Consider the following 144,179-nt stretch of genomic DNA (forward strand, 5'->3'; position numbering starts at 1 on the left):
TCCAGGGGATCTTCCCACCTCAGGAACTGAACCCAAGTCTCCCTCATTGCAGGTGTATTCTTTACCAGCTGAGCCACAAAGGAAGCCCAAGAACACTGGTGTGGGTAGCCTATCCCTTCTCCATGGGATCATCCTGACCCAGGAATTGAATCGGGGGTCTCTCGAATTGCAGGCAGATTCTTTACCAACTGAGCTATCAGGGAAGCCCTTAGTGAAAGTTGCTCAGTCCTGTTAAACTTTTTGCAACCCCATGGACTTAGTCCATGGAATTCTCCAGGCCAGAATACTGGAGTGGGTAGCAGTTCCCTTCTCCAGGGGATCTTCCCAACCCAGAGGTCAAACCCAGGTCTCCCACATTGCAGGCAGATTCATTACAAGCTGAGCCACAAGGGACGCCCAAGAATACTGGAGTGGTTAGCCTATCCCTTCTCCAGCAGATCTTCCCGACTCAAGAATCAAACTGGTGTCTCCTGCATCACAGGTAGATTCTTTACCAACTGAGCTATGAGGGAAGCCTATAGGAGACTAAATGAAGCATAAAAAGAGATCACTGATCTGGAAGACAAGAGAGTGGAAATCACTGTTGCCAAACTAGAAAAAAAAAAAATGAGGACAGTTTATGAGACATCAGACTCACTAATATTCAGGATAATAACAGGAGTCCCAGAAGGAGAAGAGGAACATAAAGGGCCTGAGAAAGTATTTGAAGAGACAATAGCTGAAAACTTCTGTAACATGGGAAAGGAAGCAATCACCTACGTCCAGGCAGAGTTGAGAGTCCCATACAGGGTTATCCCACAGAAGAAAGCACAAGGACACATTGTAATGAATTGCAGCAGAGATCTGTACATGTTCATCAAAGATTCATATCCATCTACTTTTTTCATGGATGGGTTTCTGAGAAGCATCTACCCAGACTGGGGCTATGTTATGGTACACTTAAGTGGTATCTTTGAACCAATTTTCTCCCCAACCATTGTGAGCTAAAGTGGTGGGTAAATCTTTTTTCAGAGTTGGAATTATTAAGAAGTAGTTGTGTTTCTCTTTACCCTCTCTTTCTCTTTCCATTGTTGCCTAGAAACTATCTGTTGAAAGCAGCAGAGCCCGAATACACAAGGTCCCTTGATCCTTAAATGATGTGAAACATCATCTGGCTTTCACCAACATGGGGCTCTTGTGTAAAGGGAGAGAAAAAGTCCTTTTGTTTTAAATCTATAGAGATCTTTTGATATGTCTGACTTACCATAACTAATATACCTTCTGACGTTTTTGAGAAAACATTCACAACTTCATGAATTTGAGTCTAAGGTTTCTGTCTTTAGGTTGTAGAGTAAATATTGATATCTCTATCTAAATTGACCAAAATATTATGGAACAAAAAGCTCTTTAATTAATTATTGAATCATCCTTCAAACATATAAGCCAACAAAAAATCTATACAATCTTAGATATTTGGGTAGTTAAATGGAGCAATCCTGATTTCTGTCAACTTTCTTTCCTAGGAAATACTGAACTCATATTTTGGCTAAACAAGCCCAGGGTTAAGTAGCAGAGACTGAGCATTGCTTTTAGGAGAAGAAATGTGTTTTTTGAAGCAGGAAATTGAAATAGTAAAAATATGTTAGTTTATTGGAAAGTCATCTGAATTGACAAGGAGTGCAGTGAGCATAAAGCAGCAGACCTTAGAGTTGTTTATCAGCTTCTGCTTTCTCCAGTTTATTCCTATTGATTATAGAAAGATGGTGTAAGTGCCATTTTAAAATAATGAGAAAAATGCAAATGAATATCATTTTAAAATAAACAAATGCAAAATATAAGCTATAAGAATGTATTTTATGTAGATGTATTGAGTTTTTATGTTTGGGTATACAATCAGGTAAATAAATTCTTTTTCTAAAGTTAGAAGAATGGCATAGGACTCATAATCCCATATGTCACTTTATTTTTTTCTCTTTTATTGTAGAAAAATTGTTCATTTGATTAAACTTTGTCAGTTTTCTTTGGATGTCACCAATTTCCTGGGTGACTATTATTCTGAAAAACAATAAAAAACTTTATGCCAGGTTTATAGTTTGGGATTTTCTACACACTACTTTTGAGAATGGAAAGAAACAAATAGATGAGAACAATATAAAACTCTTTTTGTACGTAATTACTTTGTTCTCAGACCCTCTGCTCCTAGGAATAGGGATTTCACTGTGTCCCGTCTGGCTAATGTCATCATGTGCCCTTTCACTACCATTTTGAGTGTATGTATTTATTTACTTAATATGTGTGTGTTAGTCGCTCAGTCCTGTCCAACTCTTTGTGACTGCGTGGACTGTAGCTTGCCAGGCTCCTCTATCCACAGAATCCTCCAGGCAAGCATACTGGATTGGATTGCCATTCCCTTCTCCAGGGGTTCTTCCTGACCCAGGAATCAAACCTGGGTCTCTCTCCCTTATTTAAGGCAGATTCTTTACCATCTGAGCCACCACCACCAGTCTCCAATGTGGTTTTTGATCTAGCACTTAGAGAAAATACAGAACAAAGAACAAGGCAAACCCTTCAAAACCCAATAAGGCAATGAACAACATATGAGACATTCTATAAGACTCCTTGTATGATCCCTGAATGAAGTCAATGTCAGTTTTAAAAGCACGGACTGTTATAATGGTAAGAAACCAAACAAATAGTTTTGAGTATCCTTATCAGGTAATGGTGAAAAAGAAAAGGAAAACTTTACAAAAGATACTTGGCACATTATTACAAAAGATATTTCAGAATATTTACATATAAATTCTGCAATAGAAGTCATTAGGGAATTACTGCTAATATTCATTTTGATAATGCTATTTATGTGGAAGAGTATTCTTATTTTTCAAAGACATATGGTGACTTGGAAAGCAGTGCTATGTCCACAACTTAATTCCAAGTGACTCAACAATATGCACACACACATACATGCACACAAACAATGGAGGAAATTATAGCTAGATATAAAGCATTTTATTATTGAAACTAGAAGATGGAAATGTAGGTATATTAGTCTACTGTCTTTTTGCATGTTTTTAAAATTTTTCATAAAAAGCTTTAAAAGTATAAAGCCACTGCTTAAGAGTTTATACTGGAGAATTGAACAAGTAAAAATCTCTGAATCAAGTAATTCATATGGCATATTCCCAGTTTATACTCAAAGTGTTTGCAGCAGCCATTCTTAAAATTTTAAGATCAGTTCAGAATTTCTACACCAGTAAAATTTTACCTGAACTTTCCAGGGTCCCTCCTTTGTTATTGTCCAATGGTGAACTAATCCATGTGTCTGCAATTAACTTTTCAAAATAAAGATCTCCCCAGACCCTTATATTTTTAATGGTAGTTCCCATTTTGTTTCTAGATAAAATTATCAGAAATTCACAGTTTTGTTAACTTTTTAAACCATGAACACAATGAACACAGAAGCTCTTGAGTCTCTTTTAATTGGGGATATCTTATTTACTTCTTCATCTGTTTCATCTGGGTCAGTTGATATCTAGATGCATTATATTACTACAGTAGAGGTAAAATATTTTAATGTAGAGAGCCATAAACATGATGAAAGTTTTCTTTTTTCCTTTGGAAATTTGTTTATATATTCTCTGACGAGTGTCACATCTCTAGTAATTTTGTTGTTTTACTGTTCAGTCACTAAGTCATGTCCCAGTCTCTGCAATCCCATGGACTGTAGCACACCAGGCTCCCCTGTCCTTCACTGTCTCCTGGAGTTTGCTTAGATTCATGTCCATTGAGTCAGCAATGCCATCCAGACATCTCATCCTCTGCCTTCCTCTTCTCCTCCCCCCCTCAATCTTTCCCAGCATCAAGATCTTTTCTAATGAATCAACTCTTCACATCAGGTGGCCAAAGTATTGGAGCTTCAGCTTCAGCATCAGTCTTTGCAATGAATATTCAGGGTTGATTTCCTTTAGGATTGATTGGTTTGATCTCCTTATAGTCCAAAGGACTCTCAAGAATATTCTCCAACACCACAGTTCAAAAGCATTGGCACTGTGTCATTAGGTGACTTCTGTCAATATATAGTGCAAGTGTTAGAAACAGGATTGAAGATCAGGCAAGGTACTGAAAATTAATCAACAGTGAAGATATAGAGTCTAAAATGACAGTAAACCAAAAAAAGTTATTATTAAGTCTCTTATGACAGTATTTAATGATAAAGAAATTAAATATATTAATAATTTAAATACAAATAAATTAAAGTGCAACTTCATTGATTAATAATGAAATGGATATTACTGGTAGTTTTTATATGCTTATGATAAAAAAACCCAGAGAGCAATAAATATAAAATTATACATGATGTAATAAATGGAAAAGTAAATAAAAACCATTTCTCATAACTGCCAAAATAATCGTGCCACTCTTAGTCATGGGTAAATTCTAAGATTTAGTTTGTTTTTCTTTACAATATTTCAAAACCTTTATCAAATAGCCTATTGATTTCAAATAACCATCCTTAATTTTTACATTACTTCATCAATAGTAAATGATTCAGTTAGTATTTAAAAATAATTGGCTTAGGTAAAATATATAGGAAGAAGAGTGTAAGCTCATTTTCTATTAGAGGATTTTGTTAGAAAAGTGTCACTTGTTTTCAGTCACATTTTCATAATGGAAATTGGTTTTCCTGTCCCTAATCTGACTTAATGGAAAGGAAGATCAAGTTCTTGACATATCTGATAGGATATCAACACAATTTTCTGGAACACTTGCCACTTGATGATACTGTCAGAAATGAACTAATGAGAAAGGGGTGTTTTGATTAGGTGCCCTGTTGAATGTTAATTATAAAGTTCAGGAAAATAGAGACTTTATATTCTGTCATGAAATTCCTAGTAGAATAAAATGGATTAACAAAAGGTCAGGAAGTAAAGCTGAAACAAAGTACCATTTCCACTATGTTGGTCAAATACCTTCAGTCTGACCTTGAAAATTCATGTAACTTACTGGTATCAGTAAATAATGTTCATTTAGATTCTGAACCCTAATGCTTAGAAGGGAAGGTTTTATTAATGTTAGTTTCAATATTCTAAGAAGAAGAGTTGCAAGTTAATATAGGGTTATGTGTTAGTCACTCAGTCATGTCTGATTCTTTGTGACCCCATGCCTCCTCGGTTCATGGAATTTTCCAGGTAAGAATACTGGAATGGGTAGGCATTCCCTCCTCCAGGGAATCTTCCTAACTCAGGGATGGAACCTGGGTCTCCTGCATTGCAGGCAGATTCTACCATCTGAGTCACCAGGGAAGCCCCATGTGGAATTACAAATAAGCAATTAGAATGAAAAAATGTAGCAAAGATGTTACATAAGAAATATAGCATGTGATATACTTAGATTAGATACATAAATTTATGTGAGCCATCTTCAAATATTTGAAACTCTATCATGTACAAGAGAGACCTGGCCTAATCTCTGTTTAGTTAAATTTCCAAACAGTGCTGCTATCTAAATGCAAATAACTGTCCAAAGATGGAAAGATTGGACTGGAAGAAGCACAAGCTGGAATCAAGATTGCCGGGAGAAATATCAATAACCTCAGATATGCAGATGACACCACCCTTATGGCAGAAAGTGAAGAGGAACTAAAAAGCCTCTTGATGAAAGTCAAAGTGGAGAGTGAAAAAGTTGGCTTAAAGCTCAACATTCAGAAAACGAAGATAATGGCCTCCTGTCCCATCACTTCATGGGAAATAGATGGGCAAACAGTGTCAGACTTTATTTTTTGGGCTCCAAAATCACTGCAGATGGTGATTGCAGCCATGAAATTAAAAGACACTTACTCCTTGGAAGGAAAGTTATGACCAACCTAGATAGCATATTCAAAAGCAGAAACATTACTTTGCCAACAAAGATCTGTCTAGTCAAGGCTATGGTTTTTCCTGTGGTCATGTATGGATGTGAAAGTTGGACTGTGAAGAAGGCTGAGCACCGAAGAATTGATGCTTTTGAAGTGTGGTGTTGGAGAAGACTCTTGAGAGTCCCTTGGACTGCAAGGAGATCCAACCAGTCCGACTATTCTGAAGGAGATCAGCCTTGGGATTTCTTTGGAAGGACTGATGCTAAAGCTGAAACTCCAGTACTTTGGCCACCTCATGTGAAGAGTTGACTCATTGGAAAAGACTCTGATACTGGGAGGGATTGGGGGCAGGAGGAGAAGGGGACGACAGAGGATGAGATGGCTGGATGGCATCACTGACTCGATGGATGTGAGTCTGAGTGAACTCCGGGAGTTGGTGATGGACAGGGAGGCCTGGCGTGCTGCGATTCATGGGGTAGCAAAGAGTCGGACATGACTGAGAGACTGAACTGAACTGAACTAAACTGAAAGAACAGATTCTGTGTTAGGATAGCCTCCATTAAGTGGATCCATAACACCTTTGAATTTGATTTTCTATGATTTTCTGAAGTTAACAGTTCTTTTTTCTGTAAGTTACAGCATGATTAACAAAAACTAGTAAAAGTATTTCAGAAGTGAGTTGACTGTTAGCTTCAATACTGTTATATTTTTACTAAAAATTGTACATTTGGTTCCATTCAGAAATTTCTTTTTGACTGATTACAGCCCTTTTATCTTTTAAAAAGTAGTACAGTTTCCTACCAGTTTCACTATGATAAAGTAAGAGATAATGATAAGACCAGTTTTTTATTTCATAATCATTCAGGGAAAACAATAAGATTGTGTCTACGGGAAAGCTGAGGCAATTTTCTAGTTAATTTAATTTGTAAACTACTTTTACTTGATATTTCAGATAACTTGGGAAAAAGCTATTTTATTTTCAATTTTACTTGTAGAAACACAAAGTCACTTGAATATTGCACTCCTGCTTTGCAACTGAAGCTTTAATCAACTTGGATAAGTTGATAATATTGTGCCTACAAAGGGAGATTGTTGTATGCATGCCTGTGAATGTCTTATGCTTGTTACTCTTGATAATGCCTGAAATCTGAAGGACTATGCAATAATCTCCATATAACATCTTCATGTACACCTACTGTAGCAGTTTCGTTTACATATTCCAAAAACACTAATTATTTTCATAGAATGTACTTAATTAACTATATCCCACTGCATAAATCTCATCTAGAGGGATGATGAAACTGAGTTAATTACAATCCAGGAGAGTATGTACCTTAAACAGGTGCAATCTTCTGCATCTATTTTGTGACTCTGTTTATGAATAAACATAAATTTTAGGCTCTCATGTTTAGTCTTGTTCTATCTTGTTCTATACACAACTGATAATTTATGGATTTTTTTCATCTAAACCTTTGGTTTCTGGTATCAGGTTATTATTAGAAAATAAGTAAAATTAAATCATATCACATAACCTATAAAGGATATTTTAATTTAAGCAATTTTCTATCAGCCTGCTTTTAACTTAGACTGAAAATAATCAAATCAGTGTACTTTAAAGTCATGGCTGGTGAATTGCTATTGCTCAATACTTTTGACAAATGCCTCTAAATTCTTTGCAATATTGAACATTAGAAGAAATTGAAATCATTCTTCCATAGGTCATTGAAAGTATTTTGAATGCTTTTCACTATCTACAAAGTCTATACTTTATCAACTTTAATATTTAATATTTTGACCTTATAAAGTATGTCTTCTAGAGCAGGTCATATTGACAACCTTATGTATTTTTGTATGTAAGTGGAAAAAAAGAGAAAATTCTACATATTTTGGAAGGTTGTAAATAAATAGCTTATCTACCGGTCTGCCAATGGTGTCAGAAATTATATTTGTTTCCTCTCTATGAAATTTAAAAAAATAGATAGCCAAAGCGAAAGTCAAAACAAATGAAAATAAAAGCAAAGCAAACCAATACACACACATAAAATAAGTATGCTGCTGCTACTGCTGCTAAGTCGCTCCAGTCGTGTGCAACTCTGTGCGACCCCATAGATGGCAGCCCACCAGGCTCTCCCGTCCCTGGTATTCTCCAGGCAAGAACACTGGAGTGGGTTGCCATTTCCTTCTCCAACGCATGAAAGTGAAAAGTGAAAGTGAAGTACAATGAAATCTTGGTATTTTCCATAAAGATAAATTCGTTTTTTTGAAATTTCGGATTTCCAAAATATTTGTATTGATGCCACTGTTTTGTTGACTCCATGGCCTATATTAGCTTATATGAGAAAGAAGATTCTAAAATATCTCCCAACATTCTGAGCCCTCTGGTGTCCATGTCACACAAATCTCTAGGAGGGTAAATATGAACAGATTTTACTTCCATGATTAGATTATGTGACACAGTTGACCGAAAAGTTTGTCCAGGTGGTCCAAGCTTAATCACAAGTCCTTTAAAGAGCAGGAAGTTTTATCTGCTAGAAGCACAAAAAATTTTCCTCTGTGTAGAAGCAGAAAAGAAAGTCAGAGATTCACTGCCTAAGAAGGATTCAATATGTCATTGCTGACTGGAGATGTAGGGGGTCGGGTGAGAAGGACTGTGGGTGCCCTCTAGGATCTGAGAGCAATCCCTGGCCAACACTTATTAGTTCAACAGAGGGAATGAGCCCTTCATTTAATTCAAAGGAACTGAATCTGCTTAACACCAAGGATGAGCTTGGGAGATTTCCCCCCAGAGTTTCTAGATGAGAATTCAGCCTGGCCAACAGCTTGATTTGAACCACTGGATTCAGTGCTAAACATTTAACCCAGTGGAGCCCACTAGCCTTTTGACCTACAGAACTTTGAGACCAGATACAGATTTTTTTTTAAACAGAAGTTTGTGCCAGCACAAAAAATAATAGCTATAAAAATCACAGTATACAAACCAAAAAAAGCTCATGCAACTAATATTACAATATCTCAGAGTATGTGATGCTTCAGGTCAAGGCATTAATTTTCTAATTTATTTTTAAAAGCATTATTCTCTTTTGAGAATGAAACTGATATGTACTCTCAAAACCTATAGTAAGCAAAAGTGCACCCCTATAATTGAATTGAGACAAGTCTGTCTGCATTAAGGCAGGTTCTGCTCAATACTAATTTAACAGAATATTAATTTCACTAATATTACATTACAAGTTATACTTTATTCCATATCCTCAATTACCTGGTATTTATATAGCATTCCCCAAAGTTCAGATACTAAATGAAATAGGAAAACAATACAATGCAAAGCAACATGATAAAGGATAATTAGCATTTAGGGGACCACTTTTGATGAGATACTTAGGGAAGGCCTGGGTGGGAAAGTAATATGGAGATGAAGCATACTGGGTAAATCCTGTGATAGAGAATTCTAGGTAATCTTCCATTCATCAATATGAGATACATACTACAAATTCTCATTCCTTAAAATAAGATGGAAAATCACTGACTCAAGACAAGAAATAATTATAGGCAAAAATTATAAACTATGTTTTTTCCCCCAAAACCTAATACTATTAAGGTCACAGAATGATTAATTATTGACTATTAAAATTGTTCTTGTGAATCCATGCATACTGTCACTCTCTTAATGTCATTGACTTAGCTGGAAAGGAGTGTAAAGGACAGTTTACAATTGGAAGCAGAGTTACTTTCAGCATTTAATTTTCCACGACTCCATATGAAGACTGAGCAAACAGAGATATACTAAGGAACTATAAATTGAGTGATACTGAAAAAAAAATGCCAGCTATGATAGAACTATTCTTATGCAAAAATGGAGTAATATCTTGCTGAACACACCATAAAAATGTACTTTTCTATGCCCCCTATTCCACTTGAGAAAAAGTAGATCATGCTTATCATTGTGAGATTTAGTGTGACTTCATCAGTCTTGAGAAGACTTGAGGGCCAGACTCCGTCCCTGTTCACTTAGCTCCTTCAATCTAGGTAACACCTATTTCATTCTATAGAGGAAACCTTTTTCTCTTTAGCAAATTCCATAACATATTAATATTATGCTAGTTGAGAAGGGAAAGAAAGGTCTAACATAACTTCTCCTTTGACTCTCCTTTGCAGAGTTTATTCTCTGTGGCTCTTTGTACAAATGCATATAACATTTTTTTTGTTATAATTAGTGATTTATACATTTGAGTCCCTACCCCACAGGATGGTTCATGTTGCCAAGGCAAAGAGAATATCAGTTGGGTATGATCCAGATTCAAGGATAGCAGTTTAGCAACACAGGTTTGTTAAATAAACTTAATTTGTTCTGTAATGTTATTAGCTGATCAGAGTTCCTTATGTTAGTACTTTCAGAGTAATGGGGGGTTGACATAAAGTTGGCCCTTAATATAAGTATGTAAACTGAATGAAGATAATGTAGATAAATATGGATCTTCTTGGGGTTTTTTCCTATTAAGTTGATATGATAAATACAAATATTTCTTCCTACATGTGTAAGTAGGGAAGAATGAAAACAAGAAATTATAAGTAACCTAGAAACAACAAATACTCATCATTGTTATTTGACTCACAAGCATACTATACACACACAATTATGTGTACATGTGATTCAGTGTATATTTATAGGAGTACAATATTTTGTTTCTAATCCCAAAGGATACACATTGAGCTACATATAATTTAGTTCACAATGCAGCCCATTTTAATTAATCTCTGATTAGAGCTGAGGTGGAACAATTCAGTAATAGATACTATTTCAAATCTATTTAGAACAGTGTGTGTGCAGAAATATTAGAAGGATCAGGGATTTTTTTTTTTTTTGTCTTATTTTTTAAGAAAAACAGGGAAGATCTCAGATGCCCTCATTGGAAAAGAAAAAAAGAGGAAGCTGAATGCTTTCTAAAGATCAGATGTACGTCATAAGCTTTGAAATGTTTGCTGTCAAAGCTCTGATTTGCAGTATAAATAAAGCATTGTATATTTCTTTCTTGTTTTTCATTTTCATTTGAAATGGCTCTGTTTTCTACCATTTGCCAAATGTTAGCCTCTCCAAAATGTAGTGCTTGATAGTCTCTCAAAGGGAATTTCTTGCAGAATAATCCACTAACATTAATGCCAAGGGAAAAGTAATGCCCATGTCAAAACTATAGAGCAGAGTACAATTAAGTGAGACAGTCTCTATATTATAAAATGAGAAATAGATTTTTTTTCATTATTTTAAACCTTCTCTATCTCAAGGCAGGATTTATTAGTCACTCTTATTTTCTATGATGTCTACAAAAAGTCATGGATCAATGAGAAAACAGACATTGGCTTCTGTGTCATCGATTTTGTACACGTTAGTATTCTAAAATTTTCAAGGCTAATAGACTGTTCTTTGTTTTAAAAACAAAGAAATAAGGACATCACAATTTATACACATTTGGATTTTTCTCATAGAAGTAGACAAAAATCTCATAGATTTTTTAGAATCTCAAAAATATTATACACATACACTAGAAAATGTAGATCATGTAAGAAAGTGTGACAAGTCAGACAGTGGGTGTATAAGCATCAGTACATAGACATGTGCAAGAAATATTCTGTTTCTTTAGGTATTAGAAAGCAGGGCTTCCCAGGCGGAGCTAGTGGTCAAGAACCCACCTGAAAAATGCAGGAGGACTTAAGAGACTCGAGCTCACTTCCTGGATCAGGACCATCCCCTGGAGGCAGGCATGGTAACCCACTTCAGTATTCTTACCTGGAGAATCTCCTAGACAGAGAAGCCTGGCTGGCTACAGTCCACAGGGTTGCACAAAGTCAGACATGACTGAAGTGGCTTAGCACACACATCAGAAAACAACATCTAGCTCCACAGCTCAGCACAACAGTGGAAAACTTTACCTTTCTTCTGGATGGCACCACAATTTAGGGATCTTTTATACAGTGAGATCGAGGGTGGTTCTTGAAAACTGTAATTTGTCCATTCAAGTTAAACCACTGAGACAGTCATTAGCCCATGGGACAAGTCAGTTTACACCCAGCACTTTGTTGCTCGTTCTCTACAGTCACTGAACAAGGTAATTGTCTATATGGTTGCTTCCGGTCCTGTCTTATTGAGACTAGATGTCCTTCTCAGAGTCTCATCCATCACTGAAGGGCAATCAGCTAACAAGTCTTGCTGATACACCTACACTCTCCTCTCCACAAATTCTGATGCTTCAAATCTTCGAATGTCCTCTTCAGGTTGGGAAATTTTTTCTTCTCTCTTCTCCAGGCCTCTTCTCGATCTCCTCAGAAAACCTCTTCGTTGTTATTCTTCCACAGTAAACCTCTATGGTCTATTGACTTCCATTTCCAAATGTATAAATATATTATTGATTGTTTTCTTTCCAAACTAAGGAAAGGAGAGTGGACTTGTAATTATTTCTAAATTGACAACAGCAAAAATGTGAAAAAGTTAAATTTCTGTATTAAAATAGATGGATCATTCAGATCCTGCAACAGCACCTACCTTATTTGTTCAATAAGAACATTTTATTTTCACTCCAGTTTTTACTGCCTCAGTTATGTCATGAAGTGGGAACTAGGTGAAGGAGGGACCTGCTTCGTGAATCCCATGGGCTCCTTTATGGTGGTAATAACTCCCGAGTAAAGTGGAGCTTGTCTCTGTGGCTGGTATAGTCCCCAGGCTCCTAGGGTCTTTTGCTATCCTGAGTTCTAGATGTCTTTTTTTGCCCTCACCTTCTAAAATATTGACTTCTCTGGGCAATTTCTCTCCCTCCATAGTATGGCTGCATTTCCCAGGGACCTAAAATTTTAGCACAAGCAGAATGTGCTATAGTTATGCACAGGGCCGTGTTATTTAAGAATTTGATTTGGGGCACATAATATGGGCTGGTTCCCCAAGTTTCTTGTTGCAGCCTTTTCTTCCTTGAAATTCCTTTCTTCTTTCAAACTCTGGGACACACAAGCCAGGATGGCATCCCTGCTTATGCTTGGTCATATAAAGATGAATAGTGGGCAGCTGTTATCCCTGTTCAGCTTCCTTCAGGTTAGTGAGACTTCCTGTTCTCTCCACTTGACAGAGTTCAACTGTCAGATGACAGACAACACCCATATTGCCAGCAAAATTTAGGCTGTCATGATCTACTGACCTCTCATGAAACCTGAGCAATTCCCCTCTCTGTCCTTTCTCTGCTTCCCAAATTCTCAAGTTTTCAATGTCTTCTGCATTGGTACTTGTTTTTCTCTTCAGGGAGATCATTGTGAATGCTCTACCATCAATGTAAAAAATATGTTGGCACTTATTACTAGTGTAAAAATAGTAGCTGTCAATGGGTAAACACAATAAACACTTGGTTATGTCCTTCTAGTATTTATATATTTTACATAACTCAGATGAATTTTCTAAAAATGTATGTATAATTTTGTGTTTATCACTTAAGAGTGTAACAGAAGTTTCAAACTAAGAACCTGAGTTTTAAAGGAATATGGTTAGCATAGTATTTTAAAAGTTAAAATAGTTTCTGATATTTAAATTAATAGGGAAGTTTCCAGATACGTGTATTTTCTTGAAGAAAAAAAAAAAAAACTAGCAATACTGGATCATAATTCAATTCTTGCATTAACTGACAATAGTAATGTAAGGACCGCAGCCCCTTCTGGTTGGAGTGCATTCTGTGAGTTCCCTGGTTTACCCCAGTCTCCACTGGTGATTTCCACTGACTTAAAATTTATCATCCTGTCCCATAGAGTTGTGTCTGTGATTTCTGTTATTCATAGGTTTTTATAAAATGAAATATCCTCATGGCAATAATGTATAATGTACAATAATGTCTGAGACCAATCTATATATAAAGCTGTAGTTCTCATGTGGTTTGGGGAAATTGCCTTGCTAGGGAACATCTGACCATGCTGGAGCATTGTTGTCTGTACACTGTGGGGGGGATTGGTGGATGATTATATTAGAATCTTGTGGTAGAAACCAAGGATGCTGCTGAACAATCTACAAAGTATGAGACAGCCCCCAGAACAAGGAATACTTCAGCTCAAACAACAATCATACTTATGTGAGAAAATTCTTTATGTGGATGGTATATATAGTGATTAATTCTCAAATAATAAAGCAGATTTCTATAAAGGAGATCAAAGCATATGGGCAGATTTTATGTAATTGCTGGCCACTGCCAAATTTCTCTCAAGAAAGGCTTTTCCAATAGATGCTGTTTTAATTTCTTATTTACTTATCTAATGATAAAATTCATAAATAAACACAAGATAGAGTATGATAGAATTTGAGGAAAAAAAATCCTGGAAAAGTAATCTTGCTTTGATGTAATTCTGAGCTCAAGAATGTCTTTGAAGTAGAAAATTTTCCTGTATCTTCTTCGCAGTGTTGAGGACACACCTCAAGTTCAATAAATATTTATTCATGATAAGTTGAGAAGTTATGATGTATTTTTAAAAATAAGATCAAAATAAGTAAATAATTTCCCTTTCTTTCTTTTTTTTAAACTTCATCCCCCTTAAAAAATATTGTAATATTTTCCTCTAATGATGAAGTTCTAGATTCAGGATTTGAACAGAGATAAAATTTCAAGAATATTTCATTTATACAGATAAGGAAATTTAGGGCTAGAGAGAGCTGTTTCAGTTTGACCCATGATTATAGCCCAAATTCTGATGTGGATACAAATGAACTCAAATAAAATCAAATGGAGTGAAGTGTATGCCACTGTAGGGGACTTTGGGTGCAACAACAGTCGGGGAAATCAGAAAGCAAGCAGAATAAGGAGGAGCTCCAGTACTTTGGCCACCTCATGTGAAGAGTTGACTCATTGGAAAAGACTCTGTTGCTGGGAGGGATTGGGGGTAGGAGGAGAAGGGGACGACAGAGGATGAGATGGCTGGATGACATCACCGACTCGATGGACGTGAGTCTGAGTGAACTCTAGGAGTTGGTGATGGACAGGGAAGCCTGGTGTGCTGCCATTCATGGGGTCGCAAAGAGTCGGACATGACTGAGTGACTGAACTGAACTGAACTGAGAGAAGAGGGGTGAGGAGGGGCATTGTATTGCACGCTGAGGCCAAAGAGGTTGAGGAGGTTGGGTCTGGGGAAGGGAGTAGGGTTAGAAAGGCACCGTATGCAGTTGTGGCCTAATGGTTGTTGTGGTTCGGTGCCATGTGCCATAGGCTGAAGCAGGGGGACAGATACTGTGCACGGGCATGATAGCAGCTGTCTGGCTGAGTAAGGCAGTGTGCTCAGGGTTGGGGGCATATATATTTGAGTGAGTGGCAGTGGCAGCAGCAATCCAGCATCATGTGATCATAGGTGTAGAATGTTGGAGCTTGAGCAGGTATAGAGGGCTCACCTCTGGTGATGGAGATGGTAGATGGTCAGAAGGTCACAGGGGTGGCAAATTATTTCCATGTATGTGGAAAATCAAATAGGTAAATATACTAAAGATAATGTTGTGTTTAGTCTCAAAGTCTTGTTTGACTCTTTTGTAACCCCATGGATCCTCTGTCCTCTGTCTCCTGTGTCTTTGTAGCCTACCAGGCTCTTCTGTCCATGGGATTTCCCAAGCAAGAATACTGGAGCAGGTTGACATTTCTTTCTTCAGGGTATCTTCTCAACCCAGAGATCAAACCTGTTTCTCCTGCACTGGTAGATGGATTCTTTACCACTGAGCCACCAGGGAAGCCCACTAAGAATAATAGAAGCCAATTTTCTTCCTGCCATGAAAAGAAGTTGCAAATATGCAAAGGGAGAAAATTACAATGAATCCTGTATAGAAGATTGAAATAGAAAGTATATACTTTGGCCACCTCATGCAAAGAGTTGACTCATTGGAAAAGACCCTAATGCTGGGAGGGATTGAGGGCAGGAGAAGAAGGGGACGACAAAGGATGAGATGGCTGGATGGCATCACTGACTCGATGGACATGAGTTTGAGTGAACTCCAGGAGTTGGTGATGGACAGGGAGGCCTGGCGTGCTGCGATTCATGGGCTCACAAAGAGTCGGACATGACTGAGTGACTGAACTGAACTGAATTAAATGTTCAAAATTTGTAGTATATATGAATAGATATTAAAATTAATTCTGATGTACATGTGTAAGTGTCTGTTTTCTGAAAGAGTTTTTTCCTTGGAGTAAAATATCATTACAAAAATGGAAAAAATAATTAAAGTTATGATCAGATTTCGACAATTATCAAAGTAATAACTAATTTAGACATGTAATTTCAATGAATGCCAAAAGAAGCATATGGAAGTTTGATAAGCTATTGGATATTTACATAGTCATAAAACATTTCCCCATAAAATGTCTACTAATTATAATAGCAAAAAGTGTAATTTTTAAAGGAGAAGCACTGAAAGCATTTCTTATTTAAATAATCAAAGTTAATATGGGAAAAAACAAAATGGAATTTGGTGTAAATTAAAATTACAATGTATGCCACATAGTAAAATACAGTGTTGCTTGTTTGAATATCATCATGAAGAAACATTAGACAAACCAGAGATGTTCTACAAAATAACTGGTCTAAAATTCTTAAAATACTATCAATCCTGAAAACCAAGGGAAGGTTAGGTGTTTCAGATTGAAATAGAGCAAAAGAATGTGAGAACTAAATGTGACACATTTTGGAATAGGTTATTTTGTTATAATAGATATTATTGGGTAAACTTGAATTAATTCTATGAATTATTTGATAGGTTTAGTTTTAGTATATTGAATGTACATTGTAATTATATAAGAGATAGTCTTGATACTATAGCATCATGATTGCTACATATATTCAGATAGTTCAGGACAAATAATAATTTTATTCCACTGCAACTTTTTTGTAGGTTTGAAGCTATTTCAAAATATACACAAACTATTTACATTTAAAATAAAATTTAGATTTTTTTTCAATATATTATGCTAAAAATAGAAATGTAACTGACAGAAATACCTTTTATGATTATCTTCGTTCACTTACTAGTGTGCATTTAAGTTTTCTTGATACCTTTCCATGGCTTGATAGCTAATTTCTTTTTAGTCTTGAATAATGTTTTGTCTGGATGTACCACAATTTATTTATCCATTCACCTACTGAAAGACACCTTGGTTATTTCCAAGTTTGGGCAACTGTGAATAAAGCCGTTATGATCATCCATGTGTGGATTTTGTGTGGGCGTTTTTTTACTACTTTGGATAAATACCAATGAGCACAATTGCTGGATCATATACTAACGGTATCTCTGTAGGAAACTGCTCTGCTGTCCTCCAGGGTGGCTGTACCATTTTGCTTTTTCACCAGCGTTGAATGAGAGTTCCTGCTGCTCCACATTTTTTCAGCATTTGGTATTGTGTTTTCTAGATTTTAACTATTCTAATAGGTGTGTAATGGTATCTCACTGTATTTACTGTTTTAAAAAAACAAAATAGACAAAGTAACATAAATTATGTACAATGGTACCAAGGAAAAACAAAATCAAAAAGTGATTAATTATAAATGTGAAAACATATAGTGTTTAAAATAAATAAATCTCACACTGTAGTAAAGTAATGCTCAAAATTCTCCAAGCCAGGCTTCAACAATACATGAACCATGAACTTTCACATGTTCAATCTGGTTTTAGAAAAGGCAGAGGAACCAGAGATCAAATTGCCAACAACCACTGGATCATCGAAAAAGCAAGAGAGTTCCAGAAAAACATCTATTTCTGCTTTATCAACTATACCAAAGACTTTGACCGTGTGGATCACAATAAACTGTGGAAAATTCTGAAAGAGGTGGGGATACCAGACCACCTGGCCTGCCTCTTGAGAAATCTGTATGCAGGTCAGGAAGCAACAGTTAGAACTGGATATGGAACAACAGACTGGTTCCAAATAGGAAAAGGAGTACGTCAAGGCTGTATATTGTCACCCTGCTTATATAACTTATATGCAGAGTACATCATGAGAAATGCTGGGCTGGATGAAGCACAAGCTGGAATCAAGATTGCTGGAAGAACTATCAATTAACCTCAGATACACAGATGACACCACCCTTATGGCAGAAAGTGAAGAAGAACTAAAGAGTCTCTTGATGAAAGTGAAAGGGGAGACTGAAAGTGTTGGCTTAAAGCTCAACATTAAGAAAACAAAGATCATGGCATCTGGTCCCATCACTTCATGGCAAATAGATGGGAAAACAATGGAAACAGTGGCAGACTTTATTTTCTTGGGCTCCCAAATCACTGCAGATGGTGACTGCAGCCATGAAACTAAAAGATGCTTACTCCTTGGAAGGAAAGTTATGACTAAACTAGACAGAATATTTAAAAGCAGAGATATTACTTTATCCACAAAGGTCCATCTAGTCAAGGCTATGGTTTTTCTGGTAGTCATGTATGGATGTAAGAGTTGGACTATAAAGAAAGCTGAGTGCCAAAGAATTGAGCTTTTGACTGTGGTGTTGGACTGAGACTCTTGGACTGCAAGGAGATCCAACCAGTTCATCCTGGAGGAAATCAGTCCTGAATGCTCATTGAAAGGACTGATGCTGAAGCTGAAACTCCAATACTTTGGCCACTTGATGCGAAAAGCTAACTCATGGGAAAAGATCCTGATGCTGGGAAAGATTGAAGGCAGGAGGAGAAGGGAACGACAGAGGATGAGATGGTTGGATGGCATCACTGACTCAATAGACATGAGTTTGAGTAAACTGGGAGTTGGTGAGGGACCAGAGGCCTGGTGTGCTGCAGTCCATGGGGTAACAAAGAGTCGGACACAAGTGAGTGACTGAACTGAAATGAATAATGTCTTAAAGAGACCCTAGTCATAGGTTTAATTTTCTTTTTAACCAAAATACACAAAAATGCTTAATAATTAGTGAATAAGATAGAATATTTAGACACAAATGTGTATGTAATAATCATGCTTAAAAAAAAAAAAAAAGGATGGATCCTCGCCATAAATTTGGTTCAGATATTGAGAAAAGAAAATGAAGTCGCTCAGTCATGTCCGACTGTTTGAAACCCCATGGACTGTAGCCCACTTGGCTCCTCCATCCATGATTGAGACTATTGTTAAATAATTAGAAGCAGTAACTCTCCATTGAACTCTATCAGTGTGATGGTGATGAATCCTTCTATAAAGTAGATGAACTCACAGCCCTTGACTCACTTGATCCCAAGTGGTCAATGGGTTTGGAAGAAGCTGACCCTATCCAGGACCATGGCATCTACCCAGGGACTAAGAATAACCAAGGTTTCCCCCTTTTGCAAGTGGGATATACCACAGGGCTTATCTTCCACTACATCTTTAGCGAGGAAATTTTGGTAGCATTGATGGATCTGTGGTTACTGCTTTCATGACCCAAAGAACAATAGGCTGGGTACAGAGTGCCACAGGTTCATAACCCATGAGAGCCTATTTCAGGAGAATCTACTTATGTGTTTAGCAATTGCTGCATTTACTGTGTATGGCACAGGGCTGAGGATGACGGTTTCTTGTATCAGAAGTCAGTGGGAAACTTATGGTCCTCATAGATTGTCTAGAGATTCCAGGAAGCATGAGAGGATGTTGCTAAAGCATCTACAGACAGCAATATCTAGGGTTATTAATGGAATGCATCTTGTATTACAATTTAGTCAGATTCTAGAGACTTTAGTTGGAGGAAGACCCATTTAAAATGAGTCAACAGTTCAAATAGGCTAAAGTCAAATTCACTAATGAGAAATATGTCACCTCTCAAAACAGAATTGTCTAAAAGAAGTTGTGGATGCTGAGTCAGTAGATAATCAGTGCTGTTTCTTAGCAGTGTTGGGGTGCAGCCCTCAGTTTACCAGAAAATTTCTAGAAATCTAACCACGGTCTTGGGGTCTTGTAGTATGTATACAGCAATGGCTTGTCTTCTTTCTATGAGCTCCTTTGTCAGTATTTTTTGGTTTCTGATTGAATGACAGTAATTTCAATAATATTGTCTAGGGAGGTCTTAATGGGTAAAAACATAGAATTAATGTTGCTGCTGCTGCTGCTAAGTCTCTTCAGTTGTGTCCGACTCTGTGCGACCCCATAGACGGCAGCCCACCAGGCTCCCCCATCCCTGGGATTCTCCAGGCAAGAACACTGGAGTGGGTTGCCATTTCCTTCTCCAATGCATGAAAGTGAAAAGTGAAAGTGAAGCTGCTCAGTCGTGTCTGACTCTTAGCGGCCCCATGGACTGCAGCCCACCAGGTTCCTCCATCCGTGGGATTTTCCAGGCAAGAGTACTGGAGTGGGGTGCCATTGCCTTCTCCATTTAATGTTGTTAAAATGTACTAATTAGCAACCTTCATGGTCTTAATTCATCTTGGGTCTTAATTCATCTTGTCAAATTACAGTTATAAAATTGGAATTCCACTAAATGTTTCTTAAATTTTCAAAATTTTCAAAAATTTTCAAAATTTTCTACTGATTTCACAAATTATAAGACTCAAATTATCTTTAACCTAATCATATTCAGAAAAATAAGTACTAATTTGTTCTTTTTTAACTTACACTCACGAAGTTTCCCCGGTGGCTCAGAGGTTAAAGCATCTGCCTCCAATGCGGGAGACCCGGGTTCGATCCCTGGGTCAGGAAGATCCCCTGGAGAAGAAAATGGTAACCCACTACAGTATTCTTGCCTGGAGAATGCCATGGACAGAGGAACCTAGCAGGCTACAGTCCACGGGGTCGCAAAGAGTCGGACACAACTAAGCGACTTCACTTCATGAAGCTCAGTCTCAGTTCCAGGACTGGTGACACATTACATATAACCAAGAAGATAGAGAATGATTTTTTTACTTACACAGTGGAGGGTTTCTGGGGAGAATAAGGCAGGTTTCCAAAGATGGGCCAAAACTGACTTGAGAGAACAGGGAAAGGAGGCTGACTTGGAGCCTTAATTGTGCCTTGTGGGTGGAGATCCTGATTTTCACATAAACAGGGACTTGAAGTTTGAATCTTCTGCTAGTGCCAAAGTGGGGAGCATCAGGCTTTCTTGCCAGCTTGCCTACATGTAGGACAGAAAGATAAAGAGTGATAAGGCTAAAAACTGTGAGTGGTCAATCAAAACATGGAGTTAGCTCTTTAATAGAATATAATTAATTTCTTACTTAATACATTCTTTTAGAATATACTTCATACTTTTTGTTGTGAATTTATTGTATCACAAGAACAATACAATGAGTTAATTCTAAGATTATAGTGAAAAGCAGTGTTCTCTGAACCATTTGGAATCAGATCAGATCAGATCATTCAGTCGTGTCCGACTCTTTGCGACCCCATGAGTCCCAGCACGCCAGGCCTCCCTGTCCATCACCAACTCCCGGAGTTTACTGAGACTCACGTCCATCAAGTCAGTGATGCCATCCAGCCATCTCATCCTCTGTCGTCCCCTTCTCCTCTTGCCCCCAATCCCTCCCAGCATCAGAGTCTTTTCCAATGAGTCAACTCTTCCCATGAGGTGGCCAAAGTATTGAAGTTTCAGCCTTAGCATCATTCCTTCCAAAGAAATCCCAGGGCTGATCTCCTTCAGAATGGACTGGCTGGATCTCCTTGCAGGCCAAGGGACTCTCAAGAGTCTTCTCCAACACCACAGTTTAAAAGCATCAATTCTTTGGTGCTCAGCCTTCTTCACAGTCCAATTCTCACATCCATACATGACCACAGGAAAAACCATAGCCTTGACTAGATGAACCTTTGTTGGCAAAGTAATGTCTCTGCTTTTGAATATGCTATCTAGGTTGGTCATAACTTTCCTTTCAAGGAATAAGCGTCTTTTAATTTCATGGCTGCAGTCACCATCTGTAGTGATATTGGAGCCCCGAAAAATAAATTCTGACACTGTTTCCACTGTTTCCCCATCTATTTCCCATGAAGTGATGGGACCAGATGCCATGATCTTCGTTTTCTGAATGTTGAGCTTTAAGCCAACTTTGTCACTCTCCACTTTCACTTTCATCAAGAGGCTTTTGAGTTCCTCTTCACTTTCTGCCATAAGGGTGGTGTCATCTGCATATCTGAGGTTATTGATATTTCTCCCGGCAATCTTGATTCCAGCTTGTGTTTCTTCCAATCCAGCGTTTCTTATGATGTACTCTGCATATAAGTTAAATAAGCAGGGTGACAATATACAGCCTTGACGAACTCCTTTTCCTATTTGGAATCAGTCTGTTGTTCCATATCCAGTTCTAACTGTTGCTTCCTGACCTGCATACAAATTTCTCAAGAGGCAGGTCAGGTGGTCTGGTATTCCCATCTCTTGAAGAATTTTCCACAGTTTATTGTGATCCACACAGTCAAAGGCTTTGGCATATTCAGTAAAGCAGAAATAGATGTTTTTCTGGAACTCTCTTGCTGTTTCCATGATCCAGCGGTTGTTGGCCATTTGATCTCTGGTTCCTCTGCCTTTTCTAAAACCAGCTGGAACATCAGGAAGTTCACAGTTCACATATTGCTGAAGCCTGGCTTGGAGAATTTTGAGCATTACTTTACTAGCATGTGAGATGAGTGCAAATGTGAGGTAGTTTAAGCATTCTTTGGCAAGAAGTGTGTTCGACAAAAGCATCAAGACTCCTGCCTGAATATATTGACAAGCACTTTGTGAAACAGTCACTGAATTTGTTCTTTGGGGGAAAAAATAAATAAATAAATAAACCCCAGGGGCCATTTTCTCACTATAAAATGCCATTTGGAATAAACTCCTAATTTTATAGTAAGAAAATGGCCCCTGGGGGTTATTTTTTTTTCCCCAAAGAACAAATTCAGTGACTGTTTCTCAGAGTGCTTGTCAATATATTCAGGCAGCAGTCTTGATGCTTTTGTCGAACACACTTCTTGCTCTCAGATACTTAGCAGTGTAATAGAGGAGACAGACCACAAATAGAACAAAATAAGTTCCAACAGAAAGAGATATAAGAAATTCACATACACATGCTATTTGAGCAAAGGGAGAATTCTGTGTAAGCAAACATTTTCAAGATGTGCTTCACAAAGAAGGGCATGCATAGAAGGTGACTCATAATATACAGCCCTTTGAGTCAAGAGTTCTACCTTTGGTAGTGGATCCATTACATATAAATAGTCATTCATCCTCAATATGAGAGAAAGGAAGAGATAGTGAATTATTTCTCAGGCACACAATTATATGAGAAACAACAAATTATTGTCAGTCTACTCACTTTCTTAATTTAATGAAGTGTATGTTTATTTTCTTATATTTGTATAGTGAATATATTAAATTTAATGTAATTTAAAATTTAAAAATGATATTTGTATGTTTCTGTGTACAAGAATTTAAATGTTCAACTAAAGAAAAAATTTTATCTGATCCATGCATGCGTGCTCAGTCACTTCAGTCATGTCTGACTCTTTGCAACCCTCTGGACTGTGGCCCACCAGATTCCTCTGTCCATGGGATTCTCCAGTAAGAATACTGGAGTGAGTTTCACTGCCCTCTTCCAGGGGATCTTCCCAACCCAGAGACTGAAGCCAAGTTTCCTGTGACTCCTGCATTGCAGGTGAATTCTTTGCCTCTGTGTCACGAGGGAAACCCCATTTGATCCATAAACAAGTAAAACATTCATAAAGCCATTAAAGAAGTTGAATTTATTTTTTTGCCCATGGGATTTCAGTCTGAAATCATGAGCTAACCCCACTAACTCCTGCCAAGTTATTGAGAAAAAGTTCTCAATGTTACAGTTTTATCACCTCTGTGGGATTTCAGTCTGAAATCATGAGCTAACCCCACTAACTCCTGCCAAGTTATTGAGAAAAAGTTCTCAATGTTACAGTTTTATCACCTCTCTTTCTGCATTTTTCTTTGTTAATTAATTCACTCATCAAACAATGATAATAACAGGTATAGAAATTAAGTCAAAGACTTTGTATGTACATGGTAATGTACTACAAAGTGAAAATAAATGGAAGAAGAAGACATAATAATCCCCTTCTAATGAAATTTCTATAGCATATAAAGATAAAAAATCTCATGAAGATATACAAAGAAGCAAAATAAAAGTTATAAACTCAAATCAGTACTTTAATATTCTAATTAAAACTAAAATTGTTTGAAGTTTTTCAGTTCTATACTTATAATTTATGAAATAAAATTTCTAACCACAAATAAGGAATACCTTATTTTTTAATCCAAAAGAAAATTTTCAGAGTCAAACTATCAACTCAGTTAACTGTAAGTCAATTACCTTTTCCTCAATAAGGATTTTCTAAGCACACCCTCATCTATCCCAGCACATTTTTTCTCCAGACTGAATGTGTGTATACTCCAGCATGCAACCAGGGGAGGGAGTTATTGTAGAAATTTATGTTATCTATGGCTCAGTAAAAAAATAAAATAAAACATCAAAATTTATTGGCTTAAAATATACCTTCATTATCTCACATTTTCTATGGGTTTGGAATACAGGTATCCCTTACTTGGTGCATAGTGCTTAAGTCTCCATTGAAATTATGATCAATTTGTTGGCTAGGATGTTAGTCATCTCAGGACTCAACTGGGGATAAAAAATATGCTTCCAAGCTCCTTCACATGTTTGTTGGCAAACGTTAGAAGATCTGCTTCCAAACTCATTAACTTCATGTTTTCACAGGGCTGTCTCACAGCATGGCAGCTGGTTTCCTGTAGAGTCAGTGATCCAAGAGAGAGTGAGATAGTGGCCAAAAAGGAAGTCACAAGTCTTTTTATAGCCTTACCTCAGAAGTTGCATCCTTTTACATGTCCCATATTCTGTTCATCAGAAGTAAGTCAGTAGGTCCAACCCATGTTCAAGAGAGGGGACCTATGTATGTACTTAAATGCAAAGAGGTGGGGAACATTCAGGGTTTTATATAGACTGTTTATTGCAATCTTCCCTCTGACCACTAGTAATTCACATCCAACCTGCACGCAACATACACTCACTTCCTCCTAAGTTCTCCAAAGTCTCAAATCACTGTAGCATCAACTCAAACTCTAGAATCCCATTTTCTAAATCAGGTCTAGCTGTGGAGGAGGTCCCTTGGTAATAGTTCCTCACATACAGGTCCTCATGTTAAATCACACTTTATTTTTTTTTTTTTTTTTCTTTGGCAAAGTGATGCCTCTGCTTTTATTTTTTTTTTATTTTTTTTTAATTTTATTTTATTTTTAAACTTTACATAACTGTATTAGATTTGCCAAATATCAAAATGAATCCGCCACAGGTATACATGTGTTCCCCATCCTGAACCCTCCTCCCTCCTCCCTCCCCATTCCATCCCTCTGGGTCGTCCCAGTGCACCAGCCCCAAGCATCCAGTATCGCGCATCGAACCTGGACTGGCAACTCATTTCATACATGATATTTTACATGTTTCAATGCCATTCTCCCAAATCTTCCCACCCTCTCCCTCTCCCACAGAGTCCATAAGACTGTTCTATACATCAGTGTCTCTTTTGCTGTCTCGTACACAGGGTTATTGTTACCATCTTTCTAAATTCCATATATATGCGTTAGTATACTGTATTATACAGAGTGAAGTAAGCCAGAAAGAAAAACACCAATACAGTATACTAAATCACACTTTAAATGTGTATCTGAGATAATAAACAACAATTATTGACTCCATGAACACCCAGTCTTCAGTGGTCAAATGGCACAGGATAAATATTATAGATATCCTGTTCAAAAGGAGTTAAATAGAACAGTCTTGAGAGTGCCTAAGATTCGATGGGGAATATCAGACCACCTCACCTGTCTCCTGAGAAACCTGTATGCAGGTCAGGAAGCAACACTTAGAATCTTAATGGAACAACTGGTTCAAAAACTGGAAAGGAGTATGTCAAGGGTGTATATTGTCACCCTATTTATATAACATATGTGCAGAGTAGATCATGTGAAATGCTAGGCTGGATGAATCACAAGCTGGAATCAAGATTGCAAGCAGAAACATCAGCAACCCAGATATGCAGATGGTACCACCCTAATTGAAAGAGGAGAGTGAAAAAGCTGACTTAAAACTCAACATCCAAAAAAACTGAGATCGTGGCATCTGGTCCCATCACTTCCTGCAAATTGAGGGGGGGAAAGTAGCAGTGACAGATTTTACTTTCTTAGGCTCCAAAATCACTGCAGATGGTGACTACAGCTATGAATTTAGAAGACTCTTGCTCCTTGCAAGAAAAGCTATGTCAAATCAAGACAACATATTAAAAAGCAAAGATAACTCTTTGCCAACAAAGGTCTGTAGAGTCAAAACTATGGTTTTTCCAGTAGTCACGAATGGATATGAGAGTTGGGACCACAAATAAGCCTGAGCACCAAAAAATAGATGCTTTCAAATCGTGGTGCTAGAAAAGACTTTTGAGAGTCCCTTGGACTGCAAGGTGACTAAACCAGTCTGCCCTAAAGGAAATCAACTCTGAACATTCTTTGAAAGTACTGATGCTGAGGGTTTCCCTGGTGGCTCAGTGATAAAAGAATCTGCCTACAGTGCAGGAGACATAGGAGACGTGAGTTCAATCCCTGGGTCAGGAAGATTCCCTGGAGGAGGACATGGCAATCCACTCCAGTATTCTTTCCAGGAAAATCCTATGGAAAGAAGAGCCTTGTAGACTACAGTACATGGGGTCCCAAAGAATCAGAAGTGACTGAAGTGACTGAGCACACACAGACTGATGCTGAAACTGAAGCTCAAGTACTTTGGCTGCTTGATATGAATAGCCAACTCATTGGAAAAGACCCTGATGCTGGGAAACATTGAAGAAAAAGGAGAAGTGGGTAGCAGAGGATGAGATGTTTAGATAGCATCACCAACTCAATGGACATGAATCTGAACAAACTCTAGGAGACAGTGAGGGACAGGGGAGCCTGGAGTGCTGCAGTCCATCGGGTTGCAAAAAGTCAGACACAATGACAGAACAACAACAAGATTTTATATAATAAGGTATGGTAAGACATACAAAAATGAAAGTGATTATCATAAAGAAGTTTATACTCACAGTTGCCTAGAAATAGGAAGCACAGCACACCACATTAGAAAACACTGGAGTCAGTGAAAAGGCAGAGTGAGCAAGGGAACTCTTGGGCTAAAGCTTTTATTGTGCTTTCTGTGGGAAAGAAGTGGTAGGAGAGGATAGGTAGACTGAGTGGCTAGTTTAATTTCTCTGGCTTTGAATCGTATGGGCCATCTTTAGTTGTGTGGTAACTGGTCTGGAGTAATTAGAGGGGGAAGTAGTGGTCCCGGAGAAGGCAATGGCACCCCTCTCCAGTGCTCTTGCCTGGAAAATCCCATGGATGGAGGAGCCTGGTGGGCTACAGTCCATGGGGTCGCTAGGAATCAGACATGACTGAGCAACTTCACTTTCCCTTTTCACTTTCATGCACTGGAGAAGGAAATGGCAACCCACTCCAGTGTTCTTGCCTGGAGAATCCCAGGGACGGGGGAGCCTGGTGGGCTGCCGTCTATGGGGTCGCAGAGAGTCGGACTTAGCAGCAGCAGCAGCAGTAGTGGTCCAGAGTATAAAAGCTTTATAATGGACATTCTAGGGTTGTGAGCTCTGGATTGGTTAGTTTGCATTTGAAAGGTACAATTAAGAATTAGTTGTTCATTGTTCAGCCTCTTCATTCAGCACTTTCTCTACTTTTTGCATAATAGCAGGCAAGAATGTTGCTAAATGTCTGCCTTTTAAAAACAGTTACCTACCCATGATCGAATTTGAGGAACCAAGAAAAATAAAATTAGGAAAAGATATGAACAGAGTGTCAGAGACCTGCGTGACAATATCAAAAGGATCAACATGTGTATAGCTAGTGTTCCAGAAGGACAGGAGAGAAAGAAAGGGGCAGCAAAAACACTTGAGGAAATAATGACCAAAGTTAAACTTAGCAAAAGATAAATTTACAGACCAAAGAAGCCCAGCAACCCTCTATCAGGATAAACACATACAAAATCTAGGAACATCGCAATCAAACTGCTAAAAACCAAAAATAAAGTGAAACTCTTGAGAGCAGCCAGAGAAAAACACTAGATTATATACAGGGGAGTGACTATTTGGGTTACCACTAGCTTCTAACCCGCAGTAAGGAGTTCAGAAGACACATCTTTAATGTGCTGAAAGAAAAGAAAAGAAAAACAAAACCCTGTCAACCTGAATTCCATACCCAGTGAAAATTTCCTTTAAGAATGAAGGCAAAAGACATTTTCATAAAAACTAAAGAGAGAATTCACCATCAGCAGACCTGCACCACAAGAAACCCTAAAGGAAGTTCTTCAAGCTGAAGGCAAATGATAACTAGAGGGAAACTTCAGGAAGGAATGAACCAGAAACCATAAACATGTGGGTAAATAGAAAAGGCTATCTTTAATCTCTTACTTTCATGCATTAAAGCTACAGCATAAAATAAAATAAAATAAAACAGTTACCTACCCATCTCTTGCTTTCAAGCCTTTGCACTTAGCATCCTTAAAGTCCAGATTTCTGCTAAAAATCTGCTTAATGCAATTTAAAATTCATCTAACAAGTTAATCAGAATCCTCCCAGCCTCTTTTTCTTCCTGGTTCCAAAGTTATTTCCACATTTTTAGGTAATTGTTGTAATGGTACACCTTTCCTGGAACCAAAATCTGTGTTAGTTATCTCTTTCTGTATAACAAATTGCTTCCATATTTAGTAGATTAAAATAGCAAATATTAATTATCTCACAGTTTCTGTGATTAAGAGTCTAAATCTGGGTTTCTGGTTATCTGTGACTCAGGCTTTCTGCTGTGATTGAAGTAGATGCGTTGACTGAGGGAAGGACACCTCAAGGCCCAAAGGAGGCCACAGGATTGTCTCCAGCTCTCCCTTTGGGTGACTGGCAATCTTCAGAAAGTCTGCTTCCAAGCTCACTCATGTGCAACTCTACGCAGGGTTCCTTTGTGATGTGACTGCTGGCTTCCCCAAAACTAGTAAGCAGAGTGACTGAAAGAGTATTCAGGAAGAAACCCATTGTCTGTTGTAACTGAATAGCAACAGAGGCTTCCTGGCACTTCTTCCCTATTCTGTTTGTCAGATGTGAGTAAATAAGTCAAACCAAAGGAAGACATTACAAATGTACAAGAATACCAAGAAGCAGGAGACAGCTCGGTCCACCATAAGGGTTCCCAACAAATATTAACATTTACCATTGAATTATATGCAGATCTTTCTATCTCAGGCAAATTCTACCAATCTATTTGTGGGAATCCACTTTAGAATTTCTACAGATCTCAGAGGACTGTCACTCAAAATGGCTGTCTGCATTGTCAATATGAGCATCACGAGGTAATTGTTTCTCTATTGCCCTCAGAATGGGAATGGTATACTTAAGTCAAAAGGAAAGACTAGGATTTGCCACTGCTCTTACCACCTTTAAATGGTGTCAAAAGCAAGATTTGGTTAAACAATGTGCTACCACTGGCCTTATTAAGAGAATATTTTGGGAAAACCAGATATCATGTCTGTAATTCTCTATAGGATTATAGAGCACTTCTGCTGCACGGTCTGTTGAAGCTGGCACAGGAGGGCCTAGAGGAGCTACTCCATGTTCAAGGTCAGGAGGGGCGGCTGTGAGGAGATACCCCTTGTCCAAGGTAAGGAGCAGTGGCTGCACTTTGCTGGAGTAGCCGTGAATAGATACCCCATGTCCAAGGTAAGAGAAACCCAAGTAAGATGGTAGGCATTCTGAGAGGCATCAGAGGGCCGACACACAAACCATAATCACAGAAAACTAGTCAATCTAATCACACAGAACACAGCCTTGTCTAACTCAGTTAAACTAAGCCATGCCATGTGGGGCCACCCAAGATGGGAGGGTCATGGTGGAGAGGTCTGACAGAATGTGGTCCACTGGAGAAGGGAATGGCAAACCACTTCAGTATTCTTGCCTTGAGAACCCAATGAACAGTATGAAAAGGCAAAATGATAGGATACTGAAAGAGGAACTCCCCAGGTCAGTAGGTGCCCAATATGCTACTGGAGATCAGTGGAGAAATAACTCCAGAAAGAATGAAGGGATGGAGCCAAAGCAAAAACACACCCAGTTGTGGAAGTGACTGGTGATAGAAGCAAGGTCTGATGCTATAAAGAGAAATATTGCATAGGAACCTGGAATGTTAGATCCATGAATCAAGGCAAATTGGAAGTGGTCAAACAGGAGATGGCAAGAGTGAACGTCAACATTCTAGGAATCAGCAAACTAAAATAGATTGAAATGGGTGAATTTAACTCAGATGACCATTATATCTACTACTGCAGGCAGGAATCCCTTAGAAGAAATAGAGTAGCCATCATGGTCAACAAAAGAGTCTGAAATGCAGTACTTGGATGCAATCTCAAAAATGACAGAATGATCTCTGTTCATTTCCAAGGCAAACCGATCAATATCACAGTAACCCAAGTCTGTGCCCCAACCAGTAACTCTGAAGAAGCTGAAGTTGAATGGTTCTATGAAGACCTAAAACCTTTTAGAACTAACACACAAAAAAGATGTCCTTTTCATAATAGGGGACTGGAATGCAAAAGTAGGAAGTCAAGAAACACCTGGAGTAACAGGCAAATTTGGCCTTGGAATACAGAATGAAGCATGGCAAACTCTAATAGAGTTTTGCCAAGAGAACACACTGGTCATAGCAAACACCCTCTTCGAACAACACAAGAGAATACTCTACACATGGACATCACCAGATGGTCAACACCAAAATCAGATTGATTATATTATTTGCAGCCAGATGGAGAAGCTCTACACAGTCAGCAAAAACAAGACTGGGAACTGACTGTGGCTCAGATCATGAACTCCTTATTGCCAAATTCAGACGTAAATTGAAGAAAGTAGGGAAAACCACTAGACCATTCAGGTATGACCTAAATCAAATCCCGTATATTATACAGTGGAAGTGAGAAATAGATTTAAGGGACTAGATCTGATAGATAGAGTTCCTGATGAACGATGGATGGAGGTTCGTGACAGTGTACAGGAGACAGGAATCAAGACCATCCCCATGGAAAGAAATGCAAAACAGCAAAATGGCTGCCTGGGGAGGCCTTACAAATAGCTGTGAAAAGAAGAGAAACGAAAAGAAAAAGAGAAAAGTGCCGGGGTCCAGCCCCGGCTGATCCAGGGTATTCGAAGCGGGGACGGCGTTGGCAAGGATCAGGATACAATAGCTTCAATTAGATATTAATTAAAGATGTAAAGAGTAATAGAATGAGGATAGCTCAGTAGGGAAATTCAGTGGAGAAAAGAGGCTGAGTAGCTTGGTTTATGCGGGAGACCAATAAAACTTCAAGACAAGAAGCTTGCACCACTTACGTAGGCCGCAGGCTTCCTTCCATTCTCCCGAAGGAGAGGAGACACTGAGGCCTCCCCAGTCGGATCTTAGAAGCCCAGGCATAATTCGTAAGCATGGCGGGTTCCGCGCTCCAGATGGAGACTCAGCCAGAGTGAGAGAGAGAGCGACATGGGGAGACCAGTCTTTAGAGGAACTGATCCCAATTCTTTATTTTCATGGTCTACTTTTATACACTGAGGTGTTATACAAAAGTCATGTGGGGTCAGCAGTCCTGACTTTTATCAAAGTCAGGTACTTCACACAAATGTATACAGAGGTCTTAGGGGTGTTACATCATCTTCTGGCCAGGGGGGCCTGCTGACAATTTATGACTCTCTCCTTGTGACAGTGCTCAGTCAAGACTTATTTCTCCAGGAGTGATTATTCTTAAAACAGATGTCACTCAAATAAAGTTACATTCCTATAGGGTGAGGGTGTAGTGGGTTTTAGTTAAGCAAAGAATTTACTTGGCCTAAGGTCTAACGTGATTTATATCAAAGGTTAATACTTATTTCTCTTATATATTCATTAATGTGTGTAAGAGCAGGGGATATGAAGACTTAGCAACAAACATTGGCTCAACAAATGAAAAACCCTTCACCAATACAATTTCTAATCAGCCCACTATACTTATACTAATGGTTTTCTAACTTTTCTAAGGAACCTGTTTTTAGAAGGTTTAAAGCATCTCGTGCCTCTCACGGTTGGGAGGCTGTGAGCAATCACATGTGGCCGGACAAGCCTGTCAGGCAGGCTAGAGAACCTTCAGAGGAGCTTGTAGGTTAAAACACTCTTGTCACGCCCAGGAGTTTTTATTAACTGGAGCTCTAGGTTAACTCCTTCTCCGAAAGAGGTGGTGGGGGACAGCGCCCCGTAAAGTCAGAGGTGAAGGTGAGAGCACAAAGTAGTAAAGTAGGCAGGCTCTGGTTATGGGGGTAGATGCTCAAGGATTTCCAGGGGGACTCCTGAGGCTTGAGCCCGCCTTTGCATATGTCGAGCCTTCTTCCTCATGACCTTTGCCACAGGCGGAGTGCCTCACTCTGGCCCCCAACAGAAAAGGAAAGATGTAAGCATCTGAATGCCGAGTTCCAAAGAATAGCAAGGAGAGATAAGAAAGCCTTCTTCAGCGATCAATGCAAAGAAATAGAGGAAAACAACAGAATGGGAAAGACTAGAGATCTCTTCAAGAAAATTAGAGATACCAAGGGAACATTTCATGCAAAGATGGGCACAATAAAGGACAGAAATGGTATGGGCCTAACAGAAGCACAAGAAATTAAGAAGAGTTGGCAAGAATACACAGAAGAACTATACAAAAAAGAGCTTCACGACCAAGATAATCATGATGGTATGATCACTCACCTAGAGCCAGACATCATGGAATTTAAAGTCAAGTGGGCCTTAGAAAGCATCAGTATGAACAAAGCTAGTGGAGGTGATGGAATTCCAGTTGAGCTATTTCAAATCCTGGAAGATGATGCTTTGAAAGTGTTGCACTCAATATGCCAGCAAATTTGGAAAACTCAGCAGTGGCCACAGGACTGGAAAAGGTCAGTTTTTATTTCAATCCCAAAGAAAGGCATTGCCAAAGAATGCTCAAACTACCGCACAATTGCACTCATCTCACATGTTAGTAAAGTAATGCTCAAAATTCTCCAAGCCAGGCTTCAGCAATATGTGAACCATGAACTTCCAGATGTTCAAGCTGGTTTTAGAAAAGGCAGAGGAATCAGAGATCAAATTGCCAACATCTGCTGGAAAAAGCAAAAGAGTTCCAGAAAAGCATCTATTTCTGCTTTATTGACTATGCCAAAGCCTTTGACTGTGTTGATCACAATAAACTGTGGAAAATTCTGAAAGAGATGGGAATACCAGACCACCTGACCTGCCTCTTGAGAAACCTATATGCAGGTCAGGAAGCAACATTTAGAACTGGACATGGAACAACAGACTGGTTCCAAATAGGAAAAAGAGTACGTCAAGGCTGTATATTGTCACCCTGCTTATTTAACTTGTATGCAGAGTACATCGTGAGAAAGGGTGGGCTGGAAGAAGCACAAGCTGAAATCAAGATTGCTGGCAGAAATATCAATAACCTCAGATATGTAGACGACACCACCCTTATGGCAGAAAGTGAAGAGGAACTCAAAAGCCTCTTGATGAAAGTGAAAGTGGAGAGTGAAACAGTTGGCTTAAAGCTCAACATTCAGAAAACTGAGATCATGGCATCTGGTCCCATCCCTTCAGGGCAAATAGATGGGGAAACAGTGGAAACAGTGGTAGACTTTATATTTGGGGGCTCCAAAATCACTGCAGATGGTGACTGCAGCCATGAAATTAAAAGACACTTACTCCTTGGAAGGAAAGTATGACCAACCTAGATAGCATAATGAAAAGCAGAGACATTACTTTGCCAACAAAGGTCCGTCTAGTTAAGGCTATGGTTTTTCCAGTGGTCATGTATGGATGTGAGAGTTGGACTGTGAAGAAAGCTGAGCACTGAAGAATGTTGCTTTTGAATTGTGGTGTTGGAGAAGACTCTTGAGAGTGCCTTGGACTGCAAGGAGATCCAGCCAGTCCATTCTAAAGGAGATCAGTCCTGGGTGTTCTTTGGAAGGACTGATGCTAAAGGTGAAACTCCAATACTTTGGCCACCTCACGTGAAGAGTTGACTCATTGGAAAAGACTCTGATGCTGGGAGGGATTGGGGGCAGGAGTATAAGGAGAGGACAGAGGATGAGGTGGCTGGATAGCATCACCAACTCAATGGACATGAGTTTGTGTGAACTTCAGGAGCTGGTGATGGACAGGGAGGCCTGACATGCTGCAATTCATGGGGTCGCAAAGAGTTGGACATGATGAGCGACTGAACTGAACTGAATTCTCTATAGAGAGTCCTCTCATCATCTCTTTTATGGTACAGAATAGATGCTCTTAATATAGGAAGGACTATTTTGTGTGTGTGCAAGCGTGCTCAGCTCTGTCCCACTCTTTTCAACCCAATGGACTGTAGCCCACCAGGCTCCTCTGTCCATGGGATTTTCCAGGCAAGAATACTGGAGTGGGTTGCCGGGTTCCTCCTCCGGGGGATCTTCCTGCCCCAGAGATCGTAGTTGCATCTTCTGTGTTTCCTACATTGTCAGGTGGATTCTCTACCAGTGAGCCACCTGGGAAGCCCCACTATAGGAAGGAGACGGATGATAAATCATGCAGGCATTCAAATGGGAAGTTGCCACATATGTAGGTCATAGTGGTTGATGGCAGGCAAAATGATGAAAGTAGGGTTTCTGGCTACTATAATTTTTGCACGAAGTATATCAGCTAAAGACTATTTTCCACTGGAACCTATGGAGACAAACAAAAGTAATCATTTCTGTTCTCAAATATGCTCTACCATTCCCTACACTTAAAAGGATTTTCTGAGTGACAGCTGCAAGCATGTTACCTGATACACTGCATAGGCCACTTTGGAATATGCTCAGCACTGATTATTGAGAGGTTGGTGTGTGTGGTACTTTGCTAAGAGCAGCATTGTCTTTACAACAAAGTAGATAATGGTTTAAATTCAGGCTTTGTCATTTATTTTAAATAATGAATACTAATTCTGTATTACAGATGTTTATAATGATTAAAGGAGAAAATAACATTAAAGTGTCTCCTAGAGCTTGTTGCACAGAAAATGCTTAAAAAGCAGCAATTGATTACCCTCCCTCTCATTAGTAAAGCATTAAGAGAAGGTGCTTGGTTTTGTGTTCCCTGTCTGAATGCCAAATTTTTATTTTTAAATTCAATCATTTTAAACATATGTCATAATTCCTGAGCAAGATTGACCATTTAACATATTTCACGCTCATTTCTTTACAAAACAAAGGCTAAATAATCCTGAGTAAGTTGTAGTTAAACATAGTTTAATTTCTTGACAAAGAGCATGTTGGTAGGTTTGACTGGTGTGCATTGCCAACATTGAACAAATTGAAATCTTGGAAGGTGGGGCACTTCAATTTCAAAATAACAAGGGAGCACAGATAAGTCTAATCATGTAGATCATACTTATATGCATATTTATTTATCGAATTAAATTTGAACTTGGATTTAATATAACTTTAAGTTTTAATCTATTTTAGGTGTTGAATAGGTAAATGCCTATGTGGAAAATATAGTTCAAAGATTTTTTTTTCTATTAGTTTTGAGTACAATGAATTTGATAAAGGTAAAAGGCAAGAGAAAACTGGAAAGCTGACATAGCAATAAGTGGAAAAGGGAATAGATACAGCAAACAGTGCTTAAATCATAAGTAATTATGATTACTAATAATAAATTAGTAATTCATAAATCTATTTTAATCATGTTAGTTGCAGTTGATTGAAAGAATAAGTCATATAAATAATGCATCTACATTAACAAGAACTGTGTTTATGTGTCATTTTAAGGTATATATATTTTGTGATATATTATACAGTACATACATACAATGAGGTATTCTATTGGAAATTCAATTATGACATCTAAATGGCTTATTTAGGGAACTCTGACAATGTTTTTTACCTTAGAAATTCTAAGGATTAAGTAGATGATTCACATAGTCCATGAAATATGTAACATTTTTTTTCAGTAAGCAAACTGAGTCATTATTTCCATAGATTTCTCTGAGAGAAATTGTTGACACTGTAAAACCTCATACACTTACTGATAGACTGTTCTACTAGAATTGCCTACAAGCTTAAACTGTTGAGCTGACCAGCAGAAAAATACACATAGGAGTGGGTAAGATTGCAGATGACCATGCTGTTCAAAAATAAATATAAGGCATTTTATATCTCATCCTCTTAGGGGTTTAGAATCATCCATTTCTAAAACAACGAATATTCTTGGGTTGAAACTCAGCTTGAAATATATTTTTAGATCATTATGACTCTGTTGAACATATCTTTTATGCCAACAAAATGCTTGAGAAATAATCTTCCCTCACTCCCATTGAATTTTTCCATCTCTGTTTTTCAACCCCATCACTTTCTGTGGATAGTCACAAAATTCTCTTCCAATGTTTTTTGGACAGTTTCCAACAGCTCTTCCAAAGTATTTTCTCCTTCACTTGCTCTTGGCTCAAAATAAATGCCTGGGAGTCCCTAATGGCTTTAGTGTTCACAGGAAGTCTTTATTTTCTCTCCCAGTTTTGACTGTAATTTATATCAGTATCGTCATCCTTCAAAGTTTCTTGGAGTTATATTTAACTGGTTTTTTTCCTGTTTCATTTAGTATTTCTTTATAAAGGCAAGTCATAGAATTCAGCCCTTCTCAGAAAAGTCATTAGAGTAAAAGGTATTTACTTGTTTCTACAGCCCCATTTATTGTACTGTAATTATCTAGTGAAACATGAAGCCAAATCTAGAGGTTTAAACATATCAAGAAAAAAATTCTAACTTTTGAAGTGTACTGCCTCATTTATTTGAGTTTAAGCAACTCAAATATTATTCATAATTCTAATCAAGAAACTAACATTTTGGTAAATTCCTATTGTTACAATAATGGACAGTATTTTCTACTTTATATTATTACCTTCAGTAATGTTTCCATCAAAGGTAGGTTATTCTGGGTAAACTCCAGTGAAACATGTAGGAACTGTGATTGATTTATTTTTGACATGAGACATTCCTTATCATAATTGAATATTGGGAGATTATAAATTTTAAAAGGGCAATGAATCTATAATTTTTGACATGAAAGGGACTTGCTAAACAGATAGTCTGATCTATTAGCTTATTTTATAAATGAGAAAGTGAGTCCAGAGAGGTTAAGTGATGGTCAAAGGCTACCTATTATTAAGTAAAATAGGAGAATCCACAACCTTCTGTGATTTTTTCCTCCGGGGCTTTTGGCCATGAACTTTTTACTGAGATTACAGCCAGTGTTGCAGGTAAAGCCACTTTGAATGTTTATTTGTGTTTCAGTCATCCAACAAACTTAACTCTTGTTTGTATGAAACAAATACAGAAGCCTGGAAAATGGCAGCAAGATTTGTCTCTCTCTCTCTATGTGTGTGTGTGTGTGTGTGTGTGTGTATATATATATATATATATATATATATCTCACAACACCAAATGGACTTCTTTATTAGCCAACTCTTTATGCATTAACTCTTATTTGATGGAAATAAGACTGCTTTTCAGTGCGGTGAAATTTTTGAAGTATTCCTAAGGTAGGAATTTTCCTAAAAGCTCCTCTTTAACAATGCTACTTCATCGTATGGTCCTTAGTATGATGTTTCTTTGTGAACTTTATGTTGCTGGTATATACAAAACAAGCACAGAAATTGGAAGAATGTATATAGAAAATGTATAACACTTGGACGTTCGTTGAAACTTCCAAGTGTATTATCAGATACATTTTATTGTAGAGTAGAGTATAGAATAATTCAGCTGTTGTTGAACTCATCTGATGAGGCATATGTGGTCATCTCAAGTTGGAGACTGTTTTTCAGTCCATTAAAGATAGAGTGTAGTTTTTAAATGGCCCTTTACTGCATAGTTTGAGCAGCACTTGTCTGGAGATTTGAGAATTCCAGGTTGGTAGGTTCTCACCAATGACTGCTTAAATATTTATTTGGTTTCAACTCCCCATAGCCTTGTCTTCTCAAGGAAGCACACAGTTCAGTTTTCTCTGTGCTTATGGAAATCATTGCCTAAGGGACAGAAAATGCCAGTGACTATGGACTTAGTTCACCCATGAGCCAGCAGAAGTTACTTATTATTAATGGATATGTTGGTTGGGAAGCTAGAAACTATAACATAGCCCAAGAGACTTGTTTAGATTTTCTTCCTGACTGAAGGAAACCATGGGAAATATTGTATTTATTTGCTAATTCCTAGGATTAAACATACATTTTTCCTGGGAGTGGTGCACACTAAATATTTGCAGCTTCTTAACAATGCAGTTTTTCCCAGGAGAGAAAATAATGGGTGAGGAAAGCAGAGAGGATTCCCCTTAGGGACAACATTAAATACTCTTTGAGATGACCCTGGAAATTAGGGGGTTTGAAATATGCAAGTGACCTCTCATCCATCTCTAAAAATGTGCTGAGCTCTAGGGATTTTGAAAAGTTTCAAAATATGCTCTTGAAAAAATTAGGAAAATAAGTAATATCAGGACCAAGGAAATATTCTATAATTACTCTAAAATATTCTATAATGACTGTAAAATGTTGTGACAGCTGGACTGTAAAGAAGGCAGAGTGCCAAATAATTGATGCCTTCAGACTGTGGTGCTGGAGAAGACTCCTGAGAGTCCCTTGGACAGCAGTAGATCAAACCAATTAATCTTAAAGGAAATCACCCCTGAATACTCATTGGAAGGACTGATGCTGATGCTGAAGCTCCAGTATTTTGGTCACTTGATGTGAACAACCGACTCCTTGGAAAAGTCCCTGATGCTAGGAAAGATTGAGGGCAGAAGGAGAAGAGGGCATCAGAGGATGAATTGGCTGGATGGCATCATTGATGCAATGGACACGAAATTGGGCATGGACACGAAATTGGGCATGTTGATAAATTCCAGGAGATGGTAAGGGACACGGAGGTCTGGCGTGTTGCAGTCCGTGGGGTCACAAAGAGTTGGACATGACTGGGTGAGTGAGCAACAACTATGAAAGTCAGTAGAGAGGGTCAGGGAAAGTGATGGAACATCTGTTTTAGAGCTGAGAGGGTTGAAAAGCTGTGTTTCTTGGGCAGCAAGCACTTTTAGGGAGGTTGTTAGAGGGGTTTGAGCTCATTGTGTTTGTAAACACTAAGGAGAACTCAGAATGGAAAATTTAGGGTAAGGATGTAAGAAAGGCTTTTTGAATGATTTAAAGTTTTCCTAAACTCTGTAAGAAGAAATGCAAAATTTGTAAAAATAAATTTCATTTGTATGCTTCATTACAGTTTGGAAGAACGTTCATGTTGATTTTTTCTCATTTCCTACAAATAACAGGCAAGTAAGAGAGTTACTATTTCCATTTCATAGATGAGGAAAATGAATTATCAGTATGAATCAAAGAATCAGGACTCCACATACCAAATTTTGCAATGTACTTTTCCTGTAATAATCTACAAGGAGACATAGAATATATATATTTTTCTTATCCTCTCTCCTTCCAAATTCAGGATATATGGCAGGTGTTCTGCCATATAATAGTTCTGCTATTCAAAAATGTGTAGACTAATTTGACTAACCTTAACAATTATCTTTTACATTCTTATAACTTTTCTCAAGGTGTCCTGCTTTTAGTCACAAAGCACTCCTTCTAAAGATATTCTAAATATTCAGTTAGCTATAGATATTCAGTCAATCAGAAGACTGTGACAGACCAAATTACATGTTGTTTCACTTTTTAGGTTGTTGTTGTTTTGATGTCTTTACTTCACAAGTTGAAAACGTGAATAAATTCAGGGATGTTTCAAGATTTTTGAAAAGTCAAGGGCATATTATTTTGGAGATATCTTACAACTTATCAGAAAATATGTAGAGGCATAAAATCTAGCATTTCTGGCAAAATAAATAATAATAATAATAGGATATAATAGCTGTTTTGTTTAAAGGTTAATTGGGAACTCATAAAAATTTATGAGAATTTAGAAATATTTAATTACAAAATAATTCACAAAAATCTGGCTTATTTTTTGTTTACACTGATATCATTTTGGAATGAATCTTGAAAAAAGTATTACATTGTTCAGAAAGTAACTCAGAAGCATAAATGATTTTATTGAAGTCAATAAAATCTATATTGTGTTTTTGAAATTCTGTGGGGGAATTTTTGCTTTAAGTATCTCATGATTTATGATATTTCTGATAGTCATTGACTGTGTTACATTTTAAAAATTTTGCTGTTAGCTCTAATCATTTCCCTTGCCTACTAAATGTCCTATTTCCATGTCATTCTTTCTTTCATAACTATACCAGTTTGATGAACTGCATTGAAATCAACATTACCAACATGCTAGCTATCCACAGCTATAAAAATCTATTGCATATTTTATGATTAATATGTCAACCCTTAAGATATATTTCCAACAAGTAGAAAATAATGATGGGGTGTTTTATGTATAAAGTCTGTGAGTGTCTTTTCCCACTGAGATATAGTCAATTGATTCAAATCCTTACCTTTATCTCTTCCACGTGGAAAGTCATGGATCAATTCAGTTCAGTTCAGTCACTTAGTCGTGTCCAACTCTTTACAACCCCATGGACTGCAGCACACCAGACCTCCCTGTCCATCACCAACTCCTGGAGTTTACTCAAATTCATGTCCATTGAGTCAGTGATACCATCCAACCATCTCATGCTCTGTCATCCCCTTCTCCTCCCACCTTCAATCTTTCCGAGCATCAGGATCTTTTCCAGTGAGTCATTTATTTGCATCAGGTGGCCAAAATATTGGAGTTTCAGCTTCAGCATCAGCCCTTCCAATGAATATTCAGGACTGATTTCCTCCAGGAAGGACTGGCTGGATCTCCGTGCAGTCCAAGGGACTCTCAAGAGTCTTCTCCAACACCACAGTTCAAAAGCATCAATTCTTCGGCACTCAGCTTTCTTTCTAGTCCAACTCTCACATCCATACATGACCACTGGAAAAACCATAGCCTTTACTAGATGGATCTTTGTTGGCAAAGTAATGTCTTTGCTTTTTAATATGTTGTCTAGGTTGGTCATAAATTTTCTTGCAAGGAACAAGTGTGTTTTAATTTCATGGCTGCAGTCACCATCTGCAGTGATTTTGGAGCCAAAAAAAAAAAAAAGTCTGTCAATGTTTCCATTGCTTCCCCATCTATTTGCCATGAAGTGATGAGACCAGATGCCATGATCTTAGCTTTCTGAATGTTGAGTTTTAAGGCAACTTTTTCACTCTCTTCTTTCACTTTCATCAAGAGGCTCTTTAGTTGTTCTTTGCTTTCTGCCATAAGGGTGGTGTCATCTGCATATCTGAGGTTACTGATATTTCTCCCAGCAATCTTGATTCCTGCTTATGCTTCATCTAGCCCAGCATTTCTCTAAATGTACTCTGCATATAAGTTAAATAAACAAAGAAAGCACAAGGGCTAAACCCAAAGGAAGCACAGAAGCTTCCCTTGTGGCTCAGCTGGTAAAGAATCTGCCTGCAATACAGTAGACCTGGGTTCAATCCCTGGGTTGCAAAAACCCCGGGGAAGGAAAAGGCTACCCATCCCAGTATTCTGGCCTGGAGAATTCCATGGACTGTACAGTCCATCGGGTTGAAAAAGTCAGACCCAACTGAATGATTTTCACTATCCACTCACTATGGCAGTTCTATTTCCAGTTTTAAAGGAATCTCCACAGTGTTCTATGTAGTGGCTGTACCAGTTTGCATTCCCACCAACAGTGTAAGAGGGTTCCCTTTTTTGCACACCCTCTCCACTGTATATTGTTTGTAGACTTTTTGATGGCAGCCATTCTGACCAGCGTGAGATGATACCTCATTATGGTTTTTATTTGCATTTCTCTAATAATGAGTGATGCTTAGCATCTTTCCATGTGTTTATTAGCCATCTGTATGTATTCTTTGGAGAAACGTCTGTTTAGTTCTTTGGATCTCTTTTTGATTGAGTTGTTCACTTTTCTAGTATTGAGCTACATGAGTTGCTTATATATTTTTGAGATTAATTCTTTGTCAGTTGCTTCATTTGGTATTATTTTCTCCCATTCTGAAGGCTGCCTTTTCACCTTGCTTATAGTTTCTTTTGGTGTGCAAAAGCTTTTAAGTTTAATTAGATCCTATTTGTTTATTTTTGTTTTTATTTCCATTACTCTGGAAGTTAGGTGAAGAACTTGCTGTGATTTATGTCAGAGAGTGTTCTGCCTATGTTTTCCTCTAAGAGTTTTATAGTTTCTGGTCTTACATTTAGAACTTTAATCTATTTTGAGTGTATTTTTTTGTATGGTGTTAGAAAGTGTTCTAGTTTCATTCTTTTACACGTGGTTGACCAGTCTTCCCAGCACCACTTGTTGAAGAGATTGCCTTTTGAGAGTAAAGTATATGGACTGTACAGAGTCATACAGTCATACAATCCTGGCAGGAAAAGAGAGGAAGAATAGTATGTTGATAGGAAGTGAAACCCAAAGAAAAGAGACAGAAATCTTTTATATTTTGGCTAGCCAAGGATGAGGGAGTTGGAGAATAGGCAAGAGTTGCTAGAAATTTTCTGTCTTTCATATGGAAATCCCAATTCAGTCTTCCAACAACCAATACTGACAATCTATGATGTGCTAAGCATTGTGTTAGATAATACAAGTCCACGTTCAACAGAACACTTTTTCCACAGCTCGTATTTCTGGTCAGATAGGCATTCATATCCATCCTACCTTTATCCATTGCTGTCATTTCAGTCACTGTCCAATCCTTCATTATCTCTTGTATAGATCATTATACCTCCCTACATTTTAACTCTCCAGTGTCCTCCCGATTTTAAACTTCCTATCCTTGATCACTTTTTTAAAAAGACAGACATAATTGTATTTAGGAATAAAGCCTAAGGATTTAGATAAACACATCTTTTTATAAGATCTGGATCAGACTCCTCAGTATTGCATCTGAAGGTTTTCAATTTTCTATACCTCTGCCATCTCATTTCCAAATGTTTATCTCCTGATACTCTCCTGCATTGGTCACATGTAAATTGGTGTCAGTGCCTCAGGGGCTATGTATATCTTTTTGTTTCTGTTTTCATGACTTTGATGATGTTCTTTTTGCCAGAAATATTCCCCCTATGTCACCATCAAGACTTCAAATGTGTCCTCTTTTCAGTGACTCTTTCTTGACTTCTTTATACTGAATTAATTGCTCTACTTTATGGACTCCATCATAATTCTGCTAACTCCAGTATTTCAAAGCACATTGTGTTACAATTATACTTTCTGACTTATGTGAATTTCTGTAAGTTGACAACTCTATATTTTCTCTTATTATTGCAGGTATCCAACTCAGTGACCAGTCTATCAGATACCTTCCCCCCACCCCCATCTTTTTTTTTTTTTTTTTTTCTCTAGGCCAGAATACTGGAGTGGGTAGCCTTTCCCTTCTCCAGGGGATCTTCCCAACCCAGGGATTGAACCCAGGTCTCCCACATTGTAGGCAGATTCCTTACCAATAAATGAATGAACACATCTTAGTAGTAGCTTTAGCTTTTGTGTCTGCATATGTCAGTCTCCCATAAAGAAAGTATGTTGATCCTTATACGTTTTATAAGGCATGTAATTGAGCTTAACATATAGCTTTTATTCTATGCAGAGAGGGAAAAGAGACAAAATCAGGTAAATCTTTCTACATGTCTTACCCTACACTCTCTTTCTCTCTCTCTGTCACAGAGAGAGAGAGAGAGAGAGAGAGAGAGAGAGAGAGAAAGAGAGACTCACTCACTCATAAGAAGAACCATCTGGAGGAGGCAATAACCTCAAGTTAAACTATCAATCCTATAGATTTGGAGAGTGAAAGCGTGGAGAATTGTCTGTGTTGGGGAGACCAGTCAGCCCCCAACAGTCTTCATCATTTCTTTCTTCAGCAAGGCTTTTATGTTGCCCTGATCACATCCTGCCCTTGCCAGGAAAGCAACCGGGCTGTTGCTGGTGATCTTGATGAAGAAGCATGCAATGATTGTCTCAAAGTAGCAGCGTTGAAAAGCAAGGGAGCAGAATGTAATAATTTTATTTCAATTCATCTGTTCTCCCTTCAGCTTCCGTCTGCTCCAAGAAGCAGGCATTACCCACCTGTCTCCACAAACCAAAGACACACAGCAAATTCAGGATAGACTTCAATCTGTTCAATCTGTGAGGTCCTGGGATCTATATTTCTGTTTCACTTCTCTAATTTCTACAGGGCAGCATTCAGTGGGGGGAGATGACCGCACACAGTAGATTGCTAGTCTTGAAAGAAACAACCAAAATGTTAACAATCATGATGCATGGGTGGAAGGACCTTAAACAAATTTATATATTTGATTTTTTAAAAACAATCTAGTATTAAGATAACTGATTATCTTGCATTTTCATGTTGTGTGCTAAAAGGTTCTGTAGTGATTATTGAGTTTATCATTTCATACATTTTTGTTTGTATCTCAGTTTTGTCTATAACTAAGCTGAGACCAAAGAAATAACATTACTTGACAAAAATCAAGGAGCTAGTTGATGGCAGGGCTTGAGCTTGATTTGCGTTTTCTCCAGCTGGGCAAGAACACTTTCCACTGTATTGTTTTGCTTTAATTAAAATGAGGTCAATTATTAGAAAAACTAATTTAACTCAAGTGAATAGATGAAGCCTGAAATAAGCAACCTGAAGCTATATGATATCCTTAGACAAGCAGACCCTATGTGATCCACATCAGGAAACTTTTAGCTGTCTTGGACTGTGCTCTAATGAAACCTTTAGACCAAAAGGGACCTCTTAATTCCAGTGTTTTCTAATATATAAAATTATTTATTTTGTTCCACCTATTTTTAATGATATATGAATAGTATAATATTAAAGCTACTCAAAAATTATGATAAAATCAACTCACATGTCACAGTTTAAAGTGACAATATCATCCAATGATGAATTGAATAAGCATATGTTGTTCAATGCAATTACCATCTATTTATGATAAAGTGTTTATATGGGTTTCATTGTGGGGTAAAGCACAATTATAAACCCTGAACTATTCTATTCCTGTCCATCCCACTGGTGTTTATTTTTTCTTGAGGGGGTGCTTTAGGGGAGGTGAGGGTAACAAGAAATTATCACCTAGTTCTTTTTTAGGTGCACAGCTTTTGGTTCATTTCAACTGATTATGTTTTATACAAATTACTGTGGAAAATGATTCTTTGATAGGTGATTGCAATCAGGATGATAATATATAATTTTGATTAATCAAGGAAGTTTGATTAATTTCAGTGTTGATCGTGGCATAATCCCACACTAGAATGAAATGCTGTGTACTGTCATTTGAAATGAATAATATCCCATAGTGAATTGAGTCCCTAAAGTTCTCCAAACTTTGAAATTATGTAAAATTTCCAGTTATTTCTGTTGATGAATATAAATAATGTTTCAGTGCTTTCAAGAGTCTAAATCTTCAAATTCATCAATATATAATAGCATTCTAAGAAGGTTAATCCCAAAAGGTAATGTTAAATATTTAAGACTATTGTTTTCGTCTTTCCTTCCACCAAATCTTTGCATCTCCATGGTATTATTCATTTCCTCTTGAAATGACTGGAATTTTACTTTATCATGTTTAATTAATTTAATATTTTTATTTAAAATAGCATTTCTGTTTTTATTTCACTGATATTCATACATGATTTTCATCTCTTAAGGTTTCAAGTTAGGTTTTGTTAACCCTAACCATTAAAACACAACAAATCAACTTTGATTTTGGTTAACCCTCATCTCTGTTAGGCAATACTTCCTTAATTTGGGATATAACATGGGTCATTACCACTATATCTATTTTAGCATTGTTTATATTATTTTTCTCAGTCACCAGATCCTCACCTAATGACACAATTTCCTACCTTTTGCAAAGTAACTGTGCCCTGGAACTTCCCAAGGCCAAATCTTTTTCAGGGTTTAAAAAAAAAAAAAAATTGTTGTTCGTAATAAATCCTTGATTGTCTTATTAGCACTTTAGCATGAATTTTCCTAAAAAGGAGATATAATCAGGCTACCTAGGGATTCATGAGGTGTGGGGGCCACCGAGGAGGCCTACAAAGTCACCAACTCCACTTTATACACTTGGTGACCCCGTAGAATGAGGCTGACAGAATGTGAAGAGAGAGAAGAGGAATGTAGGGTGAGGAAAAGACAGGCCCTGGCTAGTATCTTGCCTGCAGGATGGAGGAAGGGAGGGCAGAGGACTCGCCCTTCACGGAAAGGCAGGATCTACATGTTAAAGCTCTCCACCTCATTGTCTGCAGAAAACAGATGAGCCTCTGTCCATCTGTCTTGTATTAGGACCCACTCCCCAGTCAGTCCTTTGTTATCTTGGTTCTATCTTCCTAAGTCTGTAGTCCAAAGTTTGCATTTGAACTCAAGTTCTGTTGTACTCTATCATTATTTATCTAAAGTGTTGCTTCTCCTCCAGTTATCAATACCATAGCACACTGTCGAATTATTATTGTTCCAGCACTTATCCTTTTCCATAATTTGTGCTGCTATTAATTTTGCATTTGTTTGTATTTGGCTTTTCTGTCTACATATCAACTCGATGAGTGCAGAAAGCTTCCCTTGTGTGTTTACTGCCCTATTTCCAGTGTCAAGGAGAAGATTTCACCTATAATGGATATTAAAAGAGAATGTTGAATGAATGAATAAATATTGTCATGTTCTCTTATTAACCCTCATTTTTATCTCTGTGAGTTTATCAAAGATTATCTACTTTTTACTTCTAATAGAATCTGCAGATTTACTCAAAGTTCAATGTATATGATGAATTCCAACTTCCTAAACATAATGACCTTCATATAATACCCACCCCCCATTTTAATGTCCTTAAATCTCTTCTTATCAATTTTTAAAATAGAGTTCATGACATGGGCACTGAAGTCACTCTGCTTCTAGTATTCCACAGCTTCCTAGCAGGGACACTTGGATACATTCCTCAGGCTTCTAGCATCTCAGTTTCTCACCTTCTTTCCTGATGTTAGTACCGCCTAATAGGTTTATTTTGGATATTAAGGGTTCAGTCATCATCATGCTCAGAAAATCACCTGATTCACTATAAAATCATATTAAATGTGAGTATTTTTATTGTAAGAAATTCATTCTTATTTCACTTAAAAAAATTTCAATAGATTGAGAGAAGATGAGAGAACTTGAGAAAATATTTAGATAACTTTCTTTTCCATAGTATGAGTACTTTTCTATGACCCTTCTGCATTTCTCCCTTTTAGATATATGTAAAAAAACCCTATGATCAAAATATTATTTTATTTTTATACCAGAATAACTATGGCTTTTAAACATTTGGAACTACAAGGATCTGAATGAAACAGCAACTGGACTTTGCTTAAGGCCCTATAGTAGTAGTAGTGTTAGTCGCTCAGTCGTGTCCAACTCTTTGTGACCCCTTGGACTGTAGCCTGCCGGGGTTCTCTGTCCATGGAATTTTCCAGGCAAGAATACTGGAGTGGGTTGCCATTCCCTTCTCCAAAGGATCTTCCCAACCCAGGAATTGAACCTGGGTCTCCTGCATAGCAGGCAGATTCTTTACCATCTAAACTATAGGGAAGTTCTTAAGTCTCTATACTTTCAATTGATTATTCCAACAGCCTATACTACCAGCTTTATTTCCTTATCTTTGTACCCTTACTCCTCACATCTAGCTTCTTTAGCCATTGTATTTTATTTTTCTGGTAAGAGTATCATAAATATCTTCCCTAAAAACCCAAAGACAGCATCTTCCTTTGTTCTATCAGAAGGATAATGAGTATAGACTAATGTGTGAAATCACTGGAGAGCAAGTAACACTTTTTGCTCCAAGGCCTGGAAAGAAATTACAGGACAAGATGAGACACAAAACAAATACCAGATATAGAAATAATTTTGAATTAAACATGTTAGATGATGTTAAAATAGTTTCTTACTCCACATGTATATGAAAGATGAATTCCTAGAAACTAATGTGATAAATTAGAGCCGAGTTAAGGAGCTACATTGTTTCCATACAATACTAATGAATTTATCAAAAAGAAAAAAAAAAAAACTTGGAGTACAGAACAACACTACTCAGAGAGCAAATTCTAGAGTAGAATATAAATACAGGTGAGACTAATTCTCCAGTTCAGCATGGTGATTTTAGCTGGCTCATACTGAAAAGTAGCAAAGAATATTACACAAGAGGGCGGGCACATGGCAGAGCCAATTCCTCCATTGTCTGAGAGCTAGGACAGTCAGCATCTGTTCTCAGAAGCCAATGCATTGCGTTGGGGAGCCTAAGGTAAGCAAAAGGGCAAGAGGAAAGATGGCACACAAGAGAAACATTGTTGACAATTTCAAAGCAAAATCAATACATTCAGTAGCAGCATTAACAACAGAGATAGGACTGAGATCAGTGAATCTTTGGACTATGCTAAATGTTAACACTTTATTTTATGCTGCTGCTGCTGCTAAGTCACTTCAGTTGTGTCCATCTGTGTGTGATCCCATAGATGGAATCTAACCAGGCTCCCCCATCCCTGGGATTCTCCAGGCAAGAGTACTGGAGTGGGTTGCTATTTCCTTCTCCAATGCATGAAAGTGAAAAGTGAAAGTGAAGTCGCTTAGCCATGTCCGACTCTTAGCGACCCCATGGACTGCAGCCTACCAGGCCCTGCTGCCCATGGGATTTTCCAGGCAAGAGTACTGGAGTGGGGTACCATTGCCTTCTCCGTTATTGACTATAACTCTTATCATTTTTCCTCATACCTATCCTTCATCCTGTTGCAGCCTGTCAGATTGCCACTTGTCTCTCTTCCCTTCTGCCTAATATTTCCTGAACTTTTTATTTGTCTTCATTTTCTCCTGCTACTAGAATGCAAAATTTCTGCAACCCAGGCCATAGTCATTTTTTTTCTTTTATGAAAATTAGCCTTCTCTTGCTTCAATCATCACCCCTGAAGAAAGGCTACCACATTTACATGTCTGACTTTGATCAAGTCAATGATTTCTAATTGTGTTTGGAATATTGTCAAGAATCTATTTTTTTTTTTTTTTTGCACAACAATGAAATAATTCTAATTGTTTCCTCTCATGAAATCATTCTGTTTTCCAGCTTCTGCTATATGCTATACTCTTTTCTTTCTCCCAAATTATAATCTCTTGACTCAAATGGCTTCCCCCTTTTTTTTTTCCTCTTCTACTGTCAGTCTCCTCAAATCTTTTAGTCGCTTTCTCAGATTTATCTTTTGTTTCCCACTGTGCTGTTTCATGAGCTATTTTCAAATCTGAAATGTCCTCCCCTCTCCTATATCCAACAATTTCAGTCCTTGAAATTTTAATCTATTCTCCATCCATCTTAAATATATTTCTAACCTACCTCAGAATCATTTTCTCTAATTCCTTTTGACTTATTGATCTTATTATTAATGTGCTATTTACATGTATGGTCTTGTTGCTGTCCAAACAGTGTATGTTGAAAAGAGTACATTTTCTTTGTGGATAGATCCTTTATATATGATTATTTTTTTCTCTTTCTTTTTATATTGACTAAAAGATGTTAAGAGAGTTACAGTACTGAGTGCTAAATAGCTTTAGTTATGTCCAACTCTTTGCAACCCCATGGCCTATAGCCCACCAGGCTCCACTGTCCATGGAATTCTCCATGCAAGAATACTGGAGTGGATAGTCATTGCCTTCTCTGGGGGATGTTCCTGAACCAAGTATTGAGCCTGGGTCTCCTGCATTGCAGGCAGATTCTTTACCATCTGAGCCACTAGATAAGCCCAGAAATGAGAAAACAGACAAAGATTTACTTAAAGGCAGTAATCTCAGTATAACTGTTTATTCAAATCCATTCATAAAATCAATCATTAGTTAATATAAATGCATCCATTTAATGATTGATTCATTTATTTTTGAAAAATATATTTATGTTGAACATATATCGTGTGTCCTGTGCTGATGCTGACACTTTGGGTATTAAGAAAAGAGTGACATAGTCCCTGACCATATGATTTTCAATATCTAGTAAGGAAAACAGTAATTAAAACTGATTTTATACTATTATCATAATTGATATACAGTTAAAACATGTTCTGTGAATAATAGGAAAAATACTGAAACTTCAGATAACCATATTATTATACTTTACAAACTTTTTTAACATATTCAAACTTTTGATGATCTTTAATTAAAATTATTAGTAAAGACACCATCTCCAATTTTTATCTTAGAAAATGTGTATAAACATAGATACAGTTTCTAGCAATAATTGATACCAGTACATATTGTTTTAATATTATATGTTTGTAATGTTATCATATGTTATGTGAAATAATTACTAGGTTAACTAAAGAGTTAAAGCACAAAATTACTATCACATTAAAAGACGCTTACTCCTTGGAAGGAAAGTTATGTCCAACCTAAATAGCATATTCAAAAGCAGAGACATTACTTTGCCAACAAAGTTTCGTCTAGTCAAGGCTATGGTTTTTCCTGTGGTCATGTATGGATGTGAGAGTTGGACTGTGAAGAAGGCTGAGCGCCGAAGAATTGATGCTTTTGGACTGTGGTGTTGGAGAAGACTCTTGAGAGTCCCTTGGACTGCAGGGAGATCCAACCAGTCCATTCTGAAGGAGATCAGCCCTGGGATTTCTTTGGAAGGAATGATGCTAAAGCTGAAACTCCAGTACTTTGGCCACCTCATGCGAAGAGTTGACTCATTGGAAAAGACTCTGATGCTGGAAGGGATTGGGGGCAGGAGGAGAAGGGGACGACAGAGGATTGAGATGGCTGGATGGCATCACTGACTTGATGGACATGAGTCTCGGTGAACTCCAGGAGTTGGTGATGGGCAGGGAGGCCTGCCGTGCTGCGATTCATGGGGTCGCAAAGAGTTGGACACGACTGAGAGACTGAGCTGAACTGATGATTATTTGAGAAGAATTTTGCTATTACTAACTTTTAAAGTTTTTATTAAACTGCTTATAATATATGTAATAATTGATTTTTCCATTAGAGATATTGCTAATAAATTATAGAAATTTGTGTGATTAAAAACAATATGACTTGAATGTTAAATTATCTTTATCTCTTTCTAAATAACAACACATTGTAATTGTACTTTCCATCTCTGCAAACTAAGATTTTGCATTTTTCTGTATATTGACTTTTACTATGGAAACTAAAGGAAATTAAGGTATGTATGATGTTTTAACTGCAACTATGATGCCATTCCAAGAATTTCTAAATAAATGGACTTGAATCCATTTTTTATTTTTGATAGAACCAATTTGCAGAACATTTTCTCCTATCATTTATCTTTTTAGACTCGTATTCTTTTTTTAAAATCGTTTAATCTTACAATTTCATGTTACTTTCTGAAGCCTTATCCTCTTAAAAAGTATCAATAAAAAAGTCCTCTTTGGTGTATTTCTATTTATCATGTATGGGTAAATCCAGTGATGAGTAATGCTAAATAAAACAATGAAATCTTTTGATCTTCATCAGCTTTTTCATGTTAATGTTTTAAGTTGTTCAGTCCCATCTGACTCTTTGTGACCCCATAGATTGTAGCCCACCAGGCTTCTTTGTCCATGGAATTCTCTAGTCAAGAACAGTGGAGTGGGTCACCATTTCCTTTTCCAGGGGATCTTCCACACCAAGGGATCAAACCCGGGTCTCCTGCACTGCAGGCAATTTCTTTATCGTCTGAGCCAAATAATCTTGTCATTTTTCATGGTAAATCTTATGCTAAAGAAACTGACATGAATCCTATACAAAAACTATTTGTATAATGTTTCATTAAAGATGAAAAAAGTAAAGATTTGTCAAGAAAATAGTTCATCGTAAGCAAAGAAATTACTTAGAAAAATACTCTTAGAATAAAAGTTACTTTCTTGGGTATCTAAATATAAACTTTTCAAGCTAAAAGTGATTTACCCTGGTTCTCTTGGGTGTTTTATACTGAATTTAACTACTATCATTCCCCATCTTCAAATTTGTCTCTTTTTCTTCTTATTTAATTAATAGAGATTAATTAGATTATGAGGTTATGAACTTGAAGCAACCTTCTTCACCTCAAGTCCAAGTTTCTGTTATTCAACAAATCCTGGTGATATTGAGTTTTATTTTATTCACTGGTGAACATATTACACTCACCAACCGAGATCATCTAACTAGTATTATCTTTATATCTCAGAATAGTTTGCAAAAATACCATAAAGATCTTCCTTTGAGCAAAATTTCACAGAAGTAAAGTGTACTCTGAATCCATAAATAGGCATGGAGTTTGTTTTCTAAAACATCAGATGAACTTATTATGGGCCAGTTTTATTTTTGGCATGTTCCACAGATCAGTAGTACAGTAAATTCCCACTTTATTCTTAAAAGTGAGAATCCAACAGAATAAAAGTGTTTTGGTAAATGTCATTTAATTATATCTTCAAAGAGATGAAATACTCCTTTAGAAATGAATACTACTATCTGAAAGCTACTTTATGTTCAGTTTGGATATAAGAAAAATAGAAGTTGATGTAATATTACTATAAAAAAACTAACATAAGAATGTTAGAATTTCACACACAAGTGAATATCTTTTTTCTACATGTTTTATTTTCAATTGGAGTTGCTATTTCCTTGAACAGGTGCTTGTCAAGAAAAGAAAATGATTTAAGTGGATATATTGCAATTTAAAACAAATTTAATTGCATTCTCATTGCAGTAGTTTTATGAATGCTGTATATATTACCGTAAAAGATAAAATATAATTGAACACAGAAAAAAAGTCTTTATGACTAAATTATAACTAGAAAATTGGCATACAATTATGTTAAAACAAAATTAAAACATTGAGAACAATTTTTTTACCCTCCACACCTTGAAATTCATAATTTTAACTTAAAGTAAAATATCCTTTACTTCAGAGAATCTTCCACTACTTAATTTGCAGTCAATTTCTCTAGAAAAATGTAAAGATCAAGCAACTAGAAGGAAAAGTTTAAGAAAGTACCTAAGTTCGCATGATGTGTCAACCGAATCCCTTTCAGCATTACAGTAAATCACCCTTTGGCGGAAAGATGTTTGATATCTTTAGAAATGATTAAGCTTCATGTCTGACTATCTGTGACCCCAAGGACTACAGCATGCCAGGCCTCCCTGTTCCTTACCCTCTCCTGAAGTTTGCGCAAGTTCACATCTATTGTATTGGTGATGTCATCCAGCCATCTCATCCTCTGATGCCCTTTTCTCCTTCTGTCCTCAATCTTTCCAGCATTAGGGACTTTTCCAGTGAGTCAGCTGTGGTCATGTATGGCTGTGAGAGCTGAATTGTAAAGAAGGCAGAATGCCAAAGAATTTATGCCTTCATACTTTGATGCTGGAGAAGACCCCTGAGAGTTCCTTGGACAGCAAGCAGATCAAACTAGTCTATATATCTATATACCTATCTATCTATCTATATATATATATATATATATAAAACTAGTCTATATATACATATAGATAGATAGATATGCTTCACAGGTGGTGCTAGTGGTAAAGGAACACCCTGCCAATGCAGAAAACATAAGAGAAGCTGATTCAATCCCTGGGTCAGAAAGATCCCCTGAAGGAGGGCATGGCAATCCACTCCAGTATTATTGCCTGGAGAATCCCATAGACAGAGGAGCCTGCTGGGCTACAGTCTACAGGGTCACAAAGAGAGTCAGACATGATTGACGTGACTTAATACACCTGCACCCATAGTTATATATTCATATACATACACATACATAGATATATATGCATATGTATAAATATATATGTATATGACAAGTGGAAGCAGTGCCAGATTTTATTTTCTTGGGCCCCAAAATTACTGCAAACAGTGACAGCAACCATGAAATTAAAAGACATTCCTTGGGAGGAAAGCTATAACAAACCTAGAGAGCATATTAAAAATCAGAGACATCATTTTGCCGACAAAGGTCGATATAGTCAAAGCTATGGTTTTTCCAGTAGTCATGTACAGATGTGAGAGTTGGACCATAATTAAGGCTGAGTGCCAAAGAATTGATGCTTTCCAATTGTGATGTTGGAGAAGACTCTTGAGAATCCCTTAGACTGCAAGAAGATCAGACCAGTCAGTCCTAAAGGAAATTAGCCCTTGATATTCATTGGAAGGACAGATGCTGAGGCTGAAACTCCAATACTATGACCACCTGATATGAAGAGCCAACTTACTGAAAAAGACCCTGATGCTGGGAAAGGTAAAAAGCAAAAGGAAAAGGGGGCAGCAAATGATGAGATGGTTAGATAGCATAATCAACTCAATGGACATGAATTTGAGCAAACTCTGGGAGATAGTAAAGGACAGGGAAACTTGGCGTGCTGCAGTTTATGGGGTTACAAAGAGTTGTACGTGATTTAGGGACTGAACAATGAAAATATCACCAGTGTTAGTGATATGGGAATTTCAGTAAGCTAATTCATTACATGTAAATAGCTTGCAACAAAGTAAGTGATACATTTCAATTATCACATCATGGTCATTATTACTTAATTCTCAAAATAACTCTGCAGTAATTATCATTATTTCCTTCATTTATAAATGATAAAGCTGAAGATTAGTGATTAAGACCCTATCCACAACTCATAGCTAGTAATTGGCAGAACTGAATGCCAAACCCATATTCATCAAAAAGATTCCTTTATGTTCTTTAAATTCATCATGATTAATGATCTTGTCCTTCATGCCACCTTAGCCATAATATGAACTTAGCCATAATTACATTCATATTATGTATCTTAAAAATGGCACCTTAATAATAATGAATTGCACCTCCTCTACAAGCAAGATTTCAAGTTCCTCACTCTGACCACCGCCTTGTGATTTCCTGCTCTTCTCTTCTATTACTAAAAGTTATTTGAAACCACCCTACTTGATAAAGTATACAGCCAATACTGGGCTTCCCTGGTAGCTCAGCTGGTAAAGAATCCACCTGCAATGCAGGAGACCCCCGTTTGATTCCTGGGTCAGGAAAATCCCCTGGAGAAAGGATAAGCTTCCCACTCCAGTATTCTTAGGCTTCCCTGGTGGCTCAGATGGTAAAGAATTTGTCTGCAGTGTGGGAGACTTGGATTTGATCCCTGGGTTGGGATGATCCCTTGCAGGAAGATATGGCAATCCACTCCAGTATTCTTGCCTGAAGAATCTCCACGGACAGAGGAGCTACTGTGTAGCCTGGTGGGCTACAGTCCATGAGGTCCCAAAGAGTCAAACGTGATTGAGCAACTAAACACAGCACAGCACAGCAGAGAAAATACTGTAAACTTTTCCTGTGCATTAGCAGTTTCATGGCTTCACCTCTCTTTTGCACCCACTTATAATTCACTTTTCACTTTCATGCATTGGAGAAGGAAATGGCGACCCACTCCAGTGTTCTTGCCTGGAGAATCCCAGGGGCAGGGGAGCCTGGCAGGCTGCCGTCTATGGGTTCGCACAGAGTTGGACATGACTGAAGCAACTTAGCAGCAGCGTAATTCACATACATCTTTCTCCTTCAGTGATACGCAGCCTCACAAAGTTTTAGCTATCTTTTTAACTTGAGTTGTTGCTACTATACACATGCAACATATCTGTGTTTACCCATCTTCCTTCAAGTGTGTTTTCTTAAATTTAAATTATCCCCTCAATGATTCCTGACAATCTTAGTTTCCTTAGTCAGTTCTTCCACACACTAGAGGTGATCAGTTCATACTTTCTGTTTACTCCTCAAACATCCAAAGCTATCTGCCATTTCCATCTTCCCCGTTCTTAGCTGTTGATGTTGATTCTTACAAATATGAACAATTGGAAGGAATGTCCCACGTACCTTCAGAAATAACGAGCTCACCTCCCTGCATCTAAGTGTGTGTCCCATGCCTCTCCTCCTGATTCTATGGCTGCTTCCTCCTCTCTTCCCTCCGTTTACTCCAAGACTTTATTTTTTAAATGGTTGATGGTTTCTCTTATGTTAACTTTTTTTTTCCATTCCTACTGGGTCATTTCTATCATCAAACCATTAATCTCTGTACTATAAAAAAAAAAAACTCATTTAACCTCACATCACCATCCAGTTACTACTACCTGACTCTTTCCCTGTCTACAGTCTGACTTCTAGAGGTTGGAAGTCTGCTTGTATACCCCCAGGTCAATCTTGAAAACACTATGATGTGATTCTTATTCCCAGCACTACTAGAATCACTTATTTAAGAGTTATTGATAATCTCCATGTTAGTATATCTAACGTTTGTTTCAGTCTTATTTTTCTAAATTCTCATCCCCACTTGTAAGAACTGGTCATTTTCTCCTATGATAGTCTCTCTTCCTTGCATCCTTCGTTCTCTTCCTACCTCTCTGACTGGTCTTTCTCAGTCTGCTTTCTTGGTTCAACTATCTAGATGGCCGGAGAGCTCATTCTTCAGAATTTGTTTTCCATGTATCAGTTCTTGCCTAGACAGCCTGATCCATTCTGCTAATTGTCTTTAATGATTATGTTGACGACTCCCATTTTACATCTACAGTCTCCTCTATGCTGACCTACAGAAAAATATATTTATGGCTGACCTGATCCTGTATTTAGATATCCACCTGGAACCTGTGAATGTGACTTTATTTGGAAATAAAATTGTGCAGATGTATTTAGATAAGATAAAATGAGGTTATCCTGGATTGGGGTTGGGTCAAAATTCAATGTAAATGATGCTCTTATAAGAGGGAAATTTGAGTACAGAAAAACAGGTTCTCAGGGCAGCAAATCATGTGAAGAGGGGGCCAGAGACTGGGTTGGAGTGATGTGTTTTCAAGCCCAGGAATGACAAGGATTGCCAGGAAACCACCAGAAAATAGGAAAGGCAAGGAAGATATTTTCCTAGAGTCTTTAGAGGAAATATTGCCTTGTTGACACCTTGGTAGACTTAAAGCCTCCAACATTGAGGAAATACCTTTTCTGTTGTTTTAAGCCTTCCAAGTTTGTAGTAGTTATTATGGCAGTTCTAGTAAAGTAATTGTATCTATAATCTAGACATAGATAAATAATTATATATACATGTGTAAACTATTATATGGTTAGATGCATGCATGCTAAGTTGCTTCAGTCATGCCCAATTCTGTGCAACCCTATGGACAGCAGCCTACCAGGCTCCTCCGTCCACAGGATTGTCTAGGCAAGAATACTGGAGAGGGTTGCCATTAGATAGTCTGCAGTATATCTCAAGTTTAACCTTCTGTGACTTTTTTGAACATTAATTTTTAAAAATGTTTAATAATGCTGATTACCATTAGCAATTAATAGTTAATAAATATTAAACATATCAAGTGGTTTGCTAAGTACTTTTACAAATGAATGTTATTTAAAGGTAACATTATCAGGTAGGGAAGAAGCTATTGTTTTCATTTTTCAATTAACCAAATTGAGATTTAAAATATTTAAAGTAATTTCAGAAAATCAGCAAAAGACAGAGCATGAACTCATATTCTGGTCTCTGTTGTTCCAAAAATCAGATTTCCTATAGTAACACTCCATTTAAAGTAAGATTTTCAAGATGCAGTTAAATATTCTTTTTATTTTTTTATTTTTTTTAAATTTTATTTTATTTTTAAACTGTATTGCCACATTTAATTTTTAACAAATGTTAGGCACATTTAAGCAGTCTATAAATACTTGTTGAATGAATGGATACACATAGCATTGCAGAATCTTTATATGATAATATTTCTTTAAAAAGTCATTTTGGCTGCAATGTGTAAAACTACATTTTAAAATGGATGCACGATACTGGATGCTTGGGGCTGGTGCACTGGGGCGACCCAGAGGGATGGTATGGGGAGGGAGGAGGGAGGAGGGTTCAGGATGGGGAACACATGTATACCTGTGGAGGATTCATTTTGATATTTGGCAAAACCAATACAATATTGTAAAGTTTAAAAATAAAATAAAATTTTAAAAAAATTAAAAAAAAAATAAAATGGGAACAAAAACTGACTTTATGTCATAGTATCTGTTATCCCAAAACAACTTTTTCCTAATGAAAGCAGCTGTTTCCAAAAGTACAGAAATCAACACAAACATTTCTAAGGGCCTCTAAGACCCATAAACTACTCACCAAGCAGGAAGAGCTCTTCTTCTAAGAATGCTCAAATGGATTATAAAACAATGCATTACTTTTATGTTCTCATGGCTCATTAAATCTTTTTTAATGCAATATTCTTTTAAATCAGTAAGTTTTGAATATGCCAAAACAGTGACACTGTCTCTGGTTTTCATTGCAGTGGGAGATTATTGCTCAGTTGCTTACATTCTTTGTTGTTACCTCCATAAATGATATTAATTCATCAGTTTATAAACATTGAAATGAATATATATATATATATATATATTTTTTTTTTTTTTACTAAAGCAAGGAAAGATTTTTAGTCTTGTTGCCTTCAAGAAAATGTGAACTCTGTATGCTTAAGCCTACCCTCAGAGAAAAGCTGCATGCAGTTGATCAAATGCCTCACTTCCTGAATATTATGAATTCTTAGTTGGAAATTTATCATATAAAGCAAACATCTGATGTGGGATGAATTATGTCCCCACAAAATATATATTGAAGTCCTAAGTCCTCTGATTATGACCTTTTTTGGAAAGGGAGTTTGACTGATGTAGTTAAGATAAGGCTATATTCCACTCATGTGGGCCCTGATCCAAAATGACTGGTCCTCTTAGAAGAAGAGAAAACAGAGACAGAGGTGAAATCTATGTGAAGACATAGAGACACAAAGGGAAGATGCTTATCTGGAGATGGAGCCAGACACTGAAGTTATGTTGCCACAAACCAAGGAATAGACCAGGCTACTGAAAAGTAGAAGAGACAAGGAAGTATCCTCCCATAGACCCTTCAAAAGGAGGAGGATCCTGCCAAGACCTTGAACTTCTTATCTCCAGAAATTTGAGTGAATGAAACTTTTGTTTTTGTTTTAAACCATTCAGTTTGTGGTACTTTGTTATGGGAGCTCTAGGAAACTAAATAAAATCTAAAACTTTGCTTGTATTTCCAGGTTGAGATGCTTATGTGTGTTAAGAATCTTAGTGCATATGTTTCTTATTATTCTAAGGAATGTGGGGCCTTAAATCTAATTATAAGAGTTTGTGGCTGCTGAAGAATTCTTGTTTCAATCAATGAGTAAATATTTATTATACAATATTAATGGCGAGCTAATATGAGGGAGCAAACCATAGGACATGCTCTTCAGAAAAATTATGAGAGGCATGCACGAAACATCTGAAACATGCTCATTTAAAAAAATGAATTCCCTTAGGTAGTTGTTATCCTGACATATTTCTTGCAGCGCATTGCCCTCTTCCACATCGCCCTCTTCCTGCAGTCTGGGTGGTGTGTCCAATCTAATATATTGAACAAGTAGTATTACTTCCAATTCAACTAGCAGAAAATACCCACTGCACTTACTGTCAAATATCAATCATATTGTTTGAATGTTGCAGTGGAACCCTAAAGAAGATGTCAAGGTGATTGTGGCTTGCTAATTCAGGTTATTACTGTCCAAGGAAGACAAATTGTATAGAAACTTCAGTCTCTGAATAAGCTAGACATATCTTTCAATCTTCCAAACAAAATGTTTCCTACTTCTGATCTTCAGATGACATCTAAGAGGGAGGCAAAGTCAGCCCTAAGTCTTACAGAAATGGTCTAAAGTTCTTAGTATAGAACCTTTAACAGAGACACACATGGACATCAGAAAAATCAAGGACAGGTGCCTCATCAAAAGTGGGACTAATCAAAAATAAAGAAAGCAGGAATTAAGGAGAAACATCTACTTGTGCTTCACCGACTACACTGAAACCTTTGACTGGGTGGATCACAGCAAACTGCGGAAAATTCTTAAAGAGATGAGAGTACCAGACCACTGTACCTGTCTCCTGAAACACATGCATGCAGGTCAAGAAGCAACAGTCAGAACCAGACATGGAACAGTGGACCGATTCAAAATTAGGAAAGGGGCATGTCAAGACTGTGTATTGTCACCCTGCCTATTTAACTTATATGCAAAGTACATCATGAGAAAGGCAGGGCTGGATGAATCACAAGCTGGAATCAAGGTTGCTGGGAAAAATATCAACAGATATGCAGATGATATGCAGATGATACCACTCTAATGGCAGAAAGTGAAGAGGAACTAAAGAGCCTCTTTATGAGGGTGAAAGAGTGAAAAAGCTGGCTTGAAACTCAGTATTCAAACAACCAAGAAGATGGTATCTGGTCCCATTACTTAATGGCAAATAGAAGGGAAATAGTGGAAGTAGTGACAGATTTCCTTTTCTTGGGCTCCAAAATCACTGCAGACAGTGACTGCAGCCATGAAATTAAAAGGTACTTGCTGCTTGGAAGGAAAGCTGTGACAAACCAAGACAGTGAATTAAAAAGCAGAGTAATCAGTTTGCCAACAAAGGTCTGTATTTGTTAAAGCTATGGTTTTTTCAGTAGTCATGTACAGATTTGAAAGTTGAACCATAAAGAAGGCTGAGTGCCAAAGAATTGATGCTTTTGAATTGTGGTGCTGGAAAAGATTCTTGAGAGTCACTTGGACTGCAAGGAGGTCAAATCAGTCAGTCCTAAAGGAAATTAGCTCCTGAATATTCATTGGAAGGACTGATGCTGAAGTTGAAGCTTCAGTACTTCAGTCCATGGTGCAAAGAGCCAACTTATTGGAAAATACTCTGATGGTGGGAAAGATTGAGGGCAAGAGGAGAAGGGGACAGCAGATGATGAGATGGTTATGTAGCATCATCCAATCAACAGATATGAATTTGAGCAAACTCCAGGAGATAGTGGAGGACAGCAGAGACTGGCATGCTGCAGTCCATGGGGTTGTGAAGATCAGACATGACTTAGTGACTGAACAAAAACAATCTGAATTTTTGGCTTAAAATTCCACATAATACTTTTTTATTCCTTTAATGTTTGTATTGATTTTCTCTGCTTAATTATTGGCTATAGTTATTTAATTCATATATTTTCTTCTTGGTTAATCTAGTTTTGGCTTGTCTCAAGTCAGATTTGGAGATCAGATCAGATCAGATCAGATCAGTCACTCAGTTGTGTCCGACTCTTTGTGACCCCATGAATTGCAGCAAGCCAGGCCTCCCTGTCCATCACCAACTCCCGGAGTTCACTCAGACTCATGTCCATTGAGTCAGTGATGCCATCCAGCCATCTCATCCTCTGTCGTCCCCTTCTCCTCTTGCCCCCCAATCCCTCCCAGCATCAGAGTCTTTTCCAATGAGTCAATTCTTCCCATGAGGTGGCCAAAGTACTGGAGTTTCAGCTTTAGCATCATTCCTTCCAAAGAAATCCCAGGGCTGATCTCCTTCAGAATGGACTGGTTGGATCTCCCTGCAGTCCAAGGGACTCTCAAGAGTCTTCTCCAACACCACAGTTCAAAAGCATCAATTCTTCGGCTCTCAGCTTTCTTCACAGTCCAACTCTCACATCCATACATGACCACAGGAAAAACCATAGCTTTGACTAGACGAACCTTTGTTGGCAAAGTAATGTCTCTGCTTTTGAATATGCTATCTAGGTTGGTCATAACTTTCCTTACAAGGAGTAAGCGTCTTTGAATTTCATGGCTGCAGTCACCATCTGCAGTGATTTTGGAGCCCAGAAAAATAAAGTCTGACACTGTTTCCACTGTTTCCCCATCTATTTCCCATGAAGTGATGGGACCAGATGCCATGATCTTCGTTTTCTGAATGTTGAGCTTTAAGCCAACTTTTTCACTCTCCACTTTTGCTTTCATCAAGAGGCTTTTGAGTTCCTCTTCACTTTCTGCCATAAGGGTGGTGTCATCTGCATATCTGAGGTTATTGATATTTCTCCCAGCAATCTTGATTCCAGCTTGTGTTTCTTCCTATGCAGATTTGGAGAAGGAAATGGCAACCCACTCCAGTATTCTTGCCTGGAGAATCCTATGGACAGAGGAGCCTGGCAAGCCATGGACCATGGGGTTGCAGAAAATCGGACACGACTGAAGCAACTAAGCATGCAAGCATGCATGCAATCTAGCAAAAACTTTGCCAATTGCCTTAATCTTTTCAAAGAACAAATTGTTGGCTTCATCAATTTTTTCTATAGTTCTCCTCTTCTCCATTTCACTGTTTCCACCCTGGTCTTTATTTTTTCTTTATTTCTGATTGCGCTGGGTTTTGTATTCTCTTCTTTTTTTGTTTCTTAAAGTATATTGTATGTTATTAATTTGAAATCTAATTTACATTAATGAATAGAATTCTAGACATTGTTTTTGCTGTATGTCTTCCGTTTTGGACTTTATATTATCATTTTCACTCATCCCAAAGTTATTTCCCGTTTGCCCTTGTGATTTCTTTCTTGATCCATTTGCTATTAAGGAGCTGCAACAATTTGGCTGTTAAGTATCATATTGTTTGATTTGCACATATTTGTGAGTTTCCTAAATTTTCCTCTAATATCCAATTCTATTGTGGTGAGAAAACACATTCTTTATAATTTCAATACTTTTTAGATTAATAGAGGCTTGTTTTATAACCTAACATATTCATGTGTCCTGGAAAAATTCATGTATGTTTGAGAAGAATATATATTCTGCTGTCATTGACTGACTAGTTCTTCATGTATTTGTTAAGTCTTCATGTTTCTAGTGTTGTCTAAGCCTTTTATTTCCTTATTGCTCTTTTGCTCAGTTTTATCCACTGAAAGTATAGATATCTATATTATTTTAAATTATTTATTCTCTTTTCAGTTCTTCATTTATGTTTTATGTATTTTTGAGCTCTGCTTTTATGTGCATAAATTATTACAGTTGCTATGTCTAACTGATGGATTAATCCTTCATTACAAAAAAACCCCTCTTCTTTATCTCTATCAGTAACATGTCTTGGAATCTATTTTGTTCAGTTCAGTCGCTAAATCATGTCCAATTCTTTGTGACCCCATGAACTGCAGCAGGTCAGGCCTCCTTGTCCATCCCCAAAACCCGGAGTTGACCCACACTCATGTCCATTGAGTCGGTGATGCCATCCAACCATCTCATCCTCTGTGGTTCCCTTCTCCTCCTGCCTTCAATCTTTCCAAACATCAGGGTCTTTTCAAATGAGTCACCTCTTAGTATCAGGTGGCCAAAATACTGGAATTTCAGCTTTAACATCAGTCCTTCCAATGAACACCCAGGACCAATTTCCCTTAGGATGGACTGGTTGGAGATCTCCTTGCAGTCCAAAGGACTCTGCAGAGTCTTCTCAAACACCACAGTTCAAAAGCATCAATTCTTCTGTGCTCAGCCCTCTTTATAATCCAACTCTCACATCCATACATGACCACTGGAAAAACCATAGCCTTGACTAGATGGACCTTTGTTGACAAAGTAATGTCTCTGCATTTTAATATGCTATCTAGGTTGGTCATAACTTTCCTGCCAAGGAGTAAGCGTCTTATAATATCATGGCTGCAATCACCATCAGCAGTGATTTTGGAGCCCCGAAAAATAAATTCTGACACTGTTTCCACTGTTTCCCCATCTATTTGCCATGAAGTGATGGGACTGGATGCCATGATCTTAGTTTCCTGAATGTTGAGCTTTAAGCCAACATTTTCACTCTCCTCTTTCACTTTCATCAAGAGGCTCTTTAGCTCTTCTTCATTTTCTGCCATAAGGGTGGTGTCATCTGCATATCTGAGGTTATTGATATTTCTCCCAGCAATCGTGATTCCAGCTTGTGTTTCCTTCAGCCCAGCATTTTTCATGATGTACTCTGCATGTAAGTTAAATGAGCAGGGTGACAATATACAGCCTTGACGTACTCCTTTTCCTATTTGGAACCAATCTGTTCTTCCATGTCCACTTCAAATTGTTGCTTCCTGACCTGCATCCAGATTTCTCAAGAAGTAAGTCAAGTGGTCTGGTATTCCAATCTCTTTAAGAATTTCCCTCAGTTTATTGTAATCCACACAGTCAAAGGCTTTGGCATAGTCAATAAAGCAGAAATAGATGTTTTTCTGGAACTCTCTTGCTTTTTTGATGATCCAGCGGATGTTGGCAATTTGATCTCTGGTTCTTCTGCCTTTTCTAAAACCAGCTGGAACATCTAGAAGTTCACAGTTCATGTATTGCTGAAGCCTGGCTTGGAGAACTTTGAGCATTACTTTACTAGCATGTGACATGAGTGCATCTCTATTTTGTTAGTTTTAGTTTTTTTTTTTTTCCTTATTTATCTTTTAGTATTAATATAGCGAATATTTCTTTGGTTTGCTGTTTACACCATATACATTTGTGTGTGTGTGTGTGTGTTACTTAAAATCAATGTGTCTTTGAATATAAAGTGTGTTTCTTATAGGTATTATATAGATTTTTAAAATCCATTGTGTAAAGTTGTCTTCCTATTGGATTGTTTAAGCCATTCTATTTACATTGAATGCAGTTACTGATAAAATATGATTCACATTTTCCATGGCTATTTGTTTTCTTATATCTTTATTTTTCCTTTATTATATTTCCGGATTTTTTTAATATTAAATACATACATTTCTTGTATACCATTTTAATTTTCTTCTTGTTTAATTTACTATATGTTATAAATTATTTTCTTCTTATGTTATATGAAGTACATAAATTATATGTATTAGTTTTTCAATAATAGTTACCCAACCAGGGATCTTAGTTATCCAACCAGGGATCAAACCCATGTCCCCTGCATTGAACACAAGTTGTCTTAACCACCGAAATGCCAAGAAGTCTCTAACATTGGTTTTCAAGTCAAATTTTAAAATTTTAGAACAATATTTCTTAATTCTCATCTTTTTTCTCTCTTCTTTATTTATGGACTTCTTATCATGTTTATGTTGGTGTGCTTTGGGTGTCCCACAGGTCTGCATCTCTGTTCATTTTTCTTTACTTTTTGAGACTAGCTAATCTCAGTTGAACTATCTTTGAGTTCACTGGTTCTTTCTTCTGTCAGTTTAAATCTTTGAGGGGCTACTCTAGTAATTTTTTTTTTTTCATTTTAGCTATTATACATTGCAACTCTATGATATTTCTTTGATTCTTTTAAAAATAATTTCTCTTTATTGATATTTTGAACTGTGGTGTTGGAGAAGACTCTTGAGAGTCCCTTGGACTGCAAGGAGATCCAACCAGTCCATTCTGAAGGAGATCAGCCCTGGGATTTCTTTGGAAGAAATGATGCTAAAGCTGAAACTCTAGTACTTTGGCCACCTCATGGGAAGAGTTGACTCATTGGAAAAGACTCTGATGCTGGGAGGGATTGGGGGCAGGAGGAGAAGGGGACGACAGAGGATGAGATGGCTGGATGGCATCACTGACTCGATGGACGTGAGTCTGAGTGAACTCCGGGAGTTGGTGATGGACAGGGAGGCCTGGCTTGCTGCGATTCATGGGGTTGCAAAGAGTCCGACACAACTGAGCGACTGATCTGATCTGATCTGATTTGATTGATATTTATTGATGTTCTGTTTTTCCTAATACTTTTTTTTTTCAGACTTCCCTTTACATCTTTAGATGATCTTTCTAGTTCCCATTAGTTTTTTGAAAATACTTAAAATAACTGATTTTCTGTCCTAGTACAGTAAAGTCTAAATTCTGGGTTTCATCAGGGACACATTCATTTGGCTATTTTAGTTATTTTTGGGTCAGACTTCCTGTTTCTATGTATATCTCATATATTTTTTTTGTGAAATTGGATACTTTAAATAACATAGTGTATTAATTCATCTTCAAGCACCCACCCTTCTTGGGTTTTTTGGTTATTCAAGTTTATCATTGTTGTTATTTGTTTAGTGAATTTAATAGGTGGATTCTACTAAGTCTTAACTCTGCCATATGTGGACACAAGAATCTTTGCTGATTTAGCTTTGTGTCAGCTAATTATTGGGCAGAGCTTCCCTTAAATGTTTTAAGCCAATATGCCTCACACCCTTTACCAAGGAACTCTCTCTACATATGCATACAGGTGCATGCATACACTCCTGAGATGTATGCAGACTTCTTGTACTCCAGGAGTATTTCAGAGCTTTTCAAAACCTGCAATGAACATATCGTTTCCCAGATTTTCCTTTTAAGTATTTTGGCCAGCCTCTTGTTTACCATGGCTTCTGTCACACGCTGCATAGCTGCAGTGTTAAACAATCCTTGCTCACTGTTTTTGACAAACACCCCAGAAACAGTTTTTCTCACTTACCTATCTCTGAATTAGATCAAATCAAGATAGGATCTGTGAATGTGTCATTTTAAAGGACTAGTCTAAAAGATTAAATCATGTTTATCTCTTGGAATAAGACTTGCTGGGCAATTGACCTATTTGGCTCCTAAAAGTTGATTCAAGGTTATTCTTTTCACAGAGACCCTGGTCTGAGGCTGTTGGTTTTCAAGACCACTGCTGAGCAAGATGATTTTACTGCAATTCAACTTTTTTTTTTCCCTTGAACAAACTTTTCAGTTTTTGGTTAATTTCTGAAAAAAGCTGATTTTGAAAATTCCTCCAGTGTTTTCATTGCTTTTATGAAGCAGCAGACTTTTGAATTCTGCCATTCTGGAAGTGCTTCTGACCAAAGTTGCTAGAATTTTAGTTTGGGTTTGTTTCTATGTAACTTATTATTATTCTTTTTGAGAAACTTCATGATGTCTTTTGAGCCCACTGGAGTGAACCTCTGATAAGAAACTTGTGGCCAAAATAAGACACTGTGCAATATCAAAATCTGAGTAAATATTTCAGATCTCAGTACAGAATTGCCTTAAAACTGATAATATTAATATACTCTTTTGATAAATTTTGGAATTTTCTGAGAGAAAAAGGTGTATCAGTTAAGTGATTATCACTTCAACGTTAGACCAAGGAAAATAGCTTAAAAGAGTGGTTGATATTAGGGATTAAACTTATACAGATATCAGCAGGACTCACACATAAGCCTGCCTATATCCTCCATTGAGAGGCTGACCATTTACGTGGTCAACAATTGCCTTGAGGTTACCAACACTGGATCAACAGAACCTAATCTTAAGAATGTTATTTGGGGGGAGGGAAGTGGATGACAAAGGATAGATCGTTGGATGGCATCACGGACTCAACGCACATGAGTTTGCGTAATCTCCAGGAGTTGGTGATGGACAGGGAAGCCCGGCGTTCTGCACTCCATAGGGTCGCAAGGAGTCGGACAGGACTGAGCAACTGAACTGAACTGAACCGAACTTCTCAACTCATGATATTTTCTTCTATATGGAGGAATTTCTATTTGTGGGACACATCTGGCCCCCATTTTAACCAATTTTCATTACACCTGAGAAGATGAGTAACTTAGCTGATTATTGGTTTGGAAGGAGATACTATGTATAGCAGCCCATGCCTCTTTTTTATCCTTCCTTTTAGAAACAGATGTGCCTATAGAAATCAAAATCTGGTCTGTTCCTCCAAGCTGTGAGTTTTATTAGAAAGTTGCTCCTTGGGGAAGCCCTTCACGAGTGAATAAGTGATTGCCTCATTATTACTTGCTTCTGTATTAATACAACTTGGCTTTAGACCAAATATTACATTCTTAAATATCAGTGTTAGTTTTCAGTTGATTCAGAACTTATGCAAGAAAGTAGGATTTTTTTTGGACCTCTTTGAAGCCCCACTGTTAGAGTCTATAGTCAATATGAAAAATAAAAATATAGAACCACAACCAACCAATGTTATAAGAATTCATAAAAATTATAATAATCTAGGAAATATTTTGTTCGCAAAGATATAAGCTTGAAAACAAATCCTGCACCTTACTAGTTATGTGACTGAGCAGTTCATAAGAACCCTTCAAGTCTCCAGTTTCATCATCTTTCACATAAGAATATAGTGATACTGACTTTATCAAATTTGGAGGTTATCAAAATGAGATAAGAGTTCTAAAACTGCATTCTGACAATTAAAAAGTAGCCTCATAAAGCATATTGGCTATGAAAGTTGGTGGATAGAATATATCTGATCAAAATGAATAAAATGGAGAATAGTCAACAAAAACATTGTTTATACATGAGCAAAGAATATGAAACATGAATGGTGAATCTACATGAGTTGGAAGAGTGGCATGGGTCTTAAGGAATAATTGTCATATTGAACTTTAGTTATTTTTTAATGTTTCTCTTTCATACTAGATTATGAGCACAAATGTCTTACTTATCATTATTTTCCAAGAGCCTGGCACAGAGTAAGCACTCAGTAAATTTGACTTCACTGAATTGACTGGCTGAAGGTAAATAATCTGGTTAATGAATGCCTGCCAGGTCCACTTATCTGCAGATTAAGCCAGGCAGAGAAGCCATTTTCAAAAATACTAGAAATAATGCCAAGCTTCAGAAAGACAGATATGAGGGGAGTAGTTTATCCTGTGCTTTTATGCTGCCTATACTCTGGTCTTACTTTATTTAAATTATCTATTGTATTTTAGATACTGTGTTAGGTACTAAAGATACAGAGAAGATTAACAAGCACTTTTTCTTTTTGCCTTAGAAAGTTTTGATTCCTGCCATATAGAAATTGTACTAAACGTAGTATTCAAAATATGCATGAGAACAGCAATTTACCAAGCAGTTTTTGTGTGCTGCACACTGCATTTGGATATTTATCTCTTCAAATTCACACATTAAGCCCATGTGATTGGGAGTTAATACTCTGTTTTACAGCTGAGGAAACTGAGGGTTAGAGAAGTTATTTCATTTTCACCTAAGTTATCAAGTTTTGGAAATAGCTTTACCAAAAAAAAGGTTGTTGAATTCTAAATTTTAGTGCTCTTTCTCATGCTACATATTGTTTTTCATGAAGAAATTGTGAGGTGCTTTGGGAATACAGAGATGAAAAATGGGAAAATATAGTTTGATAAACTCAGTGATGGGGAAGAATAGCATGATCCTATGTAATTCTCCTCAATGAATATGTATTTAAAAACAGGATCAGGGAGAATTGTCAGTGCCTATGATAACTGTAGATATATTTGTCATAGAGGTGCCTTGATGAGGCTCTCAAACCATTACATATGCACCCAGGTCCCACATAGACCAGGGTGGTAAAGGTCGTGAGAGCAAGTTAGATTGCTTCCTACATGATTCCATGCATTTAGAGGGGCTCCTTTATCCCTTGGAAATCCCTTGCTGGTGGTTAAAGAACAGTACCATTGGCAAGAAAAGTCTGCTTCTAAGCCCTGGTATAGAGGATTCCTTCCTGGATTTCCTATGACCATAGCTGTCCCATGGTAAATTGTCCATGGGGTCAAAGAACCATGATCATATTGTCACATGTCTGCTACTTCTGTTCTTTGACAGGACCTCAGAATTCCCAGCCTAAAGAGTCCTTGGCCTACTTCCCAGAGCCTCTCTTCTGAGAAAGCAAGTCATCTAATACTAGGCCCAAGAAGTGTCAAAGGAGCAGTTAGTCATTTGTGGAATATGTGAGCTTGGATGAGTGGACTGTGGTATCCATGCATGTACCTGAAGCCATTTGCAGTACTGAATGTAGTTCATGAAGAGACAGAGAGGGGCTTTGGAGTGAGTGGCTAAGTTTGCTATCTTTGGATTACTTACAGAAGACTTGAGAATTCTAATCTTGGGCTTTTCAAGTTATTTTTAAGATGTACATTTTTTTTTAGCATTTTATTTTGCATTGGGGTTTACCTGGTCAGCAATGTTGTGGTAGTTTCAGGTGAACAATGAAGCCATACATAGTATACTAAGATGCATTTTTAAAATATCTTAAGACTAAGATAAGAGTTAAGATTACAGAGAAGAATATTCACCTGATGTATATTTTATATACATCAATTTTATATGAGTGTATTGCTGTTGTTCAGTAGCTAAGTTGTGTCTGACTGTGCAACGTTATGAACTGCAGCATGCCAGTTCATGGGGCTGCAAAGGTCCCTGTCCTTCATTAGCTCCTGGAGTTTGCTCAAACTCAGGTCTATATATATATATATATATGAGTGTGTGTATAAATATATAGATATAGATATATAGATATGTATATAAACACACACTGGACTTCCCAGGTGGCACTAGTGGTAAAGAACCTGCCTGCCAATTCAGGAGAAGTAAGAGAAATGAGTTCAATCCCTGGGTCGGGAAGATCCACTGGAAGAGGACATGGCAAACCACTCCAGCATCCCATGGACAGAGGAGCCTGGCGAACTGTGCGGTCGCAGAGTTGGACATGACTGAAACGATCTAGCATGCACATGTACACAATAATTCCATGTTGGCCTATAAATGTCTGGAGCAGAAATATTAGAAAGAATTCTGTTAAGTCCACTAAGGAAATATTGGCCTGAGCCTCAGAATTTGAACCAGAGAGCCATTTTATTCATATGTTAAATGCCTGAAGGGGGATTTTCTGAATGCTTCCCTCCTTTTAGGGCCTAAAATTTAAACCTATACCAGGGCAGAATTTCTTACAACTTAGGTTGCATCATTTTACTTTTATTTCATTTATAAATTCTAAATTACTCTTTCCTCTGATTAATTTTTAATATGTTATTTACTTGAAAATTAAGTACACTGTAAAGTAACTGCCAAGAAGTAGGCTAGGGAATGAGTGAGTAGTAGTTTTCCTGTTAACATTTCTGCATTATATATAGCATGGAAAAGTAATCAATTTTGATTGGAGATATTGTCTCCAGGGAAGCTAGTAAAAATGAGCTTTCTTTACCTCTTGAAATAATATTATTGAAGCTACTGAAATTGGGGTCATAAAGGGTTGATAGTTATTCTTTGGGGGCTTCCTCCTCATTACATCTCTAACTCTATACCCCTTTTCGAAATGTGTTCTTGGTTCATTATTTCAGAGACTTTCAACTTGTCTCAGACAGAATATGAAACAGTTTTTGTCTTTACTTTTATTTTCCCTTACATATCAGAGGCAAGGACATATCAAAAGTGAAGTATTTACTGTAACATAATTTGTGACTAATGCTTGAGTTATCACAGAGTAAAAAGATTTTATAAACATGAAATTCACAGCATCTAACATTAAAACACAACCAGGAAAATAATCCAAGGCATCCATTCTGGGTATCTGTCTGGCAAGAGATTGTCTATGTAGGCAGGGTATGCATATTGAATCTTCTACATGTATGGAGACCTGGTCATCTTCAGCTTCATCTTATATTATACTAAAAGGAGGCTCTTTCTTTGCTTATGTAGCATCACATACCTTCTAGTTTTCTTTACATCATGAGACATTAGACACAAAGCTTTGTCTGAAATTATTTAAAAGATCTAGCCTCAGTCTCTGACTATAATGTGAGCAGTTTGAGGGCTCAGTTTATTACTTTAGTATACTCTCCACCTCCCGTATGTAAAATCAGGGAATCCTGTCATATTACCTGTTAAGTCTCATCTAGATAGAAATATCTGATACCCCAAATCACTGCAGATGTTGACTGCAGCCATGAAATTAAAAGACGCTTACTCCTTGGCAGGAAAGTTATGACCAACCTAGACAGCATATTAAAAACCAGAGACATTACTTTCCAACAAAGGTCCATCTAGTCAAGGCTATGATTTTTCCAGTAGTCATGTATGAATGTGAGAGTTGGACTATAAAGAAAGCTGAGCATCGAAGAATTGATGCTTTAGAACTGTGGAGTTGGAGAAGACTCTTGAGAGTCCCCTGAACTGCAAGGAGATCCAACCAGTCCATCCTAACGAGATCAGTCCTGAGTGTTCATTGGAAAGACTAATGTTGAAGCTGAAACTCCAATACTTTGGCCACCTGATGTAAAGAACTGACTCATTGGAAAAGACCCTGATGCTGGGAAAGATTGAGGGTGGGAGGAGAAGGGGACAACAGAGGATGAGATGGTTGGATGGCATCACCAACTCAATGGACATGAGTTTGTGTAAACTCCGGGGGTTGGTGATGGACAGGGAGGCCTGGCATGCTGAAGTCCAAGGGGTGGCAAAGTCAGACACTACTGAGTGACTGAACTCAGTTCTAGTATCTAGAACTGATCTGATACTAATATTTTTTTCTCTTTAGATTAAGTAACAAATCTTGAGAGGGATTCATGCAGACCTCCACATACCTTGGGAGTATATTCTAAGAAGGCTTCTGTTATACTGTTTTAAAACTGAATTTGGGCTGCATTATTATTTTCACTTGTCATGTAAAGAAACTAAGATCACAGAGTAAATGATTTAAAGATCCCTCAGATCCATAAAAGGCAGAGCAGACCTTGATAACAGGTTTTCAGATTCTAAATCAAGTGTTTTTCCCCTATTTTACTATTATTTCCCATTTTGTCTGAGCATGTCATGTACCCTGATTTATTTTACAAAATTTTTAGTGGAAATAATGACGTATTGCATTCACTTAAGGGATCTTATAGTATACTTTTTTTTACTATAGATTATAATTTATTCTAATAATATATTATTAAGTATAATATTATAATATAAATATTATAGTAGAACTTTTATAATACTTATAGTACTTATTTTCAATAAACTTAGAAACATTGCATCCAGATAACTACCCAGCCGTGGTCTACTCCTCACCTTATCTTGACACATATTGAATATTTACATCAGTCTAAAGATAGGCCCAAGTTTCATGAAGGTGGGAATATATTTGGGCTGGATTTATAAAGGAAACAATTTTTGGGTAGCCATCAGTCAGTTCAGTTGCAGTCATGTCTGACACTTTGCAAACCATGGACTGCAGCACGCCAGGCTTCCCTATCCATCCCCAACTCCTGAAGCTTGCTCAAACTCATGTCCATCGATTTGGTGATGCCATCCCACCATCTCATTCTCTGTCATTCCCTTCTCCTCCTGCCTTCAATCTTTCCCAGTATCAGGATCTTTTCCAATGAGTCAGTCCTTTTCATCAGGTGGCCAAAGGATTGGAGCTTCAGCTTCAGTCCTTCCAATGAACATTCAGGACTGATTTCATTTTGGATGGACTGGTTGGATCTCCTTGCAGTCCAGGGGATTCTCAAGAGTTTTCTCCAATGCCAAAGTTCAAAAGCATCAATTCTTCATGTCTCAGCTTTCTTTATAGTCCAACTCTCACATCCACTCATGACTACTGGAAAAACCAAAGCTTTGACTAGACATACATTAGTTGGCAAAGTAATGTTTCTGCTTTTTAATGTGCTGTCTAGGTCTGTCATAGCTTTTCTTCCAAGGAGCAAGTGTCTTATTTTCATGGCTGCAGTCACCATCTGCAGTGATTTTGGAGCCTTGGAAAAAAAAATTTTGTCACTATTTCCATTGTTTCCCCATCTATTTGTCATGAAGTGATGGGACCAAGATGCCATGATCTTAGTTTTCTGAATGTTGAGCTTTAAGCCAACTTCTTCACTCTCCTCTTTCAATTTCATCAAGAGGCTCGTTAGTTCTTCTTAGCTTTTTGCCATAAGGGTGGTGTCATCTATGTATCTGAGGTTATTGATATTTCTCCCAGCAATGGTGATTCCAGCTTGTGCTTAATCCAGCCCAGCATTTCACGTGGTATACTCTGCATATAAGTTAAATAAGGGTGACAATATACAACCTTGATGTACTCCTTTCCCAAGTTGGAACCAGTCTGTTGTTCCATGTCCAGTTTTTAACTGTTGCTCCTTTATCTGAATATAGATTTCTCAAGAGGCAGGTCAGGTGGCCTGGTATTCCCATCTCTTTCAAAATTTTTCACAGTTTATTGTGATCCACAAGTCAAAGGCTTTGCCATAGCTGATAAAGCAGAAGTAGATGTTTTTCTGGAACTCACTTGCTTTTTTGATGATATAACAAATTTTGGCAATTTGATCTCTGATTCCTCTGCCTTTTCTAACTCCTGCTTGAACATCTGAAAGTTCACAGTTCACTTATGGTTGAAGCCTAGCCTGGAGAATTTTGAGCATTACTTTGCTATCATGTAAGATGAGTGCAATTGTGCAATAGTTTGAACATTCTTTGGCATTGCCTTTCTTTAGATTTGGAATGAAAACTGACTTTTTCCAGTCCTGTGGCCACTACTGAGTTTTCCAAATTTGCTGGCATATTGAGTGCAACACTTTCACAGCATCATCTTTAAGTGTTTGAATTAGCTCAACTGTAATTCCATCGCCTCTACTCGCTTTGTCTGTAGTGATGCTTCGTAAGGCCCACTTGACTTTGCCTTCTAGGATGTCTGGCTCAAGCAAGTGATCACAGCATCATGGTTATCTGGGTCATGAAGAACTTTTTTGTATAGTTGTTCTGTGTATTCTTGCTATCTCTCTTAATACCCTCTTCTATTAGCTCCATACCATTTCTGTCCTTTACTCTGCCCATCTTTGCATGAAATGTTCCCCGTGGTATCACTAGTTTTCTTGAAGAGATCTCTAGTTTTTCCCATTCTATTGTTTTCTTTTATTTTTTGCATTGATCACTGAGGAAGGCTTTCTTTTCTCTCTGTGCTTTTGTTTGGAACTCTGCATTCAAATGAGTATATCTTTCTTTTCTCCTTTGCTTTTAACATCTCTTCTTTTCTTGGCTGTTTCTAAAGCTTTCTCAGGCAACCATTTTGCCTTTTTCACTTCTTTTTTGAGGGGATGGTCTTGATCACTGCCTCCTGTACAAATTCACAGACCTCTGTGCATTGTTTTTCAGGCACTCTGTCTATCAGATCCGATTCCTTGAATATATTTGTCACTGCCACTGTATAATTGTAAGGAATTTGATTTAGGTCATACCTGAATGGCCTAGTGGTTTTCCCTACTTTTTTCAATACAAGTCTGAATCTGGCAATAAGGAGTTAATGATCTGAGCCACAGTCAGCTCCTGGTCTTGTTTTTGCTGACTGTATAGAGCTTCTCCATCTTTGGCTGCAAAGAATATAATCAATCTGATTTTGGTGTTGACCATCTGGTGATGTCCATGTGTAGAGTCTTCTCTTGTGTTGTTGGAAGAGGGTGTTTGCTATGACAAATGTGTTCTCTTAGCAAAACTCTGTTAACATTTGCTCTGCTTCATTTTGTACTCCACGGTCAAATTTGCCTGTTACTCCAGGTATCTCTTGACTTCCTACTTTTGCATTCCAGTGCCTTTTATGAAAATGACAAATCTTTGGGGGTGTTAGTTCTAGAAGGTCTTGTAGGTCTTCATAGAACCATTCTACTTCAACTTCTTCAGCATTTTGGTTGCAGCATAGACTTGGGTTACTGTGATATTGAATGGTTATACTTTGGTAATGAACAGAGATCATGCCAACAAGGACAGAATGATCTTTGTTCAGATGGCCATAAACGATTAAATTTTGGAGGCAAGCCAAGAAAATTCCCTAACTGTCAGGCATCATAGTCAACCATAAGCCATTATTATCATCTTTTGGACATTCCTTATTTTGAGCTCTTCAAGACCTTCCTTCAATGCTGCCCAGCACCCAAAAGATTTCTTTTTCTTCCTCAATACTTCCTCACATTGTTAGTTCACAGATACTCTTTATTAAAATGAAGCTCAGACCCTTACTGTGCTCCACCCACACAAAACCTCCTGATCTTATTTTTTTATTCCTTAAATGCTTTAAATTCATTTTCACTTAAGGCTTATACACCTTTCTCCCTGCCTACAGTGCTCTATAATCAGAGTTTCATGTGTCTCTCTTCTTAATGTCATTACTGGTTGAACACAAATATCTTCTTTTCAGTGAGCCCTTCTCACCCACTTAATCCAGAGCAAAGCAATTCTGTTTTACCTCCTATTACTTTCACTCCTGTGCATAATCCTTTTATATTATTTGTTTACTTGTGGATAGTATGTCTCCTGCATTTTCTATCTTTCAAAAAGTTAGTCTTTTCAAAATAAACATTTATGTATTTATTTTTATTTTTTAAAAAGATATCCACTAATTCATACTTAATTCAGCCATTTTTCAAAAACCCAATAGATGCCATGAAATATGAAGAATATTGAAAATACAGAAATACATATTATGACAAAACCATACCCCTAAGAAGTTTCAACTTTATTAAAGAAGGAAATAAAAGCAGAGGATTATAAAACAAAGCAGGAAAATTGAGAGAAGTAGCCCCATAAGAGAGTCTCTACAACAGTACTTTAGAAACTTAGAAGATAAGTAGATAATGAAGAAAGCAATTTTGAGGCAGAACACTTTGGAGGATGAGAAGTCAAGGGAGGGATTGGAGGTAGGAGAGTAGAGGTAAGAATTTCCATGAAAAGGGGATTAATTAAAAGCATTGGTGCAGACATTTTGCATTTGTAGCACATTTTAAAATACAAGATACTTTTTTAGTAGCATGCATAAAGTGATTAAAAGTCTCATAAAAACATTTTATGAGACAGTAACAAACAGAACACAATCACCAAACACTATAACAGCATCCCAAATTGTCTATGAAGGTATCCACAGTTATGGCACTGTTGAACTGGTGGTCTTTCAGTATTGTATTGCTCTTTGAATTGAACTGTTAATTACCCTGACCAAGCTTTCTTATATACTTATAATGCAGTTATTATTGATCCCAGGGAGCAAAGGTTCCTCTTAACTTGATTTGACATTATATTTCTTATCTCTTCCTTATAGCTAATCACATTCTCTTCTATCCCGCATTGCATGACCTCTGCTAAACAGGCCCAATCATAACAGTGCATATTTTTTGTTATACCAAAATAAATTTTTAAGTGGATCAAAATTTCACTGCATACATCTGAAAAATTGCTGCTCAGTGATAAAGAAACACTGTACTATATTTAATGCATGCTGAGAAGTTCAGTTCATCTGAAAGCTTTCAGAAGCTGAATGGTTGAATCTCACCCAGAGTATATATGAAGTGGAGTAGTAGAAGTTTGAATGAGAATAAAAAGGGATCAGATCATAAAATTTCTTGAATGCATGACAAAGAAAATTAAATTCTTTCTACTAAGCAGTAGGAAATACAATCAAGCAAGGAGACAATCTACTCAAACTGTCCTTTAAGAAGATTAACTATGAAGCGGAATATAATGTGTAAGCTAAGATAAATGGAGAAATCAAAGACAAGGTGTTGCATTACAATGTTGTCTTTGAGAGCAAGTACTATTAGCTTATATAGAAGAGATGGCTGAAGGAATAAAATGGAAGGGAATGTCTATAAAAGCTACAACAAGCTAGATACAACTCTGCATGGGATGTAGAAAATCTACAAAACATGCCCTATTTGGAAACATTTCCTTTGATAATGAAGTGAGAACTATCATTTCATCATAATCACCCCAACATTTTAATTATATCTAAATTTTTTTTTCCAGATTATAACCAAGTTTGAGGATATCAGTAAATCATGTCTAAGAATATTTTTTCTATTACTCTTTAGAGTGAGTTACTACTTTCCTGTATCCTGGGGTGGGGGGGTGGGTGATGCTAATCTTTGAGACTGCCCAGCTGTAATGGAATCCAGAGAACTAAAGCTAATAGCATTGTTTCCTCTACTTAATGTGATTTAATGGTAATCAATGTCACTCACCAACTCATTAAAAAGCCTTCTTCACAGCTCATCAAAAACTAAAACCTGGGGGATTTGAACCTTTTAAATCAATTAAAAGACAACCGTACCCAACTTTTTTTTTTCCAAGTACAATTTAAAATGAGCATATAAAAGCATAGCTAAGTGAAAATATTTATTTTTGTATTTGAAAACTCTGCTTTAATTTCACATCAATTTTATAAAGAGGCTTAGTCGCAAAAAAGAAAACTATGTAAATTGAAGGCTAATTTTCAAAGAAAGGAAACTCATGACTTAAACCAAGAAATTTAGAACAGTCATGTAACATTAACTCTCTGTCACGGAGGGGGAGATTTTCCCCCAAACCTGTCTTGAGTTCTTATGACTGGACTAATAATACATTTGGCACAAGACAGGTTCAATGCAAGATACTGGATGCTTGGGGCTGGTGCACTGGGACAACCCAGAGGGATGGTACAGGGAAGGAGGGGGGAGGAGGGTTCAGGATGGGGAACACGTGTATACCTGTGGCGGATTCATGTTGATATATGGCAAAACCAATACAATATTGTAAAGTTAAAAAATAAATAAAATAAAAAACTAAAAGAAAGGAAAAAAAAAGAAAAAGAAACATATTTTAATTCATATTGATGGAGGTCCCAAGAAATAGGCCATAAGAAGTGGCCAAAGCAGGCAGCTTTTGTACCTTTTAGATAAAAAAAAAAAACAATAAATTTGTGAGCATTTAACAGGAAAAAGAAACCTAGGTTTTAGGTGTCCAATTAATGAAGAGTCCGAACAGAGTTTGCTTATCAGGTGGTAAATTAATGAAGTAACAAGGTTTTTACAGAGGCTTCTAACACCCAATTCCCTGTCGTTGGTAAGAAGTGTGTCCTTCTGGGCTTCAAAGGTGGGGCCTCAGATATAGGGATGCACCTTTCACATGGGAGATTTAATTTCTCTTTTCAGGGAGGCATAAAGGAGAATTGTTGGAGAAGACTCTTGAGAGTCCCTTGGACTGCAAGGAGATCCAACCAGTTCATCCTAAAGGAAACTAGTCCTGAATATTCATTGGAAGGACTGATGGCTGAAGCTGAAACTCCAATATTTTGGCCACCTGATACAAAGAACTGACTCATTTGAAAAGATCCTGATATTGGGAAAGATTGCAGGCAGAAGGAAAAGGGGACAACAGAGGATGAGATGGTTGGATGACATCACCAACTCAATGGACTTGAGTTTGAGTAAACTCCAGGAATTGGCCACTGGACAGGGAGGCCTAGTGTGCTTCAGTCCATGGGGTTGCAAAGAGCGGACACGGTTGACTGAACTGAACTGAATCACTGTATCATTGAGGCATATTTTGGGGTGAACTTCTCTGGAACCCAATGCTCCCAAATTTTCCAAAACATCTCATTCTTAAGAGCATTCCCAATTTGATCTTCTAAAAAATGTTGTTCGGTCACTAAACTGTGTCTGACTCTGCAAACCCATGAACACCAGCCTTCCCTGTATGAACTATCTCCCTGAGTTTGCTCAGACTCATGTCCATTGAGTTAGTGATGCCATCCAATCTCATCCTCTGTCATCCCCTTCATCTACCCTCAATCATTCACAGCATGATTTTTTTCCAGTGACACAGCTCTGTGCATCAGGTGGCCAAAATATTGGAGCTTCAGCTTCAGCACCAGTCCTTCCAATGAATATGCAGGGTTGATTTCTTTGAAGATTGACTGGTTTGATCTCCTTGCTGTCTCCTTGCTCTCAAGTGTCTTCTTCAGCACCAGTTTGAGGGTATCGATTTTTTGGTGCTCAGCCATATTTATTCTCCAGCTCTCACATCTGTACATGACTGCTGGAAAAACCATAGCTTTGACTCTAAGGGATCTTTGTAGGCAAAGTAATATCTCTGTTTCTTAATATGCTGTCTAGGTTTGTCATTGTTTTCTTCCAACAAGCAAGTGTGTTTTAACTTCATAGCTGTAGTCATCGTCCACTGTGATTTTGAAGCCCAGGAAAATAAAGTCTGTTACCATTTCTGTTGTTTCCCCATCTATTTGCCATGAAGTGATGGGGCCAGATGCCATGATCTTCATTTTTTGAATGTTGAGTTTTAAGCCAGCTTTTTCACTCTTTACATTCACCTTTATCAAGAGGCAGTTTAATTCTTCTTCACTTTCTTCCATAAGGGTGGTGTCATCTGCATATCTGAGGTTATTAACATTTCTCCCTGCACTCTTGATTCCAGCTTGTGATTCATCCAGCCTGGCATTTCACATGATGTACTCTGCATATAAATTAAATAAGCAGTGTGACAATATACAGCCTTTACGTACTCCTTTCCCAGTTTTGAACCAGTCTGTTGCTTCATGTCTGGTTCTAATGGTTGCTTCTTAACTTGCATACCAGTCTCACAGGAGGCAGATAAGGTGGTTCGGTATTCCCATCTCTTTAAGAATTCTCCACAGTTTGTTGTGGTCTACAAAGTCAAAGGCTTTAGCATAGTCAATGAATAAGAAGTAGATTTTTTTATTTGGAATTCCCTTGCTTTTTCTGTGATCCCACAGATGTTGGCAATTTGATTTCTGATTCCTCTGACTTTTCTAAGTCCAGATTGTACATCTGGAAGTTCTCAGTTCATGTACTGCTGAAGCCTAGCTTGAAAAATTTTGAGCATTACCTTACTAGCATATGAAATGAGCACAGTTGTAAAGTAGTTTGAGCATTCTTTGGCATTTCCTTTATTTGGGATAGGAATGAAAACTTACCTCTTCCAGTCCTGTGGCCACTGAAAAGTTTTCCACATTTGCCGGCATATTGAGTGCAGTACTTTTACAGGATTGTCTTTTAGGATTTGAAATAGCTCAGCTGGAATTTCATTACTTCCACTAGTTTTGTTTGTGGTAATGCTTCCTCAGGCCCACTTGACTTCACACTCCAGGATGTCTGGCTCTTGTTGAATGACCACCCCATCATGGTTATTCAGGTCATTAAAACCTTTTTTATATAATTCTTCTCTGTATTCTTGTCACCTCTTCTTAATCTTCTCTGCTTCTGTTAGATCCTTGCCATTTCTTCAAAGTAGGGAGACAGAATTAAAAGAGCATGGTTATATAATTAAAAAGTTGATAATAACCTATAATTGGTAAAAACAAGTATAATACAACCTCCATCCCCAAATATGAATTAAATTTCCTGATCAATCCAGTCAAGTTACTTTTTTCATTGTTTTGGTTTTATTGCCTGTTTGGTCTCTGTAATCTACATAACCATACATCCATAATATTTTCTTGTAAATGTGGTCTTCACTATGGGAAGTTATTTGTGAGATTTGTGGAAAAATTAAATAAAATTTACTTTTTCTTACTCTGAGTCTTTATGAACTTTTTTCCAGAGGGAAACAAATGTTCCGAGGGGTGAAATAAAGGGATTTGAAAGCTACATAACTCAGCTACTGTTGGTGTACCTGAAAGCTCTCCATTGCCTTCCAGTTAGGAGAACTACTGGAGGTGAAATAGGAAGGTGATTTATTCCCTGCATTGAAAGAGCATCTAGTCCTACAATAGTTTCCCTGGACCAAATCTTCTTGTTTTATTTGTAGGGAAATTTAAATTTCCTGAATGCACAGTAAACTTTTCCTGTCTCCCCAGCAAAACAAAACAAAAAGCAACAGCAAAACAAGGTTTCTGAAATAGCAATTCAGTATTACAGGAAACTTTCACTTATAGGCTTTTCTTCTATTTCTAGCCAACAAAATTTTAAAGTAAGTATATAGAATATTATTCTTATAGTAATTGTGTTGACATAATTAAAAGTTAAAAACAAGTATTGAAACATTGAGTGCCTGTTGATTGAGTTCAGTCCTGTCTGACTCTTTGCGACATTATCAACTGTAGCTCACCAGGCTCTTCTGTCCGTGAGATTCTCTAGGCAAGAATACTGGAGTGGGTTTCCATGGCCTCCTCTAGGGGATCTTCAGGATCTAGGGATTGAACCCACATTTCTTAAGTCTCCTTCATTGGCAGGTGGGTTCTTTACCACTAGCACCACCTGAGAAGCCCAACTGGAACATTAACTTGCAATAATTTCATTCTTGGCAAATATAAACACATTTTTATTAAAGACCTTGAGTGGTAATATTCATCTCCCTCTTGCTATGTCTTAAGAAAGAACTAGTCTTTTAGTCTTGGAGAAGGCAATGGCACCCCATTCCAGTACTCTTGCCTGGAAAATCCCATGGATGGAGGAGCCTGGTAGGCTGCAGTCCATGGGGTCGCGAAGAGTTGGGCACAAATGAGCAACTTCACTTTCATTTTCCACTTTCATGCATTGGAGAAGGAAATGGCAACCCACTCCAGTATTCTTGCCTGGAGAATCCCAGGGACAGAGAAGCATGGTAGGAGGCTGTCTATGGGGTTGCACAGAGTCGGACATGACTGAAGCAACTTAGCAGCAGTCGTTTAGTCTAAACTATTTTTTTTTGAAGAATGGGAAGACACTAGAATGTTTTTGAAGTTATCACTTTCTTATTTATGTTACAATAGAGATTGTATGGAAATCTTTTCTGATAGTTTGAAATTAAATACAGACTGCTGGAATACCTAGTTCAAATTTCATTTTTGTCTCCTCTGGTAATTAGGACAAAACCAATGGCTCTCCCACAGCTAAAAAATACATATTTCTATTTGTAGAAGCATGTTCACAACTGGCATACTCTACAGAGCCAATTAGAGGAAATGTCTTTAAAAATCTATTTGAATTCCTGATAAACACTTCTGATTTGAGTAACAAGTTCAGTAGCTAAGAAAAAATTCACAGGCTCAGATAATGGAATTCATATTAATATAATACTAATATTCAAGCAAAATTGTGTTTTGTTATTATAGATAAACTACATTAATTGAGGTTTGGAGAAGTAGCTATTGGATTTAAAATATAGTCAAGCAAGGTAACATTCTCTATGACAAGTGAAGACACACTTATCAATGCCTCTGCTTTCATCATTTCATGTTGGATCACGCTCTCCACTGTAATTAATGTCATTATTCAACAACAAGTTGCCTCCGTTGTATATGTCTCTGCACAAGAAGTGAGGGATGTGTCAAACAGAGGAAGAGAGAGAAAAATTAGATGTTACTTTCTCATGCATGACTAAGGTTGAGGAATTAAACTTTAAAAGTTTTTAACACTTCCGATTTTTCCAATGATGTATTTATTTTTGTTTCTTTTCAAGTTATTACCAGAAAAATGTAGTCTACTAAAATACAATCATTAAGTAACATTCGACTTTGTTTCTCATTTTCTCTTTGTCAAAGCCTTATACATCTGTCAATCTCAGCACTTGGTTAGAATGAGATCACCACTTTTGCCACCTCAATAAATTCTATCATCAAGAGTAATAACACCAGCTGATAAGAATCTTACTAATCGCAAGTACGGATGCAATATTTTAGTAAGTCATGAAAGAGAGAAATAAAAGGAACTGAAAAATAGCTCTTCTGTGTAACAGGCAGTGTAAGTGATGATTTCATTGAGTCATGCCATCAACCAATTGAACTGAGTACTGATTTTCCTGGGTTGGGAAGATCCCCTGGAGAAGGGAAAGGCTACTCACTCCAGTATTCTGGCCTGGAGAATTCCATGGACTACCCATGGACTTGCAAAGAACTGGACACGACTGAGCAATGTTCACGTTCACGTTCTGACTTCCCTGGTGGCTCAGACGGTAAAGAATCTGCCTGTAATGCGGGATACCCAGGTTCAATCCCTGTGTCGGGAAGGTCCCTGGAAAAGGAAATGGAAACCCACTCTAGTATTCTTACCTGGGAAACCCCATGGACACAGGAGCCTGCTGGGCTGCAGTCCATGGGATCACAAAGAGTCGGACATGACTGGGCAACTAACACTTTCACTGCTTTTATTGAGATTTTACAGTTGAAGAAACTGAGGCTTAGAGAACATATCTTCTAAGATTCTGGATGTAGTGAATGTATGCTACAAGCTTAAAACCTTTGCAATTTGATGACAGGACCCCACACTTTACTGAGTAAGATACATTGACTTGTACATATTTATCACAGATAAACATACTCTTTCCATTAGCCCTTGACATATTGGAAAATGTCTTTAAAACTCACATTATGAGTGCACAATTCTTAGGAGAATCAATACTATGAACTGCTAAGTAAAAGGACTGCTACTCCTTAAACCCTCATTTCTCACTGAAAAAATAAATTTGTTTAAGAGACAACCTGTAAGTTTTTTATTAAGATTTTTTGGCTTTTGTTAGAGTTTTAGTTGTTTGTTTGTTTGTTTTTTAATAACATGAACAAGCCAATTATTAGGCAAGGACACAAGTGAACAAGATTTATATGGTGAAAACTTTTTCCCGCAAAAGGTCATTATAGACAGAAAACGACAATAAAAAACCAAACCTTTAAAATTTATGAATTGGAGATACATTTTACAAAAGTGAAATTAGTTTGAGAAATTGTTAATAATGAAATTTTGATCTTCAAAAAAAATTGACATTTAATATGTTTCTGAAGAAATGTTCTTTCACAGAAAAGCACTTGACATAGATAAAATGATTTTACTGCAAAATAAAACCTATTTTTTATTATAATTTCATTTACTTTAGATGCAGCATTGGTGTTTATTTTTTAAGACAGTCTTTTAAGCCAACAAGGGCTTTGATACTAAAATGTATTTAATATAACCTTTGTAGTGACTGTAAACCATTCATTTAATTAAACTTTAGCTCTAAAATATATGGAGCATTCTTTCACTTGTAAGTCATTAAATAATCATTTATTGATCATGTCTTAGACTTTATACTACACAATGTGGATGCAATGAAGTAAAAATTAAAATCTCATTAGTGGGTGTTATTGTTTTATAGAGTAGATAGTTAAACAATTATATAATATAGTAAAATTTCATGTAGGATATTATGAGAACATTCAAATGAGGGGAGCTGATTCTGTTTGGTGTTTGTCCTGAGTTGCATGGTGCCCCTTACCTGTCCCCCAATTCACATTTATCTGGAAACTCAAAATTGTGATCTTACTTAGAGTTTCTGCAAATATGGTTAAGATGAGGTGATACTGGATAAGGATACACTTTAAACTTGAGGAGTTATGTCTTTATTATGAAGGGAAAAATTTGAATACAGGAAGAAAGCCTTTGAAGAAGGAGGTAGAAATTGGAGTGATGGTGTCCCAAGTAGAGGAATGTCTGGGGTCTGTAGAAACTGGAAGAGGCAAGAACTTCTTCCCTAGAGCTTTTGTAGAGAGCCTGGCCTTGATTACATCTTAGTTCCATACTTCTAGATTCCAGCACTGCGAGAGAATAAATTTCTCTTGTGTTAAGTCTCCTAATTTTAGGTAATTTTTGACAGTAGCACTCAGAAACTAATACAGATCTTGGTAGCAGAAGCTGTATAGCTATACACAAACACCTGAAAATGTGAAAGCAGCTTGAGATTGGGTAATGGGTAGAAAGGCTGGAAAATTTTTGAGATGCATGATTTAAAAACCTTTTAGATTGCCTTGAGGAGACAGTTTAGAGAAATATGAATGTAAAGGCAAATCTGATAAGAGGTAAGAAAGAAGTAAAATAAACACTTTATTATCTTAAAGAATCGCATATATCATCATCAACAAAATCAGCAGATAGAAATATGAGCATTAAAGGTATTTCTAATGAGGTCTGATAAGGAAAGAAAAAAACTTACTGGACCTTAGATGACAAGTGATCTTTGATATAGGGGCAGAAAACTTGACTGAATTGAGTTGTAGTATTGTGTGGCAAGTATAACTTGTAAGCTATGAACTTCAATATTTAGCAAAAGAGATTCCTACCAGTCTCTGAAATGGGTAGCTTGTCTCTTCTTTGAGTTTATAGCAAAATCAAAAAAGAAAAAGAAACTGAGGAAGGAATCATTAAGCAAAAATGAACCAGTCCTTGATATTTTGGAAAAATTTCACCCTATCCAGATAGAATACTATGGAGACATGTTTATGATTGTGGCTTTAATAACTTTGCTGAGGATATTATGTGTGTGACATATGGATACAATCATCCAACTCAAAAGAAGCCAGGAATAGAGATAGATTATGTGCTACAGAATCTATAGAGAGGCTTCTTGTAGAATGGTATGGATTGCCTCAATATACATGGAAAACTGATAAGATATTTGAGAAGGTTTTATCAGCAGAGGCACTGTCAGCTTGAACTGAATGGGGGCAGAGACAGCATGAAATGAAGGCAGGTTGTTGGTCTATAGGCAAGAAATAAGTTGAGAAAATTGCCCAAATACAAATATGTGCTACTCTTCAAGAAAAAGAAAAATTACTTTGAGGAAAGAGGCAGAAGCCAGAATTGGTGACCCAGAAGCATAAGATAATGGACTTAGTTCTGTGGGCCCAGAGAATGAATTGTTGAGACCTCCTTATACCCAGAAGACAGACTCTCCAGGAATCCAAGGGAGATAGAATGAGAGAATTATTCTCAAACTGTGTAACCTAATGAAATTTACCTTGCTGGGGTCTATATTCTTTATATCAGTAATTCCTTCATTTGTTTAAGTTCTCCCATTAAAATATAAATGTCTCTCTTATGCCTGTCCCACAACTTGTACTTTAGAATCAAATAGTATTTCCAGTTTCACAGGTCCAAAGGTGATATTAAATTTTGCTCCAAGATTGATCATAAACAGAATCTCACCTATAGATAACTTAGACTAACATTAATTTTTCTTAAAATTTCAATTACTTAGATGATGAAATTTGAAACTTTTAAATTTGATATGTATGTGAGATTTTGGTATAGCATTAAAGCTCAAAGAGATTAAGACTCTGGGGATTTTGGAACTGAATGAACATATGTAGGATGGATGTGAATTTTGGTGGCCATGGGGTGGACTCTACTGGGTTGTCCTGTGTGGACTCTACTGGCATGTCCTGAAAATTCATGTACACTCAGATACTCAGAATATGACTTTATTTGCAGTTTGGTTCAGTTCACTCGTTCAGTCATGTCTGACTCTTTGAGACCCCATGGACTGCAGCACACCAGGCCTCCCTGACCATCACCAACTCCTGGGGTTTCAAACTCATGTCCATTGAGTCAGTGATGCAATCCAGCCATCTCATCCTCTGTTGTCCCCTTCTCCTCCTGTCCTCAATCTTTCTCAGCATCAGGGTCTTTTCAAATGAGTCATTTCTTCTCATCAGGTGGCCAAAGTATTGGAGTTTCAGCTTCAGCATCAGTCCTTCCAATGAATATTGATTTCCTTTAGGATGGACTGGTTGGATCTCCTTGCAGTCCAAGGGACTCTCAAGAGTCTTCTCCAACACCACATTTCAAAAGCATCAATTATTTGCAATTAGTTAAGATAAAGGCTTCCCTGGTAGCTTAGCTGGTAAAGAATCTGCCTCCAATGCAGAAGACCCCTGTTGATTCCTGGGTCAGGAAGATTCCCTGGAGAAGGGATAGGCTACACACTCCCATATTCTTGGGCTTCCCTGGTGACTCAGCTAGTAAAGAATCCACCTGCAATGTGGGATGGGAAGATTTCCTGGAGAAAGACACGGGTACCCACTCCAGTATTCTGGCCCAGAGAATTCCATGGACTGTATCATCCATGGGGTCGCAAAGAGACATGACTGAGCGACTTTCACTTCTCAAGATAAAGTCAAATTGGTTAAACTGACTGTAACTTCAGTATGACTCGGTTCCTTTAAGAAGAAGAAAATTTGTATACAGAGATGTAGACACACACAGGGAGAAGATAGCCATGTGAAGACAGAGGTTGAAATTGTGGAGTTCTTCTGCCCAAAGCTAAGGAGTGCCTGAGACCACCAGAACCTGGAAGAGGCAAAGAGGGAGTTTTTAAAACTTTTTCAAAGGACAGGTCCCTGTCAACACCTTCACTTCAGATATATAGATTCTAAAACTGTGAGAGAATAAACCTCTGCTGTTGTAAGCACTAAGTTTGTGATAATTTGTCATAACAATCTAAGCAAACTAATACTGTGTAGAACATATCAGGGGAGGCTTCACAGAGGAATGTTTGAATTGGTTTTCAAAGAATAAATATGTTTTTTATAAGGAGAAAATAGTAAGATGTTAAGATAAATGGATGCTCAAATCTTAAAAAAAAAAAAAAAGAAAGAAAAAAGAGAGAGAGAAGTTTAATTTCTACAACAAATTGTGGCTTTAGGAGTTTCACAAGAATAATATGAAAATAATACCATGTCAGGTTTACAAGACTGAATACCACTGGGGCAAATTTGTCATGAAACATCCAGATATATGGCCTTTGTTATGTTTGAAACTTTAAGAAACTGCCAAACTGTTTTCCAAGGTGGTTCAGTTCAGTTCAGTCTCTCAATCATGTCCAACTTGTTTCAACCCCATGGACTGTAGCATGCCAGGCTGTGCTGTCCATCACCAATACTTGGAGCTCGTTTAAACTCATGTCCATTCAGTCGGTGATGCTATCCAACCATCTGATCCTCTGTCATCCCCTTCTTCTCCTGCCTTCAAACTTTCCCAGCATCAGGGCCTTTTCAAATGAGTTGGTTCTTCACCTCAGGTAGCCAAAGTATTGGAGCTTTGGCTTCATCTTCAGTCATTCCAGTGAATATTCAGGACTGATTTCCTTTAGAATGGACTGGTTGGATCTCCTTGCTGTCCAAGGGACTTTCAAGAGTCTTCTCTTAACACCTCATTTCAAAAGCATCGATCTTTGGCACTAAGCTTTCTTCATGGTCCAACTCTCACATTCATATGAGACTACTGGAAACACCATAGCTTTGACTATATGGACCTTTGTTGACAAAATAATGTCTCTGCTTTTTAATATGCTGTCTAGGTTGGTCAAAGTTTTTCTTTCAAGGGTCAAGCATCTTTTAATTTCATGGTTGCTGTCACCATCTGCAGTAATTTTGGAGTCCAAGAAAATAAAGTCTGTCACTGTTTCCATTATTTCCCCATCTATTTGCTATAAAGTGATGGGACCAGATGGCATGATCTTCCTTTTTTGAATGTTTGGTCTTAAGTCAGCTTTTTAACTCTCCTCTTTCAATTTCATCTAGAGGCTCTCCAGTTCTTTGATTTCTGCTATAAGGATGGTGTCATCTGCATATCTGAAGTTATTGATATTTCTCCTGGCAATCTTGATTCCAACTTGTGCTTCATCCAGCTTAGCATTTCTCATGCTGTATTCTGCATATAAGTTAAATAAGCAAGATGACAATATACAACCTTGACATACTCCTTTCCCAGTTTGGATCAGTCCATTATTCCATGTCCAGTTCAAACTGTTGCTTCTTGACCTGCATATAGATTTCTCAGGAGGCAGGTAAGATGCTCTGGTATTCTTATCTTTTTAAGAATTTTCCAGTTTGTGATCCACACAGTCAAAGGCTTTGACATAGTCAATAAAGCAGAAGTAGATGTTTTTCTGGAATTCTGTTGCTTTTTCAACAATCCAATGGATGTTGAATGAAGCCTTGCTTAGAGAATTTTGTGCATTACTTTGCTAGTGTGTGAGATGAGTGCAATTGTGCAGTAGTTTGAACATTCTTTGGCATTGTCTTTCTTTGGGATTGGAATGAAAGCTGACCTTTTCCAGTCCTGTTGCCACTGTGGAGTTTTGGTGATGTAATTTAATATCCCCAACTGCATTATGTGGTGTTGTTCAGCTGATCATTTGTATCTGACTCTTCGCTATCCTATGGACTGCAGCACACCAGTCTTCCGTTTCCTCCACTGTCTTCCGAGTTTGCTCAAACTCGTGTTCACTGAGTCAATGATGCCACCCAGACATCTCATCATCTGCCCCCCCATCTCCTCCAGCCTTCAATCTTTCCCTCAATATGTAATAAGTTCCAGTTTTTCCACATTCTTGACAATCAAGGTATGGATAGTCTTTTTCATTTTAGCCATGTTAGTGAAGGAATAGTGGTATTTTATTGTGATATTAATTTGCCTTTCCCTATGACTAATGATGTAAATATATTTTTTATCTTTGCTATTTAAAAACAAAATAAAGTAAGTTGAATTCAAAGATAAGGTTCTGACCTCATTAGAAATAAAGGGAGATACATGCATCTTTCAAAGATCAATGAATTCCTGTATTTTTCATTTGAATCCCTCTTCTCTTGATCTAAACAGTCCCTAGATTTTAGCAAAATTGAAAAAAACAGTTAAGTGATGAGTTAATATTTTTACAACTGTTTTACACTTGAAGACTTGTCATTTGTACTCACTGAAGGATCCTATACTTAATTTCTCAATTTGGGTCCTTCCTGCTAGGTTATATTTTGGATTACATCTTGATTACATGCTGAATTTAGATTATATCAAGAAGTAGGGAAATTATTCTGAAGTATTTTGGTGATGCAGCTTTTCCTGGTTTAGACAATGCTACAGCCCCCTACTGCTCTGGATGAACATACTGTGGTTCCCTAGTATGCATTTGAATAGAACCACCAAGTGACATGACCTTGATTTTTAAAAATTCCATCTATTGCATTTTCTATAATTTTGACTGACTGAGGCACAAGGGTCTTAATTAAGTTCTATCACTTTTTGACTAAGTATGGAAATACTGATGAAGACGCCCTGGTTTCAGATTCCATCTCTACCACATACTAGATGTGTGACTTTGGCTAGGTTGCATAACTCCTTTATGCCTTGGTGTCCTCATTCATAAAAGGGAAAATAATTAAGCATGCTAAAAAATAATATATGTAAGTCACTTAGAATATGTAATATGTACTAAGGACATGGTATTATGAGTCTTTTTTATATAAAATATAGGCAGTGATTTCACTTTCTGGATACTTGTGTAGAATTTAAAAAAAGTACATGGTCTGTTTCCAATAGGTGAAACATATCTTTTCTTTACTCTGCCATTTCCATTGCAAGAATAATAATAAATAATAAAAAGTTTCTCAGCTTATATTTTTGTGGCAGGTTACTGAAAATCTTATCCATATGAAGAAATAGTAATGCACAATGATCTATATTGTCTTTGATTGTAAAGGCAATTCAGCCTATAATAAGACAAATATTGGTAGATTTTTTATTAGACTTTTAACATTATTTTAGTTCCACCATAAGGGACCAGTGTCAATTCCAAAGTATTTCCTGGAATGTCAGCTCAATCAAAATTCTTGATGTTCTCTCCACTTTTTTGATTCATGTATATGGACATTAGAGATCAAATAAATGAAAAAATGAATCAACTTTCTTGATTGTTAAATGAGTTGTAGCTTTGTGTTTCTTAATTTCCATACACTTAAAAGGTCAGGTGTAATAGTATGTGACTCTGTTGGTAAAGAGTCTGCCTGCAATACAGGAGACCTGGGTTTAATCGCTGGGTCTGGAAGATCCCCTGCAGAAGGGCATGGCAACCCACTCCAGTATTCTCGCCTGGAGAATCCCATGGACGGAGAGCCTAGCAGGCTACAGTCCATAGGATCGCGCAGAGTCAGACACGAATAAAGCGACTTAGCACAGGCCAGCACAACACTATGTGTGAAAGGATGAATACACACTAAAACGATCCGTGGTTAATTAAAAGTAAAAGGGATGAGAAATTTTAATTTTTACTTTTTTACTGCTTATCTTTTAATAAGTGGTTTGTCAAATGCTTTTCGATGCTGGTTGATGAAGGAATTGAAAGAGAGAATGAACTTTACTTGAAGAAAAGCATTTCAGATGGAAATATCTCATATTGTTTCTCCGCAGGTAATTTTTACTTACAAAGAGCTCTGTAAAAATGTATTTTTCCAATTTTAATTATATGACCATTAAGAAGAATGGTTTTCTTTTGCAGGCAGCTAAGAGAATTTCCAGTGGTTTAATGTGCTTGGAGAACCCAAAACAAGTTATTATTTTATTTTTAATTCAAACTTGGCTTAGATTTGTTCCTCTGGGAGACATATTAGAAGACATTTGGTTTTGAAAAAATAATAAGAGTAACAATATTAAGGGTTTATGTTATCCACTAATTGTTTTTTTTCCCATCCCCTAATGGCTGAAGAGGCCTCTTGGTGAATTTTGCAAATGTTTGCAGGTGCCGAATGTGTCAGAGTTGCACCTGCAGATTTACATGGTTGTGCTTCCATAAGCTTCATGCTGCACAGTATATGGTGAATGCAGTAAAAACAGATGGACCTAGGGACAGCTGGAGTCTGCAAATAAAAATGAAAATAACAAAGCAACAGCAAAAAAAAAAAAAAAAAAGAAATCAGCAAATATATCAGTGTAGTTCTCATCTTCCATTGGATTAAGGAGTGCAGTAGGTATTTTTCAGCATAGAATCAGCAGCAGTTGAATTATAACTAGGAGAGTAATTGTGCAGACTCCTCGAATCAATAATTCAACTAAAGTAACCTGGAATACTGATGTACAATTTTAGGTGCCTCTATGATAAACTGGGCACACATCTCCCAGCGCCAAGACAATCACCACCATTGGTCTTGCCTTCTCTAAATTCATTATCTGTTGTGTACGTTCATCAAGTTCTATAGATTCTTTTTTCAACTTGATCCTCTAATTACAGAAATTTCCCATTCCCATAGCCAGCAATTAGCCTCCTCATTATTTAAAACCTGAATTATTGCAAATATGTCCTGCCACTAGCAAGACAAGATGGTATAATGGAAACCATACATATTTTAAAGATATAGTCCTGATTGTGACTGTGATTTATTTGTTTTAATTGTTTTGATTTGTTTAAGCCCTCCAAACCCTATGTTGTTTATTTGCTGTGTCATGTCCTACTCTCTGTGACCTCATGGATTGTAGCCTGCCTTTCTCCTCTCTTCATGGGATTTTCCAGGCAAGAATACTGAAGTTGATTCCATTTCCTTCACCAGGGGATCTTCTTGACCCAGTAACTGAACTCACATCTCCTGCATTGGCAGTCAGACTCTTTATGGCTGAGCCACCAGGGAAGCTCCCAAACTTTTAGTTCAGTTCAGTTCAGTCACTCAGTCATCTCAGTGTCCAACTCGTTGTGACCCAATGGACTGCAGCACGCCAGGCTTCCCTGTCTGTCACCAACTCCCAGAGTCCACCCAAACTCAAGTCCACTGAGTCGGTGATGCCATCCAACCATCTCATCCTCTGTTGTCCCCTTTTTCTCCTGCCCTCAGTCTTTCCCAGCATCAGGGTCTTTTCAAATGAGTAGGCTGTTAGCATCAGGTGGCCAAAGTATTGGAGTTTCAGCTTCAACACCAGTCCTTCCAGTGAACAGTCAGGATTGATCTCCTTTAGGATGGACTGGTTGGATCTCCTTGCAGTCCAAGGGACTCTCACGAGTCTTCTCCAACACCACAGTTCAAAAGCATCAATTCTTCTGAGCTCAGCTTTCTTTATAGTCCAACTCTCACACCTATACATGACTACTGGAAAAACTATAGCCTTGACTAGATGGACCTTCGTTGACAAAGTAATGTCTCTGCTTTTTAATATGCTATCTAGGTTGGTCATAACTTTCCTTCCAAGGAGCAAGAATGTTTTAATTTCATGGCTGCAGTCACATCTTCAGTGATTTTGGAGCCTAAAAAAATAAAGTTTGACACTGTTTCCACTGTTTCCTTATCTATTTGCCATAAAGTAATGGGACCGGATGCCATGATCTTAGTTTTCTTAATGCTATGCTAAATCACTCTGTGCGACCCCATAGATGGCAGCCCACCAGGCTTCCCTGTCCCTGGGATTCTCCAGGCAAGAACACTGGAGTGGGTTGCCGTTTCCTTCTCTAATGCATGAAAGTGAAAAGTGAAAGTGAAGTCGTTCAGTCATGTCCGACTCTTAGCGACCCCATGGATTGCAGCCAACAAGGCTCCTCCATCCATGGGATTTTTCAAGCAAGAGTACTGGAGTGGAGTGCCATGTTGGGCTTTAAGCCAAATTTTTTACTTTAGGGGGCTAATATAAAACATAAGGCCTAGAATTACTTTCTAGAACTGTGTACAAAACAAAGGAATAAGACAAATGAAGTTTGTTCAAGTTGAACAGTTAGTAATATAATAAACCAAATTTTTTTAAAAGAAAGTTTATGCTAACAAATCCAATACAGTCCTAATATACTATGAAGATTCCTTCCTGTTTCTGACTCAAGGCGAAGGTTGATTTCAGAAAAAATATTCTGTATCTCAGACACATGAAAAGATGCCAAAATTAAGAAACACACATGAAAAGATGTTTAGGGAAATAGAAATCAAAAATATCTCACCCCTGTCAGATTGGCTATTATAAAAAAAGGTAACAAATATAAAGTGTTGGTGAGGATGTGGAGAAAAGGGAACCCTCATGCACTGCTGGTTGGATGGTAAATTGGTGCATCTAAAACGGTATAGAGGTTCCTCAAAAAATTAAAACCAAAATTGCTCTGTGGTCTAGCAATCCACTTTGGGTATTTATCTAAAGAAAACAAGACAGTAATTTGAAAAGGGTGGTAGCCAGAGGGGAGGGTCATAAAGGTACAAAAGAAATGAAGGGGATTAAAAGGTACAGACCTTCAGTTTATAAACCCTGTGTGCTTAACACTCAGTCGTGTCTGACTCTTTGCAACCCCATGGATTGTAGCCGGCCAGGCTCCTCTGCCATGGGGATTCTCCAGGCAAGAATACTGGGATAGGTTGCCTTGCCCTCGTCCAGGGGATCGTCCCAACCAAGGAATCGAACCCAGGTCTCCCACATTGCAGGCAGATTCTTTACCAGCTGAGCCACCAGGGAAGCCCAAGAATACTGGAGTGGCAGCCTATCCCTTCTCAAGGGGATCTTCCCGACTCAGGAATCGAACTAGGGTCTCCTGCATTGCAGGCAGATTCTTTACCATCTGAGCTACCATAGAAGCCCTTATAAGCCATAGGGATATAACATACAGCATAAGGAACATGGTCAATAATATTATAATAACTTTATATATATGATTACTGAGTTTATCATGGAGATCATTGCATAGTATTGTAAATGTCACATTATTATGTAGTACACCTGAAATTAATATGTGTCAAAAAGACACACACACACACACACACACATATATATATATATATATATATATAGTCTACATCTTTTTTTCCATTGAGGTTTAAAAAAGACAAATATATTAAATTTTAATTAGGGATATAACAATGAATATTTTAGTTATCTTCTACTGCCTCTCCAAATCCATTCCTCATTATTCCATAAACTTCCACCTACCCTGAAATAGGAGAAGTGAAAGTGTCAAGACTAATTCGAAGGCTATTGTTATGATTTGGACAACAAATAATGATTGCTTGAACTATAAATAGATATGCTGAACTATGGTCAAATTCTATATATTTAAACAGTGAAAGAATAACCCATTGATGAATATTACTGAGGAAAAAGAGGACTACTTTAGGTTAATAAAAGGGTCAATTCATCAAGAGAACACAGCAGTCCAAAATGTGCATAAACCTAGAAACATTGCTTCAAAATATATGAAAATATCAAACACTGATATTGCTTGAAAGAAGACATAGAAAATACACAATTACAGTATAGAATCTCATCACTCCTCTCTCAGTAATTGAAAGATCAAGTTGATGAAAAATCAATAATCATATAACACACTTGAAAAATATCAGCAAAAACACTTCAGCTGCTCATGAGAAAATGCATGATTTCCTCTAGTGCACATGGAATACTTGCCAAAATAAATCATATCCTATGGCATAAAAGTAAGTCTTAATACATTTAAAAGAATTAAAACCATGGAAATTGTGTTCTCCAACCACAATAAATCAAAGTGTAAATTAATAGCAGAAAGATGACTGGCAAAATTGAAATACATTTTAAAATTACACATAATCTTTTAAAATTAGATATATTTTGGAAAAAAAATAATAAAAAATTAGAAAATGTTTTGAACTAAATGAAAATGAAACCACACCCTGTTAAACTTGTGGTATTTAGCTAAAGCATGGCTTAAGAGAAATTTACAGTAGTGTTGATATTAAAATCCAAAATCACTGCAGAAGGTGACTGCAGCCATGAAATTAAAAGACGCTTACTCCTTGGAAGGAAAGTTATGACTAACCTAGATAGCATATTCAAAAGCAGAGGCATTACTTTGCCAACAAAGGCCCATCTTGTCAAGGCTATGGTTTTTCCAGTAGTCATGTATGGATGTGAGAGTTGGACTGTAAAGAAAGCTGAGCGCCAAAGAATTGATGCTTTTGAACTATGGTGTTGGAGAAGACTCTTGAGAGTCCCTTGAACTGCAAGGAGATCCAACCAGTCCATTCTGAAGGAGATCAGCCCTGGGATTTCTTTGGAAGGAATGATGCTAAAGCTGAAACTCCAGTACTTTGGCCACCTCATGCGAAGAGTTGACTCATTGGAAAAGACTCTGATGCTGGGAGGGATTGGGGGCAGGAGGAGAAGGGGACGACAGAGGATGAGATGGCTGGATGGCATCACTGACTCGATGGACGTGAGTTTGAGTGAACTCTGGAAGTTGGTGATGGACAGGGAGGCCTGGCGTGCTGTGATTCATGGGGTTACAAAGCGTCGGACATGACTGTGCGACTGAACTGAACTGAACTGAACTGGTGTTAAAAAAGAAAAAAGAATAAAAATTAATTATATAAGCTTCTACCTTAGGAAACTATAAAAATGAGCAAATTAAATTCAAAGTGAGCAGTGGAAAGAAAATAGTAAAGATAAGAATAGGTACTAATGAAAGTAAAACAAAAAAACAAAGAAATCAATGGAATAATTGGGATGGCAAATGTAATTGATTAAAAGGGGACATGAGAGTGATTAAAATATTGTTAAATGTTACATACATTTGTCAAAAACTAAACAGACTGTATCCTAAAAAAATGTATCCTAAACTAAACATATCCTAAAATAAATCTAAACTATATCTTACATTTTATTCATCAACAAGTGTACTTTAAAAATTATTTACATTATGCCAAATATAAGGCTTTTGTTGTTAATATGTATTTTAAGACAGCCTCACATTCAATGACTGGACTTTTTACTTTCCTGGAATATTTTTAGTAAGCTTCTTATTGGAGAATAGTTTTAGAAACATAGAAAAGTTTCAAAGAGATTTTCTGTACATCTCACAGGTTGTTTACCCTATTGTTACTATCTTACATTAGTATGGTACATTTGTCACAACTAATGAACTGATGTTGTTACATTATCATTATACAAACTTGCATACTTTACTCATATTTCATTAGTTTTTTAACTAATGCCCTTTCCTGTTCTAGAATCCAGGATGCCATAGTGCATTTAGCTGTCACATTAGCTTAGACTCCTCTTGGCCATGATGTTCCTCAGACCTTGCTTTTGATGACCATATCAGTTTTGAGGAGTGCTGGTCAGTATTTTGTAGCATGTCCCTCAATTGAGATGTCTCTGATGTTTTCCTTTTGTCTGGGGTTATGTATTCTTTGGAAGAAAACTATAGAGGTAAAGTCCCATTCTTATTGCATTATATCAAGGGTATATACCATCAACATGATTTATCCTGTTGATGTTGACACTTATCATCTGGCTGAGGGAATATTTCTCATGTCTCTCCATTGTAGAGTCATTGTTTTTCCTGTCTTTCCAGACTGTACTCTTTGTAAGAAAATCACTATGAGTAGCATATTTCAAAGAGTGTGGAATTACACTCATATGCTCAAAATCCTTGGGGAAAGAATAACTATATAGATAAATGTTTTGAAATTATTTTCAACAAGAAATCCGTCTTGTCGGCCACTATGCTGTAATCTGAATATTTGTGCCTCCTCAAAATTCATATGTTGAAATCTTAATGCTCAATATGGTGGATAGAAGGTGGTACCTTTAGAAAGTGCTTAGGTCATGAGAGTGGAGCCCTTGCTAATGGGATTTGTGTCTTATTAAAGAAACCACACAGTGCCCTCTAGCCTCTTCTGCTGTGTGAGGACACGGTGAAAAGATATATCAGTTCAGTCACTCTGTCGTGTCCGACTCTTTATGACCCCATGGACTGCAGCATGCCAGGCTTCCCTGTCCCATCACCAACTCTCAAAGCTTGCTCACACTCGTGTCCATTGTGTTGGTGATGCCATCCAACCATCTCATCCTCTGTTGTCCGCTTCTCCCATCTTCAATCTTTCCCAGCACTGGGGTCTTTTCCAATGAGTCAGTTCTTCACATCAGGTGTCCAAAGTATTGGAATTTCAGCTTCAGCATCAGTCCTTACAATGAACATTCAGACTGAAAAGATATATAGATATCTGTAAAGCACGAAGTCCTAACAGTGATTCTGCTGGCATATTCATCCTGGACTTCCCAGCCTTCGGGAGTATATGATTATATGTTTGCTATTTATGAGCTGCCTAGTTTATAGTATATCTGTTATGTGTGTGTTGAGTTAGTCAGTCGTTTCTGACTCATTGTGACTCCCTGAACTTTAGCACTCCAGATTCCTCTGCCCACGGAATTACCCAGGCAAGAATACTGGGATTACTGGATTACAAGAATACTGTCATTTCTTACTCCAGGGGATTCTCCTGACATAGGGATCAAATATGCCTCTCTTTCATCTTCTGCATTGGCAGGCAAATTCTTTACCACTGTGCCACCTGAGAAGCCCATTTTTGTTACAGCAGTCTGAGTAAACTAAGATACCAACATTAAATTATTTATGTATTTAATCATTTATTTATCTCTTATGAATGCATGGATATTAACTTTGGGTGACCATCCAATACATTATTTATTTTGTTGCTTAGATTGTTACAGCTTTGGTCACTGAGAAACCTTTCAATTGATTCCTGTGCACTTTTGACATACTATTTTGGTTGTATCTTTGAATGTGCTGTTTTCTGGAACTAAAAGATGTCCCAGGTTTATCTTATACATCCCCTATCCTAGCCCGAGTTTTCACTATTTCTCCAAAGAACTGTATTTACTTGTATTGAAGAATGATATTAGAAACCAGTATCTGGGCACTGGTTGTAATCATTGCTCCTGGGATGTATCAATAGTTGCTTTAGGCAGAGCAAGAAAATATTAAATTTTTTAAGATATTTAATTAACATAATTAATTAATTAATAATGGTAACAGTGAGAGACTTTATTTGTTTGGGCTCTAAAATCACTGCAGATGGTGACTACAGCCATGAAATTAAAAGATGCTTGCTCCTTTGAAGAAAAGCTATTACCAACCTAGACAGCATATTAAAAAGCAGAAACATTACTTTGATGACTAAGATCTGTCTAGTCAAAGTTATGGTTTTTCCAGTAGTCATGTATGGATGTGAGGGATGGACAATAAAGATAGCTGAGCCCCAAAGAATTGATTCTTTTGAACTATGGTGTTGGAGAAGATTCTTGAGGGTCCCTTGGCCTGCAAGGAGATCAAACCAGTCAGTCCTAAAGGAAATCAACCCTGAATATTCCTTGCAAGCACTGATGCTGAAGCTCCAATATTTTGGCCACCTGATATGAAGAGCTGACTCACTGGAAAGACCCTGATGCTGGAAAAGACTGAGGGCAGGAGGAGAAGGGGATGACAGAAGATGAAATGGTTAGATGGCCTCACCGATTTGATGGACATGAGTCTGAGTAAGCTCTGGGAGTTGGAGATGGACAGGGAGGCCTGGCATGCTACAGTCCATGGGGTCACAAAGAGTTGGACATGACTGAGCAGTTGAACTGAAACTGAACTAAAATAACAGAATTTTATGCTTTTAATGTGCAAGATTTAATTTTTTTTTTTTTTTTTAGGTTGCACTGGGTCTTCATAGCCTTGTGCAGACTTTCTCTAGTTGCAGCGAGCAGGGGCTACTCTTAGTTGTGGTGTGCGGGCTTCTAGCTGCGGTGGTTTCTCTTATTGTAGAACGCAGCCTCTCCAATCAGTGGAAGCCCTGGGTCACTGATGTGCAGGCTTTGGTAATTGTGGCATGTGGCCTCAGTAGTTGTGGCTGGTGGGCTCTAGAGCTTAGGCTCAGTAATTGCGGCACACGGGCTCAGTTGCTCTGTGCCATCTGGAATCACCCTGGACCAGGGATGGGACCTGTGTCCCCTGCATTGGAAGGTGGATTTGTATCCACTGTGCCACCAGGGATGTCCTGAATTTTAATTTTTTAATGCTCTGTTTAATAAATCTCTCACCCATGATAAGAAACCCATGATTCTTACACTATGATTATTTTTTAATACATGTTATTTTATTTTCCATACTTACTTACATTTTGATTTTAAATATTTCTGATTTTGTTATTTGTGTACATCATGATTTATGAGTCAAATTGTATCTTTATATGGATTTCTAATTAACCTAGAATAATTTATTAAAAACATTAACAGTTTTCCATAAACAACTGGTAATGACTTTGTATTCAGACTACAGAAAGAACTCTGGCAAAGCAGTAACATTAGAGACAATAACCAAAAAGAAATCTGGTCACAAAATTTTAATTTTTAAAAAATATAATTTAAGAGTTTATTACAAAGTACACAATATTAGTTTCCCATTGCCAGTGATTCAAGATAACAAGGCTAAGAGCCCTGGCTGGAGCTGGGGGTTAAAAGCCAGGCTCAAGAGAAAGCCTGTCACAGTCCCCAGCTGGTGGGTTCCCTAGGGCAGCTGCTATCTGCTCATTATTCCCAGGGGGGCTTGTTCACTGCATGCTTTGAGTCACGAGTCCCTGTTATAATGTGCATGTCCATCCTGAAATGCTGAGGAAATGAATGAATGAAGCATGACTGGCCAATAATGGTGGCCATGCTGCAGCGCAGAACAATGGTTGTGAATGCCATGGCCACTGTTCTCTCGGGGTTTCTCGCCTGAATGTAGACTTGCTCTACTGTGCTAAATTCTTCTAACATCAGTGGGTGCCCTGGGTCATTGATAGAACTAATCAGATTGAAGATCTATCACATTAGTGCTGTTTAGACCTGTTTGTCCTCGCTCCACAGGGCGTGCATAGATGAGGGGATTACACTGAGTTTCTAAAACAATCCTTGAGAAATTATTATCTGATTAAAATATTTCTTTCCCCCAACTTCTAACTGTAGATATAGATATATTTTCAAAATTTAGTTTTCCCCATATTCCATTCTTATAAATAAGAATATACGTATGTGTAACAAGGATCAGTTCAGTTCAGTTCAGTCAGTCATGTCCAACTCTTTGTGACCCCATGAATCACAGCACGCCAGGCCTCCCTGTCCATCACCAACTCCCGGAATTCACTCAGACTCACATCCATCGAGTCAGTGATGCCATCCAGCCATCTCATCCTCTGTCGTCCCCTTCTCCTCCTGCCCCCAATCCCTCCCAGCATCAGAGTCTTTTCCAATGAGTCAACACTTCACACGAGGTGGCCAAAGTACTGGAGTTTCAGCTTTAGCATCATTCCTTCCAAAGAAATCCCAGGGCTGATCTCCTTCAGAATGGACTGATTGGAGCTCCTTGCAGTCCAAGGAACTCTCAAGAGTCTTCTCCAACACCACAGTTCAAAAGCATGAATTCTTTGGTGCTAAGCTTTCTTCATAGTCCAACTCTCACATCCATACATGACCACTGGAAAAACCACAGCCTTGACTAGACGGACCTTTGTTGGCAAAGTAATGTCTCACAAGGATACCAAGCCATAAAATAGATATGACATGAAAACTTCTTCTACGTTGTGAGTTATCAAGTAAATGAAAATTAAAATCACAATGACCTACTATTACATGATGATCAGAATGGTTAAAGTTTGAAAGACTAAAAACATATGTAGTGGTGAGTATGTGGAGCACCAGGAATTCTTAATCACAACTGTGAAAAAGAATTAGCATAACCTACTAAACTTAACATACTTAGATATGTATCTGGTAGAAATGATTATACCTGTGACCAACAGATATGTACAGAAATGGTCATAGTAGGCCATACCCTGTGTGGGAAACAAGCTAAGTATTCATTAAGAATAGCATGGAGAAATTGATCATGTTATAGTCATATAATAATACTAAACTGCAATGAAAATAATAATCAAGATGTGCCAACTTTAAACAAAACATATTATGATTCCACTTAAACTTCAAAGATTGCCATTGTTGTTGTTCAGTTGCCAAGTCAAGTCAGACTCTGAAACCCCATGGACTGTAGCACACCAGCGTCTTCTATCCTCCACTATCTCCTGGAGTTTGCTCAAATTCATGTCCATTGAGTCAGTGGTATTATATAACCATCTTATTTTCTGCTTCCCCCTTCTCCTTTTACCTTCAATCTTTCCCAGCATCAGAATATTTTCCAATAAATCAGCTCTTCACATCAGGTGGCCAAAGTATTGGAGCTTCAGCTTCAGCAACAGACCTTCCAATGAATATTCAGGGTTGATTTCCTTTAGGACTGACTGCTTTAATCTCCTTCCAGTCTATGTGCAAAGTCACTTCAGTCGTGACTAACTCTGTGCGATGCTATGGACAGTAGTCTCCCAGGTTCCTCTGTCCATGGGATTTTCCAGGCAAGAATACTGGAGTTGGTTGCTATTTCCTCTTCCAGGGGATCTTCCCGACCCAGGGATTCAACCAGCATCTCTTATGTCTCCTGTCTGCATTGCCAGGTGGGCTCTTTACCACTAGTGCCACCTGGGAAGCCCCACTTCCAGTGTATGAGATTCACAAACGTCTTCTCCAGGACCACAGTTTGAAAGCATCAATTCTTCTTTATGGTCCATCTCTCACATGCATACACGGAAAGTTCAAAGATAAGCAAAGCTTATATATTTTGTTAGGAATCAAGAGAATGTTTCCTTTGGGGCATAAAATAGGCATGTGCTTAGGAGGAGGCTTGTCTATCTTCTTGGGTGTTGGCAGTGGTTTATTTCTCACTTTGGTGATATTTACATGAATGTATTTATGTCAGTGATAACTCATAAATCTGTAGGCTTAAACTTGTGCTCTTTGTTCATGTGATAGTTCAACGTAAAAATAGAATGCATTATGTAAAAATAGGAAAAATGGGATAGAACAAGGTAGTGGAGAAGGCAATGGCACCCCACTCCAGTACTCTTGCCTGGAAAATCCCATGGATGGAGGAGCCTGGAAGGCTGCAATCCATGGGGTCGCTGAGGGTCAGACACGACTGAGCAACTTCACTTTCACTTTTCACTTTCATGCATTGGAGAAGGAAATGGCAACTCACTCCAATGTTCTTGCCTGGAGAATCCCAGGGACGGGGGAGCCTGGTGGGCTGCCGTCTATGGGGTTGCAGAGTTGGACATGACTGAAGTGACTTAACAGCAGCAGCAGCAGAACAAGGTAGTATGCCTTGCTGTCACTGACTATTAAGGGATTTGCCTCAGCTGCAAAACAAAAGAGGTGTCACTTGGAATAAAGATGAATTTAGGGTGTTGTGAGACAAAAATGCCAAAGCCATTTAGAGGTAGGTTGTGCTACAGAGAAAGGGATCAGAAATTAAACAATTGTGTGTACTCTGATTTTAAGTATGCATGTTTTAAAGACTTTGCAAATGTTATATCCCTCCCTTTAAAATGACTCCTAGATCCAGAGAACAGCAATAAAGGCAATAATTACAAAGATATTTTTTATTTTAAATCCATATTTCATGTGCATTAATAACAATTTAATTCATAAGGATTAATGATATTTTGATGAACACCAAAGCTATTAATGATTAATATAGTTATTATAGAGTGCTTCTGCTTGAGATAATGTTTTGCAATCCTGGCATTAGCACAATCCATCTGGCTCTTACATTTATGCATATTTAGATGGAAGTGCATAGAATGTTGAATGCTGAACACTAATCATATATTTAACAAATACATTATTACCAAATGAAATATTCTTACTCGCTTGTTAAAAATGTGTCTATCAGTAAATATCTTCATCTTTTTAGTCCTTCTAGAACTTAGGTGACTTTGAATTTATTTTTTATCACGAGTTTAAGATGTGAAGCACTTTTATTTTTCTAGTAATATAAGTTCAGTTTTCCAATTTTTACCACCTATTGCCTAAGCATGAATTAATTCAGTTGGATATTGTTCCACACTATAATAGTAATCTTGTCTTTAACAATACAGTAAAAGTAAATTCTGATAACTGCTGGAGTATATATGATTGCTTGTTCCACAATGCAGATAGTATTGATATCTTTGTTATTTTCTCTAATATCTCCATATTTATTATTTTAATATGAATATCATCATTAAACATCCAAGTTTATCCAATCACTTATCAGTAGTAGCATCTTTAAAGCAATGTGGAGCTATTTAATTAAAAGTGATAAATAGTACGAAGGTTTCTTAAAAAATTAAAAATAAAACTACAGGGACATTACTTTGCCAACAGAGGTCTTTTTAGTCAAAGCTATGGTTTTTTCCAGTAGTCTTTTATTGATGTGAGAGTGGACCATAAAGAAGGCTGAGATCCCAAGAATTAATATTTTTAAATTGCAGTGCTGAAGAAGACTCTTAACAGTCCCTTGGACAGCAAAGAAATCAAACCAGTCCATCCTAATGGAAATCAACCCTAAATTCTCATTGAAGGGAGGGACTATGCTGAAACTGAAGCTCCAGTAATTTGGCTACATGATGCAAAGAACCAACTTATTGAAAAAGACCTTGATGCTGGGAAAGATTGAAGTCAGAAGGAGAAGAGGGTGGCAGAGGATGTGATGGTTGGATGGCATAACCAACTCAATGGACATGAACTTGGGCAAATTCTGGGAGACAGTGAGGGATTGGAAGACCTGGCATGCTACAGTCCACGGGGTCACAGAGTCAGATATGACTTAGTGACTGAAAAACAATAACAAAATGTACACATATTTTCTAAAATTATGAATTCTTAGTAAATTCAAAACTAAATATTAATTAAATTTTGGTAACTTTTCTAAATTTTCTAGTTACTCTTTGGATCAAAATAATGTATTATTTTTATTATATTGCTATTAAGTTGATATTTCACAAAATGGTAAATTTAAAATCTATAGCAGTCATTATATGACAATATATGAATATATATAAATAGCAGTCAATATATGACAACGTAAGTTATAACATTTTTATTTTACTTTTATTAAATAAGATTTATTATTCATTTTTCAAATGACGAAAGACTGCCTCAAAGTTGCAGCAACTTACCCCAAATTTCTTAACTAATACACTGAAGAATTGGCAATGATTCAAAGACTATCTTACTAAAAATAATGTCCTTCTCAGTTAAAGGTATTAAAAAGTATATTCGTACATTAGTGGTACTGCTGAGTATTCCACACTCGCCAAAAGAGTTCTGTAATCAAATACATCTTAGAAATGCTGCATAGAACCTCATCCTCTTGGAGATGTACATAACATAGACTGTTATTAAGGTTCCGAGAATTTCCACAATGACAAACTTAACTTTGCTAACCAAGGGAATTTCTAACATGTTTTACTCCAAGTCCTTTCACCAATTAATATCCCAATAAAACAAGTTTTCTAAGGAAAATGGTGGAAAACAGTGTTACATCACAGTTGCCTGACTTAAAATTATTTATTATAATCATAATTGGAATACCAGTACTTGGTAGAACATAGATGTGATTGAAAATATTATGTCAGGTGAAAGGAGCTAGATGCAAAAGGCCATATATTGTATGATCCCTTTTGTATCAAATATCCAGAATAGAGAAATAATACACAGAGATGGAAAGCAGATGAGAGATTACTAGAGGCTGAGTGGGAGGGAGAATGAGGACTGACTGCTAGGGAGTATTGTCTTTCTTCTTTTTGTGGTTATGAAAATTTTCTGGAATTATATAGTGGAAATTTATTATATGAGAAGTATATTTAAGTAAAGCAGGTATTGAAAATTTAACAGAAGCAAGAGAAAATATACATGGTTATGAAGCATAATAGTGAATGAAAGTGAAAATATCAGTCACTCAGTCATGTCCCAGCTTTTTGTGACCCCATGGACTGTAGCTTGCCTAGCTCCTGTGTTCATGGAATTCTCCATGGAAGAATACTGGAGTGGGTTGCCATTTCCTTCTCCAGGGGATCTTCCCAACCCAGGGATCGAGCTGGTGTCTCTTGCATTGCAGGCACATTCTTTACCGTCTTATCACTTAGATAAGACCCCCTTGGAGCTTAAAGAAACACCACTTTTTGGTTTGAATTGACCAAACAGGCCTTAGCTCAGGAACTCCAATGCATTCTACTCATGAGCCCTAAGGCATGCACCAAGGGTCCTAGCTCTCTCCGGCTGTGCCTGTCATGACCATCTGTATTGTCCCTCAAGGCATATCTAGTACTTATTCCAGGACCAGTGAGTGATACATCTTTCTCTTTCAATTTATCTCCTCGTCTTTTGTTGAACTAGCCTTTAACATTCTGCACCTTGGGGTATGACCTAACAAATGTTAATTTAACAAATTAATAATGACTTAACAAATGTTAATTTAACAAATTAATACCATAGGTTACTTACAATGATAAAATGTAAACAGATTAAATGACCAACAATAGGAACATGATTAGTCAAATTATGCTTTGTTTGCTAGATGGAATATTGTGCACTCATTGAAATATTTCTTTAATGTGATGATATACCAAAATGCTTTTAAAAAATAAATTTATTTATTTTAATTGGAGGCTACTTTACAATATTGTATTGGTTTTGCCATATTTTTTTTTCCAAAATGCTTTTTTCCAAAATATTAAGTGAATAATTATATTATAAAAGCTTGTATATAGAATGACTTAAAATATGTGAAATATTGATGAAAACTATGAATGACAAGAAATCAACAAAATTACCAAATATGAATAGTGATGATTTTTTGATTTTTGAGACTCTGCTCTTCCCTTATTGATAAATTTATTTCCAAAATTTGCACAGTAAATATGTATTTTATAAATACACAAAATATTTTAGACACCAAATAGAAGAGTTACAATCTAACATAAGAGTATCTAATAAGGTCAAATCAGATATGCTTTAGGAAAGTCCAAGAAAATAATGTCAAATACCAATACAAAATAAAATGCTGTCAGTGATTTATTCAATACATTTGCATAAGTATTACAACTATAGATGTATGTTCTAAGAACTTTATATGCATTAGTTATCTACATTATGACAACCACTTTATGACATAGTACTGTTCTCGACTTCATTTAACATTTTGGGAAGAAGAAGCAATTTATGAATATGAAAAAGTCTCAACTAGCAAATGTTCATGTCAGCGTTCAAGCCCAGGCTCCAGAAAGCTAAATGCTGCTAGAATAAAATTGCAGTTTGTGCTCAATATATTCCAGTAGTCATAATAACTTTTCTTACAAATTAAAAAAGTACTAACAGTATTTTAACCTTCAGAGCTTTAGTCAGTGAAAGAAACTAAGATTTATACATACACAAACACAAATATAAACATAATGATTAATTTTTGTGACTTTCTAAATGCCCTTTGTGGATAATTTACAATGAATAACTTCTTTGCTCTGCAGAAAAGATATGCATTTGTTAATTAAACCTGACTTTATATGACTTCTACTTTAAGGGAAAATTTGTGCCATCGAGCTTGGGGTAATCAAGGGCATTCAGAACCAAAAAATGGTGCCTTGAAAAGGTAAGGATAAAATAAAATAAAACAGAAAGTTTCAAATATCTATTCTAGACAATTAAATATCACATCATGCCACAAGACAACATTGGTCACCTTGCTTGCAGCATATGATAGGGTTTATTTTTCTTTGTCAAGCATGGTATACTCTGTTTAAAACTCTTATTACTGTGTATCTATTTTGAACATAGCACTCCTCCAAAAGACAAAGGACCCCAGTATATGTATTTATGGCATATAGTCCAATAGTAATGTTTGATCAGAAAGTCAGGTAAACACAGAATGCTAAATAGAGGGGATACAGCTATAATTCACACAAAAATGGCATGATAATGAAACAGACACTAATTGAAATTCTCGTTCACTGTATTAATTGTGCAAACTTAGATTATTAAGCTCATTTATTCTTGATTTCCTCTTATAAAAGGTAGCTGATAAAAAAAAGGTAGCTGATAATAATAGAGTTATAAATTTTTATGTAAGGACTAAAATGGGTAATGTATAAAAAGTGTTGGCATATAATAAGGATGTTGCTTCTAATTTTTCCCTTTAGAACTTCTTCCTGAGCTTAGTAAATGGCAACTGCATCCCTCCAGTTAGTCAGCCCAAACCTGGAGTATTGACTCCTGTCAATCACATATATCACATACCATCCCCATAGGAAACAAGTTTCACTTTCTCTGTATTTTGCTGTATCTACCACAGTTGCCTTGGTCCACCCTTCCCCCACCTCTTATGTAGCTGTATTCCTTTCTATACTGTTTATTCTCAATACAACCATTAGGATGATGTTTTAAAAATATAAGTCTGATCAAGTCACTTCCTTTCTTAAATCATTCTGCCATCTTCTCAACATATTTAGGTTGAAAATCAAAGTTCTTGAAATGGCATATAATGCTTTAAAAGGATTAGACTTACACCCTCAATATCCCTACTTTTCTATAATCCCACTATCTACGTTGTTATCTCTCTTCTCCTTTTCCCAGCCAACATGAACACATTCCTGTATATACCAAACAAGCTCCAACCTCAGGACCCTTGCACTTGCTCTTCGTCTGCTTTAAAGGCCTTTGCCGTATGATTCACTTCTTTGAGGCAGCAGTTAAAAGCTACCCTTTAGAGAAATCTCTTCTGGTCATGTTATTTACACTAGAAACTTGTCCTATATCACATTTTCTTTACCTGGCTTTAATTAGCTCCATAGTTCCACCTGACAAAGCAAACGTACTTACTGGTTGATTCTCAGTCTTTTCTGTACAGATTATGAGTTCCATGAAGACAAGGTCTTTTGTTTTGCTTTGTTCTGTAACCAAGCATCTGATTAGCATCTGTAGATGATAGGAGCATGATGAATATCTCTTTAAGAATAAATGAGTAGATCATACGGTAGAATATATATTTGTAATAATGTTTCATGTGTAAAAGAAAGAATCTGAAACAAGTGAACTCAAGAGAAAGTGATTGTATTTGCAAAATATATTCAAAGAGATTCAGATTTTAGAAGAACCAGTCCATCAGATAAAAACAGAAACACATACATACATGCATGCACAAAACACTGAAATAATATCTCCTTCCTAAACATTAAGCAGAATGCTACTAGCACAAAGAAGATGCTCAATAACCATTTGCTGAATGGATGGTGAAGTAAAAGATGAGTAAATGTGGATGGATGTATCAGTGACAAACAGAAGACACTACATTAAAATGTTATTGCTGTATGTCTCAGGAAACTCAAACAGGGACTCTGTATCAATCTAGAGGGGTGAGATGGGGCGGGAGATGGGAGGGAGGTTCAAAAGGGAGGGGATATATGTGTACCTATGGCTGATTCATGATGAGGTTTGACAGAAAACAACACAATTCTGTAAAGCAATTATCCTTCAATAAAAAAAATGAAAAAAAGAAAATAGGAACATAAGTGGAAAGTAAAAAAAAAATATATATATATATATATATATATATATAATTGAGTTTAAAATAAGTGAGGAACAATGAGGAAACATGAAAGCTACATTTTCTTCTGTGAATAAGAACATGATCATGAGATAGGCATGAACATAGTAAGGATACTATTTTGACTGCTGGCATAAGTTTATAATAAGAAGTACTTACACACAGAAGAAAAAGTATAAGCTTGGAAGTTAAATCAATTGATTTCCTTTCACAGGTCTGCAATTTTATATCTAGATAACAGTAAGTTCACTTTTTAGCCTATAAAAGCCTCAGTGTTCTCATCTGCAAACATAGGCATTTATGTTGTATTTTGGTCATAAGGTCTTGATATAATGTATGAAATGCGCTGAAATATAGCAGGTCCTTATTAATTGATGACGGTGATTTTTGCTAATACTCTGTTGTCTTTGGTAAACCACCTAGCCTTGAACTCTATGATGTCCCTTGAAAACAAACTTTAAAAAAAAAAAATAATGAAATCAGTGGAATGTCTAATTTGAAAGAAAAAAAAAACTCCTTTAATATACTTCTACATTTTTCAGAACTATTTGAATATTGCAGTACTTTAGGGAATATGGTATTTTACACATTGGCTAGTTCCAGGTTACAATGTATCATGTTGGTTGAAGCAGTCTTTATAATCACTTGTGTTTCATTTCCTGCTCTGCCACATACACCTGTTTGACACTGGGTAAGTTAATTAACTTTCTAAGCTTCAGTGAACTCATCTCTACAATAAGGATTAAAAACACCTATATTTTAGGGTTGTTGTGAAGCCCAGAAAGTACATTTTATACAAAGCTCTAACCTTATGTAAATAAGCTTACACCTGGTTATTCTTCACACTGAACTCGAAGGTAAGTAATATTATTATCCCTTTTGCAGATGAAAATAGGAGGCTCTGAGTGAGAAAGTAATTTGCTCAAGGTCACAAATCTAAGGAATGGAAAGGATTAGATTTGCACTAGAGAATCTGGGTTCTAGAAGACTCTTAACCACTTACTCATACTACCTCTCCATGCTCTCTTTGTAGGAATATGCAATGACATTGAAGCCATTTGAAAAAGGCAGGAGTGGTGTCATTCTTTATATTCTTAGAAACTAGAAAAAAGCCCCACTTGTACTGCATTAGCTGAAGGGATATGACTTAAATTCAGTCTAAGCTTCTCTAACAAAAGTTGGAAACTCGGAATAATGCAGATTGTTTTTCCCATGGGAAAGTATTTTCAGTTTCATCTTAAAATTCAAAGGAATAATGCAATTTACTGTAGTAAGCTGTGACTTTCATTTAACTGCTGGATGTTATCTAATCTATAATGTGAGATATTCATACTCATATGCATAGTATCTGGGGAAATGGGAAGTGGCAGTTTTTAAAGGAAACTCTAACACATTTAGTTTCACAACATTTGAATCTAAGGTCATATTTTACCGTTTATCAGCTCTGGAATTTTTGTGATTCCCTTCATTCCTTTGATCATCAGTTTCCCCGTGGGTAAAATATGAACAAACACTTCAGAGTCATCAAACGCAATCAATGTATTCTAACAGTTTTCAAAATGTAAACCCTGACTGCTGGCTAGCATGATTCGTAATAAATCATTCCAATTTCAATTTTGAATAAATGGCATATTCACCCCACAAACACCATTTTACTTCTGCATCTTTGAGAGATGATTTTCTTTTTTTTAACATGTGCAACAGTTCCCTAAAGACACATTTAAGCCATGAAGCTTGAAAGAATAGCTCATTTCTCCCCTGGGAGTTATTAATCTCTAATATTTGACACACTGCCATGTCTCTTTAAAGATAATATATGGAACCTAACTTAGCCTTTCTCTAATGACTCATGGTTATGAGAAACAGGAGTGACTGAGGCCTTAATACATGCCATGATCTTGTCAGCAGTGATGAAAGTGAGGAGCCAGCTGCTAGGGTACCAAATGCTCTTTGTATATAGTCTTTATTTTTTGTTCCTTTGATCAGGATGTCACCCATTTCATCTTCTGGGCCTAGGATCTTTAGTAATCAGTGTAACTTTCTGTCAATTCTTCTAATTCATTCTCTATAGTATTCTGTGGAAGAGAATATTTCAAAAGAAGTGCATTAAGATGATTCTAATAGAGTCATAAAATTAAGGTTGGCACGAGAGGCAAGAGTCTTCTAGAATAAAGCAGGTGGGTTTTGGCCAAAAAAAAAAGAAGAAGATTGGATGCTTGGGGAATCTTCACAGACATTGGGTCTCAGTTGGCTGGCTAATTTTGCAGGAAATCTTATCTTCAGATAAGGGCTTCCCAGGTGACACAGAGGTGAAGAATCTGCCAGCAATGTAAGAAATGTGGGTTTGATCCTTGGGTTGGGAAGATCCCCTGGATATGGCAACCACTCCAATATTCTTACCTAGAAAATTCCATGGACAGAGGAGCCTGGTGGGCTACAGTCCATGGGGCCACAGCCCATGGGGCCACAAAGAGTTGAACATGATTGAACAACTGGACACAAAGCATTCCCAAAATATTAACAGCATCAAATAGCTTGGTGGGGATTAAAAAGGTCTATAGATTACTCCTAGGAAAAGATTATACAATAGTTCAGAAAACTGACAAAACCCTAGGCTTCATTATGAAAACTGCTCAGCTACATTGAGCCAGAAAGAATCCTGACATTCAGGGCATTCAGAGAATACCCTGCTCCAGCTGAAGATTGTTGCTTAAAGAAGAGATTGATTCAGTTTTTGTATCTAGAAACAGACCTGTTATAAAAGGAGTGGATAACTGATTTGTTTAAATATGTATGCTGCTTGCCTTAAAAACAAATATTTTTAGATACTGCAAACATCATTTTCAACACATTTAGATATTTGGACTTAATATATGCAAACAACTTTCTGAATTCCAAAACAAGGGAAGCAGGGAAACATTTCTTTTAAAAACATATTTGACAAGTTTAGATTCCTGGGAACGAAACCCCTCTTCTGGGCTTTCAGAATTGTCTGCAGCATATGCCTAACTACCCCCTCTCCATACAGAAGGAGGGTTTTGTTTAGCCATATTTACAACGTGTTCTTACTTCAAAATTACACACTTAACCACAGGAATGATAAGGCACAGTGAATGTCACATCACTTCCATCCCAGAGAGAGAAGGGAATACAGATGTAGATGAGTACATGTAGTTCAGTTATAAGGTTGAGTCCTGCTACTTTGTTTTTCTATAAATTCTGCAAGTTCTGTTATGCTCCATGCTTCTGTACTAATGGAATATTATAAAGCAAAGTAATTTTTGTTTGTCAGGATTGTTTTAAAGGTGCAATGAATCTTCTTGTGACTAATTTTTATTATAGCAATATCCTGAATCACAGGAATGATCTGGAAAAGTTTTGGGATAATAAATGGACCAAAAATAAAAGCTTTCTCACTAATGAGAGAAAGAAATGTTCAGTTCTGCTGACCTGAATTGGCTTTTCTTTTCCTTCAGAAGAAGTGAATTGGCTTGCTTTACTTTTCAAGCTGTTATTAATTTTGAAAGATTTTGTAAATGATTATATATTTTGAGGTCAATATATTCTCAGGTGATGTAGAGTTACCTAAAATATAATGGAACAAATTATGTCAAATTATTGGTGTCATGAATGATTGAATCTCACAGGTATTAGTCTATTTATGATTTGTCAATAATGTAGAAATATCTCATTTCTTGTATGTTAATCATTCACTTGATAAAAAATGGAAGTTTTAATAAAATTTTTGAAAATAGTGAATGGTTATAGGTGTTTCTAGATCTGAACCACTCGGCTTCCCAAGTGGTTCAGTGGTAAAGAATCTGCCTGCAATGCAGGAGACTCGGGTTCCATCCCTGGGTCATGAAGATCCCCTGAAGAAGGAAATGGCAACCCACCCCAGCTTTCTTGCCTGGAGAATTCTATGGTCAGAGGAGCCTGGCAAGCTACAGTCCATGGGATCACAAAGAGTCAGACATGACTCAGCAATTGAACAATAACAACAAAATCTGTCCTTACATGACCAGTTTTGATTGGAAAGATCTTTAGCTACACTTGCAGAACATGCTCTTTTGTCATATTATGTCTGCCTGGTTAATTATTTATTCAAGTTAAAGGTGAAGTGAAGAAAGAAAAGAGATATATTGAGTTCCTCATTATTATATATGCTGCCTCTTTCAGAATGTAAGCAAAGTGATATTTATCACATGCTATAACCCTCCTGGACCCACTCCAGTGTTCTTGCCTGGAGAATTCCAGGGACCGGGAAGCCTGGTGGGCTGCCATCTATGGGGTCGCACAGAGTCGGACAGGGCTGAAGTGACTTAGCAGCAGCAGCAGCAGCATAACCCTCCTGGAAGTACACAAAGAAATACCTATGGGAAACATTAAACTGAGGAATACATTCTAAGAATATTTTATTTATTTAGTACATTAGCACTTAATATTAGATCAAGTTTAATTTTTGTTTTTAAATTTCTGCAAGAAGTTTTAAGTATTTGAATTATCAGAAAAGTAATTTCCAACTAAGATCATGCCATTGTAAAATTAAAGGTACAGAATTTACTGTTTAAAGTTGAGCAATGTATGAAAAAATCCTCCTTACTTTTCCAATATTTACTATAGAAATGCCTGTTAGTGATTTTATAATTGTTTAATTCTTGTGCTGATTCATACAATTAACCTTTTCCAGATTATTCTTCCCAAAATACAACTACTCTCAAAACAGAACTTCTCTGATCAAATATTTTCAGATTTCCATTTTATATTAAATACTCTAAAATTAGCATATTATCCTAGTCTTCAATGATATCTCTATTTATTTTTCTATTCATATTGACCATTACTCCTTTTCATGTATACCAGCTCTTTAGCTAATTCATCTACTTGCCCTTCTGCAAATATACAATTTTTGTGTGTGTGCATTCTGGTAGTGCTACTTGAAGTCTTCATACTCTACATTACATAGATAAGCTCGGCAAATATATATGTAATATATGGATATATAAGAAATGTAGGTTCAATCCCTGGGTCAAGAAAATCCCCTGGAGGAGGGCATGGCATCTCATTCTAGCATTCTTGCTTGGAAGATCCCATGGACAGAAGCAGGCTAGTGGGCTACAGTCCATAGTGTCACACAAAGTCAGACATGACTGAAGGATCTTGGCACACACACACTTATGCATTTATGTGTGTATATATGTGTATGTATACAGTTTTGTTGTTGCTTAATCGCTAAGTCATGTCTCACTCATGAGACCACATGGACTGTATAGCCCACCAGGCTCTTCTGTCCATGGAATCCTCCAGGGAAGAATATTGCAGTGGGTTTCCATTTCCTTCTCCAGGGGATCTTCTCTACCGAAAGGTCAAACCTCTGTCTCTTGTGTCTGCTGCATTGGCAGGCAGATTCTTTACCACTGTGCCACCTGTGAAGCTCTGCATAGATGTATCAATACTTCTCATCAGATTGTTTTATACAAATGTCCTTAAGTATTTACACATAGCCCAAAATACATTCTTTTACATTTATAAGAAGTTTCAAAGAGCTAACAGAAAAATTAAGCTCATGTAAAATTTTATCAAAAGCAAATACCACTTTACTAATAGGCATGCTAAGAAAGCAAACGAAGCCCATGCACATATTGAGACAATCAGTAGTAACTAAATACACAAAATGCTAGTATGCACCAGAAACCATCAGCCCAAACATATATTTAAAGGCAAACTACCAAGTTCCAGGTGTTCTGAAGTTATGTGAAGTCATTGAGCTCTGGGCACCGTGGTGCAACCACGTTTTCCACCTGTGTCATCACCCTTGGTGGCGTAGAAGAGAGGCCAACAGAGCTTCATATCCTCCATGGTAGGGCCAGCTACTGAGCCACCTCCCAACACCAGACCTCCACACTATGTCCTGTCTGCTATAAATAGAATAAAATATCCCTACCACTTAATTGCAAGGCAATTAAGATATTCTTGGTGTACATACTTATTTAACCCAGTCCTGACTCAATGCTCTAATCCCTCACCTGGACTTTTGTTCCCTCTTTACATCTCTTAGTCTGAGACTCTTCTTCAGCCCCAGAACTGTTCCATGATGCCCTCTAATGTATATGGTCTTCACCAGTCAGACTGTCTACCTGTTACAGCTCCTCTCCAAATGTCCTTTCTCATAACAACTCTAAGTGAAACCTGAGGAATGTTGCCCCTATACCTCCCTTCAGGGAGGTATATTTCACTCACACCAGACTTCCCAGGTGTGCTAGTGGTAAAGAATCCATCTGCTAGTGCAGGAGATGTAAGAAACTTGGGTTTGATCACTGGGTCAGGAAAATTCCCTGGAGGAGGGGATGGCAACCCACTCCAGTACTCTTGCCTGGAGAATCCCATGGACAGAGGAGCCAGATAGCTTACAGTCCATGGGGGTCACAAAGAATCAGACATGACTGCAACACCTTCGCATGCAGGCAGCACACAGCACGCTATGACGTAGCATCGTAGACTAGCTGGCATAAACAATAGACATTCACTTCTCACAGCTTTCGGGTCTGGGAACCTCGGTGCCAGCAGATTTGGCTCTTAGTGGGGACCTTCTGCTTTGCTTCCAGATGGCCACCATCTCACTGTGTGCTCATATGATCTCTTGTTTGTGCACTCAAGGCAAGACAGGGCTCCATTGTCTCTTTCCCTTCTATAATTTATAAAGGCACTAAGGCTATCATGATCTCATGCAATCATAATTAACTTCCAAAGGCCTCCACTCTCCAAATACCATCTCAGTGGCAGTTAGGACTTCAACAAATGAATTTTTGGGGAGAGACAAACATTAAATCCATAACACCCCCTTAAATCACAATTTTTTTGAAAATCGTGGACTTCACTGGTGGCTCAGAGGGTAAAGAACATGCCTGCAATGCAGGAGACCTGGGGTTCAATCCCTGGCTGGGAAGGAGTCCCTGGTGGACAACAGTCCATGAAGTCGCAAAAAGACAGATATAACTGAGCAACTAACACACTTGAAACTCATGTTATCAGAATACACTCCATTCTATTTATAAATTTTGTCATCAATATAAAACATTCACTTACATTTTAAAACTTGTCTTTTTTCTCTTTACTGCTTATGCTGCTGCTGCTGCTAAGTCGCTTCAGTCGTGTCTGACTCTGTGCGACCCCATAGACAGCAGCCCACCAGGCTCCCCCGTCCCTGGAATTCTCCAGGCAAGAACACTGGAGTGGGAAGTGTTTCTTATTATGTGGTCTTCAACATCTGGTTGGTTAAAGGTACATGCCACTGGGAACTGTGGATCCTTGGTGTCCTCATTGAAATAAGTTTTTGCCATGTATCCATGCCATGTATCCATGTATCCATGCCATACATCCATGCCATGTATCCATCTCATTTCATAGTCATTTCATAGACTTCTTTTTTTTTCACTACCAAAAAATATATGGCATTCAGAATATTTATTTAAAAGAGACTTCTACTATCACCTTCTAACATTTCAATTCATTTTGCACACATTTCAAAAATTCTTTGATTTCTTGCATCATAACCCAGGGACTTTACCAGCTTTTAAAAAATATTCTACTACTGTCCACAGGTCTATATGCAGCTTTGTTTTTTATTCTTGCACACAGCTTATATTCCTTGGTCCTTATGACTAAGAATTTCTTGCTTAGTATGCTCAAATAAATAACTCACTCTCCCTCCATGTTTCTCAATTGGCAAAACCTCAACTATAATTACTTTCAAAACTATACCTAATTTACAGAAACAAGCAAAGATGCTGACTTGCCTGCCTTTAAATTTATGACTACAAATTTGGCATACATGATTGTACGTCTATTGATAACACTTATTTTCATTGGCAGTTCACTTTTCCAGTATCAGAGACAATAATTCTACACTTTCTCCTTAAGGAGAAATTCTCAGATTGACTCCTAGAATTACTTGTAACTGTGCAAGAATCACTGCAGATGGTGATTGCAGCCATGAAATTAAAAGACACTTGCTCCTTGGAAGAAAAGTTATGACCAACCTAGATAGCATATTCAAAAGCAGAGGCATTACTTTGCCAACAAAGGTCGTCTAGTCAAGGCTCTGGTTTTTCCAGTGGTCATGTATGGATGTGAGAGTTGGACTGTGAAGAAAGCTGAATGCCGAAGAATTGATGCTTTTCAATTGTGGTGTTGGAGAAGACTCTTGAGAGTCCCTTGGACTGCAAGGAGATGCAACCAGTCCATTCTGAAGGAGATCATCCCTGGGATTTCTTTGGAAGCAATGATGCTGAAGCTGAAACTCCATTACTTTGGCCACCTCATGTGAAGGGTTGACTCATTGGAAAAGACTCTGATACTGGGAGGGATTGGGGGCAGGAGGAAAAGGGGACAACAGAGGATGAGATGGCTGGATGGCAACACTGTCTCGATGGACATGAACTCCGGAAGTTGATGATGGACAGGGAGGCCCGGCATGCTGTGATTCATGGGGTCTCAAAGAGTCGGACACGACTGAGCGACTGAACTGAACTGAACTGTGCAACAATATTTTCTCCATGTGTTTTGGATTGTCATTTATTCTTACTCTGTGTTTCTGAAGATTGTATTGCATATGCTTTTTATATTCTGAGACTAAACATTTGTATCTCATTGTAGCATCTTTCACATGCTATTCTCTCTTTCTCTCACCACATTGAATGTGAAGCAGGAGAGACAGTAAAATTACTTGTTTAGAACATCATATTGATCCAATTCCATTCTTTCTGGATTAAACATTTTATATATTTTATATATTCTGAATATATAAATATATATATACATACACTTATTATTTATAATTTCATTCTCTTCTTTTTCCTGTTGACATTTTCACTGACTAGCAGACTCTATATTTCATTTAGATCTCTCTTGTTATACATATATTTCTTCCTACCTCACATATATATACCTTGAGCATGGGGGTTTTGTCTGTTTTGTTCATTGAGGTACTCTTACTATCTACAACGGTGCCTCACCACTCATTTTGAGGACTGAAGGGAAAGCTCATTTTGTTCTAATATTTGATGCAGTCATGTAAGGATGCGATGCTTGGAGCTGTCTCAGGCATTTCTACTCTATGGAGAGATATAGCTGATATTTTATGAATGGTAGGCAGAGTGGAATGTTATAAAAAGCCTGCTCGATATTGCTGAGCAATTTAACAAATCCTTGCATCACCTACCTTCAGCTGCCGTCTTGTTATATGGGATTTATTAATGTGTTATTTTTATACCACCTTTACTTGTCTTTTATTTTGAAAAAAAATCATGCCATAACTACCAAGTCTACAATGGGCACAACTGAACAGAGCTTTAGTGATAAGGAAGACAGGTTAAAAGATAATATCCAGACTGAAACCAAGATTGTCTTGTTTGACTCACCACTATAAATATAACAACTAGTATAATTTTTTAACATGGTAAGCATACTACTACTTTTAATACTACTAGTATTTATTACTAGTACTTACTGTTAATGCTTGTACTGCTATTACTATTATTTATACCATTGAAATTATCAGTTAATAATTATTGAACACTCACAATGAATTCAGCATGATTATTAAACCTTTAATGTTTTAATATATTTGATTTATACTGCAGTCTTATTAAGAGAAAATTAAAACAACCTCCAATTTGTAGATGAGAAACTAAAGCACAAAAGATTAAGTTGCTTTAGGTCATATATTTAGTGAATAGTCAATATCAACTCTTAATCTCTTTAGTATGTGTGTGTTAGTCACTCAGATGTGTCTGACTCTTTGCAACCTTATGGACTGTAGCCAGCCAGGCTCCTCTGTCCATGGATTATCCAGGCAAGAGTACTGGAGTGTAGCCATTCCCTTCTCTAGGTGATCTTTCCAACCCAAGTATCAAACCCATGTCGCCTGCATTGCAGGCAGATTCTTTACCATCCATGAGTATACAGTTTCTTAAAAAGATAAGTTTTGATAGGGTGATGAAAGAAAGCAAAAATATTTGGCAGATGTAAAATTAGGAATGTGAGGGATGCTGATGCAGACCATTCCTTGCAGCCTCATTACTTTCTGACTTATCATATCAAAGTTTTGCTTCATTTTTCTCTGTCTAGGAGGAAGTGTTCCTATGAAAGTAAAATCTTGGCCACATTTACTGCATGTTAGTTTAGGATGGGGAAAGGGAAATGGCATTGATCTGTATTTCTCATTTTGCCATCTATATTATTTAACATGTTCTAATTCCTACAACTGTAATAATAAATTGATACCATTTTTTACTGTGGATTTTTGTACTAGGCATAGGCTCACATTTCCATTACTTGTTAGAATATCAATGAGCTAATATTACTTTGGCCACCTCATGCGAAAAGTTGACTCATTGGAAAAGACTCTGATGCTGGGAGGGATTGGGGGCAGGAGGAGAAGGGGACGGCAGAGGATGAGATGGCTGGATGGCATCACTGACTCGATGGACGTGAGTCTGAGTGAACTCCGGGAGTTGGTGATGGACAGGGAGGCCTGGCGTGCTGCGATTCATGGGGTCACAAAGAGTCTGACACGACTGAACGACTGAACTGAACTGAACGCAGGAGACATGGAGTTCCTGCATTGGACACAATTTAGTGGCCAAATAGCAACAACACTGATGCAGCATGTAAAATGCAAAACACTAGATTTCTTTAAAAACAAGTAGAGTTCTTTTGAAAACACGTGGACTGTAAATATGCTGAGATAAGTAGTGACAGTATCTTCTAGGTTCTTAGCATACTTGGCTTTCAGTTTACAGTTCTGAAAATTAAAAAGCCCTGACAAAAGAAATAATGTTTATTTCTACATTTTATGCTCTGAAAATGTTAGTATTTGGAATATTTCATCACAGTGTTTAAAATTGGGAACTAATTAAAAAACACAGAGAGCTACTACAAATAACAATCTATGTAACTAATGTTTGGGATTATGGGGGGAATACAGAGGCTTAAAACTTCCAGGTCTCATTCAAAGAATCATATTTTATTTCCCTTGGAGCCTTAATATATACCTTGTATTTTTGTTGACTTTCCTAAAAGTATCTACTCACTTTCAATTTTTTAACAAAGTACCCAATAAGAACCATTAATCTAAGAAAGAATATTGATGTTCTCATAAAAATGCTTGTGAAAGATTTTTTTACTTCTTTCAGTTATATTCATTGCACATTCTTATGTCATTTAAAATATATTTTATTTTACTTTAAAATATATTTCATTAAAATGTTAAATTGGAAATATATAATCAAATGATTAAGGGTCACTATATTATATACCTAAATAAAAATAAAATACAAATAGGCAAAGTGCAATTATAAGAACAAAAATTTAAGAAAAATAAATAAATTTAAGAAAAAAAATTAAGAGAAATTTAAGAAAAAATGAGTGAGATCATTTTACTCTTTTTATAGTTATCTGGATTTTAAATATGCAGGGATATTTAAACATGACAAATGATTAAAATCTTATTTAAAACTATTCATAGCACTCTAATTATTTTTTTTAAATCATTTCATGTGTTAGTTAATCATAATCATCATTAATATTTTCTATGCTTCTTTACCTCCTAAGGTCAAAAATAGAGATGAAAGACAGTTCAGTTGTGCTTTGTTTCTTCTAAATTCAAAAAAATTATGTTTTTATTGGAGTATATAGTTGATTTATAATATTAGTTTTTGCTATGTAGCACAGTGAATCAGTTATTCATATACTGATTCATATCAGTTATTCATATCAATTATTCATATCTCCACTGTTTTTTAGATTCTTTTCCCACATAGATCATTCTTGGATATTGAGAAAGGTTCCCTGTGCTATACAGTAGGTCCTTATTATTTATCAATTTTATATATGCTAGTGTATATATGTCAGTCCCAACCCTGCAATTTTGTTTAACACTCAGAATCAGCAAATTAAACTCATGAAAATATCCACTTTTCCAAGTTAAAGTGAAAGTCACTCAGTCATGTTGGACTCTTTGCGACCCCATGGATTCTATAGTCCATCGAATTCCCCAGGCCAGAATACTGGAACAGGTAGTCTTTCCCTTCTCCAGGGTATCTTCCCAATCCAGGGATCGAACCCAGGTCTCCCACATCGCAGATGGATTCTTTATTAGCTGAGCAACAAGGGAAGCCCAAGAATATTGGAGTGGGTAGCCTACGCCTTCTCCAGCGGATCTTCCTGACCCAGGAAACGAACCAGGGTCTCCTGAATTGCAGGCTTATTCTTTCCCAACTGAGCTATCAGGGAAGCCCCACTTTTCTAAGAATCTCCTCAAAAAGCTTGTTCCTTAGTTTAGAAAATATTTGTGAGAGTCTATGTCACTAAAGTTTTCAACTCGAACTCTAGCAGTAAATAATATAGGGAAAGCCCTGCTCTCATAGAGCTTATGTCCACTCAAGGCAAAATAGACCTAGAGAATTGTTATGAAGAGTCTAACAGGGATAATGTGAGAGAATGTGAGTTGGGTCAGGGGCTAATTTAAATGGAATGGTCAGGGAAGCCTTTCTTAAATGGTGAGCTATGAGCACAGACCAGACTGGCAAGAAGCCAAGCATGAGAGTATGTGGTGGCAAGGCGTCTCAATCTGGGGGCACTCAAAGGAATTTGTGTGTTCAAGTAACAGAAAGAAAGCCCCAGTGGCTGTAGCACAGAGAGTGTGGAAAATGTATGGAAATACATTTGCAAATAGCACAGCTATACGGAAAATGGATTATACAGGAACAAGAAAGGCAGAAGTCAGACGATTTGGGGAGTTCTTGGCATAGTCCAGGTGAAAAATGATGACACATGAACCTAGGCAGTAATGGTAGAGATAGAGCAGAGCAGTTGACATGCAGAGCAGATTCATTTGTTGACTTTTAAGTCTTTAATTAAATTGAACCTCTGTAAGTATTTGCTATTGATATTACATTTTTAGATTCTAGTGTATCCCTTCATTTGATTTTGCTTTCTAATTAATACAGCTTATTTGTTTTTCATTTAATCATTGACAATATTTGCAGGTTGGGAAAAATATATCTGGAAATTAATAAAACAGTAAGCTGAGACTATTGTTGCTTTAACTTCTAAGCATGACAAAAGAAGAGGAAGAATGCAATTAAAAAAAATACAATTATCTTTCATATAAATTAAATATGGTGAGTTTGGCAGCTCAATAAGTTCTTTTGACAAACTGACTGTAATTTGACATATAAGCTAAAAAGTTATTTGTAATTTTTTAGCATTTTCCTTGAACAAAGATTTCCAAATGCTTCTTTTAAAACTCTAACAGGAGATAGTTTTAGTAGAACACATTTCATATGTCAGTATTACTATACATAATTCCACTTTTCTAAATGTACATCAATGGTCCACTTTTAACTTTTAATATTAAAAGATGGAAATTCACATTATGTATGAAAGAAAAATGGTCTATGCAGGTACAATATATATTTTCATGCAGAAGACCAAAAGTCTTGTATTTGGAGCGCTAAAATCAGCTTCAAGTCTTTATCTACTTTAGCTCCCTTCTTTGAGGCAGAACTTTCTTAAAGTCATTCTAAATAGTTTCCTACTTTAGTTCAAGTTCTGTAATGTTTATAATAATAGTCATGTACAGAATAAAAGAATACGAAGTCTCCTTAAATAACTTTGATTTTTTAAAAAATATTTAATTCAAAAAAAATGAAATAGTAAATTTAGCATAAGGAGAAGATCTGGATAAATAATATATCTTTACATCCAAGCTGTCACTTTTATAAAACTCCATATCCTCCATCTCCCACATCTTCAATATTCCCTGACAATTTAAAGTTTCAATAAAGTTCCTATTGATAGTTTCAATAAAGTTTCAACCAGATCTATATTTTTAACTCATTTCAAACCAACTTTATCTAGATCCTTTTAGCTCAGTCTACACAAACTTTTCCGGAAAAAAAAAAAATTCAGTTTCTGAACTAGTGTATCTTTCAGTCATATCTTTCACTTAAAATATCCCTGTTCCTCTAGGACCTTCTAAACACTAATCTGTCAAAGCTGAACAATGTTCTTCCTCCTCCACGACACCTTTCTTGACTATTCAGTCAGCAGTAACTCTTCTTCCTCCTTATATTAGTTATTTTATAAAATTCATGCAAGGCTTTGTGGATAACGGCTCTTTTCACTTGTTTGTTTTGGTACGTGTTCATCTCCTGCTTTTGTACATTGAGAGTGCATTTATCTTAAATTAATTCACAAGGGATATAACACTCTACATTTGAGCAGAATCCCATTTCATTTATTTTCCTTCTCACCACTGCAGTTACTTAAATTTGAAGACTCCATTCTGTACCCATTCCTTAGCATACAGAAAGGAAATATTTTTATCACTCAACTAAACTTAGAGATGGATAGGGTTTTACACTTCTTTATGTCATCAGTCAGTGTGACAGAGATAGAAATAAATGGTTCTTAAAGTGAAGAAATGTTTTGCCCAAAGATACACAGCAACGTGGGCTTCCCAGGTGGCTCAGTGGTAAAGAATCTGCCTGCCAGTGCAGGACATGTGGGTTTGATCCCTGGGTTGGAAAGCTCCCCTGGAGGAAGAAATGGCAGCCCACTCCAGTATTCTTGCCTGGACAATCCCATAGACAGAGGAAACTGATGGGGTACAGTCCATGGGGTTGCAAGGGTCAGATATGACTGAGCATGCCCACACAGAGTAGGGACTAACATGGTTCTATCTGCTCTTTGTTTTTTGCTCATACTCCAAAAATACCATTTGTCACACTATAAATACTGGTTAATATGGCCTATCTCTCCATTAAAACAAAAGTTATAGAATCAACTTTTATCAGCCCAATGCCCAGCATATAGTAAGTGTTTAATAAACATGTGTTGAATTATTTTTCCATGCTATCAGGTAGAAATTAATTTGCTTCAATGTTCCAATCATTATCTCAGTTTTCCCTTTTAGTCATCATTTGCTTCCATTTTTCATATCTTTTTTCAATTTGTACTATATTTCCATTGACTTTAATGTGGCAAGGAAATAAAAAAAGGAGATTGTTAATTTATTTGAGGCCTTTCATCATCTTGGTGCATCAACTGGAAAAGGCCAAATGCAGAAGTGCTTGCCAAAGCAGCTTATGTATTCCTGTCAATTTCTGCCTGCTGAAAACATACTTCTTCCACAGCAGCCAGCAATGAAGGGGTTTGGAGCCAAAAAGCAATGAGTCTGCCATCCTTTCCAAATTGTATCATGTTGTGCATTTGGAATCAAAAGCTAAGATATTTTATTCATCTTTTGTCACCAAAAGAAGCTTAAATGTTCTGCGATGGCTTTCAGTGCAGGCAGTCAGTCGGTGAAGCTCAAAGAAGTGGTAACCATGAACTGACCATGAAATCTTCAAACATTTCATCAAGTTTTCTGAAGATTCATCGTTTCTGGAAAGAATGATCCACTTAGCAACCCTTAAAGGACAGAGTCTATAAAACCTACTAATCAAGAAGAAAACAAATAGACAGTAAGGGTATGCAAATTTCAAATTAGACCATAGTCCCAATGTCCCATGGTTGAATCCTTGTGATGGATGATATCCATTATGCAACAATAAAAATGAATCTGAAAAGTGTGCGGTAAACATCATATTGTGACTCTGAAAATAAGTGTGTTAAGTTTAGCATTAAAAATGTATTTTGACACATATGTGCTTTTAGTAATTATAAACCAACTTCAATTTCCAGTTCCAATAATTCTATTTCAAAAATATATGGCAGAGCCACCATGCTTGCCTGTACAGTGAATATTGTTTGTGTGTACATCACTCCCTAAAGTATGATGATATGGTAACCTTAATGAACATAAAATAGGATCCAAAATGCTTATCCTCAATATTTTAAATATGCAATCATTTCTCTTCTCTCTATAGATATAGATGTTGTTGATCTTGTTGTTCAGTTGCTCAGTGATGTCAAATTTTTGCAACCCCGAGGACTGCAACACTCAAGGCTTCCCTGTTGTTTACCATCTCCTGGAGTTTGCTCAAACTCATGTCCATTGAGTTGGCGATACCATTCAATCATCTCATCTTCTGTTCCCCACCCGCCCTTCTCCTCCTGCCTTCAATGTTTCCCAGCATGAGTCTTTTCCAAAGAGCTTGTTCTTCCATCCGGTGGCCAAAATATTGGAGTTCCAGCATCAGTCCTTCCAATGAATATTCAGGGTTGATTTCATTTAGGATTTACTGGTTTGATCTCCTTGCTGTCCAAGGGACAGCAAAATCTGAGATATAGAGATATATATCTATATATATAGAGAGAGACGTATACGGCAAAATCTCAAAAATCTTCTTCAGCACTCCATTTCGAATGCATCAATTCTTCAGCACTCAGTCTTTTTATTGTCCAGTTCTCACACCTGTACATGAATACTGGAAAAACCATAGCTTTGACTATGCAGACCTTTGTTGGCAAAGTAATGTCTCTGCTTCTTAATATGCTGTGTAGGTTTGTCATAACCTTTCTTTCAAGGAGCAGGTATCTTTTAATTTCATGGCTGCAGTCACCATCCACAGTGATTTTGCAACCCAAGAAAATGAAGTCTGTCACTGTTTTCATTGTTACCCCATCTATTTGCTGTGACGTGATGAGACTGGGTGGTGCCATCTGCGTATCTGAGGTTACTGATGTTTCTCCCTGCACTCTTGCCAGCATTTTGCACGATGTACTCTACATATAAGTTAAATAAGCAGGGTAACATTATACATCCTTTACATATTACTTTCTCAATTTTGACCTAGTCTGTTGCCCCATGTCTGGTTCTACCTGTTGCTTCTTGACCTGCACACAGGTTACGCAGGAGGCAGGAAAGGTGGTCTGGTATTCCCATCTCTTAAAGAATTTTCCACTATTTATTGTGATCCACACAGTCAAAGGCTTTAGCATAGTCTATGAAGCAGAAGTAGATGTTTTACTGGATTTCTCTAGCTTTTTCTATGATCCAGCAAATGTTAACAATTTGATCTCTGTTTCCTCTGCCTTTTCTAAATCCACCTTGTAAATCTTGAAGTCTAGTTTGAAGGTTATAGATACAGATACAGACACAGATGCAGATGCAGATGTAGATATACATATAGACAGAGCTTCCCTGGTGGCTCAGAAGGTAAAGCATCTGCTTGCAATGTGGGAAACCCATGTTCGATCCCTGGGTTGGGAAGATTCCCTGGAGAAGGGAATGGCTAATCACTCCAATATTCTTGCCTGGAATTCTATGGAACAAAGGAGCCTGGTGGGCTACAGTCCATGGAGCCACAGAGTTGGACATAACTGGGAGACTGACACATGTAGATATACATACATATACACATGCAGTTAAGATATAGATATCTCTATATATACCTGTGTCTTACCTGTATCTATACTTATATTTATATATTTATTTATACCTATACCTCTGTATCTCTCTCCATCTACCTTTCTTGAGAACCAAGCATCATGTTTACATTTCAAACAAGGAGACAGTGCCCAATATCATTTCTGTTTATTACTTTTTACATGTTTTTATTAAAAATTGCTCATTTAATTTGCTTCCAATTTTTATTCAGCATATTGTTATTTTCATCAAAAATTTAGCAATAGTAAATGCCATCTTTGTTTTTTGAATGTTGAGTTTCAATTCAGCTTTTCACTCTCCTCTTTCACTTTCATCAAGAGGCTCTTTAGTACCTCTTTGCTTTCTGCCATAAGGGTGGTGTCATCTGCATATCTAAGATTGTTGATATTTCTCCCAGCACTGTTGATTCCAGCTTGGGATTCATCCAGCCCAGCATTTTGCATGATATAATCTGCATATAAGGGCTTCCCTGGTAGCTCAGGGGTTAAAAGCGTCTGCCTGTGATGTGGTAGACCAGAGTTCAATTGCTGGGTTGGGAAGATCCCCTGGAGAAGGAAATGGCAACCCACTCCAGTATTCTTGCCTGGAAAATCCCATGGATGGAGGAACCTGGTAGGCTACAGTCCATGGGGCAGCAAAGAGTCGGACACGACTGAGCGACTTCACTTTCACTAATCTGCATATAAGTTAAATGAGCAGAGTAACAATATACAGTCTTGTCATTCTTCTTTTCCAGTTTTGAACAGTTCATTGTCCCATGTAAGCAAATTACTTAGTCATGACTATATGACCAAGACAGCCTCTGCTTCCTCTATTGAAAAAAACACCTTTATTCCTCAAACAAGTACCAGATACAACCCTTAGCCTGTATTTAAAAATTGTGTGGTATAAAAGTTACTTATTTTCAACACTAGAATAACTTAGAATATGGCAAAATGTGGGACTTCCCCGGTGTCTTAGATGGTAAAGAATCTGCCTGCATTGTGGGAGAACTGGGTTTAATCCCTGGGTCTGCAAGATCCCGTGGAGAAAGAAATGGCATCCCATTCCAGTCTTCTTGCCTGGAGAATCCCATGGACAGAGGAGCCTGGCAGGCTGGAAATCTCATGAGGTCACAAGAGTAGGATGTGACTTAATGACTAAACACACACATCCTTCAGCTTAGCTGTAAATATGTATTCCTTTTCATCTTTCCTGATAGGAAAGCCATCTAATCAATTTCGCTGCTCTCATTTCAGACCTAAATTCAATACAATCTATAATTTAACTCTCGTGAGAGAGTTGAACAGACTGAATGCAATGCTTTTTAGTCTGAATTGGAAGATTTGAGGGCACATTTACTAAACACTCACCGCTGTAACTGTGTAATAGAGATTAACCTGAAAGACTTTGATTTTTATCTTCATATATATTCTGGAGCTCACTAGTATTTCCTTGCCTCTCAGGAATTAATGAAGCTTCCATGTCCATCATATTTGAGCATGATAGCAAACTTCAGGTTTTTAAGACTGCTGTAATACCTGTCAGAGATAATGACTATTTGCATGTTTCATGCTTGAGCACTGGATTCTATGGCTAATGATTCTCAAGAAACTGAGGGACAAATACAACAGGGAAGCTTATGTAGTAATTAATAGAGCTCTATAATGAGATTTGTGAATTTTATTTTACATGGAAAGATGTTTAGAGATATTTTTTGATACCTAAATTCACAGTTCAGTTCATTTCAGTCACTCAGTTGTGTGTGACTCTTTGCCACCCTATGGACTGCAGCATGCCAGGCTTCCCTGTCCATCACCAACTCCCAGAGCTTGCTCAAACTCGTATCTGTGTCAGTGATGCCATCCAACCATCTCATCCTCTGTTGCCCCCTTCTCCTCCACCTTCAATCTTTCCCAGCTTCAGGGTCTTCTCCAATGAGTCAGTTCTTTGCATCAGTTGGCCAAAGTATTGGAGTTTGCAGCTTCAGCATCAGTCCTTCCAATGCATATTCAGGGCTGATTTCCTTTAGGATTGACTCGTTTGATGTCCTTGCAGTCCAAAGGACTCACACAAGTCTTTTTCAACACCACACTTCAAAAGCATCAATTCTTTGGTGCTCAGGTTTGTTTATAGTCCTATTATTTCATCCTTACATGACTACTGGGAAAAGCATAGCTTGGACTAAATGGACCTTTGTTGGCAAAGTAATGTCTCTGCTTTTTAATAATCTGTCTAGTTTGGTCATAACTTTTCTTCCAAGGAGCAAACATCTTTTAATTTCTTGGCTGCAATCACCATCTGCAGTGATTTTGGAGCCCGCCGAAAAATAAATTCTGTCACTGTTTCCATTGTTTCCCCATCTAGTTGCCATGAAGTGATGGCACTAGGGGCTTTGATTTAGTTTTCTGATTGTTGAGTTTTAAGCCAACTTTTTCACTCTCCTCTTTTATCAAGAGGTTCTTTTGTTCTTCACTTTCTACCATAAGGATGGTGTCATCTGCATATTTGAGTTTATTGATATTTCTCCCAGCAATCTTGATTCCAGCTTGTGCTTCATCCAGCCTAACATTTCTCATGATGTACTCTGCATATAAGTTAAATAAGCACAGTGGCAGTACACACCCTTGACATACTCCTTTCCTGATTTGGGATCAGTCTCTTGTTCCATGTCTGGTTCTAACTGTTGCTTCTTGACATGTATACAGATTTCTCAAGAGGGAGGGAAGGTGGTCTGGTATTCCCATCTCTTTAAAAATTTTCCTCAGTTTGTTGTGATCCACAAAGTCAAATCCTTTGGTGTAGTTGCTAAAGCAGAAGTAGATGTTTTTCTGGAACTCTCTTGCTTTTTGATGATCCGATGGATGTTGGCAATTTGATCTCTGGCTCCTCTGCCTTATCTAACTCCAGCTTTAAAATCAGGAAGTTCATGGTTAAGGTACTGTTGAAGCCTGCCTTGGAGAATTTTGAGCATTACTTTGTTAGCATGTGAGATGAGTGCAATTGTACAGTAGTTTGAATATTCTTTGGCATTGGCTTTCTTTGGGATTGGAATGAAAACTGACCTTTTCCAGTCCTGTGGCTACTGCTGAGTTTTCCAAATTTAGTGGCATATTGAGTGCAATACTTTCACAGCATCATATTTGAGGATTTAAAATAGCTCAACTGGAATTCCATCACCTCCACTAGCTGTGTTCATAGTGATGCTTTCTAAGGCCCACTTGACTTTGCATTCCAAGATGTCTACCTCTAGTCCAGTGATCACACCATTGTAATTATCTGGGTCATTTAATATCTTTTTTGTATAGTTCTTCTGTGTATTCTTGTCACCACTTCTTAATATCTTCTACTTCTGTTAGGTCCATATCATTTCTGTCCTTATTGAGACCATCTTTGCATGAAATGTTCCCTTGGTATCTCTAATTTTCTTGAAGACATTTCTAGTCTTTCTCATTCTATTGTTTTTTCCTATTTCTTTGCATTGATCACTGAGGAAGGTTTTCTTATCTCTCCTTGGTATTCTTTGGAACTCTGTGTTCGGATGGATGTATCTTTTCTTCTCTCCTTTGCCTTTCACTTCTCTTACTTTCTCAGCTGTTTTAAGTTCTCCTCAGACAACCATTTTGCCTTTTGCATTTCTTTTTCTTGAGGTTGGGCTCGATCACTGCCTCCTGTACAATGTCACGAACCTCTGTCCATAGTTGTTCATGCACTGTGTCTCTCAGATCTAATACCTTGAATCTATTTCTCACACCCATTGTATAATCATAAGGGATTTGATTTAGGTCATACCTAAATGGCTTAGTCGGAGAATGCAATGGCAACCCACTCCAGTACTCTTGCCTGGAAAATCCCATAAACGGAAGAGCCTGGTAGGCTGCAGTCCATGGGGTCACTAAGAGTTGGACATGACTGAGCGACTTCACTTTCACTTTCATGCATTGGAGAAGGAAATGGCAACCCACTCCAGTGTTCTTGCCTGGAGAATCCCAGGGACGGGGGAGCCTGGTGGGCTGCCGTCTATGGGGTCGCACAGAGTTGGACACGACTGATGTGACTTAGCAGCAGCAAATGGCTTAGTGGTTTTCCCTACTTTCTTCAATTTAAGTTTGAATTTGGCAATAAGGAGTTCATGATCCGAGCCACAGTCTGCTCCTGGTCTTGTTTTTGCTGATTGTATAGGGCTTCTCCATCTTTGGCTGCAAAGAATATAATCAATCTGATTTCGGTATTGACCATCTGGTAATGTCCATGTGTAGTCTTTTGTGTTGTTGCAAGAGGTGTTTGCTATGACCTGTGCATTCTCTCAGCAAAACTCTGTTAACCTTTGTCCTTCTTCATTTTGTACTCCAAGGACAAACTTGCCTGTTACTCCAGGTATCTCTTGACTTCCTACTTTTGCTTTCCAGTGCCCTATAATGAAAAGGACATCTCTTTTGTATGTTAGTTCTAGAAGGTCTTGTAGGCCTTTGTAGAACTGTTCAAATGCAGCTTCTTCAGCGTTACTGGTTGGGGCATAGACTTGGATTACTGTGATACTGAATGGTTTGCCTTGGAAACTAACAGAGATCATTCTGTCGTTTTTGAGATTGCATCCAAGTACTGCATTTCAGACTCTTTTGTTGACCATGATGGCTACTCCATTTCTTCTAAGGGATTCCTGCCCACAGTAGTAGATATAATGGTCATCTGAGTTAAATTCACCCATTCCAGTCTGTTTTAGTTCACTGATTCCTACAATGTCTATGTTCATTCTTGCCATCTCCTGTTTAACCGCTTCCAATTTACCCTGATTCATGGACCTGACATTCCAGATTATTATGCAATATTGTTCTTTACAGCATTGGATTTACTTCCATCACCAGTCACATCTACAGCTGGGCATTGTTTTTGCTTTGGCTCCATCTCTTCATTCTTTCCAAAGTTATTTCTCTACTCTTCTTCAGGAGCATATTGGCCACCTATTGACCTGGGTAGTTCATCTTTCAGTATCATATCTTTTTGCCTTTTCATACTTTGCATGGGGTTCTCAAGGCAAAAGTACTAAAGTGGTTTGCCATTCCCTTCTCCAGTGGGCCACGTTTTGTCAGAACTCTCTACCATGACTGTTCTGTTTTGGGTGGCCCCCCATGGCATGGCTCATACTTTTATTGAGTTAGACAAGGCTGTGGTCCATGTGATCAGTTTGATTCATTTTCTGTGATTGTGGTTTTTCATTTTGTCTGTCCTCTGAGTGATAAGGATAAGAGGCTTATGGAAGCATAATGGGAGAGACTGACTGTGGGGGAAACTTGTTCTTTTTCTGATGGGCGGGGCCATGCTCAGTAAATTTTTAATCCAATTTTCTGTTGATGGGTGGGGTTGTGTTCCCTTCCTGTTGTTAATTTCAGCAGCTCAGTCCTGTCTGACTCTTTGAGACCCCATGGACTGCAGCACGTCAGGTTTCCCTGTTCATCACCAACTCCTGGAGCTTACTCAAAACTCATGCCCATTGAGTTGGTGATGCCATCCAACCATCTCATCCTCTGTCGTTCTTGACCTGATACCAAACTACATTGGAGGTAATGAAGATAATGGCGACCTCCTTCAAAAGGCCCCATGCTCGCACTGCTGCACTCAGTGCCCCTGACCCTGCAGCAGGCCACTGCCCACCCATGCCTCCGCCAGAGACTCCTGGAGACTCACAGGCAAGTCTGGGTCAGTCTCTTGTGGGGTCACTGCTCCTTTCTCCTGGGTCCTGCATTGCAGGCAGATTCTTACCAACCGAGTTATCAGGGAAGCTCATCTAACTTCTAGATCACACATACACACACACACACACACAAATCTTAATAATGTCATGTGACAAAGGGGTACTGAATCCTATATCTTTTCCACAAGAGTGGGTGGTTTTTTATTTTTGTATGTTTTGTTTTGATAAAAGATACCTTCCCTCTTAAATATATCTATATATCTATATCTATATCTATATATCTTTCACTAGCCATCAGGACTTGTCCTGCACTATCCGTACGTTTGTTGGTGGGTAAATAACCTCCTAACTAAAAACCATGTTCTGGTTCAAGACATTTGTTAAGAAAAATTTCAAAGGATTTTGTTAATGATTATCACTGGCCAGAACATTTTCACTTTTACTAATGTGGCCAGGTTTGAGAAAGTCTAAACTAGAGAGTGACAGAAATTATGTTGTTACAATGGAATCAATATGTTAATAGTCTTAAAATCAGGCTGACCTGGATATGAACCCTTCCTTGGTATTTGATTGGAGAAGGAAATAGCAACCCACTCCAGTATTCTTGCCTGGAAAATCCCATGGATGGAGGAGCCTGGTAGGCTATAGTCCATAGGATCGCAAAGAGTCAGACATGACTGAGCGACTTCACTCACTCACTTGGTTCTTGATAGTTGTGTGATCTTGGATATATTAACTTAGATTTTCTGAGTTCAGCCGTCTTCTTTTAAAAAATATGGATAACATCATTTATCCCATACACTTGTTAAAATTGTAAGCAAAGTTTTGGTATACTGGCTTGCCCCTGATATTTATTTCACAAACATGAACTGTTAATCTTAAACGTTTGTAATTTTTTATTTTGATGAAATGTTTTATCAAATCTCTAAATGAAATATAAGCAGAGATTTTCTGGGCAGTCAGTTAAGAAAACAGGGGTGAATTATAAAGATACCCAGTTGCTGACCTCATTTTTGTTTTTAAGATGGTTCCTGAAGAAGGTCAGTGGAAATCTTTGGCTCAAAGAACTGTTATCATATGCATGATTTAAAGAAGGGATCCCCATTCTTTTTGGCACCAGGGACCATTGTCATGGAAGACAATTTTTCCATGAGCTGCAGTTGTGTGTGTTGAGGGGAAGGGGATGGTTTTGGGATGATTCAGTACATTACATTTATTGTGTACTTTATTTCTGTTATTATTACACTGTGATATATAAAGAAAGACTTACTCAACTCACCATAATGCAGAGTCAGTGGGAGCCCTGATCTTGTTTTCTTGCAACTAGACATCCAGTCTCGGGGTGATGGGAGAGTGATGGGGAATTCCTGTAAAGACAGATGAAGCTTTGCTCACTTGCCTGCTGCTCAGCTCCTAGTGCATGGCCTGGTTCCTAACAGGCGACGGACCAGGGGTTGGGGTTCTCAGTCTAAAGTACTTTCTACATCCTGCCATGGCTGACATAATCTCCTCTTTGAATTTTTACCACTTTTTTTCCTTACTCCTACTATTCCTGGAACATTTCAGTACATTACAACTTCAGCTTCTGTGCTTGTCTCCCCTGCCTCCAACATTTTTCCCAATTTCAGTTCTAATTTCCTAACTTAAATAATGTGTTTTCTCTAATGTTTTCTTTCTGTAGTGACCTTCCATAAGTAGCCCATTTTAAATGACACCCCATTATTCTCTATTCTGATACTAAACTCTAGTTATCATTTAAAGTGCAGATTTTGAGGATAAAGGATTTATCTCTCTAGCATATCAATATATTCCTTGTACCTAGGAAATTGTCTGAAACAAAGTAGATGCTCAAAAATTTATATCACATAATCATATTTTCACAAATAATTGTTCAATATTGGAGGACTTAGGGTTAGATACATCATTTATTTATATATTTTTGTATATATGTATACATGCTTGCTGCTTGCTAAGTCGTTTTAGTCACATTGACTCTTTGCAAATCTATGGATTGTAGCCTGCTAGGTTACTCTGTCCATGGGATTTCCCAGGCAAGAATCCTGGAGTGGGTTGCCATGCCCTCCTCCAGGGGATCTTCCCAACCCAGGCATCAAACCTGTGTCTTTTATGTCTCCTGTATTGGTATGCTTGTGTGTATTTATTTGCCACTGTGAACTAAAATCTGGCTTGATATATGCTATCAAAAAATGAAACATTTATTTAGGTATAATCTACATATCAGAAAATGCTCCCACTCTAAGTGAACTTTTTAATGAGTTCAAAAAAATTCATATACTCATTTATCCATCACCATAATCAATAAATAAGCTATTTTCATTACTTCATAATGCTCCCTTGAGGCTCTTCCCAGTCATTCCCTACTCTATACCTGGTTTCACACAACCACTGATCTCTTGACTCTATGGATGATATTTTTCTTTTACAGAAAGTCATATAAATGGAATCATACAGTGTGCATTCTTCTAGGTCCAATTTCTTTCAATCAAGCCTAACATTCTGGTAAACTATCCACATTTTTGTGTATATGTAATCCATTACTTTGTATTGTTTAGTAGTGTTCTAGGGTGCCAGTATTCTACCTTTATTTATCCTTTCAATGATAAAGGACATGTAATTTGTTTCCAGTCTTAGGATATTATGAAGAAAACTGCTTTGAATAATCATGTCTAAATCTTGGGCTTACCAGGTGGCTCAGTGGTAAAGAATCCACCTGCCAGTGCAGGAGATGCAGAAGAGTATGGTTCTATCGCTGGATCAGGAAGGTCTTCTGGAGGAGGAAATGGCAACCCACTCCAGTATTCTTGCCTGAAGAGTTCCATGGACAGAGGAGCCAGGCAAATTGCAGTTCACAGGGTCGCAAAGAGTTGGACATAATTGAGCATGCACACATGACATATAAATTTTATACAGACGTGGTTTTGCAGTTTGCATATGTCCAGTGAGTGGTTGCTGAGACAGTTAGAGGTGTGAGCACCTTACTGGGAGGTAGTACCTATGAAATATAAAGGGTTCTGCAGATGGGGAGATTGTGGAGGGGGAAAGTTTGGACTGCAGAAACTTTTAAAGAGAAATAAAACAAAACTGGGCAGGGTGGGCCTCAGACTAAAATATAGATCTGACAATATTTCAGCTTAGTGAAGCCATGCTGTATCAAGTTAGATGTTCTGAAAACCAGGTGCCAAGATAGGATTAAATCCCCAAAAAATGTATTAGATCTCCTGATTCAGGTGGCAAAATTCTTTTCACTTCTGCCTGGATCTTGTGCAAAATTCTTTCCTTGTGTTCCAGCACAAGCTGGAACAGAATACCCAGATGTAATATATATACAGAGAAAGCAATGGCACCCCACTCCAGTACTCTTGCCTGGAAAATCCCATGGACAGAGGAGCCTGGTAGGCTGCAGTCCATGGGGTCACTATGAGTCAGACATGACTGAGCGACTTCACTTTCACTTTTCACTTTCATGCATTGGAGAAGGAAAAGGCAACCCACTCCAGTGGTCTTGCCTGGAGAATCCAGGGATGGGGGAGCCTGGTGGGCTGCCGTCTATGAGGTCGCACAGAGTCGGACATGACTGAAGCGACTTAGCAGGAGCAATGTTATATACACGGGCTTCCCTGATGGCTCAGTGGTAAAGAAGAAAGAAACAGTAACCCACTCCAGTATTCTTGCCTGGGAAATCCCAAGGACAGGGGAGCCTGGTGGCCTACAGTCCATGACATGACAAGAGTCAAAACACACACACACACACACATATGCTTCTGGAATTTATGTGTGCATACCAAGGATTTTGCTTCCCTTATTGTGGCAAAGAACACATAATTCAGGATTTTTTTTTTTTTAATTTATAGTGGATACTCTACAGTTGGACTCCTAAGACCTTTATTTATGTTTCAGGAGCCTAAATAATCATAGGATACATTCTACTCTCTGTGGTCCATTTTTCTCACCAAAGCTGCTCATCCTGTCCAGTTATCATGTATCATTTATTTTAACGGTTCAATGTGACTTCCAGATTTCTGCATTATGACAGAGCAGGAGATGTACTAGACCTGGAGCAAGATTCTGATGTCCCTGCTGTGCCAATACAAATTAAATATTTTTTAGCATTCTCTTTTCATTTTAATCATTTATATTGTTATACTCTACATAATAAAATTGTCCCATTTAAAGCATGGAGTTAAATAGATTTTACAAATACATGTGATCAGTTAACCATCACCACAAAAGATATGTAACATTTCTGTAACCACAAAACATTTCCTAATAACTTGTTTCAAACCCTTAAAAACATTAATGAAAAAAAAGAGACTATGCACTGTTTTGTGTAATGTTTTTCCCACTTAGATTGATAAATGACTTTGAGATTCACACATCAATCATCTGTGCCTTCATAATGATGAGTAATGTTTCCTTCTGTGAATATCTTTCTATCTAAATGGAAACGGGCTATTTCAGGTTTTGTTTTTTTAGGCTGCTGTAATTACTTTGGGCAACTTTTATGTGTCTTTATTTCCTTTGGATAAATAACTGAATTTTGCATTTCTGATCATAGAACAGGTAGATTTTTAATTCTGTAAGAAACTTGACAGAACTTTTTTCAAAGCAGTTGTATTTTTTAATTTTTGCATGAACAATGTATCAGAGTTTCACTTGCTCCACGTTTGGTGTTATTATTGTATTTTTAAATTTATCCATCTGAAAAATCTTGGGAGGTGTTTAGTAGTATCTCATTGTAGTTTTATTGACTTCTCTATCATAATAATAATATTGAACACTTTTTCTGGTGCTTATTGCCCATACTTACACCATCTTTTCTCAATTGACTATTTAAATTATTTGTCTATTTTTTACTAGATTTTCCCCATCATTTTATTATTGAATTGTAAGACATTTTCGTTACCAATATATTCATTTCCTCAGGAAAACAGAAAGCACTTTATAGATGATCAAGGAGATTTCAAGTGCAAAGGAAAAGTAAAAGTGTGCAATTCTAGAATTCACAATTATTCTGAAGGAGCTATAGGATTTTGAGCAGAATGACATAAAACTTTATTTACTTCACAATTTTAGTTTAGAAGGAAATCACATCAGTAAACACACAGTAGCAATAGTAGCATGCTGCATAAGCAGAATAGCAACTAAAGCAGTGGAACTCAAACTTTCATTTTTTTTTTAATTTCATTTTTTTTAAGTTACTTCAGTTTTTATTCAAATTACCACCTTATTTAATGCTTGTAACTACTATTTTTGTATAATGACATATGGAGGAATCCTCTTCAGCTGTGTTTTATTTATTGTGTTCCCACTAATAAAAGCTATCACTTATTACTTTCTAATGCCAACTGTTTCTTAAGCCTGTGCATTATTACTTATTATAAATAACAAAAAGTGTTTTACTAATAGGTTTTTAATGAGAAGTAAATAATTACTCCATTAATATAAAGAAAGTGAAAGAAAGTGAAGTCGCTCAGTCGTGTCCAACTCTTTGCGACCCCATGGACTGTAACCTACCAGGTTCCTCCGTCCATTGGATTTTCCAGGCAAGAATACTGGAGTGGGTGGCCATTTCCTACTCCAGGAGAACTTCCCAACCCAGGGATTGAACCCGGCTCTCCCACATTGTAGGCAGATGCTTTACTGTCTGAGCCACCAGGGAAGTGCCCCCATTAATATAAGCACACTACTATTTATTTCTCAGGAACTTAATCCTCAACTTGCCTTGCAATCTAGTTATTGGATTATAAATTATGTTTATTGGTTTTATTTTACATGCAAGCAATGATCTTATAAATATATTTAAGTTTACGATCATTGTTTACACGGCATAAATTGCTGTATTTTTTCCAATCTTTGGAAATTGATCCCCTAATTATGGGATAATTACTATTCAGTGATAGAGTAATTATAGAGTAATTGCTAAGTCCTTATTGAGTAATAACATTGTAACACCATGAAATTATAGGGTAGATAAATGCATGCCGATTTATACATACTAAACCACAGTATAGAAAATCCAATAATTATATTTCATCGTATTTAAGGAAAGCATACACTAAATCACACTAATCAGTTTTTAGTATTCATGTATATTAGTGAAATTGCTTCAAACCAATTCCTTTATTTTCTCGTGAAAGCAAATAGCTTAATTTTTGTGGGAAAGTTAATAGTGGAGACAGAGTGTATGATAGGAATTTATGTTTTCTCTTTAAATATCACTGTGCATATTACCTTTCATGTTTATGTGATCACACATGGGGTTTTGTAGGGGAAAAATACTATTATTTTAAATGTACCTATCCCACTGAATTGAGCAGAAACGGGAAAGAACTAGCTTCTATCATTCTAAATTTTTATACACTAAATTTACATACACATTCCTCCTTATATTAAACAAATAAACAAGTATGCTTTTGTGGGAGGAATAGATTCTGAAACTTAAATTACATATTTTTATGGCTTCAGTGTCATGAAAGACAAAAAATTCTTGTGGAAATTATTCTAAATTAGAGAAGAATTACATTCATGACAAGTAAAATTAATAAATGATTCTAGCTTAAGTCCTTTGTCATAAAATGTCACAAGTATGTGGTATTATTAAGAAAATTAGAGAAATTGGAATTTGGGTTTTATATTGAGCAAAAGTATTGCATCCACGTTAAATTTGCTGATTGTGTACATTATATTGTTTTATGTTGGAGGATGTACTTGATTGTTGATAATATATGCTTTGATATTAACCACTATGCACTCCCATTCCAGGAAAGATGTTTGTTTGGACACACATACACACACTCACATTCACACACATTTATGGAAAGAAAGAGGGAGAAAAAAGAGAGCAAAAATAACAAAATCTTGATAAGAAAGAGATAAATATATGAATGACAAATACGTAAATGCTCATTGTAGTATTCTTGCAACTGTTTACTGAATATAGTTGATTTACAATGTTGTGCTAATCTCTGCTGTATAGCAAAGTGACTCATAACACATATATACATTCTTTTTTAAATATTCTTCTCCATATGTTTTATCACAGGATATTGAATACTGTTCCCTGATTATACATTACGACATTGTTGTTTATCCATTCTAAATGTAATAGCTTGCATCCACCGACCCCAAACACCCAGTCCATCCTCTCCCTCTACTCCTTCCCTTGGCAACCACAAGGCTTTTCTCTATGTTGCTGAGTCTTTTCTTTCTGTTGCTGCTGCTGCTAAGTTGCTTCAGTCGTGTCCGACTCTGTGCAGCCCCATAGACAGCAGCCCACCAGGCTTCCCCGTCCCTGGGATTCTCCAGGCAAGAACACTGGAGTGGGTTGCCATTTCCTTCTCCAATGCATGAAAGTGGAAAGTGAAAGTGAAGTCGCTCAGTCGTGTCTGACTAGCGACCCCATGGACTGCAGCCTACCAGGCTCCTCCGTCCATGGGATTTTCTAGGCAAAAGTACTGGAGTGGGGTGCTATTGCCTTCTCCGTTTCTTTCTGCAGATAGGTTCATTTATGACATATTTTAGGTTTCACATGTACCTGATATCATATGATAACTGTCTTTCTCTTTCTGACTTACTTCACTTGGTATGATAACCTCTAGTTTCATCCATGTTGCTGCCCAGGGCATTATTTTGTCCTTTTTTTTTGCTAAGTAGTATTCCATTTTATATTTTGTTCACCTTCCATTGTATTCTATTTTATATATTGTACATCTTCTTTATCCATTCATCTGTCAGTGGACATTTAGGTTGTGTCCATGTCTTAACTGTTGTGAACAGTGTTGCTTTAAATATAGGGGTACATGTAACTTTTTGAATTATAGTTTTGTCTTGGTATATTCCCAGGAGAGAGATTGCTGTTTCTTAAAAGAAGCATGTCAACTTTATAATATCTCTAAAAATATGAATCCAAAATTATAAAGAAATGTAGTACTTTTCAGTTAAATTAGCTCTAGCAAAATCAAATTTTAAAGATCCAACTATTTTTTCCTCCTAATTCTCATGGTGTGATTCAAATCAAAGTCTGGTTTCTGAATAATTCTGCATTTATTACTTGATATAAATGTCCATATATTGCGGGAAAATATATAATATAAAGTTGGCTTTCTATTTAAAAATAAATACTTTCAGAGGAAAATAAAGACTTGAGAAGAGTTTTGAAAAAACAGCATTTGACATGAAAATCATTTATTGAAAAAATAGCATTCACAAATTGATAATATAATCATAAGTATTAGAGAGAGTTGTCCATCTAACCTCACATCAAATGTATTACATTTCAAGATGAGAGATGTACTTGGTTATTATGTAAAAACTTCAAATTAAGCTTAATTATAAAATATTATTGATGCTAGTTTTACTGCTATATCACTTAGTGATTATCTTACTATCAAATGCATATTCAGTTCATATCACTTTTTTCAACTCATAATACATGTTTTTAAAGAAAATAAGATAGTTTCTGAAAATAAAAATTCTCCATGTAAGATAGAAATAATAAAATCTCTTTTTTATTCTTTGAAGGCAAATTCTTCACAGTAAATGTGATGTACTGAATATTTAGTAGTTAGTATTAAATAGTATTGTTAGTATTCTTATTTTAATGATTATAATATACACATTCAAAATCATATGAATCCACCACAGGTATACATGTGTTCCCCATCCTGAACCTGTGGCGGATTCATTTTGATATTTGGCAAAACTAATACAATTATGTAAAGTTTAAAAAAAAAAAGGTATGTCATGCAAATAATAAACATATGAATATTAAAAAAATCATATGAGCTTATGACATTGATACACTTTTGAAAATAAAATTACTTATTAAAATATTAACTATCTGAGTTCAATTTCTTTTTTAGAATCTGTCATTTTTTCCCACACAGACTCAAAAAAATATGTTATTTACCCCTATTACATATCTAATGAATACTTAGTCCTTTTATTCTTCAACTCAGCAATAATAAACTGATATTTTAATTTATTACTTAAATAGTTTAATTAAAATCAACTATTTAGTATTGCAAAAACTTTCAGAAGTGTATTCTATTTAACACTCCATATTATTTTCCATTCAAACTTATGTTCATCTTCCACATATCACAGAGAAGGCTAGAAGGAATTTAATGTGTCTGAATTCTGTGACTTCATCATCTCTGTGCTATTATAGAGCTTTAAAAAGTCTTCCAAATGCTATATTTTCTTTTTATTTGTGAGATATATGTATGGTGGTGGTTTAGTCGCTAAGTCATGTCCAACTCTTGCAATCCCATGGACTGTAGCCCGCCAGGCTCCTCTGTCCATGGGATTCTTCAGGCAAGAATACTGGAGTGGGTTGTCATTTCCTTCTCCAGGGGATCTTCCCTACCCAGGAATCGAACCCTGGTCTCCTGCATTGCAGGCAGATGATTTACCAACTGAGCTATGAGGGAAGATGAGATATAGTATAGAGTTATTCAATTTTGAATTTAAACATTATAGAGTTATTCAAATTTGAATTTAAACATTAACATTAATGCCAAAAATAGGCATCCTCTCTGTGTTTATATGCATATATATATGTATATACATACATATATATGCACACATATAAAATACATTTTCCATATCTACAGACATTGGTGATCTTTTAGATAAGATATGAAATTTATGACATTTTCAACTAGGGCAAAGTATATTTCAATAATGATTAAGAGAAAACTAGCAACCTCATTATTACTAACACTTGCAACCGATCATGTGAAATGCTCATTTCGATGTCATGTTTTTTCAAATTTTAACAATGAAGTCATTAAGTCTGGAGAAAATTATGTCAGACATCTTTTGATCTTTCTTTGAAGATATCAAAGTCTTTCCTATCATAGAGAAAGAGGGGTAGACCTGTCCTGTTCACGTTTCTGCAGTCAGCAATGTGCTAGATAGCACTGAATAACCAAACCCATATGACATAACACCAGCCTGTAAGAAAGAGCATTCATCTGCAGAAGTAACCATCGGGTATGCAGAAATACATAGAGAATGCAGAAACACCATAGAAAAAGCATGTAAAACATGACATCATTCTCTAAGAAATAGAATTCATTTGTGGAAATACCATAGAGACTGCACTGTAATTAAAGAGTCCTTAGAGGTTCATAAATGTTTAACTGATGATTTGCAATATTTTATCATTACCTTTTGAATTCCCAATAAATGTTTAAGTAGTATCTAGTTTATATTCCTCAGTTTTTAATGTGAGACGGGACCCAATAACTTTCTACATCACACAACTGGCTAAGCTAAGGCAGAAAGTTAGGACTCTTGAATCCTAGGCAGAATGCTTTCAATTATATAGCTCTGAGATGTGATTTAGCATTAAAAATTAATTATACCTTGTATATGCTTTTGTTTATGCTGTTTTTAATGTTCACAGCAGCAAATAAAAACCGACAAATTAATGAAATTCCATTCTTTAGCACATATATTTGTTTAATAAAGCAAACCCTCTTTCTAATATAAAAATTATTACTTGCCTTATTAGAATTTTTAAATAATGAAAGTCTCTCTAACAGAGTAATACATCCTAAAGGATGAAGACTGCATCCACTTCATTGTATTCTCAGCACATGGCACAAAGTAAAAGATAAATATTTGTTCAGCAGCACTGTACCCTTTTCTAAGATTGACTATGATATTCAAATACACAAAGTATTCATGTTCTTTCCAATAACTATAGTCATTCTGACATGCTACAAGAAAGTATGTTCACTTATTTATATAAAATATTTCTTCTATGAATTAACAGAATAAATGCTGACTATGCTTTGCAATTGGTAACCCAGAAGGGTACTTTTATCAGTAGGTTAAAGAGGTATTGTATGATTGGCGTGAATTGTATGATTGCATCCGCTTCCTAATGAAATATATTTGGGATTTTTAGTAACAATTATTCTTTGAATAAAAGATATATAGTTCTGCCCAAGAGCTCCATATCCATCATGTTTCTGTGTCATATCAAGAATCAACCTTATCTTGATAACCACCCTGATCTATTAATATATAAGGCAGGAAAATAACAGGTCTTGGAGATCTGGACTCTAATTGTTGCTCTTGTTTTACTAGCTACTAAATAACTTCATCTCTTTGAGAAACTGTTTCTATATAAAATGTAGAAAGTAAGCTTGCCACTTTTATTATTTACATTAAATAGAAATCCCATATAATAGCATTGAAGATAAGAAAAAAATCATGATATACATAGTATAATTAATAATTGCACAACAATGGTAAAGGGAGCACAGAAAACCAATGCATTTGCTACATTAAACAGAATATTTTTATTTTTGCTTTTTGAACAAGCTTTTTGGTCTGTGTTTGAGACCAAAACAAACCAAACCAAAATGGTAGAGTTGGGGAATGGGATAACTGGTTCTTGTGAAGCTGTGATGCTGGGCAGTTTTTAATACATCTCTAAGCTGCATTGTGGAACAAAAGATTATAAAATGAATGAAATATTGATTGTGCAATTTAATTGAGATAATGCATGTAAATAATTTAAAAATTGATGCAGGGTCAGTAAATGAAGGATTGTCCTTTTCTTTTTTCTCTATTTTAGTTTATTTTAGATGTACAAAGTGACAGTATTTAGTAATTCAAATAAAATTAGTACTCAAATTCTGACCTTGAAGAAGAAAAGAAATCCATCTTAGTTTTTTGCCTCTCTACTAAACATAAGTCATATCACTTGATGTGTCTGTGCACTGAGTCAATAATGCTAATGCTCACAAATAATTATGCAGCAAAAATTTTAAAGAGCTTTAGTTTCCAGACAGTGTGCTCTATAATATTTTTGAGAAGAACATTTTGGATCAAAAAAATCTTAGATATATTCTTGATGTTATTTAAGAAAAATGATACTGCCTGCTTGTAAGAGAAGATTGAAAGTTTGAACCCTATTTTTGACAGTGTTGTTTCTGGTAAAGTCTGTCTACAATGCGGGAGACCTGGGTTCGATCCCTGGGTTGGGAACATCCCCTGGAGAAGGAAATGCAATGCATGCACTCCAGGACTATTGCCTGGAAAATCTCGTGGACAGAGGAGCCTGGCAGGCTACAGCCCATGAGGTCGCAAAGAGTCAGACACGACTGAGTGACTTCACTTTCACAAATTACATAGACTGGGTGGTTT

This window comes from Bubalus kerabau, chromosome 15 (assembly GCF_029407905.1).
Source record: "Bubalus kerabau isolate K-KA32 ecotype Philippines breed swamp buffalo chromosome 15, PCC_UOA_SB_1v2, whole genome shotgun sequence".
Lineage (NCBI taxonomy): Eukaryota > Metazoa > Chordata > Mammalia > Artiodactyla > Bovidae > Bubalus > Bubalus kerabau.